The sequence below is a fragment of the Calonectris borealis genome, chromosome 36, assembly GCF_964195595.1.
Source record: "Calonectris borealis chromosome 36, bCalBor7.hap1.2, whole genome shotgun sequence".
Classification (NCBI taxonomy): Eukaryota; Metazoa; Chordata; class Aves; order Procellariiformes; family Procellariidae; genus Calonectris; species Calonectris borealis.
The window spans coordinates 488,727-626,216 of NC_134347.1; the positions used below are offsets into that span (position 1 = coordinate 488,727).

General features: G+C 63.6%; 3 protein-coding genes and 2 long non-coding RNA genes across 13 annotated transcripts; 3 read left to right on the top strand and 2 right to left on the bottom strand.

Moving 5' to 3' along the window:
* Positions 1–1,178: 1,178 nt before the first annotated feature.
* NAA38 (N-alpha-acetyltransferase 38, NatC auxiliary subunit) lies at positions 1,179–5,668 on the bottom strand. The gene is made up of 3 exons (XM_075135043.1): positions 5,575–5,668; positions 2,589–2,763; positions 1,179–1,954 (listed from the first exon to the last, which is right to left on the bottom strand). Exons 1-3 carry the CDS (start codon positions 5,626–5,628, stop codon positions 1,842–1,844), a joined length of 342 nt encoding a protein of 113 aa, XP_074991144.1. The 5' UTR covers positions 5,629–5,668; the 3' UTR covers positions 1,179–1,841.
* Positions 5,669–5,739: 71 nt separating this feature from the next.
* CYB5D1 (cytochrome b5 domain containing 1) lies at positions 5,740–11,163 on the top strand. 3 transcript variants are annotated; one of them, XM_075135039.1, is made up of 5 exons: positions 5,740–5,887; positions 7,516–7,592; positions 7,704–7,907; positions 8,772–8,962; positions 10,363–10,500. In XM_075135039.1, exons 1-4 carry the CDS (start codon positions 5,755–5,757, stop codon positions 8,955–8,957), a joined length of 600 nt encoding a protein of 199 aa, XP_074991140.1. In that variant the 5' UTR covers positions 5,740–5,754; the 3' UTR covers positions 8,958–8,962; positions 10,363–10,500. The 3 variants fall into 3 exon arrangements, with proteins under 3 accessions (XP_074991140.1, XP_074991142.1, XP_074991143.1); XM_075135041.1 differs by lacking the exons at positions 8,772–8,962; positions 10,363–10,500 and adding an exon at positions 10,861–11,163; XM_075135042.1 differs by lacking the exon at positions 8,772–8,962.
* A 1,018-nt stretch (positions 11,164–12,181) lies between these two features.
* Positions 12,182–97,651, top strand: CHD3 (chromodomain helicase DNA binding protein 3). 3 transcript variants are annotated; one of them, XM_075135034.1, is made up of 42 exons: positions 12,182–12,401; positions 14,396–14,652; positions 22,828–22,946; positions 25,298–25,486; positions 26,418–26,542; positions 27,833–28,071; positions 29,840–29,970; positions 30,186–30,321; positions 30,431–30,493; positions 32,015–32,193; positions 35,884–36,114; positions 38,073–38,267; positions 40,450–40,664; positions 43,057–43,188; positions 44,621–44,720; positions 46,386–46,577; positions 49,086–49,286; positions 51,967–52,104; positions 53,037–53,158; positions 54,121–54,294; positions 55,494–55,635; positions 57,388–57,519; positions 58,982–59,099; positions 59,949–60,073; positions 61,118–61,349; positions 65,147–65,313; positions 67,090–67,267; positions 70,027–70,092; positions 71,624–71,709; positions 73,071–73,204; positions 79,948–80,092; positions 82,756–82,918; positions 84,424–84,536; positions 85,154–85,289; positions 86,376–86,474; positions 86,738–86,851; positions 86,953–87,061; positions 90,238–90,370; positions 92,681–92,876; positions 94,863–95,026; positions 96,238–96,364; positions 97,174–97,651. In XM_075135034.1, exons 2-42 carry the CDS (start codon positions 14,403–14,405, stop codon positions 97,275–97,277), a joined length of 6,114 nt encoding a protein of 2,037 aa, XP_074991135.1. In that variant the 5' UTR covers positions 12,182–12,401; positions 14,396–14,402; the 3' UTR covers positions 97,278–97,651. The 3 variants fall into 3 exon arrangements, with proteins under 3 accessions (XP_074991135.1, XP_074991136.1, XP_074991137.1); XM_075135035.1 differs by lacking the exon at positions 12,182–12,401 and adding an exon at positions 13,581–13,747; XM_075135036.1 differs by lacking the exons at positions 12,182–12,401; positions 30,431–30,493 and having other exon boundaries at positions 13,791–14,652.
* LOC142074424 (uncharacterized) lies at positions 90,377–92,664 on the top strand. 4 transcript variants are annotated; one of them, XR_012670608.1, is made up of 5 exons: positions 90,377–91,008; positions 91,119–91,517; positions 92,014–92,109; positions 92,165–92,500; positions 92,556–92,664. It is a non-coding gene; the product is annotated as an uncharacterized LOC142074424 (long non-coding RNA). The 4 variants fall into 4 exon arrangements; XR_012670610.1 differs by having other exon boundaries at positions 92,014–92,061; XR_012670611.1 differs by having other exon boundaries at positions 91,311–91,517.
* Positions 97,652–121,580: 23,929 nt separating the features above from the next.
* LOC142074474 (uncharacterized) lies at positions 121,581–126,383 on the bottom strand. 2 transcript variants are annotated; one of them, XR_012670617.1, is made up of 5 exons: positions 126,125–126,383; positions 124,499–125,772; positions 123,877–123,939; positions 123,044–123,188; positions 121,581–122,071 (listed from the first exon to the last, which is right to left on the bottom strand). It is a non-coding gene; the product is annotated as an uncharacterized LOC142074474 (long non-coding RNA). The 2 variants fall into 2 exon arrangements; XR_012670616.1 differs by having other exon boundaries at positions 123,877–124,362.
* Between the last annotated feature and the right edge of the window lie 11,107 nt (positions 126,384–137,490).

Below are 137,490 nucleotides of genomic sequence, written 5' to 3' on the forward strand. Positions count from 1 at the left end.
ACCGGGGGGTGCCCCCCCCCCCGCCATGGTGCTGGGCCCTGCGGCCACCCCGGCCCCCCCCCCCCCCCCCAGTGCCCCCGTGTCCCCTCGCCCCCCCCCCGGTCCCTCCCTCCCCTTCCCCTCCCCCCTCCGGGGCCCCGGTGTTTTATTGGGGGTGGGGGGGGGGGGTCGGGGCTGGGCTGCCCCCCCGCCCCCCCCCGCGGCCACAGAAGCTATTTTGTACCTGAGATTAAATTAACTGGCACAGCCCGGCCGGCTCCGCGTGGGGGGGCAGGAACTGGGGGGGCACGGGGGGGGGGTCGGGGGGGTGTCAGGAATTGGGGGGGCACGGGGGGGTAGGAATTGGGGGGGCACGGGGGAGCAAGGGGGGGCAGGAATTGGGGGGGCACAGAAGAGCAGGGGGGCAGGAATTGTTGGGGGGGCACAGGAATTGGGGGCCACAGGGGAGCAAGGGGGGGCAGGAATTGGGGGGGCACGGGGGAGCAAGGGGGGGCGGGAATTGGGGGGGCACAGAAGAGCAGGGGGGCAGGAATTGGGGGGCACGGGGGAGCAAGGGGGGGTCAGAATTGGAGCACAGGGGAGTCGGGGGGGCAGGAATTGGGGGGCAGGAATTGAGGGGGGGCACAGGGCACTGGGGGGGAGTTACAGGGGAGCAAGGGGGGGGGCAGGAATTGGGGGGGGTCACCGGGGAGTAGGTGGGGGGGCAGGAACCGGCGGGGGGGGGGGGGGCAGCAGGAATTGGGGCGGGGCCACTGTGGAGTGTGGGTGGGCCCAGAACTGGGGGGGGTGTCAGGAATTTGGGGGGACCCTGTCACAGATGAGGGGGGACACACAGACCTGTCACCCGCTGGGGACACACGGAGCTGTCACACGGGGACAACGCGACCTCGGTGGCTTTAATGGCGCCGTGGGACCCCCCCGCGCCTGACCCACGGGCTGGACTTGGTGGGGGGGGGGGGGACACGACAACACTTGGGGGGGGCTGTCAGGCGTCGGGGGTCCCTCATGGTGTTGGGGGGGGTCACTGGGGGGTTCCTCAAGGTGTTGGGGGTCAACCATGGCATTGGGGGTTGGTTGGGGAGGTCCATCATGGTTTTGGGGGTCCATCCTGGTGTTAGGGGGTCCCTCACGGTGTTGGGGGTCCATCCGGGGGTCCATCTTGGTGTGGGGGGTCCCTCATGGCGTTCGAGGTTGGTTGGGGGGGTCCCTCATGGTATTGGGGGTCCATCCCAGTGTTGGGGGGTCCACTGGGGGTCCCTCACGGTGTTGGGGGTCGATCTGGGGGGTCTGTCAGGCACTGGGAGGTCCCTCAAGGTGTTGGGGGGGTCCATCCGGGGGTGCATCAGGTGCTGGGGGGTCTCTCATGTTGTTAGGAGTCCCTCAGGGTGTTGGGGGTCCGTCCAGGGGTCTGTCAGGTGCTGGCGGGTCCCTCATGGTGTTGGGGGTCCCTCAGGGTGTTGGGGGTCCATCCAGGGGTCCCTCACGGTGTTGGGGGTTGATCTGGGGGTCTGTCTCGCGCTGGGAGGGTCCCTCACGGTGTTGGTGGTCCGTCAGTCATTGAGAAGTCCCTTACGGTGTTGGGGGTCCATCTGGGGGTCTGTCAGGTGCTGCGGGGGTCCCTCACGGTGTTGGGGATCCCTCAGGGTGTTGGGGGGTCGATCCGGGTGTCCGTCAGGCATTGAGGGGTCCCTCACAGTGTTGGGGGATTCATCAGTCGTTGAGAACTCCCTTATGATGTTGGGGGTCCATCCGGGGGTCTGTCAGGCCGCTGGGAGGTCTCTCACAGCGTTGGGGGTCCCTCATGGTGGGGGTCCCTCAGGGTGTTGGGGGTCCCCCGGGGCTCAGGGGTAGGGGGGGCCGGCGGCGCCGTCCCGCTCCACCTCGATGGAGACGATGTGGTGGCCGGGGACCATGGCCAGCCCCAGCACCCGCGGCTCGCTGCCCGGGAAGGCGTCTGGGGGGCCCCGCGTCAGGGCACCCCCCGGGACGGGGACCTCGGCGTCCGGCCCCTCCTCCCCCCCCCCAACCCCCCCGCACCCTCCAAGAGGACCCTGCCCCCCTCCCCACGGCACCCAAGGGTGCCCCCCCTTCCTGTCCCCCCCCAGGGGACTCTGGTGTCCCCTCTGCTCCCCCCCCAGCCCCTCCCCAGGGTGACCCTGATACCCCCCCGACCCCCTCCCAGGGGACCCAGCCCCCCCCGACACCCCCACCCACCCACAAGGGGACCCAGGTGTCTCCTCCCACCCCCCCCACCCCCCTCCCGCACCCTCCAAGGGGACCCCAGCATCCCCTGCCCCCCTCCCCAAGGCACCCAAGGGTGCCCCCCGCTCCTGCCCCCCCCAGGGGACCCAGATGCCCTCCCCCCCCAAGGGGACCCACCTCCCCCGGCCTCCTTCTGCCTGCAGCCCCCCCCTGGACCCCCCCCAAGCCCCCCTGACTCCCTCACCCCACCCCCCAGGGGACCCAGCCCCCCCCAACAACCCCCCACGCTCCCCAGCTCCCCCCCCCCCCAGGGGGACCCAGATGCCCTCCCCCCCCAGGGGACCCCCCACCCCCCCTCCCAGGGGGTCCCGGACCCCCCCACCCACCCGAGGCCTTGAGGAACTCCTGCGCGGAGCCGAGGATGACGTTGGCGTCGCGGTCGGTGCAGAGGAAGGCCCCCACCAGCGTCCGCCCGTCCGACATGCGGATCCGCAGGCTGCGGTTCAGCAGCGCCTCCAGCCGCCGGCGGGCACGGGGGTGCGACCCCCCCCCGCCGGGCTCCTGGGGACGGGCACCCATGGGTGCTCCCCCCTGCCACCCGCGGGGGGATGGGTGCCCCCACCACCACCCTCTCGGGATGGCTCCTGCAGCCCCTATGGGCCCTCCGGCACCCATGGCCCCCCATAGCACCCCACGGCCCCCCCATAGCACCCCACGGCCCCCCCAGCACCCATGGCCCCCTCAGCACCCATGGCCCCCCATAGCACCCCACGGCCCCCCCATAGCACCCCATGGCCCCCCCAGCACCCATGGCCCCCCATAGCACCCCACGGCCCCCCCATAGCACCCCACGGCCCCCCCAGCACCCATGGCCCCCCCATAGCACCCACGGCCCCCCCAGCACCCACGGCCCCCTCAGCACCCATGGGCCCCCCACAGCACCCCATGGCCCCCCCATAGCACCCCACGGCCCCCCATAGCACCCCATGGCCCCCCCATAGCACCCCATGGCCCCCCATAGCACCCATGGCCCCCCCATAGCACCCCACGGCCCCCCCAGCACCCATGGCCCCCCATATAACCCCACGGCCCCCCCATAGCACCCCATGGCCCCCTCAGCACCCATGGCCCCCCCAGCACCCCATGGCCCCCCCATAGCACCCCATGGCCCCCCCAGCACCCATGGCCCCCCCATAGCACCCCATGGCCCCCCCAGCACCCATGGCCCCTCCATAGCACCCCATGGCCCCCCCATAGCACCCCATGGCCCCCCCAGCACCCATGGCCCCCCCATAGCACCCCATGGCCCCCCATAGCCCATATAGCCCCCCTAGCACCCATGGCCCCCCCAGCACCCTACACCCCCCATAGCCTATATAGCCCCCCCCCAGCCCTCATGCCCCCCAGCACCCCACAGGCCCCCATAGGCCATATAGCCCCCCTCCCCGGATCCCCCATAGCCCCTATAGCACTCCTTAGCCCCCCCCAGCTCCCGTAGCCCCTATAGCGTTCCCTTAGCCCCCCCCAACCCCTATAGCCCCCCCTTAGCATCCCCCAGCCCGCGTGCCCCCCCCTCCAGCACCCCCTATGCCCCCCCCAATCATCATGGTGCTCCCTTAACCCCTATAGCACCCCAATAACTCCCCCCACAGCCCCCCATGGCAGCTCCATGGACCCTATAGCAGCCCTGTACCACCCCCATAGCCCCTATAGCACCCCCTTAGCCCCCCTCTGCACTCCACAGCCCCCCCCAGCCCCCATGGCCCCTCCATAATGCCTATAGCATGCCTGTACTGCCCCCCCAGCCCCTATGGCCCCCCCTTAGCCCCTATAGCACCCCTGTACTGCCCCCCCCAGCCCCTATGGCCCCCCCTTAGCCCCTATAGCACCCCTGTACTGCCGCCCCAGCCCCTATGGCCCCCCCTTAGCCCCTATAGCACCCCTGTACTGCCCCCCCCAACCCCTATGGCCCCCCCTTAGCCCCTATAGCTCCCCTGTACTGCCCCCCCCAGCCCCTATGGCCCCCCCTTAGCCCCTATAGCACCCCTGTACTGCCCCCCCCAACCCCTATGGCCCCCCCTTAGCCCCTATAGCTCCCCTGTACTGCCCCCCCCAGCCCCTATGGCCCCCCCTTAGCCCCTATAGCTCCCCTGTACTGCCCCCCCCAGCCCCTATGGCCCTCCCTTAGCCCCTATAGCACCTCTGTACAGCCCCCCCCCCATGGCCCCCCCTTAGCCCCTATAGCACCCCTGTACTGCCCCCCCCCAGCCCCTATGGCCCCCCCTTAGCCCCTATAGCACCCCTGTACAGCCCCCCCCAGCCCCTATGGCCCCCCCTTAGCCCCTATAGCACCCCTGTACAGCCCCCCCCAGCCCCTATGGCCCCCCCTTAGCCCCTATAGCACCCCTGTACTGCCCCCCCCAGCCCCTATGGCCCCCCCTTAGCCCCTATAGCACCCCTGTACTGCCCCCCCCAGCCCCTATGGCCCCCCCTTAGCCCCTATAGCACCCCTGTACAGCCCCCCCCCAGCCCCTATGGCCCCCCCTTAGCCCCTATAGCACCCCTGTACAGCCCCCCCCCAGCCCCTATGGCCCCCCCTTAGCCCCTATAGCACCCCTGTACTGCCCCCCCCAGCCCCTATGCCCCCCCCTTAGCCCCTATAGCTCCCCTGTACTGCCCCCTCCAGCGCCTATGGCCCCCCCTTAGCCCCTATAGCACCCCTGTACTGCCCCCCCCAGCCCCTATGGCCCCCCCTTAGCCCCTATAGCTCCCCTGTACTGCCCCCTCCAGCGCCTATGGCCCCCCCTTAGCCCATATAGCACCCCTGTACTGCCGCCCCTTAGGCCCTATAGCACCCCTGTACTGGTCCCCCCAGCCCCTATAGCACCCCCCACCCCCCATATCTCCCCAAGGCACCCCCATACCCCCTATAGCACCCCTGTGCTGGCCCCCCCAACTCCTATGGCCCCCTCCATACCCACCCTACACCCCCACCCCATGGCACCCCCCAGCCCCTATAGCCCCCCCCATACCCCCCACCTCATGGCACCCCCCAGCCCCTATAGCCCCCCCCATACTCCCCCAAGCCCCCCCCAGCCCTCATGGCCCCCCCGTAGGGCTCACGGCCCCCCCCCCAGCACCCACCCCCCCACCCCAAGGCACCCCCCAGCCCCTTAGCCCCCCCCCATAGCCCCCCCACCCCTCATGGCCCCTCCTTAGCCCCTATAGCACCCCCCAGCCCCTATAGCCCGCCCCTCAGCCCCCCCCCACCTCTCATGGCCCCCCCATAGCCCTCATGCCCCTCCCCCCAGCACCCATACCCCCACCCCATGGCCCCCCCCCGCCCCCCCCAGCCCCCCCGCCCCTCCTCACCGCCGGGCCCCGCCCCCGCCCGCCGCCGCCCGTCTCCCCCGGCGGTTCCGCCATGGCTCCGCCGTCTCCCAGCAGCCCCCGCGCGGCGGCGGCGGAGCGGCGCCAGGGACTACACTTCCCAGCGTGCCCCGCGGCGCGGCGCGGTTTCCGGCGGCGTTGCCGTGGCGACGCGGCGTTGCCATGGCGACGGGCGGCGCGGCTGAGCGGCCCCGGCTGCTGCTGCGGCGGGAGGTGGCGGCGCGGGCCCGGCAGCGCTGGGTCAGCGCCCGCGGGCGCGGCCTGGCCCTGGGCCCGTTCCTCAGGGACCGGCCAGGTGGGGGGCGGCGGGGGGGTTGTGGGGGGGGGCTGAGGGGGGCTATGGGGGCTATGGGGGGGGGCTATGGGGTCCGGGGGGGTTGTGGGGGGGGGCTGAGGGGGGCTATGGGGGGGTATGGGGGCTGTGGGGGGGCTATAGGGGCTGGGGGGGCTGAGAGGAGCTATGGGGGGGTTATAGGGGCTATGGGAGGGGGCTATGGGGGGGCTATGGGGTCCGGGGGGGTTGTGTGGGGGGGCTGAGGGGGGCTATGGGGGGGTATGGGGGCTGGGGGGGGGCTATGGGGTCCGGGGGGGTTGTGGGGGGGGGCTGAGGGGGGCTATGGGGGGCTATGGGGGCTATGGGGGGGGCTATGGGGTCCGGGGGGGTTGTGGGGGGGGGCTGAGGGGGGCTATGGGGGCTATGGGGGGGGGCTATGGGGTCCGGGGGGGTTGTGGGGGGGGGCTGAGGGGGGCTATGGGGGGGTATGGGGGCTGTGGAGGGGGCTATAGGGGCTGGGGGGGGGCTGAGAGGAGCTATGGGGGGGTTATAGGGGCTATGGGAGGGGGCTATGGGGGGGGCTATGGGGTCCGGGGGGGTTGTGTGGGGGGGCTGAGGGGGGCTATGGAGGGGTATGGGGGCTGGGGGGGGGCTATCGGGGGGCCATGGGGGCTGTGGGGTGCTATAGGGGCTATGAGGGGGGGCTATGGGGTCCTTGGGGGGGGCTAAGGGGTGCTATGGGGGGGCTGTGGGGGGGCTACGGGGGCTGAGGGGGCTATAGGGGCTATGAGGCGGGGCTATAGGGGCTGTGGGGCGGGCTGAGGGGGGCTATGGGGGGCTATAGGGGCTATGGGGGTGGCTATGGGGTCCGGAGGGGTTGGGGGGGGGCTGAGGGGGGCTATCGGGGGGCCATGGGGGCTGTGGGGGTGCTATGGGGGCTGCTATAGGGGCTATGGGGGCTGCTATAGGGGCTATGGGGAGGGTTAAGGGGGAGCCATGGGGGCGGGGGGGGCTGTGGGGGGGCGTGGGAGGGGCCTATGGGGTCTGGGGGGCGGTTTGGGGGGGGCTGAGGGGTGCTATGGGGGGCTATGGGAGGGAGGGGGGGGCTGAGGGGTGCTATGGGGGGGCTATGGGGGCTGTGGGTGCTATAGGGGCTATGGGGGGGCTATGGGGGTGGCGGGGGGTGTGGGGGGTCCTAAAGGGGGCTGTGGGGTGCTATAGGGGCGTGGGGGGGGGCTATGGGACCTAAGGGGATGCTATAGGGGGGCTATGGGGGCGCTATAAGGGGGCTTTGGGGCCTGGGGCTGAGGGGGGCTATAGGGGCTATAGGGGGCCTATGGGGGTGATGGGCGGGTCGTGGGGGGTGATGGGAGGGGTTAAGGGGGCGCTATAGGGGGCTGGGGGGCAGCTGACGGGTGCTATAGGGGCTATAGGGGGGGCCATGAGGGCTGGGGGGGGGGCCATAGGGGCTATGGGGAGGGGTAAGGGGGGCTATAGGGCATCTATGGGGGGGCTATGGGGGCTGGGGGGGCCATAGAGGCTATGGGGGGGCTATGGGGGGGCTGGGGGGCCGTAGGGGCTATGGGGGGGCTATGGGGGGGCTATGGGGGGGCTATAGGGGGGTGTCCCCACGCCCCCGCCCCCCCCAGGTGACCCCCAGCTGCGCCCACTGCTGGAGGCGGCGGGCAGTGACGTCAGCCACTGGTTCGACCCCCAGACCGGGGATGTAAGTGGGGGGGGGGCGGGGGGGTCCCCCAAAAGCACGGGGGGGTTCGGGGGGTCACCAGGACACCCCCCCCCCAATATTGGGGGGGTCTCACCCCGCTCCCCCCCGCAGCCGCTGACCCGCGTGGACCCCCAGTCGGGGCTGCGGCGCTGGTGCCTGCCGGGGGGGGCCCCCCCCGAACCCCGCTCCGACTGGGCCCCCCCGCGGAGCCCCCCGTGGTGGGCGGACCCCCGGCTGGAGGTGGGGCGCCTGACGGCCGAGCCCCGCCCCCTGCGCCTGCGCAACACCCTGACGGGGCAGGAGCACGTCATCGAGGTGGGTGTCACCCGGGGGGGCTGGGGGACCCCGGGACGTCCCTGCTGTCACCCCTGGGGGACATGGGGGACCCCGGGATGTCCCCGCTGTCTCCCGGGGGGGTTTGGGGGGGACACGAGGGACCCCAGGGTCACCCGGGGGGACATGGGGGACCCCCGGCACGTCCCCGCTGTCACCCGGGGGGGCTTGGGGGGGACATGAGGGACCGCAGGGTCACCCGGGGGAGTTTGAGGGGGACATGGGGGACCCCCGGGACGTCCCCGCTGTCACCCGGGGGGGGTTGGGGGGGACATGGGGGACCCCTGGGACATCCCTGCTATCATCCAGGGGAGTTTGGGGGGGACATGGGGGACCCCTGGGGCGTCCCTGCTGTCACCCGGGGGGGTTTGGGGGGGACATGGGGGACCCCGGGACGTCCCTGCTGTCACCCGAGGGGGTTTGGGGGGGGGACAAGGGAACCCAGGGTCACCCGGGGGAGTTTGGGGGACCCCCGGGACGTCCCGACTGTCACCCGGGGGAGTTTGGAGGGGACATGGGGGACCCCCGGGGATGGGGGAGGAGAGTCTTGGGGTGCCCTGTCGCCTTTTGGGGTCCCTTGTCCCCTTTGGGGGGGGTCCCCTCATCCCTTTTGGGGGTCTCCTGTCCCGGGGGGGCGGGGTCCCTTGTCCCGGTGGGGGGTGCAGTCCCTGTGTGTGGGGGTCCCCAGTTTCCGTGGGGGGGTGCTGTCACCCGTAGGGGGGTCCCTCATCCCCTTAGGGGTCCCCTCATCCCCTTAGGGGACCCCTCATCCCTTTTGGGGGTCCCCAGTCCCCGTGGGGGGGGTCCCTAGTCCCCGTGGGGGTGCTGAGGGTGCGGTGGGCGCAGGCCTGCGGGGAGCAGGCGGGGGGGCTGGTGCAGCGGGCGCTGCCCTGGAACGCCCACGCCGCGGGGTACGCCTGGCGCTGCGGGGGGGCCCCCCTGCGCCCCGACCAGCCCCCCCCGCCCCCCGACCCCGACGGCGGCCCCCCCACCCTGCTGCTCTACTTCACCGACGACTTCCTCGAGCTATAGCTGCGGTAGGGACCCCCACACCCTGCACCCCCAGACCCTGCACCCCAACACCCTGCACCCCCAGACCCCGGCACCCCCAGACCCTGCACCCCAACACCCTGCACTCCCAAACTCCAGCACCCCCCACACCCTGCACCCCCACACCCTGAAACCCCAGACCCCAGCACCCCCACATCCTGCACCCTAACACCCTGCACCCCCAAATCCCCTGCACCCCCACACCCTGCACCCTGACACCCTGCACTCCCAAACCCCAACAACCCGACACCCTGCACCCCGACACCCTGCACCCCAAAGCCCCCAGCACCCCAACACCTTGCACTCCAACCATCCAGAACCCTAAACCCCAGCACCCCCAAACCCTCAGCACCCCAACACCCTGCACCCCCAAACCTTGCACCCCCAAACCCCTAGCACCCCAACACTGTGCACCCCAAACCCCACCATAACCCCAAAACCCAGCACCCCCAAACCCCCAGCACCCCCAAACACCCCCAGCACCCCAACACCCTGCACCCCATACCCTGCACCCCAAACCCCCCAGCACCCCAAACCCCTGCACCCCCCAAACCCCCAGCACCCCAACACCCTGCAACCCCCCAACACCCTGACAGCCCCCCAAACCCCACCAGCACCCTCAAACCCCATCAACCCCCCCAAAACCCTGCACCCCCCAAACCCCACCAGCACTCCCAAAACCCCAGCACCCCAAAACCCCTGCCAGCCCCCCCAAACCTCCACTGACCCCCCAACCCCCCCCAGCACCCCAAAACCCTGCACCCCCGAAACTCCATCAGCCCCCCAAACCCCACCAGCACCCCAAAACCCCTGACAACCCCCAAAACCCCCACTGACCCCCAAAACCCTGCACCCCCAAACCCCTGCCAGCCTCCCAAACCCCACCAGCACCCAAAAACTCCTGCCAGACCCCCAAACCCCCACTGCCTCCCCAACCCCCTGCCAGCCCCCCAAACCCCACCAGCACCCCCAAACTGATGGTAAGGCCCCCACCCCCCCCAAATCCTGCCAGCCCCCCCCCAAACCCCCACTGGCACCCCGAAACCCACCAGCACCCCAAAACCCCTGCCAGTAGGGCCCCCCAAACCTCCCCCCCCCAAATCCTGCCAGCCCCCCCAAACCCCCAGTAGGGTCCCCAAAACCCTGGCCAGCCCCCCCAACTCCCCCCAAACCCCACTGGCACCCCAAAACCTACCAGCACGCCATAACCCCTGCCAGTAGAGCCCCCCCCAAACCCCACCACCCCCCCAAATCCTGCCAGCCCCCCCCAAGCCCCTACTGGCACCTCGAAACCCTGGCCAGCCCCCCCAACTCCCCCCAAACCCCTGCTGGCACCCCAAAACCCACCAGCACCCCAAAACCCACCACCCATCTCCTCCCTTTGCAGCCCTGGGGCGACGCCGGCCTCCCCCGTACTCCAACAGGCGGACGGTGACACCGGGGGGCGTCCCCAGGGGGGTCCCCCCCAATTTTGGGGGCAAACTGTAACTTTTTGGAGCAGAAATAAACCCGATTTTGCCAAAAACAGCCGCGGCAGAGCCTCGGGGTGGGGACGGGGTCACGGGGGGGGACATGGGGACAGGAGGACCCTCTTTGGGGACACCTTCCCCAGCTGGGGCGATGGCGGGTGGCTCTTGGGAGTCCTCTGGGGGTGACGAGGGGGGGTTGTCACCGTGTGTCACCTACCACTCCTGGGGTGTCTTGTCACCCCCCCCGGGGGGTGGCACAGCCTCAGTGTCACCAAGTGTCACCCCAGGGGTACCACTGCGTGTCCCCCCCTCCCCAGGTGATGCTGTACCCCCCCCGTAGGGTGACACAGCCAGGCTCAGCCTTGGGGTCCCCAAGTGTCCCCCCGGGTGACAGTGGTGCTGTACCCCCCCCATAGGGTGACACAGCCTCGATGTCCCCAAGCGTCATCCTAGCGTTCCACCATATGCCCTCCCTGGGTGATGGTGACACTGTACCCCCCCATCAGGTGACACACATGTCCCCAAGTGTCCCCCCCCCCGGGTGACAGTGATGCTGTACCCCCCACCATGGGGGTTTTTCCTGCGGGACCGGCGACGGGTGATAGCGGGTGACGACCGGCAGGCGCGTGGCACTGGCTGTTTGTCCCCGTGGGTGGCTGCCAGCCCCTGGCACAGCCACGCGTCACGTGGGACGTGTCCCCGACGCTGACCTTACGCCCCCCTGGAGGGCTCGCGGCGTTCCCGATGCCTGTCCCTCTCCGGCTGTCCCTGTCCGCCTGTCCCTGTCCTATCCGTGTCTGGCTGTCCCTGTCCACGTCCGTGTCCGCGTCCGGCTGCTCTGCGCCCGGCGCACGACGGTGGCTCCGGTGTCCCCAAAGAGGAGGGTCTGGCGGTTGTCACTGTCATCTTCAGGGCACAAGCGGTGGCGGGTGTAAGTCAGCCGAGCTGGCGGGTGACGGGGGGTGCAGGTGGGTGACTCGGGGTGTGGGTGACTCAGGGTGCGGGTGGGTGACTTGGGGTGTGGGTGACTCGGGGTGCTGGCAGGTGACTCGGGGCACTGGCGGGTGACATCTGTCTCCACAGGTGTCCCCCGTCCGGCTCTGCCGGGACACACAGGCTCTGGCAACACTGATCCGCACCCCAAAACAGCCGCCTGGCACCGGGATGGGGATCACCCAAACCTGGGGTGAACTGGCACGAACCGCCGAGCCCGCCAGCTCACTGAACCACCGAGCGCTCGGGGGGACACACACATCTCGGCCGCCGGCTGTGCCGAAACCAGCCTGGTGACACCGCATGGGATGGTGTCACCTTCCTGGAGTCACCACCGGACCCTCTGCGGGTTCCCTCACAGGGTCAACAGGAGGGTGCCAGTGCCAGTGGGAGGGCAGAAAACACCCTTGGTGCTCCCCGCACCGGGTGACGCCGCGACCACCGCCGGCGGCACAGTGTTGCCCTCGCGCTGGCCGGGTGTGAGGAGCATCAGAGCCGAGCGGCAGCGGGGATGGCGAGGAGCTCACCGCCGGAGCCGCTCCCCAACTCGCGCCGAACGGAGGGGAAACGGTGAAAAGGCGAAAACCACCCCAAAATGAAAGCGAGGGGAGCGGCTCGGAGAGTTTGGGGGTGTCAGGGGGGACAGGGGTGGCATTTTGGGGGTGAAAAAAGCAACAAACTGCCCCAAAAAGACAAGCGGAACGGGGTCTACCTGGCGCTTGCCACGGCATGGGGTCACCCTGGGAGTTTGGGGGAGATTTGAGGGGATTTGGGGTGTCACCGGGGGGTTTTTTTGGCACCGGTGTTGTGACGCGAGGGTCTTCCCTGCCCCAAAATCGCTCGATTTTCTCTATTTTTTTAGGATTTGCAGAAAACAGGAGGGTGGAGGGTCCGGAGGGGGTCGAGGGCGCTGCTGGGAATGGCCACACCGTCGTGGGGACGACAACCGGTAGCGGCGCTTGGGGTAAAAAAACCCAAACTGGGGAAAAAAAAAACCCCAAACCCAGGTTGTTTTCTGGTTTTTTCCCCCCATTTTACACCGTTTTCGGGGGCGTCCCCAGCCCTGGCGGAGCAGGAGGAGGCCTCGAGGTCGGGGCTTGACCTGTTGCCGCCACCGGCTCGTCCCCTGGCGTTTTGGGGCAAAAAGGCCAAAAAAAAAAGGAGGCGGGAGGTTAAAAAGGCGGCAAAAAGCCACGTGCGGGGGGTCGGGGCGGGTGCCCGAGGCCAGCCGGGGCCCAGGGCCCAGCCCGGTCAGTTTTGGGAGGTTTTACTGGATTTTAGGGTGTTTTTGGAGCATTTCGGGCAAGCTCACGCCACAAAAAAGACTCCCCCCCCTTCCCCTGCCATAAATCTTGGCCATTTCTCCCCGTTTTTTCAGGGGGATTGGCAAAGCAGGGTGCTGCCCACCAGCGAAATGGGGGGTTTGTGGCAGGGGGGGTGGCCGGTTAAAGCCCCGTCCCAGGGGCTGGAGGGACTTTTAAACCCGTTTGTTTCCCTTTTTTAATCTTTTTTTTTTTCTTTTTTTTTTTTTTCTTTTTTTTTGTTCTTCCTCCCCTGCAGCCTAAAGAAAGTCAAAAAAAAAAAAAAAAAACCAAAAACCAACCCATAAAACCACTCCCTTCTGAAGTATTTAAAAGTAGGGAAGGGAGGGATAAAGAAAAAAAAAAAACCCCTCTCTTTTTGTGTGTGTGTTTTAAAATCCCACCCCCCCCCCTCGTCGTTTTTGGCGTGGACTAGTGAAACGGGGGGAAAACGGGCAAAAAAAAAAAAAGCGGCGTGACTAGTATGGAACTAGTTAACCTTTAACAATTTATGCTGATGTCACACTGAGCATGAGTACTGATTAATCCGCCGCCCCCCCCCGCCAGAAATATTTTTATTGAAGGGGGGGGAAGTATAAGGAGAAAGAGAGAAAAAAAAAAAAAAAAAGAAATAATTTACCGCAGCCATCTTTGTTTTATGCAGAAATCTTCCTCTTTCGGTTCCCCCCCGCGCCGGGAATACACAAATATTGTTCATCTCACGCACCGAGCCGGGATCTGCAGAGATTATATATAGAGAGAGATATAAAAAACAAGCAAACAAGCCAAAAAAAAAAAAAACAACCAACAACAACAACAAAAAAAAGCAGAATTATGATTATTCGCCCGCTCGGGCTGTAGCGGCAACGAGGGGGGGGAAGCTTTTTTTTTCTTTTTTTTTTTTTAATTTTTTTTTTTTCTTCCCCCTGCCTGGTTTTTCTTGAGGCATTTTTGGTTTTTTGTGTTGTTTTTTTTTTTTTTGTTTTAATCTTTTCTAACCTCCAGGAAGGTGTGTGTGGGAGTGGGGCGACTAAAAAAAACCAAAAAAACCAAAAAAACCCAAACCCTCAGCCGGCCATTTTGGGCTTTTTTCTTTTTTTTTTTTTTTTTTCTTAAAGGGGGGGGGATTTTTTTTTTTTCCGCTTTTTTTCTTAACCCCCCCCTTCTCCTCCCGGCTCCTTTTTTTTTTTGTTGTTGCTTTTTTTTTTTTTTCCCCCCCCTCCTTTCCGAGGTGGTGGTGGTGGAGCGGGGAGGGGGGGGGTGTTCAGATTTAAAAATAAATTTCGGGGCGGCCATTTTCGCTCCTCGCTCTCGCGGGGAACGCTGTCCCGGGCGGCCCCCGAGGAGTTTTTTTTTTGAGGGGGTTTTAAGCTTTTTTGGGGGTTTTTTGTTGTTTGTTTGGTGGCGGTTTTTTTTTTTTTTTTTTTTTTTTTTTTTCCCCCCACCGGCGTACAACCCTTTCCCTTCCCTTTCACCGCCGGGGCTCGACCGGGCCCGGCCCGGGGGGGGGGGTCGCCCCGTCCCGGCTGCTGCTGCTTCCCCCCCCCGGGGTGGTGGGTTGGGGGAGGTGGGAGAGCGCGGCGGGTCCCCCCCCCACCACGCCGCCTCCCTCCGCCTCCCGCCCGCCTCACTCCCGTCTCCCTCCTGCCCCCCTCAGCCCCGCCATGGCTTCCCCTCTGAGGGAGGACGAGGAAGAGGAGGAGGAGATGGTGGTGTCTGAGGCGGAGGGGGATGAAGACGACGAGGAGGAAGAAGACGAAGAGGAGGACGAAGAAGACGCTGCTCTCCTCACCGGAGGACACCGCGGACCCGCCGACATCTTCCCCCCGCCGCCTCCCGCCCCGCCGCCGCCGCCGCCGCCGCCGCCCCCCCCCGCTCCCGCTCCCGCCGCGGGGCCGCCTGAGGCGCCGACAGGTAAAACGCCGCTTCCCGCCGCACGGCCCCGCGCGCGCTTCCCGCCACACGGCCCCGCGCGCGCTTCCCGCCACACGCCGCCGCGGTGGGGGGGGGTGGGGGGTGGGTTTGGGGGGGGTGGGGGGACACGCGCTGTTTGTAAACAACCCGGGGGCTGGAGCCCCCCCCCCCGTGTTTTATTGGGGGGGGGGGGGGACAGCCGTGGGCTTCACACACACCCACGCCACGCGTGCTTCCCCCCCCCCCCCCCCAAACACCCACCCCGGGGTGGGGCGGGGCAGGGGATCCCCCCCCCCCCCCCCCGTCACCACAGGGATTGAGGGGACGGGCTGGTGGCTGGTGGTGGGTGCTGTTGGGTGGCCGGCAGGACCCAGGGCGGTTGTTGTACCCCGTGGTGTTGGGGTGATGGGTGCTGCTGGGTGCCTGACAGGAATTCAGGCGGTTGTGGGGTGATGGGTGCTGCTGGGTGCCTGACAGGAATTCAGGCGGTTGTGGGGTGATGGGTGCTGCTGGGTGCCTGACAGGAATTCAGGCGGTTGTGGGGTGATGGGTGCTGCTGGGTGCCTGACAGGAATTCAGGCGGTTGTGGGGTGATGGGTGCTGCTGGGTGCCTGACAGGAATTCAGGCGGTTGTGGGGTGATGGGTGCTGCTGAGTGCCTGACAGGACCCAGGGCGGTTGTTGCACCCCGTGGTGTTGGGGTAATGGGTGCTGCTGGGTGCCTGACGGGAATTCAGGCGGTTGTGGGGTGATGGGTGCTGTTGGGTGCCTGACAGGACCCAGGGTGGTTATTGACCCCATGGTGTGGGGTGATGGGTGCTGTTGGGTGCCTGACAAGAATTCAGGCAGTTGTGAGGTGATTGGTGCTGTTGGGCGCCTGACAGGACCCAGGGCGGTTGTTGCACCCTGTGGTGTTGGGGTAATGGGTGCTGCTGGGTGCCTGACGGGAATTCAGGCGGTTGTGGGGTGATGGGTGCTGTTGGGTGCCTGACAGGACCCAGGGTGGTTATTGACCCCATGGTGTGGGGTGATGGGTGCTGTTGGGTGCCTGACAAGAATTCAGGCAGTTGTGAGGTGATTGGTGCTGTTGGGCGCCTGACAGGACCCAGGGCGGTTGTTGCACCCCATGGTGTTGGGGTGACGGGTGCTGCTGCATGCCTGACAGGAATTCAGGCAGTTGTGGGGTGCTGGATGCTGTTGGGTGCCTGACAGGAATTCAGGCAGTTGTGGGGTGCTGGGTGCTGTTGGGTGCCTGACAGGAATTCAGGCAGTTGTGGGGTGATGGGTGCTGCTGTGCGCCTGAAGGACCCAGGGTGGTTATTGACCCCATGGTGTGGGGTGCTGGGTGCTGTTGGGTGCCTGACAGGACCCAGGGCTGTTGTTGCACCCCATGGTGTTGGGGTGATGGGTGCTGCTGCGTGCCTGACAGGACCCAGGGTGGTTATTGACCCCATGGTGTGGGGTGCTGGGTGCTGTTGGGTGCCTGACAGGATCCCAGGTGGTTGTTGCACCCCGTGGTGTTGGGGTGATGGGTGCTGCTGCGTGCCTGACAGGAATTCAGGCAGTTGTGGGATGATGGGTGCTGTTGGGTGCCTGACAGGACCCAGGGCAGTTGTTGCACCCCGTCATGTGGGGTGATGGGTGCTGTTGGGTAGCTGACAGGACCCAGGGCGGTTGTTGCACACCATGGTGTGGGGTGCTGGGTACTGTTGGGTGCCTGACAGGAATTCAGGCAGTTGTGGGGTGATGGATGCTGTTGGGTGCCTGACAGGACTCAGGATGGTTGTTGCACCCCATGGTGTGGGGTGCTGGGTGCTGTTGGGTGGCTGGCAGGACCCAGGATGGTTGTTGCACCCCATAGTGTGAGACAGTGGGGGCTGTTGGACACCTGACAGGACGCAGGGTGGTTGTTGACCCCGTGGTGTCCGGTGATGGGAGCTGTTGGGTGCCTGGCAGGATCCCAGGCGGTTGTGGGGTGCTGGGTGCTGTTGGACACCTGACAGGACATAGAATGATTGTTGCACCCTGTGGTGTGAGGTGATGGGGGCTGTTGGGTGCCTGACAGGATCCCAGGTGGTTGTGGGGTGCTGGGGGCTGTTGGGTGCCTGACAGGATCCCAGGCGGTTGTGGGGTGATGGGTGTTGTTGGGTGCCTGATAGGATCCCAGGTGGTTGTGGGGTGCTGGGTGCTGTTGGACACCTGACGGGACCCAGGGTGGTTGTTGACCCCATGGTGTGGGGTGCTGGGTGCTGTTGGGTAGCTGGCAGTACCCAGGATGGTTGTTGCACTCCACGGTGTGGGGTGCTGGGTGCTGTTGGACACCTGACGGGACCCAGGGTGATTGTTGACCCCATGGTGTGGGGTGCTGGGTGCTGTTGGGTAGCTGGCAGTACCCAGGATGGTTGTTGCACTCCACAGTGTGGGGTGCTGGGTGCTGTTGGGTGCCTGACAGGATCCGAGGTGGTTGTTGCACCCCGTGGTGTTGGGGTGATGGGTGCTGCTGCGTGCCTGTCAGGAATTCAGGCAGTTGTGGGGTGCTGGGGGCTGTGGGACATCTGACAGGACCCAGGGTGGTTGTTGCACCCCTTGGTGTGGGGTGCTGGGTGCTGTTGGGTGCCTGACAGGAATTCAGGCAGTTGTGGGGTGGTGGGTGCTGTTGTGCACCTGACAGGATCCCGGGTGGTTGTTGCACCCCATGGTGTTGGGGTGATGGGGGCTGCTATGCAGCTGGGAGGACCGGGTTGGTATTTGCACTCCATGGTGACGGGTGCTGGGTGCTGTTGGGTGCCTGACAGGATCCCAGGTGGTTGTTGCACCCTGTGGTGCGGGATGATGGGGGCCGTTGGATGCCTGACCGGAACCCAAGTGGTTGTGGGGTGATGGGTGCTGTTGTGTGCCTGACAAGGTCTAGGATGGTTGTTGCACTCCATGGTGTAGAGTAATGGGTGCTGTTGGGTGCCTGGCAGGCCCCAGGTTGGTTGTTGCACCCGATGGTGAAGGGCGATGGGTGCTGTTGTGCGCCTGACAGGATCCAGAGTGGTTGTTGCACCCCGTGGTGTGGGGCAATGGGTGCTGCTGTGCGCCTGACAGGATCCACGACTGTTGTTGCGCCCCGTGGTGTGGGGTAATGGGTGCTGCTGTGCGCCTGGCAGGACCCAGAGCGGTTGTAGCACCCTGTGGCGGGGGGCTTTGGGTGCCGATGGTCTCGGGGGTCATGGATGTCACCGTGCAAAACACCCTCCAGGAGGGACCTAAAGTCCCCAGGACCCATCGACGTCCCAGCGCTGCCTTATCCCGGCCCCGAGGGACGCTTCCATTGTGTTTTATTGTGTTTGATTGTATTTGATTGTGTTTTATTGTAGTTTCTTGTGTTTCTCAAACGCCGCTTCTCGGGCTCGGCGGCTCGGCTGCGCCTTCACCCAAAATTTCGGCGCCGTTGGTGGTTTTGGGGCAGGTTTGCACCCTCCGACGTCGCCCCGTTCGGGTGCGCGCCGCCGCTTCGGCTGAGATTTCCTCCCTCGGGGGCACGTGCGGGCATTAAAAACCGTGAGAAACGGGGGGAAAAAGAGGATTTAGCGTGAAAAATGCTTATTTTCTTCAGCGGAGAACCCCGGCAGGTCCCCAGCACCCGCATTCACCGTCCCAGTTTGGGGTTTCGGACCCCTTTTCTGGTGGTTTTCCCTGAGGTGGGGACCTAAAATTGACCATTTCTGTGCAAAATGATAGGGGTTTTTTTTTTTTTCCCTTTTGAATATGATTTTGTTGGTTTTTTTCTAGTTTGGCTTCAAACAGAGTGGGGGGGAAAAGGCGTCTCGTAGCCCAAAGTGGCCGATTTGCTTAAAAAAGCAGTTTTGATTTTAAAGTGAATCCAGTCACTTTGAAAATGCTCAGGAATGGGTAAATCTGGATTTTAGAAGCCCTTCTTTTCTGGAAAAGCTTAGAAATGAGTAAATTTGGATTTGAGAGTCCCCACCTTTTCCCAAAGATGCTCACAGCTGGGTAAATTTGGATTTTCGAACCCCTTGTTTTTCCAGTAAAGCTTAGAAATGGGTAAATTTGGATTTTAGAACCCTCTTTTTGCCCCCCCAAAATGCTCAGAAATCGGTAAATTGGGGTTTTAGAGCTCCCTCTTTTCCGAAGAAGCTCAGAAATGGGTAAATTTGGATTTTTAGACCCACTTCTTTTCCCCCCAAAATGCTCAGAAATGGGTAAATTCAGATTTTAGAACGCTCTCTTTTCCAGAAAAGCTCAGAAATGAGTAAATTTGGATTCTAGCCCCCCTTCTTTTCCCTGCAGAATGCTTAGAAACGGGCAAATCTGACTTTCCAGCACGGCCTCCCCAGGCCGGTGCCGCTTCCCCGGCCGTTTCCTTTGGCTTTTTCTTGGCTTTTTGGGCAATTCTTCAATTACTTTTTCTCTCCGCAGCCCCGATCCCGCAAACGCTCCACGTGGGGCCGCGCGGACGCCCCTGAATCAGCCTTAAATTTACTTTTTTAAACTTTTCTCTCCCCAGAACAGCACTAACACCCATTTTTTTAAACTTTTCCTACCCTTAGCACCAATAATAGCTTTTTTTTTTAACCGTTCTCTCCCCAGAGCAGCAGTATTGCCCGTTTTTAACGTTTCTCCCCGGAGCAGGAGCAGTGGGAGGCCAGCCTCCGCCTGTCCGTCCGTCCGTTCCCCTCCCGACAGCGAGCCGGGCGCTCGGGGTTCCCCGGATTTGAGGTGAAATAACACTTTTTCCCCACTTCCCCGGCGGGAGGCCGACCCCCTCCCCCTCCTCCGCAGCTGAAACTTGTTGGGTTTTGGTTTTTTTTTTTTTTTTCCTTTTTTTCCTCATTTTTGCTGTTTCCAGCCCGTCCCGGCTGAGAACAATGGCGTCGGCCGGGGACGCGGCGGCTCCGTTCGAGCGCCACGGGGGGAGCACCCACACCGACGAATTTTCATTTTTTTTTTTTTTAAAAAAAAAAAAAAAAGCCAAAATCAAGCAAAAAGTTGAGTTTTTTCCACTGTGTCACCAAGTTGGGAGGCCGTCGGCCCGGCTGGCTGCCCCACCGCCAGGGCCAGCCAAAAAACCGGCTAAAACACCCCAAAAAGAGCCAAAACGGTGATTTTTCCGCGGTGGGAAAACTGCGCCTCGCTCTTCTCCGCTTTGGTGCGCCGTTCGCCCTATTTTTTCTTGCTTTTTCCCCCCGTTTTTGAGGACGCCTCACCTTTTTCTTTGTTCAAACTCTTCCCTTTCCTCCCCTTTTGCAGAATCACTCCCCCTTTTCTTTTTTTCCCCCGGTTTTCCCATTTTTTTCACCTTTTTCCCCCCCTTCTTGCCCGATCGTTCACTTTTTATTTTAAATTTTCATTAATTTTTCCCCCTTCTTTCCTGCTTTTTCTCGCCGCCGCGGGGTGCGTGCGTCTGTGTGTGTGGGGGGTGCTTTGTGTCTGGCAGCGGGCGGGTGTACGCCTACCCCCCCCCCCTCGCCGTCCGTCCGGGTGTCTACGTTTTTTCTCGAGGTGCGGGGAGTGGGAACGTCACGTGTGTGGAAAATTCTCGTTGATGGTTTGCCAACGCGCCCCGGCTCCCCGCGCATGTCTGCTGGTGCTGGGGGGGGGGAATGGGGGGGTGTGTGTGTGTGTTAGGGGGGGGAACACCCCCCAAAATGGCAGGATCAGGCCCGCTGGGGCTGAGCCCCGTCCCGGCGAGCGGCTGTGCCCTGCGGGGAGCACCCGAAGGTGACGGCGGGTGGGTGGGTGGGGGAAACAACCAGGGAATGGGGAGGGGGGGGAATTGAGGGGTGGGGGGAAGTGGGAAGGCAGGATCCGGCCACGGAAAAAAGCAGGGGGGGGGGGAAGGGTTTTTTGGGTTTTTTTCCTCCCCGTTACCGTTTTCTGGCATCGCCCCCCCTCCACGCCCCCCCCGGGGTTGGGGGTTGGCGTTATCCGGGTGGTCCCGGCAGCGCTGCCTGTCCCCGGACCCTGCCGGCAGCGGTCTGGCAGCAGGCTGGCCGGCGGTGCCAAGGGATTAGGCAGGAATGTGACCCCGGCGGCGCCGGGTGTTGCTTCCTCTCCCCACGCCAAACTTGGCACCCGCCGTCACCCGCCTGGACACCCGCCCCTGCCTCCCCTCCCTCCGCGGCTCGGGGACACCGGGGGTTCCCTCCCCGGCGGCAGCGGCGGTGAGCTTCATCCCTGACCGCTGGCGGTCGGCTGGGACCTGTCAGCGAGCGCCGGTTGTGATTTATGGGGGCGGACGGGTGACGTCGGCGGGGGGACACACACACACACGCGCGCCGGGCTGAGGACGTGCCAGCTCGTTGCAAGAGCCGCCGGGCAGATGTGACACCTCTCCCAGGCTTCACCCCGACCGGCTGCCAAAAACACCGGGGACAGCTGAGGCCGTGACACGGATGTAGGTGTCACCACCCCAGGGATGGTCCTCGGGGATTCTCGGTGGCCCCCGTCACGGGGACGACGGTGGCCCTCGGCCAAGAGGTTGGGAAATCCTCTGCTGGCGGTTGGTCACCGTCACAGGGACACCGGCATCCCCAGGGCTGAGCGGTTGGGGAATCCTCTGCCGACGGTTGGTCACCATCACGGGGACACCGGTGTCCCCCGGGCTGAGCGGTTGGGGAATCCTCTACCGGCAGTTGGTCACTGTCACGGGGACACCAGTGTCCCCCCAGGTGAGCGGTTGGGGAATCCTCTACCGGCAGTTGGTCACTGTCACGGTGACACCGGTGTCCCCCCAGGTGAGCGGTTGGGGAATCTTCTACCCCCCACTGTCATGGGGACACTGGTGTCCCTGGGTCCAAGCGGTTGGGGAATCCTTTACCGGCAGTTGATCACCATCATGGGGACATCGGTGTCCCCCCACGTGAGCAGTTGGCGCGAATCCTCTGCCGGCGGTTGGTCAATGTCACGGGGACACTGGCGTCGCCCAGGCTGAGTGGTTGGGGAAACCTCTACGGGCGGTTGGTGACCGTCATGGTGACACCGGCGTCCCCGGGGCCGAGCAGTTGGGGAATCCTCTACTGGTGGTTGGTCACTGTCATGGGGACACTGACGTCCCCCGAGCTGAGTGGTTGGGGAATCCTCTATGGGCGGTTGGTCACCGTTATGGTGACACTGGCGTCCCCGGGACCGAGTGGTTGAGGAATCCTCTGCCGGCGGTTGGTCACTGTCATGGGGACGCTGGTGTCCCCCGGGCTGAGCGGTTGGGGAATCCTCTACTGGCGGTTGGGGGCCGTCAGCTGGAGCAGAGCGATTGTGCCGAGCAGTTGATCACTTTTAGGGTCAAAGAGGGGGAAACCCACGACCGCCGGCGGTTGGTCACTTGTCTTCTTGTGTGCCACCGTCCCAGCGGCTGCAGAGAGGACCTCTGTGTGGCCACGTGTCCCTGTCACCCGTCTCACTGTGTGTCACCGTGCCAGTGGCTGCAGAGGGGACCTCAGTGTGGCCACCTGTCCCTGTCACCCGCCTCTGTGTGTATCAGTGGGCTGATGGCCACAGAGGCGACCTCAGCGTGGCCGCCTGTGCCTGTCACCCGCCTCACTGCACGTCAGCAAGCCAGTGGCCGTGGAGGGGACCTCGGTGCAGCTGACTGTCCCCATCACCCACCTTCCCATGTGTCACTGACCCACCTGTGGCTGTCACCCACCTCTGTGTGTCAGTGGGTTGGTGGCCACGGAGGGGACCTCAGTGTGGCCACCTGTGGCCATCACCCGTCTTTACGCGTGTCACCGTGCCAGTGGTCGTGGAGGGGACCTCAGCGTGGCCGCCTGTCCCGGTCACCTGCCTCCATGTGTGTCACAGTCGTGGTGGCTGTGGAGGGGACTTCAGTGTGGCAGCTTGTCCCTGTCTTGCTGCGTGTCACCATTCTGGTGGCCTCAGAGGGGACCTCAGTGTGGCCGCCTGTCCCCATCACCCGCCTCTGCGTGTATCAGTGGGTTGGTGGCCACGGAGGGGGCCTTCTTGTGGCCAAATGTCCGTCACCCATCTTCTTGCGTGTCACTGTCCTGGTAGCCACAGTGGGGACCTTGGCGCAGCTGACTGTCCCCGTCACCCACCTTCCTGTGTGTCACCGTCCCCGTGGCCGCAGAGGGGACCTCGCACAGCCACCCGTCCCTGTCAGCCGCCAGCACGTGTCCCTGTCCCCGCGGCTCAGGCTGCCGTGTCCCCACAGATGGTGACGATGAGCTGCTGCGGGGCCTCGAGGGGGCCCTGGGGGTGAAGAAGAAGAAACGGGGCCCCCGGAAGCAGAAGGAAAATAAACCCGGAAAACCACGGAAACGGAAAAAACTGGTGAGTTCCCCCGAGACACCCTGCCCGAGCGCCTGGGTCCTCCCAGCCGGGGTGGGGGGCTGCGACAAGTCCGGACACCTTGGTGCTCCTGGCGTGGGTGATGGGGTCTGGGGACGGGTGACAGACTCCCAGGGTGACTGACAGGGTCTGGGGACAATGGATGGGGTCTGGGGACAGGTGACAGACTCTCAGGGACAGCTAACGGGGTCTGGGGACGGGTGACAGACTCTCAGGGTGGCTGACGGGGTCTGGGGTCATTGACAGTCTCTCAGGTGGCTGATGGGGTCTGGGGGTGGGTGACAGACTCCCAGGGCGGCTGACATGGTCTGGGGACATGTGACAGGGTTTGAGGAGAGGTGACAGCTTTTGGGAATGAGGGACAGGGCCTGGGGACGGGTGACAGACTCTCAGGCACGGCTGACAGGATCTGGGCACGGCTGACGGGGTCTGGGAACGGGTGATGGGATCCGGGGACGGGAGTCTTAGGTCGGCTGACGGCATCTGGGTATGATGGATGGGGTGTGGGGAGGGGTGACAAACTCTCAGGGCGGCTGACGGGGTCTGAGCACGGCTGATGGGGTCTGGGGACGATGGATGGGATGTGGGGAGGGGTGACAGACTCTCAGAGACGGATGGCAGGGTCTGGGGATGGGTGACAGCGTTTGAGGACAGGTGACACGTTTTGGGAATGATGGACGGGGCCTGGGACAGATGACGGACTCTCAGGGACGGCTGACGGTGGCTGGGGACGGCTGATGGGGTCTGGGAATGACGGAGGGGGTCTGGGGTCGGGTGACAGTCTCTCAGGGCGGCTGAATGGTCTGGGGATGGGTGACGGGGTCAGGTAATGGGTGACAGACTCTCAGGGTGGTTGGTGGGGTCTGTGGACGATGGATGGGGTCTGGGGATGGGTGACAGACTCTCAGGATGGGTGACAGGGTTTGAGGATGGGTGACAGGTTTTGGGAATGATGGACGGGGCCTGGGGACAGGTGACAAACTCTCAGAGACAGCTGACGTGGTCTGGGAATGACGGACGAGGTCTGGGGATGCGTGACAGTCTCTCAGGGTGGCTGATGGGCTCTGGGGACAGGTGACTGGGTCAGACGATGGGTGACAGACTCTTAGGGTGGCTGCTGGGGTCTGGGGATGGGTGACGGGGTCAGGCGATGGGTGACAGACTCTCAGGGTGGATGACGGGTGGGGTCTGGGAATGGGTGACAGACTCTCAGGGTGGCTGATGGCGTCTCAAGGCAGCTGATGGGGCTTTTGGGTTGGGTGACGGGGTCTGGGGTTGATGGACGGGGTCTCAGGGTGGCTGACAGGGTCTGAGGTCAATGGATGGGGTCTGGGGACAACAGACGGGGTCTGGGGGTGCGTGACAGATTCTCAGTGCGGCTGACAGGGCTGGGGGCGACTGACGGGATCTCGGGGTGGCTGATGGGGGGTCTTGGGGCGGCTGATGGGGCCTGGGGGTGGCTGACAGAGGCTGGGGGCAACTGCTGGGGTCTCGTGGTGACTGACGGGGTTGGCGGCAACTGACGGGGTCCTGGGGCGGCTTGATGGGGGTGTCAGAGCGGCTGACGGGCCCCGGGGATGGCTGATAGGGTCTGAGGATGGCTGACGGGGTCTGGGGACAGGTGACAAACTCCTGGGGGCAGCTGATGGGGGTCTTGGGGTGGCTGACGGGGTTGGGGGTGACTAACGGGGTCTTGGGGCAGCTGACGAGGGTTCTGGGGTGGCTGACAGTACCCTCTGGGTGGCTAATGGGCATCCTGGGGCGGCTGATGGGGGGTCTCGGGATGGCTGACGGGGTTGGAGGCGACTGACAGGGTCCTGCGGCAGCTGACAGGGTTGGGGGCGGCTGACGGGGGTCTCGGGGCGGCTGACGGGATTGGGGGCGACTGACGGGATCCTGGGGTGGCTGACGGGGTTGGGGCTGACTGACAAGGTCCTGGGGCAGCTGACAGGGTCGGGGGTGGCTGATGGAGGTCTCGGGGTGGCTGACGGGGTTGGGGGTGGCTGATGGGATTGGGGGCGACTGACGGGATCCTGGGGCAGCTGACGGGGTTGGGGCCGACTGACAGCGTCCTGGGGCAGCTGACAGGGTTGGGGGTGGCTGATGGGAGTCTCGGGGTGGCTGACGGGGTTGGGGGTGGCTGACGGGATTGGGGGCGACTGACGGGATCCTGGGGCGGCTGACGGGGTTGGGGCCGACTGACAGGGTCCTGGGGCAGCTGACAGGGTTGGGGGCGGCTGACGGGGTTGGGGTGACTGATGGGGGTCTCGGGGCGGCTGACGGGCCCCGGGGAGGGGTGCTGGGCCCCGAGGACGAGCACTGGGTGGTCTCAGGTGAGCGAAGATGAGCTGGAGTCGGAGCGGGAGGAATACCAGCGGGAAGAGTACCGGGAGAAGTCGGAGAGCGGCGGCAGCGACTCCGGGGGGGCGGCCAGGAAACGGCGGCGGAAGCACCGCGAGAAGAAGGAGAAGAAGACGAAGAGACGGAAAAAGGCGGATGAGGAGGGGGGGCAGAAGGTGAAGGTACGGCCGGGGGGGCACCCAGTGGGTTGGGGGGGGGCACCTGGGGGTGCAGGGACTCCCCCAGTGCCCCATGGGGATCCCATCATTGTGTGGGTCCTTGTGGGGGTCCTGACACCCGTGGGGGTCTCGTTGCCCGTGTCGGGTCCTGACACCCGTCCTTGTGGGGGTCCTGACACCCGTGGGGGTCTCGTTGCCCGTGTCGGGTCCTGACAGCCGTCCTTGTGGGGGTCCTGACACCCGTGGGGGTCTCGTTGCCCGTGTCGGGTCCTGACACCCGTCCTTGTGGGGGTCCTGACACCCGTGGGGGTCTCGTTGCCCGTGTCGGGTCCTGTCACCCATGTGGGTCCTTGTGGGGGTCCCGTCACTCTGTGGGGACCCATGGGGATCCAGTCGCCCATGGGGGTCCTCGTGGGGGTCCCATCACTGCATGGGGGCCAGTGGGGGTCCCGTTATCATGTGGGTGCCCATGGGGGTCCCATCCCCATGTCAGGGCCCATGGGGGTCCTGTCATCCATGTGGGGACCTGTGGGGGGTCCCATCACTCGTGTGGGTGCCCGTGGGGGTCCCATCGCCCATGTGGGTCGTTGTGGTGGTCCCATCACTCGTGTGGGTGCCCGTGGGGGTCCCGTCGCCCATGTGGGTCGTTGTGGTGGTCCCATCACTCGTGTGGGTGCCCGTGGGGGTCCCGTCGCCCATGTGGGTCGTTGTGGTGGTCCCATCACTCGTGTGGGTGCCCGTGGGGGTCCCGTCGCCCATGTGGGTCCTCGTGGGCGTCCTGTCACCTGTGTTGGGACATGTGGGGGTCCCGACGGGTGACGTGTCTCCTCGTCCTCTCTGTCCCTATTCCTGGGTGTTTCTCATCCCCCTCTCCCCATCCTGGTGTCGGTCCCCCCCCCGTGTCCCCCCCCCGTGTCCCCCCTCCCCGGCGCAGGCGGTGGAGCAGAAGTCCTCGGCGCAGCTGCTGGGGGCCTGGGGGCTGGAGGACGTGGACCATGTCTTCACCGAGGAGGACTATCACACCCTCACCAACTACAAGGCCTTCAGCCAGTTCATGAGGTGGGGCTGGGGGGGGTACCCTGGGGTGCGAGGGGGGCATCTCAGGGTGCTGGGGGGCACCTCAGGGTCCTGGAGGGTCCCTCTGGGTGCTGGGGGACACTTCAGGGGGCTGGTGGGGGTCGTTTTAAGGCATCTCGGGGTGCTGGGGGGGCATCTCAGGGTGCTGGGGGGTCACCTTGGGGTCCTGGAGGGTCCCTCTGGGTGCTGGGGGACACTTCAGGGTGCTGGTGGGGGTCGTTTTAAGGCATCTCGGGGTGCTGGGGGACACCTCGGGGGGATGGGGGGGCATCTCGGGGTTCTGGGGGGACACCTCGGGGGATAGGGGGGCATCTCGGGGTGCTGGGGGGCACCTCAGTGTCCTGGAGGGTCCCTCTGGGTGCAGGGGGACACTTCAGGGTGCTGGTGGGGGTCTTTTTAGGGCATCTCGGGGTGCTGGGGGGACACCTCAGGGTGCTAGGGGGGCATCTCAGGGTGCTGGGGGGTCACCTCGGGGTCCTGGAGGGTCCCTCTGGGTGCTGGGGGACACTTCAGGGTGCTGGTGGGGGTCCTTTTAGGGCATCTCGGGGTTCTGGGGGGACACCTCGGGGGGATGGGGGGGCATCTCGGGGTGCTGGGGGGTCACCTTGGGGTCCTGGAGGGTCCCTCTGGATGCTGGGGGACACTTCAAGGTGCTGGTGGGGGTCCTTTTAGGTCATCTGAGGGTGCTGGGGGGCACCTCAGGGTGCTGGGGGTCCCTCTGGGTGGTGGGGGACACTTCAGGGTACTGCTGAGGGTACTTTTAGGGCACCTCGGGGTGCTGGGGGGCACCTCGGGGGGGTGGGGGGGCACCTCAGGGTCCTGCAGGGTCCCTCTGGGTGCTGGGGGACACTTCAGGGTGCTGGTGAGGGTCTTTTTAGGGCATCTCGGGGTGCTGGGGGACACCTCGGGGTCCTGGAGGGTCCCTCGGGGTGCTGGGGGGCCCCTCAGAGCCCTTAGGGGTCTCTCTGGGGGTGGGGGGGCTCCTTCAGGGTGCTTATGGGGATGTTTTTAGGGCAGCTCAGGGTCCTGGGGGGGTGCCCTCGGGGTGTTGGGGGGTCGTGGGTCTGGGGGAACACAGGGATACCTCGGGGTCCTGGGGAACCATGGAGGCACCTTGGGGTGCTGGGGAGCCGTGGGGGCACCCTGGGGTCTAAGGGGTCTGTGCGGGAGCATCAGCGGACTCTGGGTGACCCCCTGGATGCCTGGGGTCCCCTATTCCCCCCCCCCGGACACCTGGATCCCCCGCCCACCCCCTCCCTCCCTCCCCGTCAGGCCCCTGATCGCCAAGAAGAACCCCAAAATCCCCATGTCGAAGATGATGACCATCCTGGGGGCCAAATGGCGGGAATTCAGCGCCAACAACCCCTTCAAGGGCTCCGCCGCCGCCGTGGCCGCCGCCGCCGCCGCTGCCGCCGCCGCTGTGGCCGAGCAAGTGTCGGCCGCCGTGGCCGCCGTCGCCCCCGAGGCCCCCCCCCCACCCCTGCGCAAGGCCAAGACCAAGGAGGGCAAAGGTGGGTCCCCCCCCTGGGCGCCTGGGTGCTCATCGGGTTTGGGGAGGGGGTCCCGGACCCCTGGGTCCCCCCCGGACCCCTGGGTGCTCCTCGGGTTTGGGGAGGGGGTCCTGGACCCCTGGGTCCCCCCCGGGCACCTGGGTGCTCACTGGGTTTGGGGAGGGGATCCCGGAACCCCTGGGTCTCCCCCAGACCCCTGGGTGCTCCTCGGGTTTGGGGAGGGGGTGCCCGGACCTCTGGGTCCCCCCCGGACCCTTGGGTGGTCACTGGGATTGGGGAGGGGGTGCCTGGACCCCTGGGTCCCCCCAGGACGCCTGGGTGCTCATCAGGTTTGGGGAGGGGGTGCCCCCCTGGACCCCTGGGTCTCCCCCGGACCCCTGGGTGTTCACTGGGTTTGGGGAGGGGGTGCCCGGATCCCTGAGTCCTCGCTGGACCCCTGGGTGCTCATCGGATTTGGGGAGGGGGTGCCTGGACCCCTGGGTCTCCCCCGGACCCCTGGGTGCTCACGGGGTTTGGGGAGGGGGTGCCTGGATCCCTGGGTCCCCCCCGGACCCCTGGGTGCTCACAGGGTTTGGGGAGGGGGTGCCTGGATCCCTGGGTCCCCCCCGGACCCCTGGGTGCTCACGGGGTTTGGGGAGGGGGTGCCCGGACCTCTGGGTCCCCCCCGGACCCCTGGGTGGTCACTGGGTTTGGGGAGGGGGTGCCTGGACCCCTGGGTCTCCCCCGGACCCCTGGGTGCTCACGGGGTTTGGGGAGGGGGTGCCTGGATCCCTGGGTCCCCCCCGGACCCCTGGGTGCTCACGGGGTTTGGGGAGGGGGTGCCTGGATCCCTGGGTCCCCCCCAGACCCCTGGGTGCTCACTGGGTTTGGGGAGGGGGTCCTGGACCCCTGGGTCCCCCCCGGGCGCCTGGGTGCTCACTGGGTTTGGGGAGGGGGTCCCGGACCCCTGGGTCTCCCCCGGACCCCTGGGTGCTCACTGGGTTTGGGGAGGGGGTGCCCGGACCTCTGGGTCCCCCCCGGACCCCTGGGTGGTCACTGGGTTTGGGGAGGGGGTGCCTGGACCCCTGGGTCCCCCCAGGACGCCTGGGTGCTCATCAGGTTTGGGGAGGGGGTGCCCCCCTGGACCCCTGGGTCTCCCCCGGACCCCTGGGTGTTCACTGGGTTTGGGGAGGGGGTGCCCAGATCCCTGAGTCCTCGCTGGACCCCTGGGTGCTCATCGGATTTGGGGAGGGGGTGCCTGGACCCCTGGGTCTCCCCCGGACCCCTGGGTGCTCACGGGGTTTGGGGAGGGGGTGCCTGGATCCCTGGGTCCCCCCCGGACCCCTGGGTGCTCACGGGGTTTGGGGAGGGGGTGCCTGGACCCCTGGGTCCCCCCTGGACCCCTGGGTGCTCATGGGGTTTGGGGAGGGGGTTGCCCGCACCTGGGTCCTCATGGGTTGGGGATCCCTGGGGGGACTCTAGTGGTCCCTGGGGGAGTTTCGGGGGTCCCTAAGGGGATCCTGGGGGGCTTTGGGGGTCCCTGGGGAGGCTTTAGGGATCCTGGGCTTTAGGGATCCTTGAGGGAGGGGGTTGGGGGTCCCTAGGGGGATCCTGGGGGCAGTTTGGGGGTCCCTGGGGTGGGTTGGGGCCTTCCCTAGGGGGTTTGGGGATCCCCAAGGGGATCCTGGGGGGCTTTGGGGGTGTCCCTAGGATCCTCATGGGGCTGGGGGAGAGGGGGTGCCCAGGTGCCTGGGTCCCCCCCACCCCGAACGCCTGCGTCCCCCCGCAGGTCCCGGCCACAAAAAGCGCAGCAAGAGCCCGCGGGTGCCGGAGCTGAAGAGGAAGATGAAGGGGAGGAAGATGGCGCCGCTGAAGATCAAACTGGGCATCCTGGGCGGCAAACGCAAGAAGAGCAGCTCGGTAGGGCCCTGGGGCTGCGTCCCCTGGGTCCCCTCCCGTCCCCCAGTGTCCCCAAGCGGTGACACCCGCCCCTGTGGCCCCATCCCACCACTGTCCCCCGAGTCTTCCTGTCCCCCCCACCACCCCCCTGGTCTCCCGGTCCCCATGTCCCCCGTGTCCCCTTGATCCCTGATGCCACCTGATGTCACCCGGTGTCACCCATTGTCCCCGGGCAGAGCGAGGACGCGGGGGAGGCGGAGGAGGAGTCTGACGCCGAGAGCCCCGGGGTGCTGGGTGCCACCGCCCGCCCCGACCCCACCACCCGCCTCAAGAAGCTCAAGCGGGGACGTCCCGGCCGCAAGAAGAAGAAGGGTGAGTGTCCCCGAGTGTCACCGGCCCCCGGGTGCCACCACCACCCACCCCAGACCCCACGGCGGGGACGCCGGGTGACGCCCCCGTCCCCTCCCCTCTCTCCTTGCAGCCCCCTGCGCCGGCCTCAGCCGGGAGCGCGGCCCCGTGGGGACGGGCGCGGTGCCCGCGCACGGTGAGACACCCCACCCTCCCCCCTGCTGTCCCCAAGTTGTCACCCGGGGTCCCCGAGCCCGTGGTGTCCCCCTGAGCGGGGTCCTCGCTCCCTTCCCTGTCTCGGTGGTGGTGTCTGGGGGGTCCCCAGCCCTTGGCTTCTTCCAAGGGGTGTAGCGACGTCCCCTTGTCCCCGTCCCTGTCCCCGCCATCTCTCCTGGGCTTTTGGTGTCCCCTTGTCCCTGTCCCCGCCATCTCTCCTGGGCTTTTGGTGTCCCCTTGTCCCCGTCCCTGTCCCCGCCATCTCTCCTGGGCTTTTGGTGTCCCCTTGTCCCCTTGTCCCTGTCCCCGCCATCTCTCCTGGGCTTTTGGTGTCCCCTTGTCCCCGTCCCTGTCCCCGCCATCTCTCCTGGGCTTTTGGTGTCCCCTTGTCCCCGTCCCTGTCCCCGCCATCTCTCCTGGGCTTTTGGTGTCCCCTTGTCCCCGTCCCTGTCCCTGCCATCTCTCCTGGGCTTTTGGTGTCCCCTTGTCCCCGTCCCTGTCCCTGCCATCTCTCCTGGGCTTTTGGTGTCCCCTCTGTCCCTGTCTCCAGGTATCCCAGTGTCCCCCTGTCCCCCCCCGGGGTGCTGGTGCCCCCATCCCCTGGTGTCCCCGGTGCCGGTGACCCTGGTGCCACCCCATCCCTGTGTCCCCAGTGCCCTGGTGTCCTCAATGCTCCTGCCTCTGGTGTCCCCATTCCCTGTGTCCCAGTGCCCTCGTCCCCAGTGCCACCATGTCCCCACCCCTCAGTGCCCCTATGCCCCCATCCCTGGGACTCTCCATCCCCAGTGCCCCTGTCCCCCGCTGTCCCCATCCCCAGTGCCCCTGTCCCCCGCTATCCCCATTCCCAGTGCCCCCAGTGCCCCTGTCCCCCGCTGTCCCCATCCCCAGTGCCCCCAGTGCCCCTGTCCCCCGCTGTCCCCATCCCCAGTGCCCCCAGTGCCCCTGTCCCCCGCTATCCCCATTCCCAGTGCCCCCAGTGCCCCTGTCCCCTGCTGTCCCCATCCCCAGTGCCCCTAGCACTGCTGTCCCCTGCTGTCCCCATCCCCAGTGCCCCTGTCCCCTGCTGTCCCCATCCCCAGCACCCCTGTCCCCCACTGTCCACCCCTGTCCGCATCCCTAGCGCCCCTGTCCCCTCCTGTCCCCATCCCCAGTGCCCCTGTCCCCTGCTGTCCCCATCCCCAGTGCCCCTGTCCCCATCCCCAGTGCCCCTGTCCTCTGCTGTCCCCGTCCCCAGTGCTCCCAGTGCCCCTGTCCCCTGCTGTCCCCATCCCCAGTGCCCCTGTCCCCATCCCCAGTGCCCCTGTCCCCTGCTGTCCCCGTCCCCAGTGCTCCCAGTGCCCCTGTCCCCCGCTGTCCCCATCCCCAGCGCCCCCATCCCCTGGTGCCTCCCTGCCCCCATCCCCAGTGCCCCCAGTGTCCCCATGTCCCCATCCCCCTGTCCCCAGCACCGCCCCCCCCCGTCAGTCCGGGTGGCAGCGGGCGGTGCGTGGCGTCCCCGCAGGGCCGGGGCCGGAGGAGGAGGGGGACGGCTACGAGACGGACCACCAGGACTACTGCGAGGTGTGCCAGCAGGGCGGGGAGATCATCCTCTGCGACACCTGCCCCCGCGCCTACCACCTCGTCTGCCTCGACCCCGAGCTCGACCGCGCGCCCGAGGGACGCTGGAGCTGCCCCCACTGCGTGAGCTGCGGGCTGGGGGGGGTCCCTAGGGGGATTTGGGGCTTCCTAGAGGGGTCCCGGGGAGGGTTTGGGGGGCCCTGAGGGGGTTTGGGGGTCTCTAGAGGGGTTTCTGGGGGATTTGGGGCTTCTTAGAGGGGTCCCGGGGAGGGTTTGGAGGGCCCTGAGGGGGTTTGGGGGTTCCTAGGGGATTCCTGGGGGAGTTTGGTGGTCCCTGGAGGTCCCTAGGGGGATTTCTGGGGGGTTTGGGGGTTCCTAGAGGGGTCCCTGGAGAGGGTTGGGGGTCTCTAGAGGGGTTTCTGGGGGGGCTTGGGCGTCTCTAGAGGGGTTTCTGGGGGGTTTGGGGGTCTCTAGAGGGTTTTTTTGGGGGATTTGGGGCTTCCTAGAGAGGTCCCTGGGGGGGTTTGGGGGTCTCTAGAGGCGTTTCTGGGGGGGTTTGGGGGTCTCTAGAGGGGTTTCTGGGGGGTTTGGGGGTTCCTAGAGGGATCCCGGGGAGGGTTTGGTGGTCCCTGAGGGGGTTTGGGGGTCTCTAGAGGGGTTTCTGGGGGGGTTGGGGGTTCCTAGAGGGGTCCCAGGGAGGGTGTGGTGGTTCCTGAGGGGGTTTGGGGGTTCCTAGGGGATCCCTGGGGGAGTTTGGTGGTCCCTGAAGGTCCCTGGAGGTCCCTAGAGGGGTTTCTGGGGGGTTTGGGGGTTCCTAGAGAGGTCCCTGGGGGGGGTTGGGGGTCTCTAGAGGCGTTTCTGGGGGGGTTTGGGGGTTCCTAGAGGGGTCCCAGGGAGGGTTTGGGGGGCCCTGAGGGGGTTTGGGGGTCTCTAGAGGGGTTTCTGGGGGATTTGGGGCTTCTTAGAGGGGTCCCGGGGAGGGTTTGGGGGGCCCTGAGGGGGTTTGGGGGTTCCTAGGGGATTCCTGGGGGAGTTTGGTGGTCCCTGGAGGTCCCTAGGGGGATTTCTGGGGGGTTTGGGGGTTCCTAGAGGGGTCCCTGGGGGGGGTTGGGGGTCTCTAGAGGGGTTTCTGGGGGGGCTTGGGAGTCTCTAGAGGGGTTTCTGGGGGGTTTGGGGGTTCCTAGAGGTGTCCCTGGGGGAGTTTGGTGGTCCCTGGAGGTCCCTAGAGGGGTTTCTGGGGTGTTTGGGGGTTCCTAGAGAGGTCCCTGGGGGGGGGTTGGGGATCTCTAGAGGGGTTTTTGGGGGGGTTTGGGGGTCTCTAGAGGGGTTTCTGGGGGGTTTGGGGGGTCCTAGAGGGGTCCCTGGGGGAGTTTGGTGGTCCCTGAAGGTCCCTGGAGGTCCCTAGAGGGGTTTCTGGGGGGTTTGGGGGTCTCTAGAGGGGTCCTGGGGAGGGTTTGGGGGGCCCTGAGGGGGTTTGGGGGTCTCTAGAGGGGTTTCTGGGGGATTTGGGGCTTCCTAGAGGGGTCCCGGGGAGGGTTTGGGGGGCCCTGAGGGGGTTTGGGGGTTCCTAGGGGATTCCTGGGGGAGTTTGGTGGTCCCTGAAGGTCCCTGGAGGTCCCTAGAGGGGTTTCTGGGGGGTTTGGGGGTTCCTAGAGGGGTCCCGGGGAGGGTTTGGTGGTCCCTGAGGGGGTTTGGGAGTCTCTAGAGGGGTTTCTGGGGGGTTTGGGGTTCTCTAGAGGGGTTTCTGGGGTGTTTGGGGGTCTCTAGAGGGGTCCTGGGGAGGGTTTGGTGGTCCCTGGGGGGGTTTGGGGGTCTCTAGAGGGGTTTCTGGGGGGTTTGGGGGTTCCTAGATGGGTCCCGGGGAGGGTGTGGTGGTTCCTGAGTGGGTTTGGGGATTCCTAGGGGATCCCTGGGGGAGTTTGGTGGTCCCTGAAGGTCCCTGGAGGTCCCTAGAGGGGTTTCTGGGGGGTTTGGGGGTTCCTAGAGGGGTCCCTGGGGGGGGTTGGGGGTCTCTAGAGGGGTTTCTGGGGGGTTTGGGGGTTCCTAGAGGGGTCCCAGGGAGGGTTTGGGGGGCCCTGAGGGGGTTTGGGGGTCTCTAGAGGGGTTTCTGGGGGATTTGGGGCTTCTTAGAGGGGTCCCGGGGAGGATTTGGGGGGCCCTGAGGGGGTTTGGGGGTTCCTAGGGGATTCCTGGGGGAGTTTGGTGGTCCCTGGAGGTCCTAAGGGGGATTTCTGGGGTTTGGGGGTTCCTAGAGGGGTCCCTGGGGTGGGTTGGGGGTCTCTAGAGGGGTTTCGGGGGGGGCTTGGGGGTCTCTAGAGGGGTTTCTGGGGGGGCTTGGGGGTCTCTAGAGGGGTTTCTGGGGGGTTTGGGGGTTCCTAGAGGGGTCCCTGGGGGGGGTTGGGGGTCTCTAGAGGGGTTTCTGAGGGGTTTGGGGGTTCCTAGAGGGGTCCCAGGGAGGGTTTGGGGGTCCCTGAGGGGGTTTAGGGGTCTCTAGGGGCATCCTGGGGGGGGTTTGGAGGCCCCTGGCAGAACTTTAGAAGTCCTTGAGGGTTCCTGGAGGGGTTTCATGTGGGATTTGGAGATCCCTAGGGGGGTTTCTGGGGGGTTGGGGGTTTAGAGAGGGGTCCCAGGGAGGGCTTGGGGGTCCCTGAGGGGGTTTGGGGATTCCTAGAGGGGTTTCTGGGGGATTTGGGGGTTCACAGAGGGGTCCCCGGGAGGATTTGGGGGTCCCTGATGGGAGTAGGGGTCCCTCAGGGCATCCCCAGGAGGTTTGGGTGTCCCTCAGGGCGTCCTCAGGAGGTTTGGGGTCCCTGGGGGTGTCTTTAGGAGGTTTGGGTGTCCCTGGGGGACCTCCCCAGGAGGTTGGGTGTCCCTCAGGGCATCCCCAGGAGGTTTGGGGTCCCTGGGGGACGGCCCCAGGAGGTTGGGTGTCCCTAGTGGAGGTCCCTGTAGAGGACTTCGGGGATCCCTGATGGGGGTAGGGGACCCTCAGGGTGTCCCAGGAGGTTGGGTGTCCCTGGGGGACGTCCCCAGGAGGTTGGGTGTCCCTCAGGGCGTCCTCAGGAGGTTTGGGGTCCCTGGGGGTGTCTTTAGGAGGTTTGGGTGTCCCTGGGGGACGTCCCCAGAAGGTTGAGTGTCCCTCAGGGCGTCCCCAGGAGGTCTGGGGTCCCTGGGGGTGTCTTTAGGAGGTTTGGGTGTCCCTGGGGGACGTCCCCAGGAGGTTGGGTGTCCCTCAGGGCATCCCCAGGAGGTTTGGGATCCCTGGGGGTGTCTTTAGGAGGTTTGGGTGTCCCTGGGGGACGTCCCCAGGAGATTGGGTGTCCCTCAGGGTGTCCTCAGGAGGGTTGGGTGTCCCTGGGGGACGTCCCCAGGAGGTTGGGTGTCCCTCAGGGCGTCCTCAGGAGGTTTGGGATCCCTGGAGGTGTCTTTAAGAGGTTTGGGGTCCCTGGGTGCTGTCTTGGGGACATCCCCAGGAGGTTTGGGGTCCCCGGCGGTGTCTTTAGGAGGTTGGGTGTCCCTCAGGGTATCCCTAGGAGGTTTGGGTCCCTGGGGGACGTCCCCAGGAGGTTGGGTGTCCCTCAGGGTGTCCTCAGGAGGTTTGGGGTCCCTGGGGGTGTCTTTAGGAGGTTTGGGTGTCCCTCAGGGTGTCCTCAGGAGGTTTGGGGTCCCTGGGGGACGTCCCCAGGAGGTTGGGTGTCCCTCAGGGTGTCCTCAGGAGGTTTGGGGTCCCTGGGGGTGTCTTTAGGAGGTTTGGGTGTCCCTGGGGGACGTCCCCAGGAGGTTTTGGGGTGCCTGACGCTGGGTGTCACTCAGGAGAAGGAGGGGGTGCAATGGGAAGCGAAGGAGGAGGAGGAGGAGGAGGAAGAGGAGGAGGAGGAAGGGGAGAAGGAGGAGGAGGACGACCACATGGAGTACTGCCGGGTGTGCAAGGACGGCGGGGAGCTGCTCTGCTGCGACGCCTGCGTCTCCTCCTACCACATCCACTGCCTCAACCCCCCCCTGCCCGAGGTCCCCAACGGCGAGTGGCTCTGTCCCCGCTGCACGGTACGGGGACAGGGGTGGGGACAGGGGTGGGGAGGGGGGGAGGTGGTGGGGGACCTGGTGGGGATGGGGACAGGGATGGGGATGGGACAGGGACAGGGATGGGACAGGGATGGGGCAAGGACCTGGTGGGGACGGGACAGGGATGGGGATGGGACAGGGACAGGGATGGGACAAGGACCTGGTGGGGATGGGACAGGGATGGGACAAGGACCTGGTGGGGATGGGACAGGGACAGGGATGGGACAAGGACCTGGTGGGGATGGGACAGGGATGAGACAAGGACCTGGTGGGGAAGGGGACAGGGATGGGGAATGGGACAGGGACAGGGATGGGACAAGGACCTGGTGGGGATGGGACAGGGATGGGACAAGGACCTGGTGGGGATGGGACAGGGATGGGGAACGGGACAGGGAGGGGACAAGGAGCTCGTGGGGACGGGGACAGGGATGGGACAAGGACCTGGTGGGGATGGGACAGGAATGGAGATGGGACAAGGACCTGGTGGGGACGGGGACAGGGAGGGGACAAGGACCTGGTGGGGATGGGACAGGAATGGAGATGGGACAAGGACCTTGTGGGGACGGGGACAGGGAGGGGACAAGGATCTGGTGGGGATGGGACAGGGATGGGGACGGGACAGGGACAGGGATGGGACAGGGATGAAGATGGGACAGGGACAGGGAAGGGACAAGGACCTGGTGGGGACGGGGACAGGGATGGGGAATGGGACAGGGAGGGGACAAGGACCTGGGGATGGGACAGGAATGGAGATGGGACAAGGACCTGGTGGGGACAGGGACAGGGGGGGGATCTGGTGGGGACAGGGAGGGGACGGGGACAGGGTGAACGGAGAGACAGGGCCAGCTCAGGGACCTGATGGGACAGGGACAGGGACAGGACAGGGATGGGTGTGGGGACAGGATGAGGATGGGGACAGGGATGGTTCAAGGTTGGGGACAGGGATGGGGACAGGGACGGCTCAAGGCTGGGGACAGGGATGGGGACAGGACAGGGATGGGGACAGGGATGGCTCAACGCTGGGGACAGGGATGGGGACAGGACAGGGATGGGGATGGCTCAAGGCTGGGGACAGGGATGGGGACAGGGATGGGGACAGGGACAGCTCAAGATTGGGGACAGGGATGGGGACAGGACAGGGATGGGGACAGGGACGACTCAAGGCTGGGGACAGGGACAGGGATGGGGACAGGACAGGGATGGCTCAAGACTGGGGATAGGGACAGGGATGGGGACGGACAGGGATGGGGACAGGGACAACTCAAGATTGGGACAGGGATGGGGACACGGATGGCTCAAGGCTGGGGACAGGGATGGGGACAGGACAGGGATGGGGACAGGGACGGCTCAAGGTTGGGGACAGGGATGGGGACAGGACAGGGATGGGGACAGGGACGGCTCAAGGTTGGGGACAGGGATGGGGACAGGACAGGGATGGGGACAGGGACGACTCAAGATTGGGACAGGGATGGGGACAGGGACGGCTCAAGGCTGGGGACAGGGACAGGGATGGGGACAGGGACAACTCAAGGCTGGGGACAGGGATGGGGACAGGACAAGGATGGGGACAGGGATGACTCAAGGCTGGGGACAGGGACAGGGACAGGACAGGGACGGCTCAAGGCTGGGGACAGGGATGGGGACAGGACAGGGATGGGGACAGGGATGGCTCAAGGCTGGGGACAGTTGGGGACCTGATGGGGACAGTGACAGGCTGGGGACAGGGACGAGGACAACCACAGCAATGGGACCAACACAGGGACGCTGCAGCCACACCCTGGGGACAGGAGCGGGGACAGCCCCCCCCCCCCCCGCCCCCCGCCTCGGCTGCCCCCAACTCTGGGGGTATGGGGGGCCCCGGGGGACAACGTGACCATGTGGCCCCCCCCCGCTGTCCCCCTGTCCCCAACCCTGTCCCCAACCCCGCTGTCCCCCCGCAGTGCCCGGTGCTGAAGGGGCGGGTGCAGAAGATCCTGTACTGGCGGTGGGGGGAGCCGCCCCCCCCCGTGGCCGCCCCCCCCGGGGTCCCCCCCGAGGGGCCCCCCCCGGCGCTCCAGGGCCGCTCCGAGCGGGAATTCTTCGTCAAGTGGGTCGGGCTCTCCTACTGGCACTGCTCCTGGATCAAGGAGCTGCAGGTATGGGGGGGCCCCACATGTACCCCCCCGCCCCGGGGGGGGACCCCGATACTGGGGGGGACCCCATCCGCCCCCCTCGGGGGGGGACCAGTATCGGGGTGGCCTGATATACCCAACTTGGGGGGGGGGGGCTGGTATTGGGGGGCCCTGATATACCCAGTTTGGGGGGACCCGGTACTGGGGGGCCCTGATATACCCAGTTTGGGGGGCCCTGATACTGGGGGGATCCCATCTACCCCACGCCAATATCGGGGTGTCTTGATATACCCAGCCTGGGGGGGACCTGATATTGGGGGGCCCTGATATACCCAGTTTGGGGGGACCCAGTACTGGGGGGCCCTGATATACCCAGTTTGAGGGGACCAGATACTGGGGGGGATCCCATCTACCCCACGCCAATATGGGGGTGTCTTGATATACGCAGCTTGGGGGGGACCCAATATTGGGGGCCACTGATATACCCAGTTTGGGGGCCCCCGATACTGGGGGGGACCCAATACAACCCCCTCGGGGGGCCCCAATATCGGCTGTCTTGATATATCTAGGTTGGGGGGGACCTGATACTGGGGGGACCTGATATACCCAGTTTGGGGGGCCCTGATACTGGGGGGATCCCATCTACCCCACCCTAATATGGGGGTGTCTTGATATATCCAGTTGGGGGGCCCCGATACTGGGGGGGACCCCATCCATCCCCCTTAGGGGGCCCCAATATGGGGGTGTCTTGATATACTCAGCCTGGGGGGGACCTGATATACCCAGTTTGGGGGGCCCCAATACTGGGGGGATCCCATCCACCCCCCTTGGGGAGCCCCAGTATCGGGGTGTCTTGATACACCCAGCTTGGGGGGGATCTCATACTGGGGGGACTGGATATACCCAGTTTGGGGAGTCAAGGGCTGGTGACACCCCAATATACCCAGCTGGTGGGATCCTGGGGCGTTCCTGGGACTGGGGACACCCCAATATCCCCAGTTGGGGGGTCCCCAATATTTGGGTCATCACAATATACCCAGCTGGGGGTCCTTAGGAGGACCCTGGGATTGGGGACACCCCAATACCTTCAACTGGGGGATCCCCAGGCTTGGGGACACCCCAGTATCCCCAGCTGGTGGGTCCCCAGTCTTGGGGACACCCCAATATCCCCAGCTGGGGGATTCTCCAGGACTGGGGTCACCCCAATATCCCCAGCTGGGGGGGTCCTCAGTCTTGGGAACACCCCAATATCCCCAGCTGGGGGATTCCCCAGGACTGTGGACACCCCAGTATCCCCAGCTGGGGGTCCTCAGTCTTGGGGACACCCCAATATCCCCAGCTGTGGGGTTCCCCAGGACTAGGGTCACCCCAATATCCCGAGCTGGGGGATTCCCCAGGACTGTGGACACCCCAATATCCCCAGCTGGGGGGTCCTCAGTCTTGGGGACACCCCAATATACCCAGCCAAGGGGAGCTGGGGGGTTCCCCAGGACTAGGGTCACCCCAATATCCCGAGCTGGGGGGTTCCCCAGGACTGTGGACACCCCAATATCCCCACCTGGGAGGTCCTCAGTCTTGGGGACACCCCAATATACCCAGCTAAGGGGAGCTGGGGGGTTCCCCAGGACTAGGGTCACCCCAATATCCCGAGCTGGGGGTTCCCCAGGACTGTGGACACCCCAATATCCCCACCTGGGAGGTCCTCAGTCTTGGGGACACCCCAATATACCCAGCCAAGGGGACCTGGGGGGTTCCCCAGGACTAGGGTCCCCCCAATATCCCCAGCTGGGGGGTCCCCAGTCTTGGGGACACCCCAATATCCCCAGCTGTGGGGTTCCCCAGGACTAGGGTCACCCCAATATCCCGAGCTGGGGATTCCCCAGGACTATGGACACCCCAATATCCCCAGCTGGGAGGTCCTCAGTCTTGGGGACACCCCAATATACCCAGCTAAGGGGACCTGGGGGGTTCCCCAGGACTAGGGTCACCCCAATATCCCCAGCTGGCGGTTCCCCAGTCTTGGGAACCCCCGACATCCCCACCTCGGGGACACCATGATGTGCAGTGCTCCCCCCTGGGTCCCCAAGACACCCCCATCCCTGGGGCAGGGGGAGAGGAGCAGCACCCCCATTCCTCACCCCCCATGTGGGGGTGCTTGCCCCACACCCCCCCCTAATTTGGGGGTGCCCCCCCGTGTCCCCCCCAGCTGGAGATCTTCCACCTGGTGATGTACCGCAACTACCAGCGCAAGAACGACATGGACGAGCCCCCCCCCCTCGACTACGGCTCGGGGGACGACGACCCCAAGAGCGAGAAACGGGGGGCCGGGGGGGACCCCCTTTTCGGGGGGATGGAGGAACGCTTCTACCGCTACGGCATCAAACCCGAGTGGATGACGGTGCATCGCATCATCAACCACAGGTAGGGTAGCACCCATGGGTGCCATGTGGTGCCCACGGGACGCCTGGGGACACCCCCCCCCCCCCCTCAAATCGGGAGGGGATGGGTGGCATCAGCATGGGGGCAGGGGAGCGCCTGGGTGGGGTTTGGGGACACCGCTGGCACCCTTGGGTCCCCCTGGACACCCCCAGGACCCTTCTGTACCCAGGAGGACCCCCAGCACCCATGGGTGCCCCTCCCGTCACCAGGGGACCCCCGCAGCACCCCCAAATTGGGAGGGGACGGGTGGCATCAGCACGGGGGCAGGGGAGCGCCTGGGTGGGGTTTGGGGACACTGCTGGCACCCAGGGGGACGCTCTGGGCACCCTTGGGTCCCCCTGGACACCCCCAGCACCCATGGGTGCCCCCCGCCTCATTGGGAGCAGTCAGGCACTGTCCCCAGGTGACCCCGTGTCCCTTCAGGGTGTCCCTGTCCCCAGGTGACCCCTCTTCTGTGTGTCCCTGTCCCCAAGTGACTCCGTGTCCCCTCCATGTGGCCCTGTCCCCAGGTGACCCCGTGTCCTGTGTGTCCCTGTCCCTGAGTGACCCCGTGTCCCCTCCCTGTCCCCAGGTGACCCCGTGTCCTGTGTGTCCCTGTCCCTGAGTGACCCCGTGTCCCCTCCCTGTCCCCAGGTGACCCCGTGTCCCCTCTTCTGTGTGTCCCTGTCCCCAAATGACCCCATATCCCCTCTGTGTCACTGTCCCCAAGTGACCCCATGTCCCCTCCATGCATCCATGTCCCCAGGTGACCCCGTGTCCCCTCCCTGTCCCCAGATGACCCCGTGTCCCCTCTGTGTCACTGTCCCCAAGTGACCCCATGTCCCCTCTGTGTCACTGTCCCCAAGTCACCCCATGTCCCCTCCATGCATCCATGTCCCCAGGTGACCCCATGTCCCCAGGTGACCCCATGTCCTGTCCGTATGTCCCTGTCCCCAGGTGACCCCCTGTCCCCAGGTGACCCCTGCGCTGGGGTGTCCCCAGTGTCTCCCTGATGGCAGCGGGTGATGCCGGTGACAGCGGGTGACCCCTGGTGGCACTCGGGTGCCTTCCATGTGCCCCGCTGTCACCCACCCCCTGGTGGCACGCGGCCACCCCTGCCTGTCCCTGCGTTGCTCCTGGTTGTCCCCGTGTCCCTTGGGGTGTCTGGTGTCACCCGTGGGTGGCCGATGTCCCCATGGGTGCCTGCTGTCACCCAGGGAGCTCTGTGTCCCCGGGGGTGCTCAAGGTCCTCGGGGCTGCCCAGTGTCCCTATGGGTGCCCGGTGTCCCCGTGGTGTCCAGTGTCCCTGCAGTGCCCCTTGTCCCCTGGGTGCCTGGTGTCCCCACAGTGCCCGTTGCCCCCGTGGTGCATGGTGTCCCCCTGGGTGCTTCTGTCCCCCCTGGGTGTTAGGTCCCCCTGTGGTGCCCATTGTCCCCCCTGGGTACCCGTTGTCCCCACCATGCCCAGTGTCCCTGTGATGCCCGGTGTCCCCCTGGGTGCCCCTTGTCCCCGTGATGCCCGGTGTCCCCGCAGTGCCCGTTGTCCCCCTGTGATGCGCATTGTCCCCCTATGATGCCCGTTGTCCCCCTGGGTGCCCCTTGTCCCCGTGATGCCCGGTGTCCCCCCGTGATGCCCGGTGTCCCCCTGGGTGCCCCTTGTCCCCTGGGTACCCGTTGTCCCCGTGATGCCCGGTGTCCCTGCAGTGCCCGTTGTCCCCCTGTGATGCGCGTTGTCCCCCTGGGTGCGTGTTGTCCCTGCAGTGCCCCTTGTCCCCTGGGTGCCCGGTGTCCCCTGCAGTGCCCCTTGTCCCCTGGGTGCCCGGTGTCCCCGTGATGCCCAGAGTCCCTGCAGTGCCCCTTGTCCCCTGGGTGCCCGGTGTCCCCGTGATGCCCAGAGTCCCTGCAGTGCCCCTTGTCCCCTGGGTGCCCCTTGTCCCCTGGGTGCCCGGTGTCCCCGTGATGCCCAGTGTCCCCGCAGTGCCCGTTGTCCCCCTGTGATGCCCGTTGTCCCCCTGGGTGCCCCTTGTCCCCGTGATGCCCTGTGTCCCCCCGTGATGCCCGGTGTCCCCCTGGGTGCCCCTTGTCCCCTGGGTACCCGTTGTCCCCGTGATGACCGGTGTCCCTGCAGTGCCCGTTGTCCCCCTGTGATGCGCGTTGTCCCCCTGGGTGCGTGTTGTCCCTGCAGTGCCCCTTGTCCCCTGGGTGCCCGGTGTCCCCGTGATGCCTGATGTCCCTGCAGTGCCCCTTGTCCCCTGGGTGCCCGGTGTCCCCATGATGCCCAGTGTCCCTGCAGTGCCCGTTGCCCCCCCTGGGTGCCCCTTGTCCCCGCAATGTCCCCGCGTGCCCGTTGCCCCCCCGGGTGCCCGGTGTGCCCGGTGTGACGGCGTGCCGCGCAGCGTGGACCGGAAGGGGCAGTACCACTACCTGGTGAAGTGGCGGGACCTGCCCTACGACCAGGCCACCTGGGAGGAGGACGAGATGCCCATCCCCGACTACGACCTCCACAAGCTGGCCTACTGGAAGCACCGGTGAGGGACACGGGGACACAGGGGGACATGGGGACACGAGGGGACACGGGGACACAGGGGGACATGGGGACACGGGGGGACATGGGGACACGCCTACTGGAAGCACCGGTGAGGGACACGGGGACATGGGGGGACATGGGGACATGGGGGGACATGGGGGGACATGGGGATATGGGGACACGCCTACTGGAAGCACCGGTGAGGGACACGAGGGGACGTGGGGACACGGGGACATGGGGGGGCCATGGGGACATGGGGACACGCCTACTGGAAGCACCGGTGAGGGACACGAGGGGACATGGGGGGGACATGGGGGGACATGGGGACATGGGGGGACATGGGGACACGCCTACTGGAAGCACCGGTGAGGGACACGGGGGGGACGTGGGGGGACATGGGGACATGGGGGGGACATGGGGGGACATGGGGACATGGGGGGACATGGGGACACGCCTACTGGAAGCACCGGTGAGGGACACGGGGACACAGGGGGGACGTGGGGACATGGGGGAATGTGGGGACATGGGGGGACATGGGGACACGCCTACTGGAAGCACCGGTGAGGGACACGGGGACACAGGGGGACACGGGGACATGAGGGGACATGGGGACACGGGGGGACATGGGGGGACATGGGGACACGCCTACTGGAAGCACCGGTGAGGGACACGGGGACACGGGGACACGTGGTGGGACATGGAGACACGTGGTGGGACATGGGGACATGGGGGGGATGTGGGGAGACATGGGGACATGGGGGTGACATGGGGACACGCCTACTGGAAGCACCGGTGAGGGACATGGGGACACGGGGGGACACGGGGACGTGGGGGGGGACGTGGGGGGACACGGGGACATGGGGATGTGGGGGGACATGGGGACATGGGGACACGCCTACTGGCCATATGCCCCCGTGTCCCCATGAGTCCCCCAACGTCCTCATGCTGCCACGTGTCCCTCTTGTCCCCATGTCCTCATGTCTGCATGTGTCCTTGTGTCCCCTCGGTGTCCCTGTGTCCCCATGTCCCCTATCTCCTGTTGTGTCCCCATGTCCCCTGTCCCTGTGTCCCCCCCGGTGTCCCTGTGTCCCCTGTCTCCTGTTGTGTCCCCATGTCCCCCCCATGTCCCTATGTCCCCTGTCCCCGCCACGTCCCTGTGTCCCCCCCGGTGTCCCTGTGTTCCCTTCTCCTGTTGTGTCCCTGTGTCCCCCTGTATCCCTGCGTCCCCCTTGTGTCCCCATGTCCCCCCACGTCCTTGTGTCCCCCCACGTCCTTGTGTCCCCCTGTATCCCTGCGTCCCCCTTGTGTCCCCATGTCCCCCCACGTCCTTGTGTCCCCCCACGTCCTTGTGTCCCCATGTCCCCCTGTATCCCTGCGTCCCCCTTGTGTCCCCACGTCCCCCCACGTCCTCGTGTCCCCCCGATGTCCCCCAGGGAGGTGTTCATGGGGGAGGACCCGGCCCAGCCCCGCCGCTACAAGAAGAAGAAGAAGGAGACGCCGGGGGAGGGACCCCCCGACTCCCCCACCAACGACGTGAGTGCCCGGACACCGGGGTCCCCCCCGATGCCTGGGTCCCCTCCACGGACCCTTGGGTCCCCCGAGAAGCTTGAGTGTCCCCCGCACCTCTGGGTCCCCCCCCAAGACCCCTCCCATTGGACCCTTGGGTCCCCTGGATGCCTGGGTCCCCCCCATAGATCCCTTGGGTCCCCCAGATGCCTGGGGGTCCCCCCCATTGACCCTTGGGACCCCCCCTCTGGATGCCTGGGTCCCCCCCCGAGATGCCTGGGTGCCCCCCATGGACCCTTGGGTCCCCTGGATGCCTGGGTGTCCCCACCATGGACCCTTGGAGTCCCCCCCCAGATGCCTGGGTGCCCCCCATGGACCCTTGGGTCCCCCGGATGCCTGGGGGTCCCCCCCATGGACCCTTGGGACCCCCCCCCCAGATGCCTGGGGTCCCCCCCATGGACCCTTGGGACCCCTCCCAAGATGCCTGGGGTCCCCCCCACGGACCCTTGGATCCTCCAGATGCCTGGGGGTCCCCCCCATGGACCCTTGGGACCCCACCTGCAGATGCTTAGATCCCCCCCCATGGTCCCTTGGGTCCCCCAGATGCCTGGGTGGCCCCCATGGACCCTTGGGTCCCCCGGATGTCTGGGGGTCCCCCCCATGGACCCTTAGGACCCCCCTCTGGATGCCTGGGTCCCCCCCGCCAGGTGCTTGGGTGTCCCCTCCATGGTCCCTTGGGTCCCCTGGATGCCTGGGTGCCCCCCATGGACCCTTGGGTCCCCCGGATGCCTGGGGGTCCCCCCCATGGAGCCTTGGGACCCCTTTCCAGATGCCTGGGTCCCCATGACCCTTGGGACCCCCCCCCAGATGCCTGGGTCCCCCCCCAAGATGCCTGGGTGCCCCCCATTGTCCCTTGGATCACCCGAATGCCTGGGTGCCCCCCATGGACCCTTGGGTCCCCTGGATGCCTGGGGGTCCCCCCATGGAGCCTTGGGACCCCTTTCCAGATGCCTGGGTCCCCATGACCCTTGGGACCCCCCTCAGATGCCTGGGTCCCCCCCCCCAAGATGCCTGGGTGCCCCCCATTGTCCCTTGGATCACCCGAATGCCTGGGTGCCCCCCATGGACCCTTGGGTCCCCCGGATGCCTGGGGGTCCCCCCATGGAGCCTTGGGACCCCTTTCCAGATGCCTGGGTCCCCATGACCCTTGGGACCCCCCTCAGATGCCTGGGTCCCCCCCATTGTCCCTTGGATCACCCGAATGCCTGGGAGTCCCCCCCATGGAGCCTTGGGACCCCTTTCCAGATGCCTGGGTCCCCATGACCCTTGGGACCCCCCCCCAGATGCCTGGGTCCCCCCCCCCAAGATGCCTGGGTGCCCCCCATTGTCCCTTGGATCACCCGAATGCCTGGGTGCCCCCCATGGACCCTTGGGTCCCCCGGATGCCTGGGGTCCCCCCCATGGACCCTTGGGACCCCCCCCTAGATGCTTGGGTCCCCCCCATGGTCCCTTGGGTCCTCCGGGACGCCTGGGTCCCCCGGCACCTCCACGGCATGCGGGGGGGCGGTTCCGCCACCCGGATGCCTGGGTCCCCCGGGACCCCCATGACATCAGTGACCCCCTGGTGGTGGGGGGGGAGGTTTGACCACCCGGGGTCCCCCACCCACTGCCCCCCCCTGCCCTCCCCGGCAGCCGACGGTGAAGTACGAGACGCAGCCGCGGTTCATCACGGCGACGGGCGGCACCCTGCACCTCTACCAGCTGGAGGGGCTGAACTGGCTGCGCTTCTCCTGGGCCCAGAGCACCGACACCATCCTGGCCGACGAGATGGGGCTGGGCAAGACCATCCAGACCATCGTCTTCCTCTACTCCCTCTACAAGGAGGTGAGGGCGCTCCCGCCTGGCCCCCGTGTCACCCGCCTGGCGCTGGTGTCTGGCCCCCGGTGTCACCCGCCTGGCCCCCGTGTCACCCGCCTGGCCCCGGTGTCGCCCACCTGGCGCTTGTGTCTGGCCCCCGGTGTCACCCGCCTGGCCCCCGGTGTCGCCCACCTGGCACTGGTGTCTGGCCCCCGGTGTCACCCACCTGGCCCCCGGTGTCGCCCGCCTGGCCCCTGTGTCGCCCACCTGGTGCTGGTGTCTGGCCCCCGGTGTCACCCGCCTGGCCCCCGGTGTCACCCGCCTGGCACTGGTGTCTGGCCCCTGGTGTCACCCGCCTGGCCCCCGTGTCACCCACCTGGTGCTGGTGTCACCCGCCTGGCCCCCTGGTGTCACCCGCCTGGCCCCCGTGTCACCTGCCTGGCCCCGGTGTCACCCACCTGGCGCTGGTGTCTGGCCCCCGGTGTCACCCACCTGGCCCCCGGTGTCACCCGCCTGGCCCCCGTGTCGCTCACCTGGCGCTGGTGTCTGGCCCCCGGTGTCACCTGCCTGGCCCCGGTGTCACCCGCCTGGCCCCCGTGTCACCCACCTGGTGCTGGTGTCTGGCCCCCGGTGTCACCCACCTGGCCCCCGTGTCACCCACCTGGCCCCGGTGTCGCCCACCTGGCGCTTGTGTCTGGCCCCCGGTGTCACCCGCCTGGCCCCCGTGTCACCCGCCTGGTGCTGGTGTCTGGCCGCCCGTGTCACCCGCCTGGCCCCCGGTGTCACCCGCGTGGCCCCCGTGTCGCCCACCTGGCGCTGGTGTCTGGCCCCCGGTGTCACCCGCCTGGCCCCCGGTGTCACCCGCCTGGCGCTGGTGCCTGGCCCCTGGTGTCACCCGCCTGGCCCCCGTGTCACCCGCCTGGCCCCCGGTGTCACCCGCCTGGCGCTGGTGCCTGGCCGCTGGTGTCACCCGCCTGGCCCCCGTGTCGCCCACCTGGCGCTGGTGTCACCCGCCTGGCCCCTGGTGTCACCGACCTGGCCCCCGTGTCACTCGCCTCGCCCTGGTGTTTCCTACTTGGTCCCCGGTGTCACCCGCCTGGCCCTGGTGTCACCCGCCTGGCGCTGGTGTCTGGCCCCCGGTGTCACCCGCCTGGCCCTGGTGTCACCCGCCTGGCCCCTGGTGTCACCGACCTGGCCCCCGTGTCACTCGCCTCGCCCTGGTGTTTCCTACTTGGTCCCCGGTGTCACCCGCCTGGCCCCGGTGTCACCCACCTGGCGCTGGTGTCTGGCCCCCGGTGTCACCCGCCTGGCCCCCAGTGTCACCCGCCTGGCCCCTGGTGTCACTGACCTGGCCCCTGTGTCACTCGCCTCGCCCTGGTGTTTCCTACTTGGCCCCCGGTGTCACCCGCCTGGCCCCCAGTGTCACCGACCTGGCCTTCAGTGTCACCCAGTTCTCAGTGTTAGGCCCCCGGTGTCACTCGCCTGACCCCTGGTGTCACCCGCCTGGCCCACATTGTCCCCACGTCCCCCAGGGCCCCATCCCATGCTGTCCCCACGTGCCACATTGTCCCCACGTCCCCGTCCCATGCTGTCCCCACGTGCCACATTGTCCCCATGTCCCCGTCCCGCGCTATCCCCACGTGCCACATTGTCCCCAAGGCCCCGTCCCGCGCTGTCCCCACGTGCCACATTGTCCCCATGTCCCCGTCCCGCGCTGTCCCCACGTGCCACCTTGTCCCCAAGGCCCCGTCCCACACTGTCCCCATATGCCTCATTGTCCCCAAGGCCCTGTCCCACACTGTCCCCATGTGCCACATTGTCCCCAAGGCCCTGTCCCACGCTGTCCCCCCGTGCCACATTGTCCCCACATCCCCCAAGGCCCCGTCTCCTGCTGTCTCCATGTGCCACCTTGTCCCCAAGGCCCTGTCCCGCCCTGTCCCCCCGTGCCACATTGTCCCCAAGGCCCTGTCCCACACTGTCCCCATGTGCTACATTGTCCCCAAGGCCCTGTCCCGCCCTGTCCCCCCATGCCACATTGTCCCCACATCCCCCAAGGCCCCGTCTCCTGCTGTCCCCACGTGCCACCTTGTCCCCAAGGCCCTGTCCCGCCCTGTCCCCCCGTGCCACATTGTCCCCAAGGCCCCATCCCACACTGTCCCCATGTGCCACATTGTCCCCAAGGCCCTGTCCCGCCCTGTCCCCCCGTGCCACATTGTCCCCAAGGCCCTGTCCCACACTGTCCCCATGTGCCACCTTGTCCCCAAGGCCCTGTCCCGCCCTGTCCCCCCATGCCACATTGTCCCCACATCCCCCAAGGCCCCGTCTCCTGCTGTCCCCACGTGCCACCTTGTCCCCAAGGCCCTGTCCCGCCCTGTCCCCCCGTGCCACATTGTCCCCAAGGCCCCGTCCCACACTGTCCCCACGTCCCCCGAGGCCCCTGTCCCATGCCGCCCCCCCCATCCCCCTGTGTCACACTGTCCCCACGTCCCCCAAGGGCCCCGTCCCCGTGTCCCCGTGTGACGCGCTGTCCCCCAGGGCCACACCAAGGGCCCGTTCCTCGTCAGCGCCCCGCTCTCCACCATCATCAACTGGGAGCGGGAGTTCCAGATGTGGGCCCCCGCCTTCTACGTCGTCACCTACACCGGGGACAAGGACAGCCGGGCCATCATCCGCGAGAACGAGTTCTCCTTCGATGACAACGCCATGAAGGGGGGCAAGAAGGCCTTCAAGATGAAGGTGAGCGGGGCGCCGGGGTCCCCTCGGCGCCGGGGGGTGGCACCCGGGCGCCTGGGTCCTTTTTGGGGTGCTGGGGGCGGCACCCAGAAACTTGGGTCCCTTTTGGGGGGTGGCATCCGGATGCCTGGGTCCTTTTTGGGGTGCTGGGGGTGGCACCTGGGTCCCTTTGGGGTGCTGGGGGTGGCACTCAGACACCTGGGTCCTTTTTGGGGTGCTGGGGGTGGCACCTGGGTCCCTTTGGGGTGCTGGGGGTGGCACTCGGACACCTGGGTCCTTTTTGGGGTGCTGGGGGTGGCACCTGGGTCCCTTTGGGGTGCTGGGGGTGGCAGTCGGACACCTGGGTCCTTTTTGGGGTGCTGGGGGTGGCACCTGGGTCCCTTTGGGGTGCTGGGGGTGGCACTCGGACACCTGGGTCCTTTTTGGGGTGCTGGGGGTGGCACCTGGGTCCCTTTGGGGTGCTGGGGGTGGCACTCGGACACCTGGGTCCTTTTTGGGGTGCTGGGGGTGGCACCTGGGTCCCTTTGGGGTGCTGGGGGTGGCACTCGGACACCTGGGTCCTTTTTGGGGTGCTGGGGGTGGCACCTGGGTCCCTTTGGGGTGCTGGGGGTGGCACCCGGACACCTGGGTCCTTTTTGGGGTGCTGGGGGTGGCACCTGGGTCCCTTTGGGGTGCTGGGGGTGGCACTCGGACACCTGGGTCCTTTTTGGGGTGCTGGGGGTGGCACCTGGGTCCCTTTGGGGTGCTGGGGGTGGCAGTCGGACACCTGGGTCCTTTTTGGGGTGCTGGGGGTGGCACCTGGGTCCCTTTGGGGTGCTGGGGGTGGCACTCGGACACTTGGGTCCTTTTTGGGGTGCTGGGGGTGGCACCTGGGTCCCTTTGGGGTGCTGGGGGTGGCACTCGGACACCTGGGTCCTTTTTGGGGTGCTGGGGGTGGCACCTGGGTCCCTTTGGGGTGCTGGGGGTGGCACCCGGACACCTGGGTCCTTTTTGGGGGGGTGGGGGTGGCACCTGGGCACCTGGGTCCCTTTGGGGGGTGGCACCCTGATGCCTGGGTCCCTTTGGGGTGCTGGGGGTGGCACCCGGACGCCTGGGTCCCTTTTGGGGTGAAGGGGCTGCACCCGGACGCCTGGGTCCCTTTTGGGGTGGCATCCGGACGCCTGGGTCCCTTTAGGGTGCTGGGGGTGGCATCCGGACAGCTGGGTCCCTTTGGGGGGTGGCACCCGGGCACCTGGGTCCTTTTTGGGGTGCTGGGGGTGGCACCCAGATGCCTGGGTCCTTTTTGCAGTGGGGGGGCTGCACCCGGACGCCTGGGTCCCTTTGGGGGGTGGGGGCTGCACCCGGGCACCTGGGTCTCTTTGGGGGTGGGGGTGCTGGGGGTGCCCTGGACATGGTTGGGGTGCCAGGGGGGTGACCCTGGGTCCCTGGGGGGGTGCTGAGGGTGCCCTGGGCACTGGGGTCCCGGGGGAGTTGGGGTGCCAGGGGGTGACCCTGGGTCCCTGGGGGGTGCTGGGGGGTGCCCTGGACACTGTTGGGGTGCCAGGGGGTGACCCTGGGTCCCTTGGGGGGTGCTGGGGGTGCCCTGGGCACTGGGGGTCTGGGGGGGTCAGGGTACCGTGGTGCCCTGACATGGGAGCCCTGGGGGGTCAGGGTGCCCCAGACACTGGGGTCCTGGGGGGGGGGGGGGTTGGGGTGTCATGGTGGCCTGATGCTGGGGTTCCAGGGGGGTCAGGGTGCCAGGAGGTTGGGGTACCCCAGACATCGGGGTCCCTGGGGTTGGGGAGTACAGGGGTGCCCGCATGCTGCGGTCCCAGGAGATGTTGGGGTGCCAGGGGGTTGGGGTGGCGGGGGGTCGGGGTGCCCCGGACACCAGTGTCCCAGGGGTGGGGGTGTGGGGTTTTGGGGTGCCCCAGCCGCTGGGGTCCCGGGTGGGATCAGGGTGGCGGGGAGCAGGGGTGCAGGGGGTCAGGGTGCCCCGGTCTCCGCCATCCTGGGGGGGTCGGGGTGGCAGGGGGTGGGGGTGCAGGGGGTCGGGGTGCCCTGGCCTCCGCAGTCCTGGCGGGCTCGAGGTGGCAGGGGGTGGGGGTGCAGGGTGTCGGGGTGCGCTGGGGCCACTGGGGTCCCGGGAGGGTTTGGGGTGCTGGGGTAGCCAGATATTGGGGTCCCAGGTGGTCAGGGTGCCCTGGGGTCCCGGGAGAAATTGGGGTGCACGATGCCGGGATCCTGGGGTGGTGGGGTGACGGGGGGTCGGGGTGCTGGGGTAGCCAGATATTGGGGTCCCAGGTGGTCAGGGTGCCCTGGGGTCCCGGGAGAAATTGGGGTGCACGATGCCGGGATCCTGGGGTGGTGGGGTGACGGGGGGTCGGGGTGCTGGGATAGCCAGATATTGGGGTCCCAGGTGGTCAGGGTGCCCTGGGGTGCTGGGAGAAATTGGGGTGGCGGGGTGGCCAGATGCCGGGATGCGGGGGGTCGGGGTGCTGGGGGGGGTTGGGGTGTGATGCAGGATGTCTGGGTACCCCAGATGCCCCATCCCAGGAGGAATCGGGGTGCTGGGGGGGGGATGGAGGTGCCCTGTCCACCAGGATCCCGCTGGGGGTTGCTGCGGGGTGGTGCAGGGGGTCGGGGTGCCCTGGCGTCCCCGGGGAGGGGGGGGGACACCCACGGGTGCTGACGGCCGCGGCAGCGGGAGGCGCAGGTGAAGTTCCACGTGCTGCTGACCTCCTACGAGCTGATCACCATCGACCAGGCGGCGCTGGGCTCCATCCGCTGGGCCTGCCTGGTGGTGGACGAGGCCCACCGCCTCAAGAACAACCAGTCCAAGGTGCCCGCACCCCGCGGCCCCTGGGGAGGGGGGCACCCGGACGCCTGGGGATACTGGGAAGGGTGCCCGGACACCTGGGACCCCAGGGTGGGGGGCACTCGGACACCTGGGGATACGGGGAAGGGTGCCCGGACACCTGGAACACCTGGATGGGGGGCACCTGGATGCCTGGGGATACTGGGAAGGGTGCCCAGATGCCTGGGTCCCCAGGGTGGGGGGCACTCGGACGCCTGGGGATACTGGGAAGGGTGCCCGGACACCTGGGACCCCAGGGTGGGGGGCACTCGGACGCCTGGGGATACGGGGAAGGGTGCCCAGATGCCTGGGTCCCCTGGGTGGGGGGCACCCGGATGCCTGGGTCCCCAGGGTGGAGGGCACCCAGATGCCTGGGGATACTGGGAAGGGTGCCCAGATGCCTGGGACCCCAGGGTGGGGGGCACCTGGATGCCTGGGGATACTGGGAAGGGTGCCCGGACACCTGGGACCCCAGGGTGGGGGGCACTCGGACACCTGGGGATACTGGGAAGGGTGCCCAGATGCCTGGGTCCCCAGGGTGGGGGGCACCCGGATGCCTGGGTCCTCAGGGTGGGGGGCACCTGGATGCCTGGGTTCCTGGGGAGGGGGTACCCTGGGTGCTATTGGGGGGGTGATTTCCCTGATGCTGGGGTCCGTGGGTGCCCTGGGAGGGGTTGCGGGGGTCGCTCCCAGACGCCGGGGTCCGCGGGTGCCATGGGTGGGATCAGGGGGTTCGCTCCCGGGGTTCGCGGGTGCCATGGGTGGGATCAGGGGGGTCACTCCCGGACGCCGGGGTCCGCGGGTGCCATGGGTGGGATCAGGGGGGTCGCTCCCGGACGCCGGGGTCCGCGGGTGCCATGGGTGGGATCAGGGGGGTCGCTCCCGGACGCCGGGGTCCGCGGGTGACGCCCCCCCAGTTCTTTCGGGTGCTGAACGGGTACAAGATCGAGCACAAGCTGCTGCTGACGGGGACCCCGCTGCAGAACAACCTGGAGGAGCTCTTCCACCTCCTCAACTTCCTCACCCCCGAGCGCTTCAAGTACGTCCCCTGATGTCCCCTCGTGTCCCCTCGTGTCCCCTGATGTCCCCTCCTGTCCCCTCCCGTCCCCTCCCCTCCTTCGGGGTCCCCCTGTGTCCCCCCCGCCATCCCCCCTGCATCCACCCGCATCCCTCATCACTGGTGTGTCCCTCCTGCGTCCCCCCTCCCTGTCCCCCTGTGTCCCCTAGTGTCCCCTCTGTCCCCTCCCCCAGGGTCCCTCCCATCCCTTTCCGTGTCCCCATGCCCCTGCGCCCCACCGCGTCATGGCTGTCCCCCCAATGTCACAGCTGTCCCCAGATTCCTGTGTCCCCACGTGTTACTGCTGTCCCTGCGTCTCTGTGTCCCCCCCGTCATGACTGTCCCCACACCCCCACGTGTCACTGCTGTCCCTGCGTCTCTGTGTCGCTCCGTGTCACGACTGTCCCCACACCCCCACGTGTCACTGCTGTCCCTGTGTCTCTGTGTCGCTCCGTGTCACGACTGTCCCCACACCCCCACGTGTCACTGCTGTCCCTACGTCTCTGTGTCCCTCCGTGTCACGACTGTCCCCACATCTCCCATCCCATGGCTGTTCCCGTGTCCCCCCATGTCCCCCCCATCCCCACGTCCCCCCATGTCACTGCTGTCCCCGTGTCCCTGCATGTCCCCGTGTCACAGCTGTCCCCACATCCTCCATCCCATGGCCACCCCTGTGTCCCTCCACGTCACAACCGTCCCCACATCCGCCGTGTCACGGCTGTTCCCGTGGCCCCCAATGTCACGGCCATCCTTGCGTCCCCTCGTCCCCATGTCTCCCCATATCACGGCTGTCCTCACATCCCTGTGTCCCCACACCCCCCCATGTCACGGCCGCGTCCCCATGTCCCTTCACCCCGCCACGCCATGGCTGTCCTCACATCTCCCCATGTCACGGCTATCTACGTCCCCGTCCCCTCTCATGTCACGCTACGTCCCCCCCCCAGCAACCTGGAGGGCTTCCTGGAGGAATTTGCCGACATCTCCAAGGAGGACCAGATCAAGAAGCTCCACGACCTGCTGGGTCCCCACATGTTGCGGCGCCTCAAGGCCGACGTCTTCAAGAACATGCCGGCCAAGACCGAGCTCATCGTCCGCGTGGAGCTCAGCCCCATGCAGAAGTACGCTGGGGTCCCCTGGGTGCTCGAGTCTCCTGGGATGAGGGGTGGGGGAGACCCCCAGGACGCCTGGATCCCCGGGGATGGGGTGCACGCAGGCACTGGTGTCCATGGGAGTCAGTGTTGGTGGAGCTATTTGCGTGGAGCTCAGCCCCATGCAGACGTGCGCTGGGGTCCCCTGGGTGCTCGGGTCTCCTGGGATGAGGGGTGGGGGAGACCCCCAGGACGCCTGGGTCCCTAGGGATGGGAGGGTGGGGAGACCCCCAGGGTGCCTGGGTCCCCGGGGATGGGGTGCACGCAGGCACTGGTGTCCATGTGAGTCGGTGTTGGTGGAGCTCGTTGCGTGGAGCTCAGCCCCATGCAGACGTGCGCCAGGTTCCTTGGGTGCTGGGGTCCCCTGGACGCCCGGGTCCCCTGGGATGGGGGATGGGGAGACCCCCAGGGTGCCTGGGTCTCCGGGGATGGGGTGCACGCAGGCACTGGTGTCCATGGGAGTTGGTGTTGGTGGAGCTCGTTGCGTGGAGCTCAGCCCCATGCAGACGTACGCCAGGTTCCTTGGGTGCTCGGGTCCCCTGGACGCCTGGGTCCCCTGGGATGGGGGATGGGGAGACCCCCAGGGTGCCTGGGTCTCCGGGGATGGGGTGCACCCAGGCACTGGCGTCCGTGGGAGTTGGCGTTGGTGGAGCTCGTTGCGTGGAGCTCAGCCCCATGCAGACGTACGCTGGGGTCCCCTGGGTGCTCGGGTCCCTCGGACGCCTGGGTCCCCTGGGATGGGAGGGTGGGGAGACCCCCAGGACGCTTGGATCCCCGGGGATGGGGTGCACCTGGGCACTGGTGTCCGTGGGAGTTGGTGTTGGTGGAGCTCATTGCGTGGAGCTCAGCCCCATGCAGACGTGCGCTGGGGTCCCCTGCGTGCTCGGGTCTCCTGGGATGAGGGGTGGGGGAGACCCCCAGGACGCCTGGGTCCCCTGGGATGGGGGATGGGGAGACCCCCAGGACGCCTGGATCCCCGGGGATGGGGTGCATGCGGGCACTGTTGTCCGTGGGAGTTGGTGTTGGTGGAGCTCGTTGCGTGGAGCTCAGCCCCATGCAGACGTGCGCCAGGTTCCTTGGGTGCTGGGGTCCCCTGGACGCCCGGGTCCCCTGGGATGGGTGGGTGGGGAGACCCCCAGGGTGCCTGGGTCCCACCGACCTCCCCGTAGGAAGTACTACAAGTACATCCTGACGCGCAACTTCGAGGCGTTGAACTCGCGGGGCGGCGGGAACCAGGTGTCGCTGCTCAACATCATGATGGACCTGAAGAAGTGCTGCAACCACCCCTACCTCTTCCCCGTCGCAGCCATGGTGGGGCCCGCGGGGGACAGGGGAACGGGGGGTGGAGGGGACGCGGGGACGTGGAGGGGTTGGAGGGATGTGGGGGGGATAGGGGGACGTGGGGGACATGGAGGGGTATGAGGGACACGGGACAAAGGGACATGGGGTGGAGGAACGTGGAGGGGACAGGAGGACGTGGTGGAGATGTGGAGGGGATAGAGGGATGTGGGGTGGGGGGACATGGGGACATGGTGGGACATGGGGATGTAGAGGGGTTGGAGGGACATGGAGGGGACAGAGGGAGGTGGGGTGGAGGGAGATGGTGGGACATGGAGATGTGGAGGGGACAGAGGGATGTGGGGTGGAGGGAGATGGTGGGACATGGAGGTATGGAGGGCACAGAGGGACATGGAGAGCACAGAGGGACATGGGGTGGGGGGACATGGTGGGACATGGAGATATGGAGGGCACAGAGGGACATGGAGGGGACAGAGGGACGTGGGGTGGAGGGAGATGGTGGGACATGGAGGTATGGAGGGGACAGAGGGACATGGAGGGGTATGAGGGACACGGGACAAAGGGACATGGGGTGGAGGAACGTGGAGGGGACAGGAGGACGTGGTGGAGATGTGGAGGGGATAGAGGGATGTGGGGTGGGGGGACATGGGGACATGGTGGGACATGGGGATGTAGAGGGGTTGGAGGGACATGGAGGGGACAGAGGGAGGTGGGGTGGAGGGAGATGGTGGGACATGGAGATGTGGAGGGGACAGAGGGACGTGGGGTGGAGGGACATGGTGGGACATGGAGATGTGGAGGGGACAGAGGGACATGGAGGGGACAGAGGGAGGTGGGGTGGAGGGAGATGGTGGGACATGGAGATGTGGAGGGGACAGAGGGACGTGGGGTGGAGGGACATGGTGGGACATGGAGATGTGGAGGGGACAGAGGGACGTGGGGTGGAGGGAGATGGTGGGACATGGAGGTATGGAGGGCACAGAGGGACATGGAGGGCACAGAGGGACATGGGGTGGAGGGAGATGGTGGGACATGGAGATATGGAGGGGGCAGAGGGACATGGAGGGGACAGAGGGACGTGGGGTGGAGGGAGATGGTGGGACATGGAGATGTGGAGGGGGCAGAGGGACATGGAGGGGTATGAGGGACATGGGACAAAGGGACATGGGGTGGAGGAACGTGGAGGGGACAGGAGGACGTGCAGATGTGGAGGGGATAGAGGGATGTGGGGTGGGGGGACATGGGGACATGGTGGGACATGGGGACGTAGAGGGGTTGGAGGGACATGGAGGGGACAGAGGGACGTGGGGTGGAGGGAGATGGTGGGACATGGAGATGTGGAGGGGACAGAGGGACGTGGAGGGGACAGAGGGACGTGGGGTGGAGGGAGATGGTGGGACATGGAGATGTGGAGGGGACAGAGGGACGTGGAGGGGACAGAGGGACATGGGGTGGAGGGAGATGGTGGGACATGGAGATATGGAGGGGACAGAGGGACATGGAGGGGACAGAGGGACGTGGGGTGGAGGAAGATGGTGGGACATGGAGATGTGGAGGGGGCAGAGGGACGTGGGGTGGAGGGACATGGTGGGACATGGAGATATGGAGGGGGCAGAGGGACGTGGAGGGGACAGAGGGACATGGGGTGGAGGGAGATGGTGGGGACGCGGAGGGGACAGAGGGAGGTGGGCTGGGGGGCACAGAGGGACGCGGGGGGAGGCTGGGGGACGCCGGGTGACAGCGAGGTGACGTCCCTGTCCCCAGGAGTCCCCGAAGCTGCCGAGCGGCGCCTACGAGGGGGGGGCCCTGATCAAGGCCTCGGGGAAGCTGCTGCTGCTGCAGAAGATGCTGCGGAAGCTGAAGGAGCAAAACCACCGGGTGCTCATCTTCTCCCAGGTGGGGGGACCGGGACCCCCAGGGACACCCCGGGACCCCCACAGCCCCCCAGAGGCACCGGGTGCTCATCTCCTAGGTGGGGGGAGGGAACCCACCCCCCCCCAGGACCCCCCCAGGACCCCCCCAGCACCCACAGCCCCCCCCAGAGCAACCAGGTGCTCATCTTCTCCCAGGTGGGACGACGGGGACCCCCAGGGACACCCCGGGACCCCCACAGCACCCGCAGCCCCCCAGAGGCACCGGGTGCTCATCTTCTCCCAGGTGGGGGGACCAGGACCCCCCAGAGACACCCAGCCCTCAACCCCAGCACCCCTGGGTGCTCCCAGTCTGACCAGTGGCCATCCCAGCACCTCCAGTTGCCCCCAGTCTGACCAGTGCCTGTCCCAGCAGCCCTGGGTGCTCCCAGTCTAACCAGTGCCAGCTGCCCCCAGCACCCCTGTGTGCTCCCAGTCTGACCAGTGCCCAACCCAAGCACCTCCAGTTGCCCCCAGTCTAACAAGTGCCTGTCCCAGCACCCCTGGGTGCTCCCAGTCTGACCAGCACCCATCCCAGCCCCCTCGGGTCCTCCCAGTCTGACCAGTACTAGGTACCCCCAGCACCCCTGGGTGCTCCCAGTCTGACCAGTGCCCAACCCAAGCACCTCCAGTTGCCCCCAGTCTAACAAGTGCCTGTCCCAGCACCCGTGGATGCTCCCAGTCTGACCAGTACTGGGTACCCCCAGCACCCCTGGGTGCTCCCAGTCTGACCAGTGCTGCACCCAAGCACCTCCAGTTGCCCTCAGTCTAACAAGTGCCTGTCCCAGCACCCGTGGATGCTCCCAGTCTGACCAGCACCCATCCCAGCCCCCTCGGGTCCTCCCAGTCTGACCAGTACTGGGTACCCCCAGCACCCCTGGGTGCTCCCAGTCTGACCAGTGCTGCACCCAAGCACCTCCAGTTGCCCTCAGTCTAACAAGTGCCTGTCCCAGCACCCGTGGATGCTCCCAGTCTGACCAGCACCCATCCCAGCCCCCTCGGGTCCTCCCAGTCTGACCAGTACTGGGTACCCCCAGCACCCCTGGGTGCTCCCAGTCTGACCAGCACCCATCCCAGCCCCCTCGGGTCCTCCCAGTCTGACCAGTACTAGGTACCCCCAGCACCCCTGGGTGCTCCCAGTCTGACCAGTGCCCAACCCAAGCACCTCCAGTTGCCCCCAGTCTAACAAGTGCCTGTCCCAGCACCCGTGGATGCTCCCAGTCTGACCAGTACTGGGTACCCCCAGCACCCCTGGGTGCTCCCAGTCTGACCAGTGCTGCACCCAAGCACCTCCAGTTGCCCTCAGTCTAACAAGTGCCTGTCCCAGCACCCGTGGATGCTCCCAGTCTGACCAGCACCCATCCCAGCCCCCTCGGGTCCTCCCAGTCTGACCAGTACTGGGTACCCCCAGCACCCCTGGGTGCTCCCAGTCTAACCAGTGCCCGCAGATGACGAAGATGCTGGACCTGCTGGAGGATTTCCTGGACTACGAGGGCTACAAGTACGAGCGCATCGACGGGGGCATCACGGGGGCCCTGCGCCAGGAGGCCATCGACCGCTTCAACGGTAGGACCCCGGCGTCCGGGGGCACCCAGGTGGTCAGGGGGACCCAGGTGTCCCGGGAGGGACCCAGGAGTTTAGGGGGCACCCAGGTGTTTGGGGGGACACCCAGGTGTCCAGGGGGACCCAGGTGTCCCGGGAGGGACCCAGGAGTTCAGGGGGGGACCCAGGTGTTTGGGGGGACACCCAGATGTCCAGGGGGACCCAAGTGTCCTGGGGTCACCCAGGTGTTTGGGGGGGACACCCAGGTGTCCAGGGGGACCCAAGTGTCCTGGGGTCCCAGGAGTTCAGGGGGCACCCAGGTGTTTGGGGGGGGACACCCAGGTGTCCAGGGGGACCCAAGTGTCCTGGGGTCCCAGGAGTTCAGGGGGCACTCAGGTGTTTGGGGGGGGGCACCCAGGTGTTTGGGGGGGGACACCCAGGTGTCCGGGAAGGGACCCAGGAATTCAGGGGCCACCCAGATGTCTCGGGGGGACCCAGGCATCGGGGGGGGACCCAGGCATCCGGGCCCCGCACCCCTCCCCAGGCAGGGTGCGGGGAGGGGTCGACACCCCTCAGGGTGCTCTGCAGGGGGGCAATTTCCCGGGGTGCAGCAACAGTGGGGGGGGGGGGATAAGATGGGGGGCTTGGGGGGTCTGGGTCGGGGGGACCGTCTCCCCCCTACTGATGCCGGGGGGGGCAGCGCCAGGGGGTTTGTGGGGGTCCTGGGTTTGGGGAGCACTGGGGAACTGGGGGGGCCCGGGTTTGGGGGGGCCAGCACCTCCATGCTGATAACGCGGGGGGGCTGCGCCAGGGGGGTTGGAGGGGCCCGGGTTTGGGGGGGGCCGACCCCCCCCGCTGACGCCGGGGGGGCAGCGCCGGGGGCGCAGCAGTTCTGCTTCCTGCTGTCGACGCGGGCCGGGGGCCTCGGCATCAACCTGGCCACCGCCGACACCGTCGTCATCTTCGACTCCGACTGGAACCCCCACAACGACATCCAGGTCTGTCACCCACCCGGCGTCACCCGCCAAGCACCCTGTCACCCGCCCAGCCTCACCCACTCAGCACCCTGTCACCCAGCTCAGCACCCTGTCACCCACCCGGCACCATCCACCCCAGCACTGTGTCACCCACCCGATGTCAGCTGCTCGGCACCCTGTCACCCGCTCGGCATCACCTGCCTGTCACCCTGTCACCCACCCGAGCACCCTATCAACCGCTCGGTATCACCCGCCTGGCACCCTGTCACATGCCCCGTGTCACCCAGCTGGCACCCCTCTTGGCACCCTGTCACCCACCCGGTGTCACCCACCTGGTGTCACCCACCCTGCACCCTGTCCCTTGCCCGGCATCTCCCACCCAGCACCCTGTCACCCGCCCTGTCACCCATCCCGATACCCCATTTCTCCCACCTTGTCCCCTTGTCCCCCACTGTGTCCCTGTCCCCCACTGCCACCCCAGCCCTCTCCATGTCCCTGCTCTGACAGGTCCCCCACCCTGTCCCCACCACCCTGTCCCCACCACCCTGTCCCCACCACCCTGTCCCCACTCTGACGGGTCCCCCACCCTTGTCCCCACCACCCTGTCCCCGCTCTGACGGGTCCCCCACCCTTGTCCCCACCACCCTGTCCCCACTCTGATGGGTCCCCCACCCTTGTCCCCACCACCCTGTCCCCACTCTGACGGGTCCCTCACCCTTGTCCCCACCACCCTGTCCCCACCACCCTGTCCCCGCTCTGACGGGTCCCCCACCCTTGTCCCCACCACCCTGTCCCCACCACCTTGCCCCTGCTCTGACAGGTCCCCCATCCTGTCCCCACCACCCTGCCCCTGCTCTGACACCTCCCCCGTGGCCTCGGCCCTGCTCTGACGTGTCCCCACCACGTCTCCCACTGCCCCATCCCTGCTCTGATGTTCTCCTCGCCATGTCCCTCACCACGACGTCCCTACTGGCGTCCCCCCACCCTGTCCCCCACCACCACTTCCTTGCCCTGACGTCTCCCCCATCTCCACATCCCTCTTCTGACACCTCCCTGTCCCCCCAGGCCTTCAGCCGGGCGCACCGCATCGGCCAGGCCAACAAGGTGATGATCTACCGGTTTGTCACCCGCGCGTCGGTGGAAGAACGCATCACGCAGGTGGCCAAACGCAAGATGATGCTGACGCACTTGGTGGTGCGCCCGGGGCTGGGCTCCAAGGCCGGCTCCATGTCCAAGCAGGAGCTTGATGACATCCTCAAGTTTGGCACTGAGGAGCTCTTCAAGGATGAGAATGAGGGTCAGCGTCCGACGGGGTTGGGGATGGGTGGGACAAGGCGTGCCGGGCTTTGTGGGGGGATGTGGTGGGCCGTGGGAGGCTATGGTGGGATGTGGTGGGCTGTGGGAGGCTGTGGTGGGACGTGGTGGGCTGTGGGAGGCTGTGGTGGGCCGTGGTGGGCCGTGGGAGGCTGTAGTGGGACGTGGTGGGCCGTGGGAGGCTGTGGTGGGACGTGGTGGGCCGTGGGAGGCTGTGGTGGGACGTGGTGGGCTGTGGGAGGCTGTGGTGGGCCATGGGAGGCCATGGTAGGATGTGGGGGCCCATGAGAGGCTGTGACTGGGCTTGCAAAGCCATGATGGGATGTGCAAGGTCATGATGGGACCATGATGGGTCACACAAAACCATGATGGGATGTGCAATGTCACGATGGGGCCATGATGGGTCATGCAAAGACATGAAGGGATGTGCAAGGTCATGATGGGTCCATGATGGGTCATGCAGAGCCGTGGTGGGATGTGCAAGGTCATGATGGGTCATGCAAAGCTATGGTGGGACGTTTGAGGTCATGATGGGATGTGTGAGGCCATGGCAGGACATGCAAGGCCATGACAGGACGTGCGAGGCCGTGAGATGTTATGCAAACCCATGATGGAACGTGCAAGGTCATGATGAGGTCGTGATGAGACATGCAAGGCCATGATGGGGCCATGGTGGGATGTGTGAAGCCATGGTGGGACGTGCAAGGCTGTGGTGGGACACGTGAGGTCGTGATGGGGTTGTGACAGGTCATGAAAAGCATGCAAGAACATGATGGGACCATGATGGGGCCCATGAAGCTGTGATGGGACGTGTGGGGCCGTGATGGGACATGTGAGGCCGTGATGGGACATGTGAGGCTATGACAGAAGATGTGAGGCCGTGATGGGGTGTGGGACGCTGCGACGGGGCTGTGATGGGACATGTGGGGTGGTGACCAGATGTGTGAGGCCGTGCCGTGCTGCACCAGGCTGTGACAGACCATGTCAGCGTGTGTCAGGTCATGCTGGGCCATGCCAGGCCACGCTGGGCCGTGTTGGGCCGTGTCGGGCTGTGCTGGACTGTGTTAGGCTGTGTTGGTTGTGCCAGGCCATGGTGGGCCACCATGTTGGGCCACCATGTTGGGTGGCCGTGTTGGGCCGTGCTGGGCCGTATTAGGTCATGGCAGGCCGTGTTGGGCCATGTTGGACCATGTTGGGCTGTGTGAGGCCATGTTGGACCATGTTGGACCATATTGGGCCATGTTGGATCATATTGGACTGTACTGGGCCGTGCTGGACCATGTTGGGCCACGCTGGGCTGTATTAGGTCATGTTAGGCTGTGATGGGCCATGTCGGACTATGTTGGGCTGTGGGAGGCCATGTGGGACCACGTTGGGCCATGTTGGACTGTGTTGGGCCATGTCAGGCTGTGTTGGGCTGTACTGGGCCATGCTGGACCATGTTGGGCCATGCTGGGCCGTACTAGGTCGTGTTAGGCCGTGATGGGCCATGTTGGACCATGTTGGGCTGCGTGAGGCCACGTTGGACCATATTGGGCCGTGTTGGATCATATTGGCCATGTGGGGCCATGTCAGGCCGTGTTGGGCGTTCTGGGCCGTGCTGGACCATGTTGGGCCATGCTGGGCCGTACAGGGTCATGTCAGGCCATGTTGGGCCATGTTGGACCATGATGGGCTGTGTGAGGCCATATCGGGCCATGTTGGACCATATTGGGCCGTGTTAGGCCGAATTGGGCTGGACTGGGCCATGCTGGACCATGTTGGGCCTGCTGGGCCGTACTAGGCCATGATGGGCCATGTTGGATCATGTTGCGCCGTGGGAGGCCATGTTGGGCCATGTTGGACCATATTGGACTGTGTCAGGCCAAGTTGGACTGTACTAGGCCATACTGGGTCATGTTAGGCCGTGTTGGGCCATGTTGGATCATGTTGGGCTGTGGGAGGCCATGTTGGACCACATTGGGCCATGCTGGACCACGTTGGGCCATGTCAGGCCCCGTTGGGCTGTACTGGGCCATGCTAGGCCATATTGGGCCACGCTGGGCCATATTAGGTCACGTCAGGCCGTGTTGGGCCATGTTGGACCATGTTGGGCTGCGTGAGGCCATGTCAGGCTGTGTTGGGCGTCCTGGGCCGTGCTGGACCATGTTGGGCCATGCTGGGCCATGCTGGGTCATGTTAAGCTGTGATGGGTCATGTTGGATCATGTTGGGCTGTGGGAGGCCATGTTGGACCACATTGGGCCATGTTGGACCATACTGGGCCATGTGGGGCCATGTCAGGCTGTGCTGGGCGTCCTGGGCCGTGCTGGACCATGTTGGGCCATGCTGGGCCGTACTGGGTCACGTCAGGCCGTGTTGGGCCATGTTGAACCATGTTGGGCTGTGTGAAGCCATATTGGGCCATGTTGGACCATATTGGGCCATGTTGGACCATATTGGACTGTGTCAGGCCAAGCTGGGCTGTACTGGGCCGTCCTGGACCATGTTGGGCCATGCTGGGCCATACTGGGTCATGTTAGGCTGTGATGGGCCATGTTGGATCATGTTGGGCTGTGGGAGGCCATGTTGGACCACATTGGGCCATGCTGGACCACGTTGGGCCACGTCAGGCCGCGTTGGGCTGTACTGGGCCATGCTAGGCCATATTGGGCCACGCTGGGCCATATTAGGTCACGTCAGGCCGTGTTGGGCCATGTTGGACCATGTTGGGCTGCGTGAGGCCACCTTGGACCATATTGGGCCGTGTTGGACCATACTGGGCCATGTGGGGCCATGTCAGGCTGTGTTGGGCGTCCTGGGCCGTGCTGGACCATGTTGGGCCATGCTGGGCCATGCTGGGCCGTACTGGGTCATGTCAGGCCGTGTTGGGCCATGTTGAACCATGTTGGGCTGTGTGAAGCCATGTTGGACCATATTGGGCCATGTTGGACCATATTGGACTGTGTCAGGCCAAGCTGGGCTGTACTGGGCCGTGCTGGACCATGTTGGGCCATGCTGGGCCATACTGGATCATGTTAGGCTGTGATGGGTCATGTTAGGCTGTGATGGGCCGTGTTGGATCATGTTGGGCTGTGGGAGGCCATGTTGGACCACATTGGGCCATGTTGGACCATATTGGGCCACGTCAGGCCGCGTTGGGCTGTACTGGACCATGTTGGGCCATGCTGGGCCATATTAGGTCACGTCAGGCCGCGTTGGGCTGTACTGGGCCATGCTAGGCCATATTGGGCCACGCTGGGCCATATTAGGTCACGTCAGGCCGTGTTGGGCCATGTTGGACCATGTTGGGCTGTGTGAAGCCATGTTGGACCATATTGGGCCATGTTGGACCATATTGGACTGTGTCAGGCCAAGCTGGGCTGTACTGGGCCGTGCTGGACCATGTTGGGCCATGCTGGGCCATACTGGGTCATGTTAGGCTGCGATGGGCCATGTTGGATCATGTTGGGCTGTGGGAGGCCATGTTGGACCACATTGGGCCATGCTGGACCACGTTGGGCCATGTCAGGCCGCGTTGGGCTGTACTGGGCCATGCTAGGCCATATTGGGCCACGCTGGGCCATATTAGGTCACATCAGGCCGTGTTGGGCCATGTTGGACCATGTTGGGCTGTGGGAGGCCACCTTGGACCACACTGGGCCATGTTGGACCATGTTGGATTGTGTTGGGCCATGTCAGGCCGTGTTGGGCCATGTTGGAGCATGCCAAGGCCATGTTGAGCCGTGCCAGGCCCTGCTGGACCAAGTCAGGCCGTGTCAGCAGCGTGTCGCCGGCGCAGGGGAGAACAAGGAGGAGGACAGTAGCGTCATCCATTACGACAACGAGGCCATCGCCCGGCTGCTTGACCGCAACCAGGATGCCACCGACGATGCCGATGTGCAGAACATGAACGAGTACCTCAGCTCCTTCAAGGTGGCCCAGTACGTCGTGCGTGAGGAGGACAAGGTGCGCCCCGGGGACGGGGACATGGGGACACGAGATGGGATGTGAAGGGGAGGACGATGGGGATGATGGAGATGGTGGGGACAGTGGAGATGGTGGAGGTGGGGACGATTGAGACGATGGAGATGGGGACGCTGGAGGTGATGGAGGTAGAGATGATGGGAATGATGGAGATGGTGGGCACAATTGAGACGATGGAGATGGGGACGCTGGAGGTGATGGAAATAGAGATGATGGGAATGATGGAGATGGTGGGGACAATTGAGACGATGGAGATGGGGACGCTGGAGATGATGGAGGTGGAGATGATGGGAATGCTGGAGATGGTGGGGACAGTGGAAATGGTGGAGGTGGGGACGGTTGAGATGATGGAGATGGGGACGCTGGAGATGATGGAGGTAGAGATGATGGGAATGATGGAGATGGGGACAGTGGAGGTGGTGGAGGTGGGGACAATTGAGACGATGGAGATGGGGACGCTGGAGATGATGGAGACATGATGGGGATGATGGGAATGATGGAGATGGGGACAATGGAGGTGGTGGAGGTGGGGACGATTGAGACAATGGAGATGGGGACGCTGGAGATGATGGAGGTAGAGATGATGGGAATGCTGGAGATGGTGGGGACAGTGGAAATGGTGGAGGCGGGGACGGTTGAGATGATGGAGACAGATGATGGGGACAATGGGGATGATGGAGATGGTGGGGACAATGGATAAGGTGGAGGTGGGGACAATGGAGACAACAGAGATGGGGACGCTGGAGATGATGGAGACATGATGGGGAAGATGGGCACAATGGATATGGTGGAGGTGGGGACAACGGAGACAATGGAGATGGGGACGATGGGTATGATAGAGACAGAGATGATGGGGAAGATAGGGACAATGGGGTTGATGAAGATGGGGGTGATGGAGATGAGGACGGTGGGGTTGGGAACGATGGGGAGGATGGAGATGATGGGGACGGAGATGATGGGGACTGGAGACAGGGATGGTGGAGACCATGTGGATGGAGATGATGGAGACAATGGGAATGGGGATGACGGAGGTGATGAAGACAGCGGGCATGTGAACGATGGAGATGGGGACACTGGAGATGATGGGGCGGTGGGGATAGGAATGATGGAGACATGGAGAAAGGGACAGTGGGGATGATGGAGACGGGAACTGGAGATGATGGAGATGGAGATCGTGAGCACGGGGATGGTGGAGATGGAAATGATAGGAACGGTGCGGTCAGTGACAATAGGGACGGGAACAACGGAAACGATGGAGATGGGGATGGTGAGGACTGGAGGTGGAGATGATAGGGAGATCAAGAGGATGGAGAGGAGGAGGATGGAGAGGAGGATGGGGATGATGGAAACAATGGAGATAGGGATGGTGGTGGTGGGAATGATGGAGATGATGGGGATGATGGAGATGAGTATGATGGAAGTGGAGAAGGGGATGATGGAGATGAGGATGTGGATGATGGAGATGATGGAGGTGATGGGGATGATGGAGGTGGAGGTGATGGGAGACGGAGATGGGGGACGATGGAGACAATGGGGATGGGGACGATGGAGATGGCGGTGGGGATGATGGGGGTGGGAGGTGACGGGGACGGGGGATGATGCAGGTGGAGCTGATGGAACTGGGGACAGTAGAAACGATGGAGCTGGGGACACTGGAGACAGCAATGACAGACCTGGTGGTGGCACCCTCAGGCCAACGGGGCTTCAGCGGGTGCCCGCGGGCGCCCTGGCGGCTGCTGACGGTGCCTGTGCCGGCAGATCGAGGAGATCGAGCGGGAGATCATCAAGCAGGAGGAGAACGTTGACCCCGACTACTGGGAGAAGCTGCTGCGACACCACTACGAGCAGCAGCAGGAGGACCTGGCGCGCAACCTGGGCAAGGGGAAGCGGGTGCGCAAGCAGGTCAACTACAACGATGCCGCCCAGGAGGACCAAGGTGGGCACTGGGAGGCACTGGGAAGGCACTGGGAGGCACTGGGAGGAGCTGGTTTGCAACCTGGGCAAGGGGAAGCGGGTGCGCAAGCAGGTCAACTACAACGATGCCGACCAGGAGGACCAAGGTGGGCACTGGGAGGCACTGGGAAGGCACTGGGAGGCACTGGGAGGACCTGGCGCGCAACCTGGGCAAGGGGAAGCGGGTGCGCAAGCAGGTCAACTACAACGATGCTGGCCAGGAGGACCAAGGTGGGCACTGGGAAGGTACTGGGAGGCACTGGGAAGGTACTGGGAGGCACTGGGAGGAGCTGGTTTGCAACCTGGGCAAGGGGAAGCGGGTGCGCAAGCAGGTCAACTACAACGATGCCGCCCAGGAGGACCAAGGTGGGCACTGGGAAGGCACTGGGAGGCACTGGGAGGAGCTGGTTTGCAACCTGGGCAAGGGGAAGCGGGTGCGCAAGCAGGTCAACTACAACGATGCCGCCCAGGAGGACCAAGGTGGGCACTGGGAAGGTACTGGGAGGCACTGGGAAGGTACTGGGAGGCACTGGGAGGAGCTGGTTTGCAACCTGGGCAAGGGGAAGCGGGTGCGCAAGCAGGTCAACTACAACGATGCCGCCCAGGAGGACCAAGGTGGGCACTGGGAGGCACTGGGAAGGCACTGGGAGGCACTGGGAGGAGCTGGTTTGCAACCTGGGCAAGGGGAAGCGGGTGCACAAGCAGGTCAACTACAACGATGCCGCCCAGGAGGACCAAGGTGGGCACTGGGAAGGCACTGGGAGGCACTGGGAAGGTACTGGGAGGCACTGGGAGGAGCTGGTTTGCAACCTGGGCAAGGGGAAGCGGGTGCGCAAGCAGGTCAACTACAACGATGCTGCCCAGGAGGACCAAGGTGGGCACTGGGAAGGCACTGGGAGGGCACTGGGAGGCGCTGGGAGGATGCTGGAACACACTGGGAGTAACTGGGGGTGGTTCCTATGCACTGGGCACCCGTGCCCAGAAGAATTGATGTGGGTACAGGGCAGCGCGGGGCACTGGGAAGCACTGGTAAGGTACTGGGACACATCAGGAGGCCACTGGAGCAGACTGGTCAGGTACTGGGATGCATTGGGAGGGCAGTGGGAGAGACTGGGAGGCACTGGTAAAGTACTGGGACACATTGGGAGGCCACTGGAGCAGACTGCTCAGGTACTGGGATGCATTGGGAGGGCACTGGGACAGACTGGGAGATACCGGGAGGCACTGGGGGGAGTCCTGATGCACTGGGTACCCACACCCAGGAGGACCAAGGTGGGTACAGCGCAACTGGGAGTACTGGAAGGTACTGGGATGTTCCTCAGGAGGCACTGGGAGTTACTGGGAGGGCATTGGGACAGACTGGGAGGATACTGGGACATACTGGGGAGAGTCCCAACGCACTGGGCACCTGCACCGAGGAGGATGAACGTGGGTACAGAGCAACTGGGAGCACTGGGAGGCACTGGGTGCTGTTGTTGGGGGAATGGGAGGCACTGGGGGTGTGCTCTGTCAGTACTGGGAGGATACTGGGATGGACTGGGAGGCACTGGGGGAAGTCCTGGTGCTCTGAGCACTCACACTCAGGAGCACCAAGGTGGAGTACAGGGCAACTGGGAGCACTGGGAGGTTGTTGGGACATTCCTCAGGAGCACTGGAAGTTACTGGGAGGGCACTGGGACAGACTGGGAGGCACTGGGAGGGCTCTGGGCTAGGCTATCCCACATCTGGGGGTGGGGGGGGTTGGGGTATGGGGTGGATTTGGGGGTACCAGGGGGTACCTGGGGGCACCTACAGGTGCAGGGGGGTATTTTTGGGGGGCAGGGGGTGTTTGGGGGTACAGGGGGTATTTCGGGGGGCAGGGGGTATTTGGGGGTACCTTGAGGTGCGGGGGTATTTGGGGGTACAGGGGGTATTTGGGGGGGCAGGGGGGTGTTTGGGGGTACCTTGAGGTGCGGGGGTATTTGGGGGTACAGGGGGTATTTGGGGGGGCAGGGGGGTGTTTGGGGGTACCTTGAGGTGCGGGGGTATTTGGGGGTACAGGGTATTTTGGGGGCAGGGGGTATTTGGGGGTACCTTAAGGTGCAGGGGGTACTTTGGGGGGCAGGGGATATTTGGGGGGTACAGAGGGTGTTTGGGGGGTGTCAGGGGTTCTTTGGGGGGTACAGGGGGTGTTTGGGGGGTATTTGGGGGGTGTTTGGGGGTGCAGGGGGGTTGGGGGGATGTTTGGGGTGCAGGGGGTGTTTGGGGGTTCTTTGGGGGTGCAGGGGTGTTTGGGGGGTGTTTGGGGGTGCAGGGGGTGTCGGGGGTGTTTGGGGGTGCAGGGGGTGTTCTGGGGTGCAGGGGTGTTTGGGGGTGCAGGGGGTGTCGGGGGGTGTTTGGGTGTAGGGGTATTTGGGGGTGCAGGGGGTGCAGGGGGGTGTTGGGGGTGCAGGGGGTGTTTGGGGGTGCAGGGGGTGCAGGGGTGTTTGGGGGTGCAGGGGGTGTTTGGGGGTGCAGGGGTGCTTGGGGGTGCAGGGGGCGTTTGGGGGTGCAGGGGGTGCAGGGGGTGTTTGGGGGTGCAGGGGGTGTCGGGGGGTGTTTGGGTGCAGGGGTGTTTGGGGGTGCAGGGGGTGTTTGGGGGTGTTTGGGGGTGCAGGGGGTGTTGGGGGGTGTCTGGGGGTGCAGGGGGTGTTTGGGGGTGCAGGGGGTGTTGGGGGGTGTCTGGGGGTGCAGGGGTGTTTGGGTGCTGACGGTGCCCCCCAGACAACCAGTCCGAGTACTCGGTGGGCTCCGAGGAGGAGGACGAGGACTTCGACGAGCGGCCGGAGGGTGAGTGTCCCCGTGTCCCCCCCCCGTGTCCCCCCCGTGTCCCCCCCGTGTCCCCCCCCGTGTCCCCCCCCGTGTCCCCGAGTCCTCCCGTGTCCCCTCTGTGTGTCCCTCTGTCCCCCCAAGTCCTCCCATGTCCCCCCGTGTCCCCTCTGTGTCCCCAAGTCCCCTCTGTGTACCCCTCTGTCCCCTCTGTCCCCTCTGTGTGTCCCCAAGTCCCCTCTGTCCCCCCTGTGTCCCCCCGAGTCCCTTCTCTCCCCTCTGTGACCCCTCTGTGTGTCCCCGTCCCCCCAAGTCCCCTCTGTGTCCCCTCTGTGTCCCCCCAAGTGCCCCATGTCCCCCCCGTGTCCCCCCCATGTCCCCTCTGTGTCCCCCCATGTCTCTTGTGTCCCCTCTGTGTCCCCCATGTCCCCTCTGTGTCCCCCACGTCCCCTCATGTCCCCCCGTGTCTCCTGTGTCCCCTCTGTGTCCCCCCAAGTGCCCCGTGTCCCCCCCATGTCCCCTCTGTGTCCCCCCCGTGTCCCCCCCATGTCCCCCCCGTGTCCCCCCAAGTCCCCTCTGTGTCCCCCCATGTCTCTTGTGTCCCCTGTGTCCCCCACGTCCCCTCATGTCCCCCCGTGTCCCCTCTGTGTCCCCCCAAGTGCCCCATGTCCCCCCCGTGTCCCCCCCGTGTCCCCCCCATGTCCCCCCCATGTCCCCCCCGTGTCCCCCTGTGTCCCCCCCATGTCCCCCCATGTCCCCCCCGTGTCCCCCCGTGTCCCCCCCGTGTCCCCCCCGTGTCCCCCTGCGTCCCCCCGTGTCCCCCCCGTGTCCCCCCCATGTCCCCTCGTGTCCCCCCGTGTCCCCCCATGTCCCCTCTGTGTCCCCCCGTGTCCCCCCGTGTCCCCCCGTGTCCCCCCATGTCCTCTCTCTGACCGACCACGTCACCTCTGTGTCCCCTTGTGTCCCCACCCTGTCTGGGGTGGCACTGGGGGAATTGGGGGGGGGGGGCCCTGGGTGGCACAGAGGGGCCTGGGGGGTGGGGACCCAGAGGTGGGGGTCAGGGTGCCCTGGGGAGGGTCGGGGTGCCCCAAGGGGGGGTCGGGGTGCCCTGGGGAGGGTCGGGGTGCCCTGGGGGGGTCAGGGTGCCCCAAGGGGGGGTCGGGGTGCCCTGGGGAGGGTCGGGGTGCCCCGGGGGGGGTCGGGGTGCCCCAAGGGGGGGTCGGGGTGCCCTGGGGAGGGTCGGGGTGCCCCAAGGGGGGGTCGGGGTGCCCCGGGGAGGGTCAAGGTGCCCCAAGGGGGGGTCGGGGTGCCCTGGGGGGGTCGGGGTGCCCTGGGGAGGGTCGGGGTGCCCCAAGGGGGGGTCGGGGTGCCCTGGGGAGGGTCAAGGTGCCCCAAGGGGGGGTCAGGGTGCCCCAGGGAGGGTCAGAGTGCCCCAAGGGGCATCAGGGTGCTGGGGGGGGGGTGTCAGGAAGCCCCAAGGGGGGTGTCAGGGTGCTGTGGGGTGCTCAGGGTGCCCCGGGGTGGGTGCTGACCCCCCCTGCTCCCCCCCCAGGCCGGCGTCAGTCCAAGCGGCAGCTGCGGAACGAGAAGGACAAACCCCTGCCCCCGCTGCTGGCCCGGGTGGGCGGCAACATCGAGGTGAGGACCCCGGGGTGGGGGGCACCCGGACACCGCGGCCACTCCAGGGGGGCGTCAGGGGGTGCCCGGACGCCTGGGTCCCCCCACACGCACCCGGGTCCCCCCAGGACACCTGGGTTCCGCCCCCCCTACCCGTGTCCCCCCACTCACCCATGTCCCCTGAACACCTAGGACCCCCTACCCCCCCGTGACCCCACCCATGACCCCCCTGGGTGCCTGGATCCCCCACATGCCTGTGCCCCCCGCAACACCCGTGACCTCCCTGCACACCCGTGTCCCCCCAACCACCTGTGTCCCCCCCAGATACCCGTGACCCCCCCACCCGTGACCCCCCTAGGAACCCATGACCCCACCCACCCATGCCCCGCCAGACACCCATGACCCCCACCCACCCATGACCACCACCTACCTGTGCCTCCCTCGGACACCCGTGACCCCCCCAGACACCCATGACCCCCCCGCACACCGCTGACCCCCACCCACCCATGACCCCCAGACACCCATAACCCCCCACTCACCTGTGCCCCTCCAGACACCCCTGACCCCCAACCACCCCTGACCTCCCCAGGCACCCCTGACCCCCCCCAAACCCCTGACCCCTCTACCCACCCATGCCCCCCTGGACACCCCTGATCCCCCCCACCCCTGACCCCCCCAGACACCCCTGACCCCCCCACCCCTAACCCCCCCACCCCTGATCTCCCCCATGCCCCCCCAGACACCCCTGACCCCCCCCACCCGTGCCCCCCCAGACACCCATGACCCCTATCTGTGCCCCCCCAGACACCCCTAATCCCCCCACACCCCTGGCCCCCACCCGTGCCCCCCCAGACACCCCTGGCCCCCCCACACCCCCCCAGACACCCCTGACCCCCCCATGCCCCCCCAGACACCCCTGATCCCCCAAACACCCCTGGCCCCCACCCGTGCCCCCCCAGACACCCCTGACCCCCCCCACCCATGACCCCCCGGACACCCCTGACCCTCCCACCCACCCATGCCCCCCCAGACACCCCTGACCCCCCCATGCCCCCCCAGACACCCCTGGCCCCCCCACCTCTGACCCCCCCCACGCCCCCCCAGACACCCCTGACCCCCCCATGCCCCCGCAGACACCCCTGGCCCCCCGCACCCATGACCTCCCCCATGCCCCCCCAGACACCCCTGGCCCCCCCCGTGCCCCCCCAGACACCCCTGACCCCCCCCATGCCCCCCCAGACACCCCTGGCCCCCACCCCTGACCCCCCCCATGCCCCCCCAGACACCCCTGACCCCCCCATGCCCCCGCAGACACCCCTGGCCCCCCCATGCCCCCCCAGACACCCCCGGCCCCCACCCCTGACCCCCCCGTGCCCCCCCAGGTGCTGGGCTTCAACACGCGGCAGCGCAAGGCCTTCCTGAACGCGGTGATGCGGTGGGGGATGCCCCCCCAGGACGCCTTCACCTCCCAGTGGCTCGTCCGCGACCTGCGCGGCAAGACCGAGAAGGAGTTCAAGTAGGTGGCCCCGGGACAGGCGGTGGCCTCGGGGACAGGCGGTGGTGCTGGGGACAGGCAGTGGTGCCGGGGACAGGCGGTGGCCTCGGGGACAGGCGGTGGTGCTGGGGACAGGCAGTGGTGCTGGGGACAGGCGGTGGTCCCGGGGACAGGCAGTGGCCTCGGGGACAGGCGGTGGCGCTGGGGACAGGCAGTGATGTCGGGGACAGGCAGTGGCGCCGGGGACAGGCGGTGGTGCTGGGGACAGGCGGTGGTGCTGGGGACAGGCGATGGCATTGGGGACAGGCGGTGGCACTGGGGACAGGCAGTGGCATCGGGGATAGGCGGTGGCATTGGAGACAGGCAGTGATGTCAGGAACAGGCGGTGGCGTTGGGGAGAGGCAGTGGCACTGGGGAGAGGCAGTGGCACCGGGGACAGGCGGTGGCACCGGGGACAGGCGATGGCGCTGGGGACAGGCAGTGATGTCAGGAACAGGCGGTGGTGTTGGGGACAGGCGGTGGTGTTGGGGACAGGCAGTGGCACCGGGGAGAGGCAGTGGCACTGGGGACAGGCGGTGGTGCCGGGGACAGGCAGTGGTGCTGGGGACAGGCGGTGGTCCCGGGGACAGGCGGTGGTGCTGGGGACAGGCGGTGGCACCGGGGACAGGCAGTGGCCTCGGGGACAGGCGGTGGCGCTGGGGACAGGCAGTGGTGCTGGGGACAGGCGGTGGCCTCGGGGACAGGCGGTGGTGCTGGGGACAGGCAGTGGTGCTGGGGACAGGCGGTGGTCCCGGGGACAGGCAGTGGTGCTGGGGACAGGCGGTGGTGCTGGGGACAGGCGGTGGTCCCGGGGACAGGCGGTGGTGCTGGGGACAGGCGGTGGCACCGGGGACAGGCAGTGGCCTCGGGGACAGGCGGTGGCGCTGGGGACAGGCAGTGATGTCGGGGACAGGCAGTGGCGCCAGGGACAGGCGGTGGTGCTGGGGACAGGCGATGGCATTGGGGACAGGCGGTGGCACTGGGGACAGGCAGTGGCATCGGGGATAGGCGGTGGCATTGGAGACAGGCAGTGATGTCAGGAACAGGCGGTGGCACTGGGGAGAGGCAGTGGCACCGGGGACAGGCGGTGGCACCGGGGACAGGCGATGGCGCTGGGGACAGGCAGTGATGTCAGGAACAGGCGGTGGTGTTGGGGACAGGCGGTGGTGTTGGGGACAGGCAGTGGCACTGGGGAGAGGCAGTGGCACCGGGGACAGGCGGTGGCACCGGGGACAGGCGATGGCGCTGGGGACAGGCAGTGATGTCAGGAACAGGCGGTGGTGTTGGGGACAGGCGGTGGTGTTGGGGACAGGCAGTGGCACTGGGGAGAGGCAGTGGCACCGGGGACAGGCGGTGGCACTGGGGACAGGCGGTGGCGCTGGGGACAGGCAGTGATGTCAGGAACAGGCGGTGGTGTTGGGGACAGGCGGTGGTGTTGGGGACAGGCAGTGGCACTGGGGAGAGGCAGTGGCACCGGGGACAGGCGGTGGCACCGGGGACAGGCGATGGCGCTGGGGACAGGCAGTGATGTCAGGAACAGGCGGTGGTGTTGGGGACAGGCGGTGGTGTTGGGGACAGGCAGTGGCACCGGGGAGAGGCAGTGGCACTGGGGACAGGCGGTGGTGCCGGGGACAGGCAGTGGTGCTGGGGACAGGCGGTGGTCCCGGGGACAGGCGGTGGTGCTGGGGACAGGCGGTGGCACCGGGGACAGGCAGTGGCCTCGGGGACAGGCGGTGGCGCTGGGGACAGGCAGTGGTGCTGGGGACAGGCGGTGGCCTCGGGGACAGGCGGTGGTGCTGGGGACAGGCAGTGGTGCTGGGGACAGGCGGTGGTCCCGGGGACAGGCAGTGGTGCTGGGGACAGGCGGTGGTGCTGGGGACAGGCGGTGGTCCCGGGGACAGGCGGTGGTGCTGGGGACAGGCGGTGGCACCGGGGACAGGCAGTGGCCTCGGGGACAGGCGGTGGCGCTGGGGACAGGCAGTGATGTCGGGGACAGGCAGTGGCGCCAGGGACAGGCGGTGGTGCTGGGGACAGGCGATGGCATTGGGGACAGGCGGTGGCACTGGGGACAGGCAGTGGCATCGGGGATAGGCGGTGGCATTGGAGACAGGCAGTGATGTCAGGAACAGGCGGTGGCACTGGGGAGAGGCAGTGGCACCGGGGACAGGCGGTGGCACCGGGGACAGGCGATGGCGCTGGGGACAGGCAGTGATGTCAGGAACAGGCGGTGGTGTTGGGGACAGGCGGTGGTGTTGGGGACAGGCAGTGGCACTGGGGAGAGGCAGTGGCACCGGGGACAGGCGGTGGCACCGGGGACAGGCGATGGCGCTGGGGACAGGCAGTGATGTCAGGAACAGGCGGTGGTGTTGGGGACAGGCGGTGGTGTTGGGGACAGGCAGTGGCACTGGGGAGAGGCAGTGGCACCGGGGACAGGCGGTGGCACTGGGGACAGGCGGTGGTGCCGGGGACAGGCAGTGATGTTGGGGACAGGCGGTGGCGCTGGGGACAGGCGGTGGCATCAGGGACAGGCAGTGGCACTGGGGACAGGCACTGGCATCAGAGACAGGTGGTGGTGCCGGGGACAGGCAGTGGCACTGGCGACAGATGGTGGCATCGGGGACAGGCAGTGGTGTCAGGGACAGGTGGTGGCACTGGGGACAGGCAGTGGCGCTGGGGACATATGGTGGCATTGGGGACATATGGTGACACCGGGGACAGGCAGTGGCACCGGGGACAGGCGGTGCCGTTGCGGACAGACGGTGGCGTTGGAGGCAGGCGGTGGCACTGGGGACAGGCGGTGGCGCCGGGGACAGGCGGTGGTGCCGGGGACAGGCGGTGGCACTGGGGACAGGCAGTGGCACTGGGGACAGATGGTGGCATTGGGGATAGGCAGTGGTATCAGGGACATGTAGTGGTGCTGGGGACAGGCGGTGGCGCCGGGGACAGGCGGTGGCACTGGGGACAGGCGGTGGCACTGGGGACAGATGGTGGCATTGGGGATAGGCAGTGGTATCAGGGACATGTAGTGGTGCTGGGGACAGGCGGTGGCATCGGGGACAGGCAGTGGCACTGGGGACAGGTGGTGGCACTGGGGACAGGTGGTGGCACTGGGGTCATATGGTGGCACCAGGGACAGGCAATGACATCAGGGACGGGTGTGGTGCTGGGGACAGGCAGTGGTGGCAGGGACAGGCAGTGGCACCGGGGACAGGCAGTGGCACTGGGGACGGGCGGTGGCACCGGCACAGGTGGGGTACCCGTGTGTGTCCCCGTGTCCTCGTGTGTCCCCCGTATCCCCATGTCCCTGTGTCCTCCTGTTGTCCCCATGTCCCCACGTCACCCACATTCCCATGTCTTTGTTCTTATGTGTCCCCCCCACGTCTCCACGTGTCCCCCCGTGTCCTCATGTTGTCCCCCATGTCCCCACATCACCTGTCCCCATGTCTTTGTCCCCCCATGTGTCCTCCATGTCCCCATGTGTGTCCTTACGTCCCCACGTGTGTCCCTATATCCTTTTGTCCCCATGTCCCCCCATGTCCTTTTGTCCCCATGTGAGCCCCCCATGTCCCCATGTGTCCCCTCGTGTCCCCACGTGTCCCCTCACATGCTCATAGTGTCCCCTTGTCTTTATGTCCCCATGTATCCACGTGTCCCCATGTGCATCCGCATGTCCCTATGCTTGTCACCACGTCCTTATGTCCCCGGGTCCCCCATGTCCCTGTGTGTCCCCATGTCCTTGTGTGCCCCCCATGTCCCTGTGTGTCCCCACCTTCCCGTGTCCCCCCATGTCCCTGTGTGTCCCCATGTCCTTGTGTGCCCCCCATGTCCCTGTGTGTCCCCACCTTCCCGTGTCCCCCCATGTCCCTGTGTGTCCCCCCATGTCCCTGTGTGTCTTCACCTTCCTGTGTCCCCCCATGTCCCTGTGTGTCCCCCCATGTCCCTGTGTGTCCCCATGTCACTCTGTGTCCCCCCATGTCCCTGTGTGTCCCCATGTCCTTGTGTGCCCCCCCATGTCCCTGTGCATACCCCCATGTCCCTGTGTGTCCCTACGTCCCTGTGCATCCCCATCGTCCCATGTCACTCTGTGTCCCCCCATGTCCCTGTGTGTCCCCATGTCACTCTGTGTCCCCACATGTCCCTGTGTGTCCCCATGTCCCTGTGCATCCCCTTCGTCCCATGTCACTCTCTGTCCCCCCATGTCCCTGTGTGTCCCCATGTCCCTGTGTGTCCCCACGTCCCTGTGCATCGCCATCGTCCCATGTCACTCTGTGTCCCCCCCATGTCACGCTGTGTCCCCCCATGTCCTTGCGTGTCCCCATGTCCCTGTGCATCCCCTTCGTCCCATGTCACTCTCTGTCCCCCCCATGTCCCTGTGTGTCCCCATGTCCCTGTGCATCCCCCGCATCGTCCCATGTCACTCTCTGTCCCCCCATGTCCCTATTGTCCCTTGTGCTTGTGTCCCCCATGTCCCTGTGTCCCCCATGTCCCTGTGTGTCCCCATGTCACTCTGTGTCCCCCCATGTCCCTGTGTGTCCCCATGTCCCTGTGTGTCCCCACGTCCCTGTGCATCCCCATCGTCCCATGTCGCTCTCTGTCCCCCTCATGTCCCTGTGTGTCCCCATGTCCCTGTGCGTCCCCGTCTTCCTGTGTCCCCATCATCTCACGTCCCTCTGTGTCCCCCCGTGTCCCCCCATCACCCCATGTCCCCCCGTGTCCCCGTGCCGCGTGATGAGCCCTTACTCAGCCGAGCGCCATCGCTGTCGGTTTTCCTGGGGACCGGACGAGCCCGTGTCCCCCTCACCCCGACACAAAGTCACCCCCGGGGTCCCCATGTCCCCTCGGGGGGCCGGGTCTGGCCCAGGGGACGCCAGAGCGGTGGCAGGACCCGGCCAGAGCTGGCACAGCCCGGGACGGGCGCTGTGATGAGGGGACAGGCTGATGGCGCGGGGACATCGGGGACATCGGGGACACTGGGGACATCAGGGAGATGGGGGCCATCAGGGATATTGGGGACACTGGGATCAGGGATGCTGGGGACAAGGTCCCTGGGGATGGGGACACTGGGGACCCTGAGGATAAGGGAGCCTGGGGACAGGGCCCCTGGAGCTGGGGACACTGGGGACAGGGACAGCAATGGGGACCGTGGGGTCAGGGACCCCAGAGGATGGGGACAGAGACCCCGGGATGGGGACTGTGGGGACAGGGACTATGGGGACAGGGATCGTGAGCATGGGGACAGGGGACACTGGGGACAGGAGCTATGGAGACAAGGGACACTTGGGACAGGGGCCTTGTGGAGGGGGACCTTGGGGACAAAGGACCCTGGGGACAGGGACCTCGGGGATGGGGACAGAGACCCTGGGGATGGGGTCTGTGGGGACAAGGGACCCTGGGAACAGAGACCCTGGGGATGGGGACCTTGGGGACAGGGTCTATGGGGACAAGGGGCCTTGGGGACAGGGACCTTGGGGACAGGGACCTTGGGGACAGGGTCTATGGGGACAAGGGACCCTGGGGACAGGGACCCTGGGGACAGGGTCTATGGGGACAAGGGACCCTCGGGACAGGACCCTGGGGACGGGGTCTATGGGGACAAGGAACCCTGGGGACAGGGACCCTGGGGATGGGGACCTTGGGGACAGGGTCTGTGGGGACAAGGGACCCTGGGGACAGGGTCTATGGGGACAAGGGACCCTCGGGACAGGACCCTGGGGACAGGGCCCCTGGGGACGGGGTCTGTGGGGACAAGGGACCCTGGGGACAGGGACCCTGGGGATGGGGACCTTGGGGACAGGGTCTGTGGGGACAAGGGACCCTGGGGACAGGGTCTATGGGGACAAGGGACCCTCGAGATGGAGACCCTGGGGACAAGGGACCGTGGGGACAGGGACCCTGGGAACAGGGTCTGTGGGGACAAGGGACCCTGGGGACAGGACCTATGGGGACAGGGTCTATGGGGACAAGGGACCTTGGGGACAGGGACCCTAGGGACAGGACCTATGGGGACAGGGTCTATGGGGACAAGGGACCCTCGGGATAGGGACCCTAGGGACAGGGTCTATGGGGACAAGGGACCCTCGGGACAGGGACCCTGGGGACGGGGTCTGTGGGGACAAGGGACCCTGGGGACAGGAACCCTGGGGACGGGGTCTATGGGGACAAGGGACCTTGGGACAGGGACCCTGGGGAGGGGGTCTATGGGGACAGGGACCCTGGGGACAGGACCCTGGGGACAGGGTCTGTGGGGACAAGGGACCCTGGGGACAGGGCCCCTGGGGACGGGGTCTGTGGGGACAAGGGACCCTCGGGACAGGGACCCTGGGGACGGGGTCTGTGGGGACAAGGGACCCTGGGGACAGGGCCCCTGGGGACGGGGTCTGTGGGGACAAGGGACCCTGGGGACAGGGACCCTGTGGAGGGTGTCTATGGGGACAGGACCCTCGGGACAGGATCTATGGGGACAAAGGACCCTGGGGACAGGGACCCTGGGGAGGGGGTCTATGGGGACAGGACCCTGGGGACAGGGACTATGGGGACGGGGCCTATGGGAACAAAGGACCCTGGGGACAGGACCCTGGGGAGGGGGCCTATGGGGACAAGGGCCCCTGGGGACAGGGTCTATGGGGACAAGGGACCCTGGGGACAGGGCCCCTGGGGACGGGGTCTGTGGGGACAGGGCCCCTGGGGGGGCAGCGGCAGGCGGTGGCCCTGAGCGTGTCCCCCAGGGCCTACGTGTCCCTGTTCATGCGTCACCTCTGCGAGCCGGGGGCCGACGGCTCCGAGACCTTCGCGGACGGGGTCCCCCGGGAGGGGCTCTCGCGGCAGCAGGTGCTGACCCGCATCGGCGTCATGTCCCTCGTCAAGAAGAAGGTACGGCCCCCCGACACCCGGGTTCTGGGGTGACTGGGTCCCCCCCCGGACTCCTGGGTCCCCCCTGGGCGCCTGGGTCCCCTCTGGGGTGACTGGGTCCCCCCCCGGACTCCTGGGTCCCCCCCCGACACCCGGGTTCTGGGGTGACTGGGTCCCCCCCGGACTCCTGGGTCCCCCCCGACACCCGGGTTCTGGGGTGACTGGGTCCCCCCCCAGACTCCTGGGTCCCCCCCGGGCGCCCGGGTCCCTCTGGGGTGACTGGGTCCCCCCCCGGACTCCTGGGTCCCCCCCCGGGCACCCAGGTCCCTCTGGGGTGACTGGGTCCCCCCCCGGACTCCTGGGTCCCCCCCAACACCCGGGTCCCCTCTGGGGTGACTGGGTCCCCTCTAGGGTACTGGGTACCCCCCCGGACTCCTGGGTCCCCCCGGGCGCCCGGGTCCCCTCTGGGGTGACTGGGTACCCCCCCCGGACTCCTGGGTCCCCCCGGGCGCCCGGGTCCCCTCTGGGGTGACTGGGTCCCCCCCTGGACTCCTGGGTCCCCCCCGACACCCGGGTTCTGGGGTGACTGGGTCCCCCCCCGGACTCCTGGGTCCCCCCCCAACACCCAGGTCCCTCTGGGGTGACTGGGTCCCCCCCCGGACTCCTGGGTCCCCCCCAACACCCGGGTCCCCTCTGGGGTGACTGGGTCCCCTCTAGGGTACTGGGTACCCCCCCGGACTCCTGGGTCCCCCCGGGCGCCCGGGTCCCCTCTGGGGTGACTGGGTACCCCCCCCGGACTCCTGGGTCCCCCCGGGCGCCCGGGTCCCCTCTGGGGTGACTGGGTCCCCCCCCGGACTCCTGGGTCCCCCCCCGGGCACCCAGGTCCCTCTGGGGTGACTGGGTCCCCCCCTGGACTCCTGGGTCCCCCCCGACACCCGGGTTCTGGGGTGACTGGGTCCCCCCCCGGACTCCTGGGTCCCCCCCCAACACCCGGGTCCCTCTGGGGTGACTGGGTACCCCCCCCAGACTCCTGGGTCCCCCCGGGCGCCCGGGTCCCCTCTGGGGTGACTGGGTCCCCCCCCTGGACTCCTGGGTCCCCCCCGGGCGCCTGGGTCCCCTCTGGGGTGACTGGGTACCCCCCCCCGGACTCCTGGGTCCCCCCCGGGCACCCGGGTCCCTCTGGGGTGACTGGGTCCCCCCCCGGACTCCTGGGTCCCCCCCGGGCGCCCGGGTCCCTCTGGGGTGACTGGGTACCCCCCCAGACTCCTGGGTCCCCCCCGACACCCGGGTCCCTCTGGGGTGACTGGGTCCCCCCCCTGGACTCCTGGGTCCCCCCCGGGCGCCTGGGTCCCCTCTGGGGTGACTGGGTCCCCCCCCTGGACTCCTGGGTCCCCCCCGGGCGCCTGGGTCCCCTCTGGGGTGACTGGGTACCCCCCCCCGGACTCCTGGGTCCCCCCCGGGCACCCGGGTCCCCTCTGGGGTGACTGGGTCCCCCCCCAGACTCCTGGGTCCCCCCCGGGCGCCCGGGTCCCCTCTGGGGTGACTGGGTCCCCCCCTGGACTCCTGGGTCCCCCCCGGGCGCCCGGGTCCCCTCTGGGGTGACTGGGTCCCCCTCCTGGACTCCTGGGTCCCCCCCGGGCGCCCGGGTCCCCTCTGGGGTGACTGGGTCCCCCCCTGGATGCCTGGGTCCCCTCTGGGGTGACTGGGTACCCCCCCGGACTCCTGGGTCCCCCCCCGACACCCGGGTCCCTCTGGGGTGACTGGGTCCCCCCCCGGACTCCTGGGTCCCCCCCGACACCCGGGTTCTGGGGTGACTGGGTACCCCCCCGGACTCCTGGGTCCCCCCGGGCGCCCGGGTCCCCTCTGGGGTGACTGGGTCCCCTCTAGGGTACTGGGTCCCCCCCCCGAACACCTGGGTCCCCCCCAGATGCCTGGGTCCCTGTATAAGTGAGTGGGGATTGCAGCCCCTGCGTACCTGGGTCCCCCCAGATCCCAGGGTCCCCCCTGGACTCCTGTGTCCCTGGTGGGTGAGTGGGTGGGGGGTGCAGCTCCTGGACCCCCAGATCCCTGGGTCCCCCCTGGACTCCTGGGTCCCTGTGGGTGAGTGGGTGGGGGGTGCAGCTCCTGGACCCCCAGATCCCTGGGTCCCCCCTGGACTCCCGGGTCCCTGGTGGGTGAGTGGGTGGGGGGTGCAGCTCCTGGACCCCCAGATCCCTGGGTCCCCCCTGGACTCCTGGGTCCCTGGTGGGTGAGTGGGTGGGGGGTGCAGCTCCTGGACCCCCCGATCCCTGGGTCCCCCCTGGACTCCTGGGTCCCTGGTGGGTGAGTGGGTGGGGGGTGCAGCTCCTGGACCCCCCGATCCCTGGGTCCCCCCTGGACTCCTGGGTCCCTGGTGGGTGAGTGGGTGGGGGGTGCAGCTCCTGGACCCCCCGATCCCTGGGTCCCCCCTGGACTCCCGGGTCCCTGGTGGGTGAGTGGGTGGGGGGTGCAGCTCCTGGACCCCCAGATCCCTGGGTCCCCCCTGGACTCCTGGGTCCCTGTGGGTGAGTGGGTGGGGGGTGCAGCCCCCAGATCCCTGGGTCCCCCCTGGACTCCTAGGTCCCTGGTGGGTGAGTGGGTGGGGGGTGCAGCTCCTGGACCCCCAGATCCCGGGGTCCCCCCCAACACCTGGGTCCCCCCCGCAGGTGCAGGAGTTCGAGCACATCAACGGGCGCTGGAGCCTTCCCGAGCTGGCCCCGGAGCCCAGCGCCGACTCCAAGCGCTCGTCCCGCGCCTCCTCCCCCGCCAAGACCTGCCCCCCCAGCCCCGAGCAGAGCGGCCCCCCCAGCCCCGGCCCCCCCACGCCCGGTACCGGGGGGCTGGGGACACGGGGAGGGACATGGGGGACAGGATGGGGACACGGGGATGGGGGACATGGGATGGGGATGGGGACACGGAGGACAGGATGGGGACATGGGGATGGGGGGGACCCAGGGGACAGGGGGGATGTGGGGGACAGGCTGGGGACAGGGACACAGGGACAGGGGGGACATGGGGACATGGGGACATGAGGGACAGAGGGTGGGGACAGGGACATGGGGAACATGGGGACATGAGGGACAGAGGGTGGGGACAGGGACATGGGGAACATGGGGACATGAGGGACAGAGGGTGGGGACAGGGACAGTGGGGACATGGGGACAGGGGCGATATGGGGGACAGGATGGGGACACAAGGACATGGGGGACATGGGGACAGGATGGGGACACACGGACATGGGGGGCAGGGGATGGAGACAGGCACACGGGGGTTATGGGATGGGGACAGGGACGTGGGGTCGGGGAATATGGGGGACAGGATGGGGACACAGGGATGGGGGACATGGGATGGGGACACGGAGGACAGGATGGGGACAGGGGATGGGGACAGGGGATGGGGGGGACCCAGGGGACAGGAGGGATATGGGGGACAGGCTGGGGACAGGGACACAGGGACAGGGGGGACACGGTGGACAAGATGGGCTCACAGGGATGGGGGGACATGAGGGGACAGGATGGGATGGGGACACGGGGGACATTAGGGACAGGGATGGGGACACAGGGAACATGAGGGACAGCGGATGGGGACAGGGACAGTGGGGACATGGGGACAGGTGATATGGGGGACAGGGTGGGGACACAGGAACATGGGGACAGGGTGGGGACACAGGGACAATGGGGGACATGGACAGGGGATGGGGACAGGGACACGAGGGATATGACATGAGGACGGGGAATATGGAGGACAGGATGGGGACATAGGGATGGGGGGACAGGGGATGGGGACATGAGGACATAGGGGACATAGGGGACGGGATGGGGTCACAGGGATAGGGGGGACATGGGGGACGGGATGGGGACAGGGACATCAGGGACATGGGGGACAGGATGGAGACACGGGGACGGGGGACATGAGGGACAGGGGACAGGGACACAGGGACGGGGAGGATATGGGGGACAGGATGGGATGGGGACACAGGGGACATGGGGGACAGGATGGGAACACAGGGACAGGGGACACGGGATGGGGACATGGGGGTCAGGATGGGGATGGGGACAAGGGGGACACGGGACATGGGGTCGGGATGGGGACACGGGGACATGGAGGACAAGACGGAATGGGGACATGGGGACAGGGGACAAGGACACTGGGGACAGAGCGTGGATACACGGGGATGTGAGGATGGGCATGGGGACGTGGGGGACGCAGGGGACACAGGGTCATGGGGGGCACAAGGATGGGGGACACGGGGACAAGGACGCAGGGACACGGGCAGGGTGCTGGGGACACCCCATGTCCCCCTGTCCCTATGTCTTAACGTCCCCTGTCCCCAGCCACGCCGGCGCCCAGCGAGCGCGGGGACGGGCCAGGGCCACCCCCGGACAGGGACGACGGTGACACCAGGGACGAGAAAGAGCCCAAAGGCCCTGAGAAGATGGAGACGGAGGTGGGTGACAGGGCTGTCCCCAACCCTGTCCTCCCTGTCCCTAGTGACGTCCTCCCTCTCCCCAATCGTGTCCTCCCTGTCGCCGTCCCTGTCCCCATGTCCCTGTCCCCCGTGTCCTCCTTGTCCCCAACCCTGTCCCCAATCGTGCCCTCCCTGTCCCCAGTCATGTTCTTGTCCCCAACTCTGTCCCATCTCTGTCTCCATCCCTGTCCCCAACCCTGTCCCCAATCGTGCCCTCCCTGTCCCCATCCCTGTCCCCAGTCATGTTCTCCTTGTCCCCAACTGTCCCCACCCCATCTCCACTCATGTCCCCCAGCCCTGTCCTCCTCCCCTGTCCTTGTCCTTGTCCCCAACGCTGTCTCTGTCCCCAACGCTGTTGTCACCCTCCTGCCCTTGTCCCTGTCCCCTCTCCGTCCTCTTCCCCCGCCATGTCCCATCCTGTCCCTGTCCCCAACCCTGTCCTCCCTGTCCCCTCTATCCTTGTCCCCTCTCCCCCCACCCCTGTCCCCACCATTGTCCCCATGTCCCCCCCCGCGGTCACTCCAGGGGTACGGGGGGGTTGTCACGTCGGGGGACCCCAGGCATCTGGGGTGACGCCACCTGCCCTGTCCCCGCAGCCTCCTGTCCCCGAGGTGCCACCGTCCCCGGGTGATGGCAGCGAGGCCGAAGGGCCGCGGAAGGGGGAGGAGGAGGAGGGACCCGGCCAGCGGGAGCCCGAGGCCGAAGGGCCCCCGGCCCGCGAGGAGCGAGCAGGTGAGACCCCCCCACTCCGGGCACCCCGGGGAGACCCCCCCACCCCGGGCACCCCGGGGACCCAGGCGTTCGGGTGCCCCCCCAAATCCCTCCAGGGGACCCAGGCGTTCGGGTGCGCCCCCCCCAAATGCCTCCAGGGGACCCAGGTGTCTGGGTGCCCCCCACCCAGTCCCTCCAGTGGACCCAGGTGTCAGGGTGCCCCCCAAATCCCTCCGGGGGACCCAGGTGTCAGGGTGCCCCCCCCAATCCCTCCAGGGGACCCAGACATCTGGGTGCCCCCCCGAATCCCTCCAGGGGACCCAGGTGTCCAGGTGCCCCCCACCCAATCCCTCCGGGGGACCCAGGCATTCGGGTGCCCCCCGCAAACCTCCAGGGGACCCAGGTGTCAGGGTGCCCCCCAAATCCCTCCGGGGGACCCAGGTGTCAGGGTGCCCCCCCCAATCCCTCCAGGGGACCCAGACATCTGGGTGCCCCCCCAAATCCCTCCGGGGGACCCAGGTGTCCAGGTGCCCCCCACCCAATCCCTCTGGGGGACCCAGGCATTCGGGTGCCCCCCGCAAATCTCCAGGGGACCCAGGTGTCAGGGTGCCCCCCCCCAAATCCCTCCAGGGGACCCAGGTGTCAGGGTGCCCCCCAAATCCCTCCGGGGGACCCAGGTGTCAGGGTGCCCCCCCAAATCCCTCCAGGGGACCCAGGTGTCCAGGTGCCCCCCACCCAATCCCTCCAGGGGACCCAGGCATTCAGGTGCCCCCCGCAAATCTCCAGGGGACCCAGGTGTCAGGGTGCCCCCCAAATCCCTCCAGGGGACCCAGGTGTCAGGGTGCCCCCCAAATCCCTCCAGGGGACCCAAGTGTCCAGGTGCCCCCTACCCAGTCCCTCCGGGGGACCCAGGCATTTGGGTGCCCCCCACCCCAAATGTCTCCAGGGGACCCAGGCGTTTGGGTGCCCCCCCCCAAATCCCTCCAGGGGACCCAGGTGTCAGGGTGCCCCCTACCCAGTCCCTCCGGGGGACCCAGGCATTTGGGTGCCCCCCCCAAATCCCTCTGGGGGACCCAGGTGTCCGAGCAGCCCTGTCCCCCCCTGCAGGCGCCGAGGCCGAGAAGGGTCCCGGGGGAGAAAAGGGCGACGAGAAACCCCCCGAGGAGGAGCCCAAGGAGCGGCTGGGGGACCCTGACCCCAAACGAGGTACCCGGGGGCGGGGCTTGACTGCAGGGGTGGGGCCTAGCCCACCCAGGGCTGTGGCCAAGCCAGAGGGGGCGGGGCTTAAGCAAAGGGCCGCGCCTGGAGCGCTCGGCTTTTAATCTTGTTGCGTTCACTCTGAAGCCTACTGATGGCTGCGAATGTTTTCCTGCTTACTGAAGGGGGGCTGAGGGTGGTTTGGGGGGGCCGGAGGGGGGTTGCAACATGGCGCTGACCCCCGTGTGTCCCCCCCCCACGCCCCCGCGCAGAGGAGGTGAAGGCTGAGAAGGAGCCCAAGCTGGAAGTGCGCGCCAACGGCCGGCGGGACGACAAGGCCGAGAAGCCGCGCTTCATGTTCAACATCGCCGACGGCGGCTTCACGGGTGAGTGGGTGACGGGGGCGGGGAGGGGGCACGGGGAGGGGACACGCCAGGGTTCCCGCTTACCTCGCCGCCCCCCGCCCCCCCCCTCCCCAATTGCGCAGAGCTGCACACGCTGTGGCAGAACGAGGAGCGCGCCGCCATCTCCTCGGGGAAGCTCAACGAAATCTGGCACCGGCGCCACGACTACTGGCTGCTGGCCGGCATCGTCCTGTATCCTTCCGGCACGCCAGGGTCCCCCCCCCGGCACACCGGGGTGCCCCCCCGGCACTCCTGGGTCCCCCCATTACACATCAGGGTCCCCCCCCGGCACTGCTGGGTGCCCCCCCAGCACTTCTGGGTCCCCCCTGGCACACCGGGGTCCCCCTGTGGCACTCCTGGGTGCCCCCCAGCACTCCTGGGTCCCCCCATTACACATCAGGGTCCCCCCCCGGCACTGCTGGGTGCCCCCCAAGCACTTCTGGGTCCCCCCTGGCACACCGGGGTCCCCCTGCGGCACTCCTGGGTGCCCCCCCAGCACTCCTGGGTGCCCCCCCGGCACACCGGGGTCCCCCTGTGGCACTCCTGGGTGCCCCCCCAGCACTTCTGGGTCCCCCCTGGCACACCAGAGTCCCCCCGCGGCACTCCTGGGTGCCCCCCAGCACTCCTGGGTCCCCCCATTACACATCGGGGTCCCCCCCCAGCACTCCTGGGTGCCCCCCCGGCACGCCAGGTCCCTCCGTGGCACACTGGGGTCCCCCCCCAGCACTCCTGGGGGCCCCCCAGCACTCCTGGGTCCCCCCTGGCACACCAGAGTCCCCCTGCGGCACTCGTGGGTGCCCCCCCAGCACTTCTGGGTGCCCCCTGGCACACCGGGGTCCCCCTGCGGCACTCCTGGGTGCCCCCCCGGCACGTCAGGGTCCCCCCTGGCACACTGGGGGCCCCCCCCAGCACACCGGGGTCCCCCGCAGCACCCCTGGGTGCCCCCCAGCACTCCTGGGTCCCCCCCCGGGTGCTGTCATCCTCCCCAGGGCTGGTGGCAGTGGCAGCACCAAGGAGGGTGACACCAGGGTGGGGGTGACCTAGGAGCGGGTGACGTGAGGGCGGTGGTGATGTTGGGGACAGTGGTGATGGTGACACTGGGAATAGTCCTCAGGGGGAGGTGATGTTGGGGACACGGTGACACGGTGGCAGTCCTTCGTGAACAGCCACGACTCCATGTGCTGGCGGGTGTGACCTGGGCGGGGCTGAGGGTAACCTCGGTGATCCGGTGACGGTGACACGGTGACACGGTGACAGTCTTTAGCGCACAGCCACAGTTCTGTGCGCTGAACAGGGATGACCTGGGCGGGGACAAGGGGAACGCTGGGGACAGGGTGACGCCGTGAGGGTGATGTGGTGACAGTGATGTGACAGTGACACAGCAGTGGTGACACGGTGACGGTCCTTAGCGTGGGGGAGGATGAGAGGGACGTTGGGGACAGGGTGACACAGTGATAGTGATGTGGTGATGGTTACACGGTTATGCGGCGATGGTGACACAGTGACGGTGGCATGGTGTCGGTGACACAGTAACGCGATGACAGTCCTCAGCGTGCAGCCACGGCTCCGCGTGCTGGACGGGGGGGGATGACCTGGGGGAATGAAGGGGGTGCTGGGGACACGGTGATGTGGTGACGGTGGTGACACGGTGATGGTGACATGGTGGTGACACGGTGACGGTGACGCGGTGACAGTCCTTAGCAGTGCGCTGGAGGGGGGATGACCTGAGGGGACAAGAGGGAGATGTTGGGGACAGGGTGACACGGTGATGGTGATGTGGAGATGGTGATGTAGTAACGCGGTGACGTTGTGCTGGTGACACAGTGACGCGGTGACAGTGCTTATCACGCAGCCACAGCTCCGTGCGCTGGCCATGAGGTGGTGGGGGGGAGTGAGAGGGACGTTGGGGACAGGGTGACGCGGTGACAGTGATGCGGTGACTCAGTGACGGGGAGGCAGTGGTGACGTGGTGGTGACAGTGATGTGGTGGTGACGGTGATGTGGTGACAGTCCTTAACGTGCATCCACACCTCCGAGCGCTGGCTGGGTGCTGACCTGGGGGATGCTGGGGACAAGGCGACATGGTGACGGTGACGGTGACACGGTGACACGGAGGTGGTGACGTGGCGATGGTGACGAGTTGGCAGCCCTTAGCACGCAGCCACGGCTCCGCGCGCTGGATATGGAGGGTGAGGGGGACATTGGGGACAGGGTGACACGGCGATCGTGATGCAGTGGTGACGTGTTGATGGTGACGTGGTGGCGATGGTGACGCGGTGACAGTCCTTAACGTGCATCCACGCCTCCGAGCGCTGGCTGGGTGATGACCTGGAGGGAGGACAAAGGGGATGTTGGGAACAAGGTGACGTGGTGATGGTGACAACGGTGACGTCGTGGTGGTGACACGGCGGTGGTGACGAGGTGGCAGCCCTCAGCACGCAGCCACGGCTCCGCGCACTGGGTGGAGGGGGGACGAGGGGGATGTTGGGGACAGGGTGATGTGGTGACGTGGTGACACGGTGACACGGTGACAGTCCTTAGCGTGCAGCCACGGCTACGCACGCTGGACAGGGGATGACGTGGGGGGAATGAGAGGGTTGTTGGGGACAGGGTGGCGCGGTGACGGTGACACAGTGACTGTCCTTATCACACAGCCACAGCTCCACAGGCTGGCCAGGGGGTGACCTTGAGGGGGATGAGAGGGCTGTTGGGGACAGGTTGATGCGGTGGCGACGTGGTGGTGACAGTGACGTGGTGGTGACGGTGACGTGGTGGTGACAGTCCTTAACATGCATCCAACCTTCGCGTGCTGGCTGGGGGATGCTGGGGACAAGGTGACATGATGACAGCGATGGTGACACGGTGATGTCGGGGGGATGCCAGGGACAAGGTGACATGGTGACGGTGATGGTGACACGGTGATGTTGGGGGGATGCCGGGGACAAGGTGACATGGTGACGGTGATGGTGACACGGTGATGTCAGGGGGATGCCGGGGACAAGGTGACATGGTGACGGTGATGGTGACACGGTGATGTCGAGGGGATGCCGGGGACAAGGTGACATGGTGACGGTGATGGTGACACGGTGATGTCGAGGGGATGCCGGGGACAAGGTGACATGGTGACGGTGATGGTGACGCGGTGATGTCGGGGGGATGCCGGGGACAAGGTGACATGGTGACGGTGATGGCGACGCGGTGATGGTGACGCGGCGGTGGTGACGAGGCGGCAGCCTTTAGCACGCAGCCACGGCTCCGTGCGCTGGATGTGGGGGGTGAGGGGACCGTTAGGGACGGGGTGACGTGGGGATGGGGTGACGCAGGGACGGGGGTGACGCGGTGACACGGTGACAGTCCTTAGCGCGCAGCCACGGCTACGCGCGCTGGACGGACATCCAGAACGACGGCGCCTTCGGGGTCATCAACGAACCCTTCAAGGGCGAAGCCTCCAAGGGGAACTTCCTCGAGATGAAGAACAAGTTCCTCGCACGCCGCTTCAAGGTGAGCGCACGAGGGGCTCGCACGAGGGGCTCGCACGAGGGGCTCGCGCTAAGGTTGGGCTCGTGCAAGGGGCTCGCACGAGGGCGGCTTTCACGCCGGGGGTCTGCTCCCTCGCACCGGGGGCACGCTCGAGGGCTGCGCTTGCACGAGGGCTGCGCGCGTGTGAGTGTGGCGCTCGCACGAGGATTTTGCACGAGGGCCGGGCTCACGTGAGGGCTGGGCTTGCACGAGGGTCTGGGCACAAGAGGTTCTTGCACAAGTGCCCAAGCAGGGGGGAGGTGGCCATGGAAAGGGGGCGGGGCTTGCACGTGGGCTGCGCACGAGAGGGTGAGGCTTGACCAATGAGGGGCCTCGTGCAAGAGGCTTGCGGGGGAGGAGGGTGGGTGGTCAGACCAGCATTGGGTGCCCGGACACCTGGGTGCTCTATGCGATGGGTGAGGTCGGAGTTGGGTGCCCAGATCTTGGGTGCTCTCTGGGAATTGTTGAGGTGTGAGGTCAGAGTTGGGTGCCCAGATGCCTGGGTGCTCTAAGGGATGGGTGAGGTCGGAGTTGGGTGCCTGGACGCCTGGGTCCTCAAAGTGATGGGTGAGGTTGGAGTTGGGTGCCCAGATGCCTGGGTGCTCTAAGGGATGGGTGAGGTCAGAGTTGGATGCCCAAATCTTGGGTGCTCTCTGGGAATTGTTGAGGTGTGAGGTCAGAGTTGGGTGCCCAGATCTTGGGTGCTCTCTGGGAATTGTTGAGGTGTGAGGTCAGAGTTGGGTGCCCAGATGCCTGGGTGCTCTAAGGGATGGGTGAGGTCAGAGTTGGGTGCCTGGATGCCTGGGTCCTCAAAGTGATGGGTGAGGTTGGAGTTGGGTGCCCAAATGCCTGGGTGCTCGAAGTGATGGGTGAGGTTGGAGTTGGGTGCCTGGACGCCCGGGTCCTCAAAGTGATGGTTGAGGTTGGAGTTGGGTGCCCAGATGCCTGGGTGCTCTAAGCAATGGGTGAGGTCAGAGTTCGGTGCCCAGATCCTGGGTCCTCTCTGGGAATTGTTGAGGTGTGAGGTCGGAGTTGGGTGCCTGGACGCCTGGGTCCTCTCTGGGCGTTGTTGAGGTGTGAGGTCATAGGTGGGTGCCCAGATGCCTGGGTGCTCTAAGCGATGGGTGAGGTCAGAGTTGGGTACCTGGACGCCTGGGTCCTCGAAGTGATGAGTGAGGTCAGAGTTGGGTGCCCGGACGCTTGGGTGCTCTAAACGATGGGTGAGGTCGGAGTTGGGTGCCTGGATGCCTGGGTGCTCTCTGGACACTGTTGAAGTGTGAGGTCAGAGTTGGGTGCCCGGGTCCTCTAAGCAATGGGTGAGGTTAGAGTTGGGTGCCCGGGTCCTCTAAGCAATGGGTGAGGTTAGAGTTGGGTGCCCGGGTCCTCTAAGCAATGGGTGAGGTTAGAGTTGGGTGCCCGGGTCCTCTAAGCAATGGGTGAGGTTAGAGTTGGGTGCCCGGGTCCTCTAAGCGATGGGTGAGGTTAGAGTTGGGTGCCCGGGTCCTCTAAGCAATGGGTGAGGTTAGAGTTGGGTGCCCGGACGCCTGGGTCCTCTCTGGGCATTGTTGAGGTATGAGGTCGTAGGTGGGTGCCCAGATGCCTGGGTGGTCTACGTGATGGGTGAGGTCAGAGTTGGGTGCCCAGATGCCCGGGTGCTCTAAGCGATGGGTGAGGTCAGAGTTGGGTGCCCAGACGCCCGGGTGCTCTAAGCGATGGGTGAGGTCAGAGTTGGATGCCCAGATCTTGGGTGCTCTCTGGGAATTGTTGAGGTGTGAGGTCAGAGTTGGGTGCCCAGATGCCTGGGTGCTCTAAGCGATGGGTGAGGTTGGAGTTGGGTGCCCAGATGCCTGGGTGCTCTAAGCGATGGGTGAGGTCGGAGTTGGGTGCCCAGACCCCTGGGTGCTCTAAGCGATGGGTGAGGTCAGAGTTGGGTGCCCAGATGCCTGGGTGCTCTAAGCGATGGGTGAGGTTGGAGTTGGGTGCCCAGACCCCTGGGTGCTCTAAGCGATGGGTGAGGTCGGAGTTGGGTGCCCAGACGCCTGGGTCCTCTAAGCGATGGGTGAGGTTGGAGTTGGGTGCCCAGACGCCTGGGTGCTCTACGTGATGGGTGAGGTCAGAGTTGGATGCCCAGATCTTGGGTGCTCTCTGGGAATTGTTGAGGTGTGAGGTCAGAGTTGGGTGCCCAGACCCCTGGGTCCTCTAAGCGATGGGTGAGGTCGGAGTTGGGTGCCCACACCCCTGGGTCCCCTCCGCCACCCCTCTCCCTTCCTCCCACCCCCCCCCTTCCCCCAGCTACTGGAGCAGGCGCTGGTGATCGAGGAGCAGCTCCGTCGCGCCGCCTACCTGAACATGACGCAGGACCCCAGCCACCCCGCCATGGCCCTCAACACCCGCTTCGCCGAGGTCGAGTGCCTGGCCGAGAGCCACCAGCACTTGTCCAAGGAGTCGCTGGCGGGCAACAAGCCCGCGAACGCCGTCCTGCACAAGGGTAAGAGGCGGGTGGGCCGGCGCGCCCGGCGCGGACGCCCCGTGTAGCGCCTCGCACCTCTGTACCGCGCTCTCAATCATTAAAGTGGGGTTCTCCTCCCAACCGGCTCCCGGTGTATCCTTGCTCTGCGTGTGCTTTCTGGCGGCCGGAGGCGGGGAGGGGGGGGAATTGGGGCGGGGGGGGCAAAGGGGGTGCAGGGGGGGGTGGCGGGGCAGCTGCTGGAAGGTCCCCGAGGGTTTTTTTTTTTTTTTTTCCCGGGGGTGCGAGTAAACTCGGAGTAAACTCGGAGTAAGCTCGGAGTAAGCTCGGAGTAAGGCAGGGTGTGGATTTAGGGCGGCCAAGGGGTTCCGGGGTGCGTTGAGGAGCAGGCGGGTGCCTCTGTCGCTTTGCGCTAAGACGTTATCTGCTGAGTATCCGTAGTGTAAGTCTGGAGTATGTCACTAGTATGTCGCATGTACTTCTGCGGTATGTCACGCATTTCCCGGGAGTCTTTTGGGGGCATGGAAGGAGTATATTCGGAGTATCCCGGTAGCCAGAGTATCCCGGTAGCCAGAGTATCCCGGTAGCCAGAGTATCCCTGGTGCATGTAATGAGTAAACCTGGAGTAACGCTGATGTACGGAGGGGGAGTCCCCGCTTGCTTTGCCCGGAGTATCCCTTGGGGCACGGGCGCTATTTTCCCAGAGTATTTAATGAGTAAGCCTGGAGTAAGAATGAGTATTTAATGGTGCTACTTTCCCAGAGTATTTAATGAGTAAGCCAGAGGAACGTGCCGAGTAAGCCCAGAGTATCTTTAATGTCTTTGCCAGCGGAGTGAGCGATGAGGATCATTGGTGTAGGCTGATGGATCTCTGGGGTCCGGAGGATCTCGGGGGCTGAGTATCCCCAGAGTATCGGTGACGTAGCCCTGAGCAGGAGCAAGTGATGAGGACGCCCGGAGTATCTCTGGTGTGGTTGTAGAGTGGACCTGGAGTATCTCTGGTGTATCCGAGGAGTATACCTGGAGTATCTTTGGTGTGTCTAAGGAGTATATCCGGAGTATCTCCGGAGTGCTGACGGAGTATCCAGAGTGGCGAAGGAGCGTACCCAGAGTATCTCTGGTGTATCGACGGAATGTGCCCAGGGTGACTAAGGAGTAGACCCCGAGTATCTCAGGTGTGGCTAAACGTTATACCTGGAGGAGCTCTGGTGTGTCTAGGGAGAATTGAAGGAGTATGTCTGGAGTATCCCCGGTGTAGCTACAGCGTAGACCCTCACGTGCCTAAGCGATATGCTTGGAGTATCTCTGGTGTCTCTAAAAGCGTAGCCGGAGTATCTCCGGTGTGTCTAGCCAGTAGACCTGGAGTATGTAAGGAGTATCTCCAGAGTATCTCCGGTGTGTCTAAGGAGTATCTCCAGAGTATCTCTGGTGTGTCTAGCCAGTAGACCTGGAGTATGTAAGAAGTATCTCCAGAGTATCTCCGGTGTGTCTAAGGAGTATCTCCAGAGTATCTCCGGTGTGTCTAGCCAGTAGACCTGGAGTATGTAAGGAGTATCTCCAGAGTATCTCCGGTGTGTCTAAGGCGTATGCCCAGAGCGTAAAGAGTAAACCTGAAGTATCTCCGGTGTGTCTAGAGAAGATACCCCCGAGTAAATAGGATAACCCGAGTATCTCCGGTGTGGTTAAGGAGTAGACCTGGAGTACCTCCAGCGTACTCAAGGCTGGTACCCGGAGTACCGCTGAGCCCTCCCACCCCGCAGCATGCCCCCCGCTCCCCGCGTAGGTGCATCCCCCGAGTATCCCTCGAGTAGCTCTCCGGCTTCCCTTCCCTCTTCCCCACTCCCCCCCCCCGACGTGAGTATCTCCACCCCCTTCCCTGTAGCCTCGGAGTAACCTATGAGTAACCTATGAGTAACCTATGAGTAAGCTGTGAGTAGGCGCGGGGCGGCCCCCCGGCGCTGACGGGCCCCCCCCCGCCCCTCTTTCTCTCTCTCTCCCCGGCGCCAGTGCTGAACCAGCTGGAGGAGCTGCTGAGTGACATGAAGGCGGACGTCACCCGCCTCCCCGCCACCCTCTCCCGCATCCCCCCCATCGCCGCCCGCCTCCAGATGTCGGAGCGCAGCATCCTCAGCCGCCTCGCCAGCAAGGGCACCGAGAGCCACCCCCCGCCCGTAAGTCACAGCCACCCCCCCACCTTGGGGACGTCCCCCTCCCCGCCCCCGCCTTTGGGGACATCATTTCCCTGGGGTGGTCCTCACCCTGGGGACAGCCTTCACCTTGGGGACAGCCCGTCTTGGGGACATCCCGTCCTGGGGACATCCCGCATTTTGGGGACGTTTCTTGGGGACAACCCTGCTTTGGGGACAGCCTTTTCTTGGGGACATGCCCCTGCCTTGGGGACAGCCTTCACCCTGGGGACATCCCGTCCTTTGGGGACGTTTCTTGGGGACAACCCTGCCTTGGGGACAGCCTTTTTTTGGGGACATGCCCCTGCCCTGGGGACATCCCGTCCTGGGGACATCCCACACTTTGGGGACGTTTCTTGGGGACAACTCTGCTTTGGGGACATGCCCCTGCCCTGGGGACATCCCGTCCTGGGGACATCCCACACTTTGGAGACGTTTCTTGGGGACAACCCTGCCTTGGGGACATCCTTTTTTTGGGGACATCCTTTTTCTGGGGACATGCCCCTGCCTTGGGGACAGCCTTCACCCTGGGGACATCCCGTCCTGGGGACATCCCACACTTTGGAGACGTTTCTTGGGGACAACCCTGCCTTGGGGACATCCTTTTCTTGGGGACATCCTTTTTTTGAGGCCGTGCCCCCAACTTGGGGACATCCCTCACCTTAAGGATATCCCACCTTGGGGACATCCCACCTTGGGGACATCCCTTCTTGGGGACACCTTTTCCTTGGGGACATCTCTCACTTTGGGGACATCCCCTGCCTTGCGGGACAGTCCCCCCACTTGGGGGTCAGACCGCCTTGGGGACATCCTTCACACTTTGGGGGCACCCCCTCGCCTTGGGGACATCCTTCACACTTTGGGGGCACCCCCTCGCCTTGGGGACATCCTCAGCCTTGGGGACATCCCTTCCCTGGGGACCCCCCCTTCCATCAGGGCCCCCCCCCCCCCACCGAGGGGACCGTTACCTGCCTGCCCTGGGGACCCAGACTGGGGACACCCTGCCCCAGGGCCACCCTCTTGGGGACATCCCCGGCTTGGGAACACCCTCAGCCCTGGGGACACGCGGGGACACCCCACCCGTGGGGACACCCACCTCGGGGAGCCCCATCCAGGCCTCTCCTCTGGATGTCCCCCCATCCTGGGTGGCAACAGTTTAGGGGGGGGCGGTGACAGTGGTGTCCCCATCTCTCCAGACCTTCCCGCCGGGGCCCTATGCCACCCCCCAGAGCTATGGGGGCACCTTTGGGACCCCCCCGGCCGGAGCCCTCCCCCCTGGAGGGGCCAACTACAGCCAGATGCCGCCTGGCTCCTTCATCACCGGTGAGCACCCGCACGCCTGGGCCCATGGGTGGGGGGCACCCGCACGCCTGGGCCCATGGGTGGGGGGCACCCGCACGCCTGGGCCCATGGGTGGGGGGCACCCCAATGCCTGGGTCCATGGGTGGGGGGCACCCGCACGCCTGGGTCCATGGGTGGGGGGCACCAGGACACCTGGGTCCGTGGGTGGGGGGCACCAGGACACCTGAGTCCGTGGGTGGGGGTGTCGGGGTGCCAGGGTCCATCAGAGAGGGACACCTGGGCCCATGGGTGGGGGGCACCCCAATGCCTGGGTCCATGGGTGGGGGGCACCAGGACACCTGGGTCCATGGGTGGGGGTGTCGGAGTGCCAGGGTCCATCAGAAAGGGACACCTGGGCCCATGGGTGGGGGGCACCCGCACGCCTGGGCCCATGGGTGGGGGGCACCCCAATGCCTGGGTCCATGGGTGGGGGGCACCCGCACGCCTGGGTCCATGGGTGGGGGGCACCCCAACGCCTGGGTCCATGGGTTGAGGAGCACCTGGACACCTGGGTCCATGGGTGGGGGTGTCTGAATGCTTGGGTCCATGGATGGGGGGCACCCAGGCGCCTGGGTCCATGGGTGGGGGGGCACCCAGACGCCTGGGTCCATGGGTGGGGGGGCACCCCGACACCTGGGTCCATGGGTGGGGGCACCCCAACGCCTGGGTCCCTGAGGGGGTGGAGTTCTCCAGATGCCTGGGTCTGCGGGAGGGTGTCATGGGTGGGGGTGGGTGGGGGTGTCTGGACCACCCCCACCCCCGGACACCTGGGTCTTCCTCCCCCCCCCCAGCCGCCGCCAACGGCCCCCCGGTGCTGGTGAAACGGGAGCGCGAGGCCGAAGGGCCGGAGAAGAAGGAGCCGCGCGGGGGCGAGGTCATCTGCATCGACGACTGAGGTGGGGGGGGCCGTGGGGGGCCCCCACCCCCGCTCCCCCACCCCGGGGCCACCCCACCCCCCCCAATCCGGGGGTGGGGGAGGGGGGCGGGCCACACTGCCAGAAATGCCTCGTTTCACCCTAAAATCCAGTGCAGGGGTGGGGCAGCACCCAGGGGTGGGGGTTTTTTGGGGGGGGGGGGTGTGACGAGGACCACTGCAACTATAAATATGAATATATATATATATCCCCGGTGGCGGGGGGGACCCCGGTGTCCGGGTGGCCCCGGTGTCGTCCCCGGGGTCCCCCGATGTCCCCAGGGCCCCCCCCTCCCCCGGGGCTCGGGCACTTGTTTAACCGCAGCAGAATAAAACCCGGTTCCTTGGCTACGGCACCCGGCTCCGCTCGTCCCTCGGCGTCACCGTCACCCATGGGGACGGCAACCGTGTGGCCACCCGCGCCGCTGTGGGGACGGTCACCTGTCACCGTCATAGGGATGGCCGTGGGGATGGTGGCCACAGCGGGTGTGGGGATGGCCACTGGCACAGTCATGGGGACGGCTACCGTCATGGCCACCATGGGAATGGTCAACCGTGTGATCGTGGCTACCAGCATGGTCATGGGGATGGCCACTGGCACAGTCATGGGGATGGCTACCGTCATGGCCACCATGGGAATGGTCAACCGTGTGATCGTGGCTACCAGCATGGTCATGGGGATGGCCACTGGCACAGTCATGGGGATGGCTACCGTCATGGCCACCATGGGAATGGTCAACCGTGTGATCGTGGCTACCAGCGTGGTCATGGGGATGGTCACCAGCATGGTCAAGACCACTGGCCATGGCCACTTGTGTCACCATGGGGATGGCCACTGGTTTGCTACCGGCACTGCCATGGGGACCATCATCCCTGTGGTCACGGTCATAGGGATGGTCATGGCCACTGTCAAGGTCATGGGGACAGTCGCCGGCGTGTAGTGCCATGGGGATGATCACCAGCAGGGTCATGATCACTGGCATGGTCATAGGGATGGCCACCAGCCCCCATGGCCACTGGCCACCTGCACTGGTCATGGCCACTTGCATGGTGACGGTGATGGCCACCAGCCATGGCAGCCTGTGCCACCATGGGGGCAGTCATCAGCACAGCCATGGCCACCAGCGTAGCCCTGGTGGCAGTCACAGCTATGGTGGTGGCCATGGCCACCAGCAGAGTCATGGGGACGGCACAGCCATGGTGACCAGCATGACTGCGGTGACATCACGGGGAGAGTCATCACGGCCATGGTGACTTAACGCCCTTTGGGGACATTGTGAGTGTTCTGGGGACATCGTGAGCCCTTTTGGGGACACGGTGTGACAGCTGGCTCCTGTCTGGAGGGACGGAGGGAGGGATGGAGGGACAAGGACGAGGGGATGGGCAGAGGGACAGATGGAAGGACAAGGATGGAGGGATGGATGGAGGGACGAGGGGACAGAGACACAGAGGGACAGACGGACGAGGGGAGGATGGAGGAAGGGAAGGGGGGGGTCCTGTCCAAGTGGGATGGTCCTGGGGACCTCCAGGGGTCCTGTCCCAGTGGGATGGTCCTGGGGACCTCCTGGGGTCCTGTCCCGGTGGGATGGTCCTGGGGACCTCCTGGGGTCCTGTCCCAGTGGGATGGTCCTGGGGACCTCCTGGGGTCCTGTCCCGGTGGGATGGTCCTGGGGACCTCCTGGGGTCCTGTCCCAGTGGGATGGTCCAACTGGGATTCTTCCCTGCTCTGGTGGGAGGGGGGAGAGAATTGGAAGAGTAAAAGTGAAAAAACTCGTGGGTTGGGATAAAGAGAGTTTAATAATTGAAATGGAATAAAGTAAAATAGTAATAGTAATAATAATAATAATAGTAATAATAGTAATAATAGTAATAATAATAAAGAACATACAAAGCAAGTGATGCACGATGCAACTGCTCACCACCCACCGACCGATGCCCAGCCAATCCCCGAGCAGCCATCGCTACCCCCCCAGCCCAACTCCCCTCAGATGATATACGAAACATGACGTCATACCGTCTGGAATACCCCATTGGCCAGTTTAGGTCAAGCTGGCCTGGCTATGCCCCTGGCAGAGCACGGGAAGCCGGAAAGTCCTTGACTGAGTGTGAGCCCTGCTCAGCAACAACGGAACCGGCCGCCTGTTACCGACGCGATTCTCCCCCTACACCCGAAGCTCCGCACCGGCTGCGAGGAAGAAAATTAACCCTCCCCCAGCCCAAACCGGGACCGCGATAGAAAGTTAAAGGCGAACGCCGCTCGTCTTAACGGACGTTGCTGCATTAATTGCCACCCTCAAGCTGCCCCCCACCCCCCGGCCGGCGGTGTGAGATGTAAAAAATCTCATAAAAAGGATTAGGGATACAATTTTTACGTTTAAGATCAGCTCTAAGCGTTCGCCCGCTCTAGCTCACGCAGCGCTGGCTGAACGGTTGCGAACTGTCTCGGTTCCTCCGGAATGGAATTAATGGAATTTAATTAGGAAGGAAACAAGTCGTCGTCGTTTAATAAAACCTTTTAATTGACCCCCGAACGATGAATCCTCTTAATAATTCACCGGCCGCACCATGGCTCGGAGATCAACGTGGTCCCAGAGAGGGTCCTAAGGCGGGGACGGTTGGGTTCCTGGGTTAAATAAGCTGGATTTGGGCAAAGAGGAAAACGCCAGGTAACAGCAGGGGACACGAGTGTCACGGGACTGGAGATGGACCTTCTGTCACTGCTGGTGGCCCACGGGATGGCCAAACGGAGAACCCACTTGGAGGATTTCGTAAGTAGAGAGAGGAAATTTGATAAAAATTGGGAGATAAATTGGATCGTAAAAAGCCCTGGCTCAACCCCACGTGGAAGTAGAAAGTCCAGCCTAGCAAAGCTGGGCTTAGCCTTGCTCTTTTGTCTTCCCCGGTCCCTTATGGCCCTGGGTGAAAGCTCCGGTGGCCTCCCTGCACGTCGGTGGCCTCCAGACCTCCCCAGCCGCTCTCGCATCCTCTCCATTCCCCTCCAGATCTTCACCACATCGTTCCAAGCGCCCGGTTGTCCTCTTTTGCCCTCAAAACCAGGTTCCTTTCCATGACGGCCATGGAAAATGTCCCGAGGGAAGGTCCTTTAGATGGCCCCGGACCAGGCTGGGCTGATCTCAGAGCCATGGCCAACTGTAAAACCTTTCTCCCCTCTTCCGGTTGCGAACGATTAAGATAAAAAAAAGTCAACGCTTTTTTGGGTTTTATTCATCTCTTTCCCGATCGTTCCAGCCAGGGCCTCTCCGGCCGAGGGAGCATCGATCCGGTCTTCAGCGCGAAGCATCGCGTTGACCTCATCATCCATGGGTTGGACCAAAGCGGAGGTGTTGATGGAAGGGCTCCTCAAGCAGGCTGGCCTCAGCGCTCCGTGTCTATAGCAGAGTCTTCTGAGGTTGATTCCAGCACCGGCCAGGATTCCTCAGGACTGAAGGTCGCTATTTTTGCTGTCTTGGTCTCGGTGGCGGCTCTCTGAGGACCTTGTAGGTGGGCACCTCGAGCAGGTTGGCCTCCGAGCTTGTTGCCGACAACACGGCTATTACAGGTGTTACGAAGGTCGAGGGTTCCTGAGGGTGGGAGGGTTTGGCTTTCAGCGTCTTCGCCACTGCGATTTCAGCGAGGATTTTCTCCACTAGTCCTGCTCCTCCTCCTCCTCCGCCTCCTCTGCCTCCTCCTCCTCCTTCTCCTTCTCCTCCTCCTCTGCCTCGTCCTCGTCCTCGTCCTCGTCCTCGTCCGCCTCGTCCTCGTCCGCCGCCGCCGCCGCCGCCTCCTCCTCCTCCTCCTCCTCCTCCTCCTCCTCCTCCTCCTCCTCCTCCTCCTCCTCCTTCTCCTTCTCCTTCTTCTCCTCCTCCTCCTTCTCCTCCTCCTTCTCCTTCTCCTTCTCCTTCTCCTTCTCCTTCTCCTCCTCCTCCTTCTCCTTCTCCTTCTCCTCCTCCTCCTTCTCCTTCTCCTCCTCCTCCTTCTCCTTCTCCTCCTCCTCCTCCTTCGTAGCTCTGAGGTTTTGCTGCCTGCTTTGAGGCTTGGCCCTTGGGCATGGGTTTGCCCTTGGCTTGGCCGGTCACAGGCTGGTTTTTGGCAGAGAAACTCCTCGGCTTCACTGACCACCGCCTGGAAGGACACAACGGGAGAGGTCTCCGTGAGGACGTGATGTGTTTGGGGCCACGTCACGCCACCGTGAGCCACGTGCGTCTTCGTGCAGCCACCAGCAGCTCAGCCAGGACTGTTGGCCAACACACAGCTCAGGAGGCCCCGCTGGGGCTCTCCTGAAGGGCCGGAGAAGATCCAGCCCTGTGAAATGGGGGGCTTCTGGCAGGCCCATCCCACCCTTCTGGGCGTTGCCTTCACCACTGTTGGGCAGCGATGAATGGCGAGGGTTTGGGGCTGGGGAACGGGCTCTTGCTGGGTGAGAAAGTCATAGAACCATAAAATCACGGAATGGTTTGAGGTTGGAAGGGACCTTTAAAGCTCATCCAGTCCAATCCCCTGCCATGAGCAGGGACATCTTCAACCAGACCAGGTTGCTCAGAGCCCCGTCCAACCTGACCTTGAACACTTCCAATCATTAACTCATGGAATGGTTTGAGGTTGGAAGGGACCCTTGAAGGTCATCTAGAACCACCCCCCTGCAATGGGCAGGGACATCTTCAACCAGATGAGGTTGCTTCAAGCCCCGTCCAACCTGACCTCGAATGTTTCCAGGGTTGGAAACAAGGGTCATGAGGTTCAACAAGGCCAAGTGCAAGGTCCTGCACCTGGGTTGGAGCAACCCCCGGGATCAATCCAGGCTGGGGGATGAAGGGATGGAGAGCAGCCCTGCCGAGAAGGACTTGGAGGGACGAAAAGCTGGACATGAGCCGGCAATGTGCGCTCGCAGCCCAGGCGGCCAACCGTCTCCTGGGCTGCATCAAAAGAAGGGTGGCCAGCAGGTCCAGGGAGGGGATTCTGCTCCGCTCTGGTGAGACCCCCTGGAGCACTGCGTCCAGCTCTGGGGTCCTCAGCACAGGACAGACATGGACCTGTTGGAGCGGGTCCAGAGGAGGCCACCAAAATGATCAGGGGGATGGAGCACATGGCCTATGAAGAAAGGCTGAGAGAGTTGGGGTTGTTCAGCCTGGAGAAGGCTCTGGGGGGACCTTATTGGGGCCTTAAAGGGGGCTTACGATGAAAGATGGGGACAGACTTCTTAGCAGGGCCTGTTGGGACAGGACAAGGGGGAAGGGTTTTAAACTAAAAGAGGGGAGATTTGGACCAGATAGAAGGAAGAAATTTTTTACAACGAGGGTGGTGAAACCCTGGCGCAGGTTGCCCAGAGAGGTGGTAGATGCCCCATCCCTGGAGACATCCAAGGTCAGGTTGGACAGGGCTCTGAGCAACCTGGTCTGGTTGAAGATGTCCCTGCCCACGGCAGGGGGGTTGGACTAGGTGACCTTTAAAGGTCCCTTCCAACCCAAAGTATTCCGTGATTCTCCATGGGGTATCTACAACCTCTCCGGGCAAAATGATGCCAGCCCTGAGCCTTCAGCCTCACCTGACCCGAGACTTTCTCCTCTTCCTCTTCTCCGCCCCCGTGATTTCCCAGAACAGCGGTATTTCTTTATCAGGCGAGCTTGGACTAGCAGGGAAGGGAAAAGCAGGAGGTGCCCCTGGAACCAGAAAGGAGAAACCTCCTCAAGAAGAGCATCGCTGTGACACCGCCGGCCCCGTGCCACGCACGGGGTGCTCAGGCCTCTTCCCAAAATGTCCGAGAGGGCCGTTTCTGCTCCCCTCGCAGCCTTCCGCCCTCCCCAACACCGGCTCTTGCCCCGGTTCCCCATTTCCAACGGTGGTTTTGCAACTCGGTTTGGGACCGAGGAGCTGGGTGATGCCGGGGAGGTGACAAGGGACTCTTTTGAGGGGAAGGTGTCATTTCTGAGGGGGGAGGAGAGGACCTTGGATCACCATCGTCCAACCTGGCCCCTTGGGCACATCCCACCCCCAGGGCTCCGTTTTGGTGAAGCTAATGAGTCGTTAGGAGAAAAGGAGCTGGCCCGAAGCTTTGGCGCAAGTCATAGAATTAGAATCATAGAATTATTAAGGTTGGAAAAGACCTCTAAGATCATCGAGTCCAAAGTCGGAGCCTTTTGCCATTCAACGCCGGTCATTTCCCCATCAGATGACAGAGGTTGGTTGCCCGTCCTTACGGGAAAGGAGCCGGGAGCTGCTTTAGCTTTCCTTGCCTTGTCTGAGATGTGGCAAACGCGCTCTTCTCCTCCGCTTGTCCTCACCAACGACTCGTCTCAAGGGCTTGAGAAGAGCCCTGGGCGGTGGTTTGGGCACAAACTCCATTTCAAATCTGGAAACAAGGAGAAGACACCGAGCATGACCCAGAGCACCACGCTGCTCGGTGCCATCACCTGCTCACGGGCAGATTTTGGCATTGCCGTAAAGGCCACGGCTTTCCCAAGTCTACCACGGTTTTCCCAAGTCTACCACATTTTTCCCAAGTCTACCATGGTTTTCCCAAGTCTACCACATTTTTCCCAAGTCTACCATGGTTTTCCCAAGTCTACCACATTTTTCCCAAGTCTACCATGGTTTTCCCAAGTCTACCACATTTTTCCCAAGTCTACCATGGTTTTCCCAAGTCTACCACGGTTTCCCCAAGTCTACCACATTTTTCCCAAGTCTACCACGGCTTTCCCAAGTCTACCACATTTTTCCCAAGTCTACCACGGTTTTCCCAAGTCTACCACGGTTTTCCCAAGTCTACCACATTTTTCCCAAGTCTACCACGGTTTTCCCAAGTCTACCACGGCTTTCCCAAGTCTACCACGGTTTTCCCAAGTCTACCACATTTTTCCCAAGTCTACCACGGTTTTCCCAAGTCTACCACGGCTTTCCCAAGTCTACCACATTTTTCCCAAGTCTACCACATTTTTCCCAAGTCTACCACGGTTTTCCCAAGTCTACCACATTTTTCCCAAGTCTACCACGGTTTTCCCAAGACTACCACATTTTTCCCAAGTCTACCACGGTTTTCCCAAGTCTACCACGGTTTTCCCAAGTCTACCACATATTTCCCAAGTCTACCACGGTTTTCCCAAGTCTACCACGGTTTTCCCAAGTCTACCACATATTTCCCAAGTCTACCACGGTTTTCCCAAGTCTACCACGGTTTTCCCAAGTCTACCACAGTTTTCCCAAGTCTACCACGGTTTTCCCAAGTCTACCACAGTTTTCCCAAGTCTACCACATATTTCCCAAGTCTACCACATATTTCCCAAGTCTACCACATATTTCCCAAGTCTACCACGGTTTTCCCAAGTCTACCATGGTTTTCCCAAGTCCACCCTTGCCCCACCCCCAAGGACAGTCCTGGGAAATGGAGTCACCCAGCAAAGAAGTCCAGGCCACCAGGGGAAGAAAGTGTTGCCTAAATTCCTCTGTCTTTCGCCTGATGGGAGTGACCACGACCTTGAGCATCTGCACCAAATAGCGGCTACAGCCGCCGACGTACTCACTCGGGAAAGATGATGACACGGCCAGAGAAACTCAGGGAGGCCACGGGTACCACCCGGGACACCATCATGTCCAGCAGTTGGGGGACCTGCAATGGAGGAGCACAAAGATGGCAGGACGTCCTCGGCGTGGCCGAGGCACCCAATATCGGAGGAGGCCAAAGATGGTGGGATGTCCTCAGGGTGGCCGAGGCACCCAATATCGGAGGAGGCCAAAGATGGTGGGATGTCCTCAGGGTGGCCGAGGCACCCAATATGGGAGGAGGCCAAAGATGGTGGGATGTCCTCAGGGTGGCCGAGGCACTCAATATCAGAGGAGGCCAAAGATGGTGGGATGTCCTCAGGGTGGCCGAGGCACTCAATATCAGAGGAGGCCAAAGATGGTGGGATGTCCTCAGGGTGGCCGAGGCACCCAATATCAGAGGAGGCCAAAGATGGTGGGATGTCCTCAGGGTGGCCGAGGCACCCAATATCGGAGGAGGCCAAAGATGGTGGGATGTCCTCAGGGTGGCCGAGGCACCCAATATCGGAGGAGGCCAAAGATGGTGGGATGTCCTCAGGGTGGCCGAGGCACCCAATATCGGAGGAGGCCAAAGATGGTGGGATGTCCTCAGCGTGGCCGAGGCACTCAATATCAGAGGAGGCCAAAGATGGTGGGATGTCCTCAGGGTGGCTGAGGCACTCAATATCAGAGGAGGCCAAAGATGGTGGGATGTCCTCAGGGTGGCTGAGGCACCCAACATGGGAGGAGGCCAAAGGTGGTGGGATGTCCTCAGGGTGGCTGAGGCACCCAATATCAGAGGAGGCCAAAGATGGTGGGATGTCCTCAGGGTGGCTGAGGCACCCAATATGGGAGGAGGCCAAAGATGGTGGGATGTCCTCAGGGTGGCTGAGGCACCCAACATGGGAGGAGGCCAAAGATGGTGGGATGTCCTCGGCGTGGCCGAGGCACCCAATATCGGAGGAGGCCAAAGATGGTGGGATGTCCTCAGGGTGGCCGAGGCACCCAATATCGGAGGAGGCCAAAGATGGTGGGATGTCCTCAGGGTGGCTGAGGCACCCAATATCAGAGGAGGCCAAAGATGGTGGGATGTCCTCAGGGTGGCCGAGGCACTCAATATCAGAGGAGGCCAAAGATGGTGGGATGTCCTCAGGGTGGCTGAGGCACCCAATATCAGAGGAGGCCAAAGATGGTGGGATGTCCTCAGCGTGGCCGAGGCACCCAATATCAGAGGAGGCCAAAGATGGTGGGATGTCCTCAGGGTGGCCGAGGCACCCAATATCAGAGGAGGCCAAAGATGGTGGGATGTCCTCAGGGTGGCTGAGGCACCCAATATCAGAGGAGGCCAAAGATGGTGGGATGTCCTCAGGGTGGCTGAGGCACCCAATATAGGAGGAGCCTGAGGCAGTGAGAGTTGGTAGGACCGTAGCTCTCTCCTGGACCAAGTGGATGACCATGTCCTGATGGGCCACACGCAAAGCAGTGCCGAGACACCGCCGTGGGACTGCCCGCGCCACCGAAGAAACCAAACCGCTCACCTCGAAAACAGCTTTTTCCAAGTTCTCCTTCCCAGACAACTTCTCCAGGAAGTCGTAGTAGAACTTCATTTGCACCTTCCTGCCTTCAATGAGGAGCACCCCAATGTCCTTCAGGATGAGGGCGACGTTCTTCCCCTTCCCCAGGCAGTAAGAGAGGAGGGACGTGGTGCCTTGGATGCAGCTCTCCACTTTCCGCCGGGACACGTGGGCGGCTGCGGCCACCTTGGCGTATTTGAGGGGTTCCAGCTCCTTGTTGCCTGGAAAAAAAAAACCCACATGAGAGGGATGGAGACGTTCAACCCGTGGCCCTTCTTGGGTCCCATTTTGGGACGTGCTCTGCAGATGGGGGAGTTGCTTTAGAGAAGCTCGGACCCAGGGAAGGGATGCAATGACCGTGCAGCCAGCCAGGGTTTAATCCACCATCTTACTGGGCAGGTAGTCGTTGTCGTCCATGAGGTTGTGGACAAGTGCGAGATTCCTGGTCAGGCGAAACATGGGCCTCTGGATGGTCACGGCCTCGTCTCCAACCTGGATCCGTGTGGGGACAGCGTCGAAGAAGCTGAGGGTGGGAATTCGGACCCCCTGGAGCAGGAGAGAAGGACCAAAGGGTGAGGATTGGCCTGGTGGTGGCCCTGACCATGGATGGGGCTTCAGGTTGGATCCGGCTGTTCAGAGGCACGAGCAGTGGGAAGAGCTTTGGGGCGGACAAGGAGGACGCGGGTGTTGAACTTACCTTGTGCAGCAGGAGCTGTTCTTGAACGTAGCCGGCCACCGCGTCCCAGACGGCCGTTCGCTCTGGAAAATGAAGGAAAACCAGGTTACGCGCTGCGTCCACTGGCTCTCGACCCCGAGCTGTGCAGGTGTCATCACCACAGGATCACGGAATCATTAAGGTTGGAAAAGACCTTTAAGATCATCGAGTCCAACCGTTAACCCAGCACTGCCAAGTCCACCACGAAACCATGTCCCTAAGGGCCTCATCTACACGTCTTTTAGATACCTCCAGGGATGGGGACTCCACCACTTCCCTGGGCAGCCTGTTCCAAGGCCTGACCACTCTTTCAGTAAAGAAATTTCTCCTAATGTCCAATCTGAACCTCCCTTGGCGCAACTTGAGGCCGTTTCCTCTTGTCCTATCGCTAGTTACTTGGGAGAAGAGACCAACCCCCACCTCGCTACAACCTCCTTTCAGGTAGTTGTAGAGCGCGATGAGGTCTCCCCTCAGCCTCCTCTTCTCCAGACTGAACACCCCCAGTTCCCTCAGCCGCTCCCCATCAGACTTGTGCTCCAGGCCCTTCACCAGCTTCGTTGCCCTCCTCTGGACACGCTCCAGCACCTCCATGTCCTTCTTGTAGTGAGGGGCCCAGAACTGAACCCAGGATTTGAGGTGCGGCCTCACCAGTGCCCAGCACAGGGGCACGATCACCTCCCTGCTCCTGCTGGCCACACCAGTGCTGATACAGGCCAGGATGCCGTTGGCCTTCTTGGCCACCTGGGCACGTGGCCGGCTCATGGTCAGCGGCTGTCAACCAGCACCCCCAGGTCCTTTTCCTCTGGTCCTTTCCAGCCACTCTTCCCCACGCCTGTAGCGTTGCATGGGGTTGTGGTGACCCAAGTGCAGGACCCGGCACTTGGCCTTAGTGAACCTCATAGAGTTGGCCTTGGCCCATCCAGCCTGTCCAGGTCCTTCTGCAGAACCTTCCAACCCTCCAGCAGATCAACACTCCCCTGCCCCAACCAGTGACACCCCTGAACTGGCCGCCATGCTGAGTTTCACCCAACGCAACCCTCCAACCATTGGTCACCACGACCTTCCCACAGTGGCTGTGGATGCCCATACCTTCGGCGGTGATGCTGGGCATCATGAAGGTGGGCTCCATCCCATCCCAGAAGTCCATCTGGGTCCATCTCACGCTCTTGGGTTGCTCCTTAGAGGTGAGAGCCATGTAGGAACTCATCCCTGCGTTTGTCCTATGGACGCTTCTCCAGGGTGGGGGGGACCCACCACCCTGCAGCCTCTTTTATATCGTGTGACCACATCACAGACCCACTGTGACACGGCCACCGCTGACTGACTGATCATGGGGACACAGCACCCACTGACCCGCTGTCCTCTGTGATGGGGCTGCCACCACCTCCTTCCATCGTGGCCAGCGAACATACACCCGGGTTGTCTCAGCCCCATGATCCTTTGCGTTCTCCTCAAACCAGCAGACACCACATCTGGAGAAGGCGTGTGGTGGTAGACCAGCCCGGCCGGACACGCCCGTCTGTCCCGCGTTGTGCAAAATCCTTCTTTTAACCCCGGTTGCCACGAACAGCGGTGGTGCAGACCCTTCGTAGAACCATAGAACGGTTTGGGTTGGAAGGGACCTTTGAAGGTCATCAAGTCCAACCCCCTGCTGTGGTCAAGGACATCTTCCAGTAGACCAGGTTCCTCCAAGCCCCATCCAACCAGGTCTTGAACACTTCTAATCATCGACTCATGGAATGGTTTGAGGTTGGAAGAGATCTCTGAAGGTCATCTAGTCCAACGCCCTGCCATGGGCAGGGACGTCTTCAACCAGACCAGGTTGCTCCAACCTGACCTTGAACATTCCCAATCATCGACTTATGGAATGGTTTGAGGTTGGAAGAGATCTCTGAAGGTCATCTGGTCCAACGCCCTACCATGGGCAGGGACATCTTCCAGTAGATAAAGTTGCTCCAAGCCCGTCCAACCTGGCCTGGAGCACTTCCAGTCATCGACTGGTTTGGGTGGGAGGGACCTTTGAAGCTCGTCTGGTCCAACCCCCTGCCATGGGCAGGGACATCTTCCAGTAGAGCGTCCAACCTGACCCCATCCAACCAACCCGACCACCCCGCCCCAGCGCCCCAAATCCCAGCCCCTCCCCTCCAGCTCACCCAAATCAAAGCCCCTCTGCCTGGCAGCCCCCCACTCCAGCCCCCCAATCCCAGCCCCTCCCCCCCAGCCCTCCCTTCCCCCCCAAATCCAAACCCCTGGGACCCCCAAACCCCTGGTACCCCCAAACACCTGGGATCCCCCCAAACCCCCGGGACCCCCAAACCCCTGGTACCCCCAAAACCCCGGGATCCCCCCAAACCCCCCGGGACCCCCAAACCCCTGGTACCCCCAAACCCCCGGGATCCCCCCAAACCCCCGGGACCCCCAAACCCCTGGTACCCCCAAACCCCCGGGACCCCCCCAAACCCCCGGGACCCCCAAACCCCTGGTACCCCCAAACCCCCGGGACCCCCCCAAACCCCCGGGACCCCCCCAAACCCCTGGTACCCCCAAACCCCCGGGACCCCCCCCAAACCCCCCGGGACCCCCAAAACCCTCCCCTCTCCCCCACCCCAGGTGCTGCCCCAGCAGCTGCAGGAGCTCGAGACCCTCCTGGCCCCGCCCTAAGCCCCGCCCCTCCCCTCCTACTGGCTGTCTCCCGCATGAGCACCGCCCACCCCCTTCAGCCGGCCCGCCTCTCACCCCGCCCCTTTGGGGAAGGGGTGTGGGCAGGAGGGCGGGGCCTCGCCTCGCCCCCCCTTCCCCTCCTCATCGGAGGAGCGGGGATGGGAGACCAGGGCTGTTGGGTTTGCAGATGCAGAGGAAGCTTCGAGGCAGAGCGGGTGTCAGATCAAGTATTAGGGTCTTGGAATGTCCGTTTTAGCAGAGACCTCTGCAGGAGGGAGCTACCCTTTCATTTTTTTCAGGTGGGGGCAGCTTTGCCCCCTTTCCCCTGCTGGATTCTCCCCTGCCTTGCACAAAGAGCAAAGGGGAACGGCTTTGCAGACGGCTGTGGGAAGGGCTTTGGCAGGCTGTTGTGTTTTCTCAAGCAGAGAGCTACAACCTGCCTGCACGTAAACGGAGCAGGCGGTGATCAAGCCTGCTGGTTTGCTGGGCTTCTGGGGCAGGCAGGGCTTCTGACGCCCGGCACTCTCAACACATTCTATTTCTAGACACCCGTTTCAGGGACCCGTGTCAGTGCGCTCCCGAGTCGGACGGAGGGTGCCCTCCCCCTCCATAACGCCCATCTCCCCGCTGGGCTTCAGATTAGCTTCTGAACAGCTGAGATGCCGGGGGCTGCGGAGCTCAAAACGTTCCCTGTGACAGTTCTGCTTCTCCCTCTCTCACCAGGGATCTCTGCAGGGCCCATGGACCTCCTGATTGTCAGACAGAGGACGTGGCAGTACTTCTTGATCTCTGGCCCGGCCCTGGATGAAGTTTGTGAGGCCCAAGAGCTTGCAACGGCAGGCGAAGTTATCCTCTCGGCCGCCGCCTGGGAGCAATGTGAGCAGCAGAGTCTCAGGACCAGGAGATGTGCAGGCAAAAGAGCTAGGAAGGTGGGTGGATGGGATGGCGTCTAGAGCCATTCTGAAGACCCCGACCTGGGCATGAAGGAGGGAGGTGTCAGAAGGCTGAGGAGCTGAATGTGGAGGGAGTTGTAGCTGTGAAAGCGGGCAGGCAGCTGAAGCTCTTGTCCTTCCACCTCAGGGGTACCTGTGGGCTGGGCTTGCTGGGTTTGAGGGGTCGGGAGGCACTGGAAGGGTTCTGGCCCCACCAGCAATGTCCTCTGTGGGTCCCGGAGCTGTTGTTGACAGCTGGGGGATGCTTGGGGGATGCCTGCCCAGCTCCGGTGCTTCTGAGGAAGCACTGCTGTCCCATCCAGCCAGGAGGGCTTGTTCTCCCCTCTTCTGGGCAGTGACAGTGGGGGGCAGGCTCTGTCCCCTGGGGCTCCTGGGGAGGCCAGTGGCAGCGCTTTCATTCCCTGTGTCTTCAGGTTACGGACATGGATTGGATGCCTTGGTCAGAATCCCAAGACGTTTTACGCAGGCTTGTCCAATACCCAATGGAGCACCGCTTGGAAGGGGAAGGTGAGTGCCAGCTTCACCTTCTTCTGTGACTGCCTGGGAAGGTGCGGCCCGGCTGCTTCAGGGGCCAGAGAGGAACCACTTCTGCCCTCTTCCCCCTTTCCGTCAGCGCTCACGCTTTTGGCCCTCCTGTGCATCGGCTGGGGCAGTCACTGCTGCTGCCTCCTCCTGCAGGGGACAGTTCTGCCCCGAGCATCTGGAGGTGGCAACGTGAGCAAACGAGAAGGCTCTTTCTCCTCCCTGCTTTCCACCGCCTCGTAGTCCCATCCTCCCAGCGACCACCTGCACTTTCTCTCCTCAGGTGCCATGAGGCCTCCTCTTATGCCCCATGACCCCGATGCGGAGGAGGAGATTAGGAAGTACATACCAGAAGCTGCTCTCAGGAAGGTATGGCCAGGCCACCGCTGCCGGGGGCTGCGTTTTTGGAGGGCAGCAGCGGTGCACTGCAGAGATGGAGTTCTCACGAGAACAGACAAACAAAAGAAAATGCACCCTGAGACGACAACGCGGGGAAACTGAGCCAAGGGGCACCGGTGCTGCACCATTGCGTGCGTTGTCCTCAGAGAGAGGCGGGTGGCGGGAGGCGGGCGTCTGTCTCTCTGTCTTTGCCGTGGCTATGGTTCTGGATGTGCTGCGGACATGACGGTGGGATAAAGGGGAGATTCCAGTGAAGTCCCTAGGGCGCTCCTGAGGGTCGCCCCTCATGTCCGTACCTGTATCTGCCTGCCGCAGGCCGGGCAGCCTGCCGGCCATCTGCACCCAGAGGAGGATTTACCCCTTCCTCCTCGTACCTGCTATTGCCGGTACGCCTGCTCTCCCTCGGGATGGGGGGTGGGCAGTAAGCCCCCGGGAGAGCTGGGCGGTGAAGCCGTCCTGCTCTTGTCTTCCAGCTTGATGACAGAGTGCCGCTGGACTTCTTCTCTGAGCTGCGGCCGGTCACCAGCCTCTTCGTCCAACTGCGGCTGGCTGCAGGAAGCAGCAAAGAGGATTTCTGCGTAATCCTCCGCAATGCCAGCAGGATGATGCTAGAAATCCTCCGTCCGCACAACGGCGAAATCAACAAAGTCCTCCTGTTTGATAAAGTGAGTGTGAGGGAGCAATCGTCTCCCCCTACCCCGAGAGGGTGGGCGGTGAGCAAGAGGGAGAGACCCTACTTAGGCGTCGTAGCAAGATGTGCTGCATCTGTCCTTGGCAGGGCTGCACGTTCCTCTGCGTGTTTGGGCTCACCGGAGAAAAGCTGCCCTACGAGAGCGTTCACGCCTTGCAGTGCGCTAGTCAGATCTCCTACGCGTGCCCCATGATGCTCAGGGAAATACAGTGAGTGTGTGGTGGGGGGGCGGGTGCACGCTGCCTGGGACGGTGCAAGGGGGCTTACCAGAAAGAGACGTGCCTTCTAGCTTGCCCGCCCTCGTCCCTGGCAGGAAGGAGGCAGTGCCCTGAGAAGTGGCAGGTGACCCCTGGGCTTAGCCCACGGCAGCCAGGCGGACTCCCTCCAAGCACACCCTGCTAGCCACCGTGCTGGAGCGAGCCCTCGCAAGGGCGAGAGGCTCCTTGGTGCCAGAGGGAAAAGGCCCTTCTGGGCGACTGGCCCATGAACTGAAGCCACCTCATCTCAAGTTGCTGTCATCGCAGGCGGTGACATCATGGGGGCCTTCTTCCCTCTCTCTTTTCTCACAAGAGCCCACAAGTGGGCCCCTCACCACAAGAAGGACATGGAGGTGCTGGAGCGTGTCCAGAGGAGGGCAACGAAGCTGGTGAAGGGCCTGGAGCACAAGTCTGATGGGGAGCGGCTGAGGGAACTGGGGTTGTTTAGTCTGGAGAAGAGGAGGCTGAGGGGAGACCTCATCGCTCTACAACCACCTGAAAGGAGGTTGTAGCGAGGTGGGGGTTGGTCTCTTCTCCCAAGTAACAGCGATAGGACGAGAGGAAATGGCCTCAAGTTGTGCCAAGGGATGTTTAGATTGGATTTAGGAGAAATTTCTTCACTGAAAGGGTTGTCAAGGCTTGGACCAGGCTGCCCAGGGACGTGGTTGAGTCACCATCCCTGGAGATATCTAAAAGACGTGGAGATGAGGCGCTTAGGGACATGGTGTAGTGGGCGTGGGGGTGTTGGGTTGACGGTTGGACTCGATGATCTTAGAGGTCTTTTCCAACCTTCATGATTCTCTGATTCTCTGATTCTATGATTCTATAAGAAGGCTGGGGCCTTCTGCAGGTCGCAGCTCAGGGAACGTGGCCTCAGGGGAAGAGTCCAAAACTTCCTGCACGCGCTCTACCCCTGTCCTTTGTCCTTTGCAACCCGGGCATGTCGCACCCCTGAGCTCTCCACGTCCCCGAGGCCCGCGCTGGCGGGGCAGGACGGCAGGCGGCCCAGGCTAGCGCCGCGGGGAGGGGCAGGAAGGGATGGAGCCGGGCGGGCAGGACTGTGCCTGGGACGCTGCTGAAGCCACACCGTTTCCCTGTGTGCCAGGGCAGTGTCTGTTGCCGTTACCAGCGGGACGGTGTTCTGCGGAGTCCTTGGCCACCCTTTGCGGCACGAATACACAGGTAGGAGGCACACGTCTGCGGCGCGGGAGGCTGGCGTGGGCCCGCTTACGCACAGCAGCCTGGAAGAGGAAGGCGGGCTGGGAGAGGGCTTGCCCAGCAGCCGGTCGGGAATGGCCCAGGCGGCGCTGGTCCTGGCCCAGGGCGGGAGAATGGGCTCCGCGGCCGGTTGTTCCCCTGGGTTCTGCTGACCCCGCCGTGGCGTTGGCCTGTGCCGGAGGCGAGGCGGCCGTTGGCTGGGAAGGGCGTCGCGGGGCGGGTGGCACAGGTACATCAACGCGTGCTCTCTCTCTCTCCCTGGCAGTCATTAGCCAGAAGGTGAATTTGGCAGCCCGGATGATGGTGAACTACCCTGGGCTGGTGTCCTGTGATGCAGTGACGTACGCCGCCTCTCGGCTGCCCCCTCACTACTTCAAGAAGCTGGAGGACAAGGAGATGAAAGGCCTTGAACACCCTGGCACTGTCTATGAATACCTGGGGATCACCAAGGAGGAGTGAGTGTCCTCTGAGAGGGCTGGATGAGGGGACGGTGGCACCAAGGGTGCAGCCTTGGCCAGCAAAGAGGAGTTCTGCAGAGAGAGACCGGGCTGGTCTCCCTTCCGTGGGGCTGAGAGGGTCAGAAGCCCTGGCGTGGGAGGCTTTTTGCTTCTCTCCCCTGCTGTCTCCTGCTGCTGAGAGAGCGGGAGTAGCCACAGGGATGGGGAAGGTTTGTCTGTCTTGGCAGACACAACCTGGCCTTGCAGGCTCTGTCCAAATGGCTTTCAACTGGGCTTTCCGTGCCGTGCTTGCTCCACCACGTGCCCTGGTAATGCTGACCTAAGGAGGTTTTCTCCCAGCGGCTTCCGAGCAGGAAGCTTTGGGCCAGTCCGGTTCCCATGGGGAATGTGGACCATCGGGACACTCTTCCTCGTGTCTTCCTGCTGAAATCTCAGCTCTTCCTCTGGGCCAGGATTTAACCTTCTCTTTGGATGACGGTTTGAATGTTAACATCGCCGTCTCTTTGAAACTACAGGAAGACTTGAGCCACAGGTGTCAGGTGCTTGGCATCCCAACTCGTTCAGTGACACAAGTCCTCCTTTCCAAGGCACTTGCTTTTCTTGGCCAGCGTGGTGAAGCTGTCTGCTAGCCAAGAGCACACCCTGCCTTCTTTCATGTCTCCAATTTCTCTGGGTTTGGCCTCTGGGGATGGATTCTTGATACGTCCTCCTGTCCCACCATGGCCGTTGGGCTTCTCTATGCTTGAAGCTGTCCTAATGTGCAGCTTGAACTTTGGCTGGGGGAGCGTGCAGGGGATAAGATGCTGCTCGAAAGAAAAGCAGGTACCCGAGGAGCACATCCTGCCCCTCCACGTCAGGCTGCTTCTCTGTGTCCCCTGGCTTCTCACCAGCTAATTGACTTGTGTTTTCTTTTCCCCGGCTTCTAGCATATTTGGCATGGCTCTTACCACGGAGAGGTCAGAGGAACTCCCCTTGCTGGGTAGGTGGAGAACGCCTTGCTCTTCTGAACCCCAGTTTCTTCCCCGTGGTAACTTTTAGTGCCACGCTGGGAAGGGAGAAGCTTTTGCCAGGGATGGTGTTGCCTGCAGCGGCCCTAAGGAAGTGCCGCCTGTCTTGGCCTCTACTTGGTTGGTATCTGTGGAGTGGAAAGCAGGGTGAGGCGCCTGGTGCTCCCTGCCGTGCTCCAGACCTCGTACAAAGGTTCCTTTCAACTATGGAGCTGCTCACACCCCGGGGGCTAAGCTGATCCCCGTCTTTGGGGTCAGGAAAGAGATTTCCTTCTGCCAGACTGACGGAGAGTTTTGGTGGTGGGTTCTCCCCCTCGTACTCCTCGGAGTTCCCTTCTTGGCAGCGTCTGCGAGTAGACATGGAAATGTCAGGACACACGGGACGCCTTTAATCGCTCGGTGTCTTGCCGGATGTTTTGGGCCCTGCTATGGCTTAAGCCCAGTAGGCAGCTCAGCCCCACAGAGCCGCTCGCTCCCCACAGTGGGATGGGGAAGAGAATTGGAAGGGCAAAAGGGAGAACACTGGTGGGCTGCGATACAGACAGCTTAATAGGGAAAGCAAAAGCTGCGCACGCGCGCAAGGCAAAATCAGGCATTCATTCACTGCTTCCCTTCGGCAGGAAGGTGTCTAGCCACTTCCAGGAAAGCAGGGCTTCATCGTGCGTAACGGTGACTTGGGAAGACAAGCTCCATAACTCCGAATGTCCCCCTTCCTCCTCCTTTCCCCCAGCTTTTCTTGCTGAGCACAGCATCACATGGCATGGAATAGGCCTTTGGGCAGTTGGGTCAGCTGTCGCGGCTGCGCCGCCTCCAAGCTTCTTACGCACCCCCAGCCTGCTCGCTGGCGGGGCGGCGTGAGGAATGGAAAAGGCCTTGACGCCGTGCGAGCACTCTTCAGCAACAACTCGAACAGCGTTGTGTTATCAACGCCGATGTTGGGTCACAAATCCAAAACACAGCACCGTAGGAGCTGTTACTGAAGAAGGTTAACTTTAGCCCAGCCAAAACCAGTACAGGTTTGAAGATGCCGCCTTAGCTACTGGGAAGTGCTCTGCGGCTCACGGTACAGCGAGGGGTCTGTTTGGGACATAGCTGCCTGCAGCGACTCAAATCACCCCTTCCAGTCTCGCGCCGGATCGGCGCGGGGAGTCGCGTGGGGCCGGCTGAATCTCTGTGCTCACGGGAGGGGAGCGGGGCAGGGAAGAGGGCACGGGAGCGGCGCTGTGGGGCAGGCGGGCAGGCGGGTCTGCTGCCGCGCTGAGGAAGGCAGAGGGGCAAAAGCCGGGATGAGAGGGCGGGAAGGAGGCCTGGGTGTAGGCAGGCTGGCGGGTGCGGTGGCGGGGAGGGAAGCTGCGGTGGAGGGTGCCAGCTGAAGGGACGGCTCTTTGCTTTTCAGCACACCCCAGCAGCTCCTTTTCTTGTTTGTCTTCCCAGGTCGGGAGAAGGAGATTGACCTCTTTCGCAGCTGCTTGGAAGCCTATAAGGACTTAGGACAAAGGCACATCCTGGCATTTGAGGGCAGGCTGGGCTCCGGCAGGAGCCACTTACTTACTGAACTGGCCCATTTAGGCCAGGAAGCTGGCTACAGGTACAGGTTTTTGACCCGTAGCTTTGGGACACTGCCCCTGCCCATCCCCTGACAGCCATGGAACACTCCAGCCCCTCTGCCAGTGCGCCTGGCCCTTGGACTGCAGCCTCCCGAAAAAGCCTCCTGGAGACACTCCCTAGGAGCTCCTGTGTGCTCGGCTCCCGCCTCTGCCTCTTCGGGGAGTTGGAAGTGGCTTCTTGAGCCATGGCCTTTCCTCCTTCACCTCTGGGCCAGGCACAGATAGAAGGAAAGAGCCCAAGCTCAGTGCTTTTCAGCTGGCTCCAGACCCAACAGACAGCAGGGTGGCCCGTCCCAGAAGCCCTGCTTGCCCTCTGCCTGTGTCCCAGCGGGAGGATGCTCTTCTGGCAACGTACGCGGCACACGGCAACTTTTCCACCTGAGACTTGACAAAGGCTCCGAGGATGGTCCGGGGGAACTGCCTTTCCTTACTGGAGCACCTCTTCAGCCTGGAGGGAACGCCCAGCGGACCAACGTTCTCCCGCCTGGCAGCGCGCATGAAGGCCAACACGGACAGGGCAGCGGACTCCTACTGGGCAGCAGACTCCCGCCACAGATCCGCTTAGCTTCATTGCCACCCTGTTCTGACTCATTAAACGTCTCCTTTATGACGACCTTTGTTGTCGTTCTGAGATACGCTGTCCTATCGTTTCCGTGGAGGGCTACTGGTGCTCCCTCAGCGATGGCTGCAGCTCTCTCGCAGGCCCTGGTGCAGACTCACGACTGAAGACGCTTCTGAGTTTAGGTCACATTAAAACCAGAGACCCTCTAAAACCCTGGCCCTCTCTCTTGCCCTTGTTCCTCACCCCCCACGTACGGTCAGCCGTACTGCTGCTCCCTATCCTTCCCCAGCTAAAGGGGAGGAGAAACCTGTTCAAGAAGGCAAGGGTGGCAGGAAGGGCCCCAGCTGCCGAGGGGACTTTGGACAGGTATCTCCAAAGGTTTTGCCTTGTCTGAACCCGTTGGGGGACTTGAAACAACACACCCTTCTGCCCCGCATTGCCCGCAAGTCAGCGTCTGCCGCAAAACTCTACGAACAATTACGGTGCATAAGCAGCACCGCAGACACTGGGGAAGAAACGTGGGGCCACAGCACGCAGGTAGGTCATAGGTCCGCTCCTCCTGCCCTTCCAGCTGGCAGCACTCCTCCCAGCGGCAGAATTCCTTAGGCTCATCCCCTCCGGCTGCCTACCAGCGGCTTTGGCGTGAGAAGGGTTTGCATCTGGAAGTTATTATCTTCTGCGCTTCACGCTGAGGCACCTGTAAGATCGTGGCAGGCTTCCAAATCGCGGGCATAGCTACAGAAGAGGGGCAGGAGCTCACCGGCGAATTGCAGCTCCGTTAGGGAACTGCAGAATGGCAGGGGCTTCACTCGAGGAGCTTCCAGTCACCTGCAGGAGCTCACCGGCGAATTGCAGCTCCGTTAGGGAACTGCAGAATGGCAGGGGCTTCACTCGAGGAGCTTCCAGTCACCTGCAGGAGCTCTGCCTGTGCAGCTTTGCCTCTGGCACCCTCCTTAGCACAGAAGTTCGGTGGCCGAGCTCACAGCTGTGCCAGGCCTTCTGGTCCAAAAGCTTCCGTTTCTTCACACAGGCGTTAAGCAGGACCGGGGTCCCTCCGGCCGCACGTAATGGCCTCCCCGCTGCCAGCTGGGACCGTCCCTATGTGTGGCACCTACTGCAGTGGCCAGTTGTGCCTTCAGCCATCCCCGAGGTGGGCGGATAAAGCTAACCCACTCCAAAAGTCAGCCCAAAAGGGGACCGATAAAGTCACAGAGTCTCACTTCAGAGATGACCTGGAGGTGCCTGGATTCTCGGTACCCAGCTGTGCTCCAGAGCGGCCAGCTGCACGTTTCAAGGATGCTTCTGGTCCCCAGGCTCCCAGGAATGTTCTTCTGCTCAGCCATTTCCCCTTCGGAGCAGTCACCCTCAGGCTGCTCACCCCTGCCTGTTCCTGCCCTACCAGCACCCCAACCGCGTGGCATCACAAGCACCTGCACAGCAGAAGCAGAGCCCAAATCCTCCTCTTCACAGCCCAAATATTGTTGGAGCCAAGCCTCATTTTTAGGGTACGAACCCTCGTAAGTTCCAACCCCCCCCTTTTAAGGGCCAAACACTCATTTCAAGGGCCCAGAGCCTCATTTTTAAGGACCAAAGTCTGCTTTTAAAGGTCAAAGCCTCATTTTTAGCATCCAAAGCCTTATTTATAGGGTCCAAACCTGTCTTTTATTACCAATAGCCTTTTTTTAGGACACACGCTTCCATTTTTAGGCTCTAAACCCTCACTTTTATGGCAGAAAACGACATTTTAGACTTCAAAGCCTCATTTTTATGGTCCAAAGGCTCTGTTTCAGTTTACAAAGTCTCATTTTTAGAGTCCAAAGCTGCATTTTTAGTTTCTAAAGTCTGATTTTCAGGCTCCAAAGGCTCAGTTTTAGGATCCAGCCAGTTGTTTTTAGGGTCCAAGCCATATACTGAGTTTCCAAACCCTCATTTTTAGGGTGCAAACCCCTCTTTTGGGGCTCTAAGCTTCATTTTTAGGGTCCACAGCTGTGATTCTAGAGTTCAGAATTGCCTTTTTATGGCCCAAACCCTCATTTTGATGGTCCAAACCCCTCTTTTGGGGCTCAAAGCTTCATTTTTAGGGTCCACACCTTTGAGTCTAGACTTCAGAATTGCCTTTTTATGGCCCAAACCCTCATTTTCATGGTCCAAAGGCTCTGTTTCAGTTTACAAAATCTCATTTTTAGAGTCCAAAGCTGCATTTTTAGTTTCTAAAGTCTGATTTTCAGGCTCCAAAGGCTCAGTTTTAGGATCCAGCCAGTTGTTTTTAGAGTCCAAGCCATATACTGAGTGTCCAAATCCTCATTTTTATGGTCCAAACCCCTCCTTTGGGGCTCAAAGCTTCATTTTTAGGGTCCACAGCTTTGAGTCTAGACTTCAGAATTGCCTTTTTATGGCCCAAACCCTCATTTTTAGGGTCCAAACCCCTCTTTTGGGGCTCAAAGCTTCATTTTTAGGGTCCACAGCTTTGATTCTAGAGTTCAGAATTGCCTTTTCATGGCCCAAACCCTCATTTTTAGGGTCCAACCCCTCCTTTGGGGCTCAAAGCTTCATTTTTAGGCTCCACAGCTTTGATTCTAGACTTCAGAATTGCCTTTTTAAGGCCCAAACCCTCATTTTGATGGTCCAAACCCCTCTTTTGGGCCTCAAAGCTTCATTTTTAGGGTCCACAGCTTTGAGTCTAGACTTCAGAATTGCCTTTTTATGGCCCAAACCCTCATTTTTAGGGTCCAAACCCCTGTTTTGGGACTCAAAGCTTCATTTTCAGGGTCCACAGCTTTGAGTCTGGAGTTCAGAATTGCCTTTTTATGGCCCAAACCCTCATTTTTAGGTTCCAAACCCCTCTTTTGGGGCTCCAAGCTTCATTTTTAGGGTCCACAGCTTTGAGTCTAGAGTACAGAATTGCCTTTTTAAGGCCCAAACCCTCATTTTGATGGTCCAAACCCCTCTTTTGGGCCTCAAAGCTTCATTTTTAGGGTCCACAGCTTTGAGTCTAGAGTTCAAAATTGCCTTTTCATGGCCCAAACCCTCATTTTTAGGGTCCAAACCCCTGTTTTGGGGCTCCAAGCTTCATTTTTAGGGTCCACAACTTTGATTCTAGAGTTCAAAATTGCCTTTTTAAGGCCCAAACCCTCATTTTGATGGTCCAAACCCCTCTTTTGGGGCTCAAAGCTTCATTTTTAGGGTCCACAGCTTTGAGTCTAGAGTTCAGAATTGCCTTTTCATGGCCCAAACCCTCATTTTTAGGGCCAACCCCTCCTTTGGGGCTCAAAGCTTCATTTTCAGGGTCCACAGCTTTGAGTCTAGAGTTCAGAATTGCCTTTTTATGGCCCAAACCCTCATTTTTAGGGTCCAAACCCCTTTTTTGGGGCTCCAAGCTTCATTTTTAGGGTCCACAGCTTTGATTCTAGAGTTCAAAATTGCCTTTTTAAGGCCCAAACCCTCATTTTGATGGTCCAAACGCCTCTTCTGGGGCTCAAAGCTTCATTTTCAGGGTCCACAGCTTTGAGTCTAGAGTTCAGAATTGCCTTTTTATGGCCCAAACCCTCATTTTTATGGTGTAAACCCCTCCTTTGGGGCTCCAAGCTTCATTTTTAGGATCCACAGCTTTGAGTCTAGAGTTCAGAATTGCCTTTTCATGGCCCAAACCCTCATTTTTATGGTGTAAACCCCTCTTTTGGGGCTCCAAGCTTCATTTTTAGGGTCCACAGCTTTGATTCTAGAGTTCAAAATTGCCTTTTTAAGGCCCAAACCCTCATTTTGATGGTCCAAACCCCTCTTTTGGGGCTCAAAGCTTCATTTTTAGGGTCCACAGCTTTGAGTCTAGAGTTCAGAATTGCCTTTTTATAGCCCAAACCCTCATTTTTAGGGTCCAAACCCTTCTTTTGGGGCTCCAAGCTTCATTTTTAGGCTCCACAGCTTGGATTCTAGACTTCAGAATTGCCTTTTTATGGCCCAAACCCTCATTTTTAGGGTCCAAACCCCTCTTTTGGGGCTCCAAGCTTCATTTTTAGGGTCCACAGCTTTGAGTCTAGAGTTCAGAATTGCCTTTTTATGGCCCAAGCCCTCATTTTTATGGCCAGCGGGTCACATGCCCAGCTCCCTGCCTGCTACCGCCGCAGGCATCCCCATCCCTCTGTGCCCCGATACGAAGTTGAGCCCAGAGTTGGTGAATCCCTGGGTTTGCTGCCGTTACGACCCAGACGATTGTGCTGCTGCTCTCTGTTTACTGCTGTGCTGTTACTCAGCAAGAAAGGGTCGACCCCTGAAGCTGTCCCTGGGGCGTCTCTCATCGCACCCCCAAGCTGTCCCCTGGCGGGGCCGCCCCAAGGCCTTGCAGGAGGATCAGGGCACTGGGCTCGGGGGGCGGGGGGCGGTTTCAGTTCCTCCGGGGGCTGGAGGGCGCGGGGCCGTTCCGCGACAGCCGGCTGGCGGAGTGGGACAGCCATGGGGGCCGGGCTGGGGGCGGGCGGGCCGGGCGGCTGTCCGGGCTGGCGGGGGCCGGTCCTCCAGGGCTCCGTGGCAGGCGGGCCGCTGTTCCAGGCACGGACGGGGGCTGCTGGTGCCGGGTCTGGCTCTCGGGGGCGCTGGGACGCGCGGGACGGCTGCCAGGCCGCGCTGCCGAAGCTGCGGAGAGGCGCCTGCGGCGAGAAGAGGCTGCTGAGGCCCTGCCGTGGCTGCGGTGCCGGGCGGGTGGGAGGGTGCGGGGCAGCGCTGGGCGCAGCGTGGGGCGCGGGCACCCGGCTGCCCGCGGGAGCGGTGGGCACGGGGAGCTCCGAGCAGAGAACGGGGCGCCCCGCGCCCCCAGCCGGGGCTCTGCTCGCCTGCCCGCGGCTCCTCTCCCCGCGGCCCTGGCCACCCCGAGCCGCCTGCTCTGCAGGTGCCGGGAAGGAGCCCGGGCCCCGGCAGAGCGAGGGGAGCAGAGCTGGGCACGCACCGCGGCGCCGGGGGAGCCTCCAGCTCTCCCTTCCCGGCGGGCCTGGCAGAGAGCAGCGCTCGGCTCCCCTGCCCGTCCCTGCCCGGACAAGGGGACAGCCTGGGCTCTGCTCGGTGAGGTGCTCTCCGTCCCCTCTTCCGAACACCCCTGCACGGACAAAACCCCTGCCTGTGCTGAGGACAGTGTTGGGGTGCAGGGGGGGCAGACGGACTCTCTTCCTCCAAAGCAAGGCAGAGAGCTGGGAAGGTTCCTCACCACGCTCCGAGTTTCTAGGCCACCTTGGCCAAGGTGAACCCCTGGGATTTCCAGCATCACCTAGCAGGGTGATTTCTGCGGGGAGGCTCACGGGTAGGGAGCTGTCGCTCTCGCAAGTCTCACTTTCTCTGGCAACGTCACCCCGTGGTGTTTGGACTTTCTGACCTGGCTCTGCCTACGCCTGTCGCTGGGTCTGCTCTTGCTGAGGCAGGGTCGCTTTTAACTAACGCTTGCCACAGGGTTCAGAAAAGAGTGCTCATTAACCGAGAGGCCAGTTAAAACCTCTTACAGCAGAAAGCTCAGTAGAGTCTGGCCGGTAACTAACCCGGCACTCCACAATACCCGACCTCTAAATGCTTCACGGCTAAGAGCAGCCCTCTCATACAGAAGCTTGGCAAAAGAAACCCCCCCCCCAACTCACCGTTTTCTCTTCCTCCACAGACAGATCGCACAACACACCACCATCCCAAACAGCATAGAGCCCAAGACTGCCACGGCGCCTTCTATGCAGTACTTCTGGAAATCTTCAGGATCCACAGCAGTTGCGCTTCTCTCGCCACCCGCACCTGGAGGAACAATTCTGCACGTTAGCATGTCCTGCACGCTGCTGGTAACCTCACAGGAGGTTTGACGTTGCCAGGAAATGTTCTTTCTCGCTCTGGTACCGTCTCTGAGCCACTGAACGTCTGCCACATTTCCTTGGTTTCAGTAGAAACAAAGGAAACTCCCACAGCCGTCGCAAATCAACGCACCGGGGAGCCTCTCTTTCTCCTCTCGCCTTTGTTTACGCTCTGGGATGGCCGTAATCCAGTTTTCCCAGCGTCACGGCTTTGCTCCCCCTTCTTGGCCACCCTTCACCTTTGCGCACCATTTCTTTTGCGCTCGCCCACCGTCGCTCTCCGAGGTTTGCTGGTGCTGCTGCACGGAGGCTCTCTCCCAGCCTTTGGGACCAGTTGTCCCCTGAACAGAACTCAGGAGGCCAGTTGGGGAGCACGCTGGGGAGCGCAGCTCTTTGCCCGATCGCCCCTTGGAGCAACACGGACAAAACCCATCCCTGCATCAGGGGGTGCCACCCCCAGCTCTCCCTCCCCAGCCCAGTGCCCACCCCCTGAGGGGACGCAGTCAGGCCCTCCCAGGAGACGCCAGAACCTTGCTCTCCCCCTCTGCCTTCTCTCCAGCACGGGCACCGCTGGCGTGCCTCCGGTTTTCAGGACTTGTCTCCCACTTACGGCCCCCTGCAAGACCGCTCAGTACCTGGATCCTTTTGAAAAACTTCATACGTCCCGGCGCGGAGGGCGTCCCCGGGGTCGGACAGCACTGCCAAGAATCGCAGAAAGGTAAAGCCTCAGCACGGCTCCGGCACGGAGGATGCAGAAGGACGGTGCAGGTTCCCTCTGCGCCCGTGCCTGATCTGTCAGTGAATCCCTTCGGACCTCCGTTCCCAGGAGGGATCTCCCTCTGTTGTGCCCAGGGCCTCTAGGGACTCGCGGCAGGCTCTGGGGTGCGGGTGCTGGGGGAGGTGCATTCGATCAAGAGTCCTCTTTCCCGTCATCCGCTGAGCTGGGTGCAGATGGCCTCGTTCCCAAAACGGCAGAGTTCTGAAATGCCCGTGGAGGGGGTGCGGTGGCAGGTGAGCGTCTCGCGGCATCCACGGAGGGTTACCAGCACCTCGCCGGCGCGCTGACGGCAATAACCTCCGCACCCCGGAGACGGCAGCCGTCCTCAGAGAGCCGCTCCTGGCTGCTTTTGGAGCGCGCGCTCAGTCCTAAGGGTTTGGCTGCTGCCGCGACGTGCAGTGGCGAGCAGCAGGGGAAGAGCCTGCAGACACGGGGCGATTTCGATGTATGACACCGAGGGACCGAGGGACAGCGCTTACCTGGCACGTCTCCCGATTGAATTGCCCCCGCTCTGTCGTCAGAGACTGGCACTGCGTGACCGCCTCCTTCCCCAAGCACCTCCTTCTCCACAGTCCCACCGTCCGCCTCTTTAGAAAGAACGTGGGTCACTTGGGTTAGAAGTGTTCCTCAGCAGGAACACGGTATCTTCGGGAGGCAAAATACGGCAATAATGCTTAGAAAGAAAGCCCGGGCATTTGGGGGTGCACCTCGGCACTAGTCCAAACGGTGTCATTCGTGGAGAAAAATTTAAGAGTTGGACACTTTCCAGTTTGCCAGTAGGCAGCAAAACCTGACCTGCTGAGAGACTAGGAGATCGCACGCGATCTTCGTGTTTGCACGTAGTGCATTTTTGGCAAACTGCAAGACGATGGTGAATTCCTTCCTTCGGAGAGGACAGGAAGAGGCTGTAGCCAGTTCAGCTGAGGAAAGAGCCCTTCCGAGAAGCACACCCCATCGCGCCAACTCCATCACACAGTAGGGCTAACAGACACACGCCGTGGACTCGGCCCCAAGCTCTCGCAAGCGTCTTCTGGGCACTTTCACAAGTGGCAGTGAGGAGCCCACAGTCCCCCAGAACGAGAGGAAAACCGCCGCCAAGTTATCTAAACCACAACTAGACGCAGCTAAACCACCCGAGATGAGTTCGCAGCCCTTCAGTTCGGCTGCCTTCAAGTCAGGTGGCTGGCCTCAAGCTGGGTGTCCAGCTTTCACCTGTCCCCGGGCCCGAGGTGTCACCAAGAGTCCTCCAACATCAAGGAGAACAACGGGGCTGGACCAGGCGGTGAAGGTGGGGCTGCTCCGACCCAGGGCATGCCTGCAGCCCCAGCAAAGCCTGCCGGTCTCAGCGACCCCCAGCTGCCTGCGCATCCGCTCTGCCAGTTCCTGCCAGCCGGATACCGACGTCTGCCCAGAACGGTTCTGGCCAGCGATGGTGTAACTGGGGTAGCCGCTGTCCCGGGGACTCAGCCGGAACCACAACGGGTAGCGGGGACTCTGGACCCTCTCCGCGGCCCGCAAGGCGTGAAATCGAGTGTCGGTGCAGCGAGGCTCGGGTCGATCCCTTTCTGCTTGTGTAGGCTACGGCTTGTCCATACATGTCTCTGAAACCTCAGCTTCCCCAGTCTTCTGGTTAAGAGGGATATATACCCACCATATGGTGCTTTGTCCAGTTCCTCCAGGATTTCCTTTAGGATGTCTGATGACCGCCGGGAAGATTGCCCTCTTTTGGCTTCATGCTTTGCTCTTTGAAGACCTTAACAGAAAGTATCCAGTTAAATTTCTCACTAATAAAATATTGAAGACAAGCGCTCAGTCTGGGAAGTCAGTCAAGACCGACCATCGCCCCGGGGATGCCAGGTGGGCTCCAGCGCAGGATCCCGCCAAGGAGCTGGAGCTGGAGCCACATCGGCAACCAAACACCCCTGAGCAGTTTCCACCCTACACTGTGATATACATCGCCATAGCTGAACAGCAGAACCTACGAGGGGATCGTGTGATGACGTGGCACGCGCGACGCAGTTCTGCATTCCCACACCCACAAGAGACGCCTCACCCGCATTTGGGCTTTGAGCCTTTCTCAAAGGCAGGAAAAAGCCGTGCCATACCCGTGCCATCTCCCAGCGCGTCAGCCCTGGAACCCAGCCGGGAGGCTGGATATCCATCGCCTACAGCCACGTCTGTAAACAAAGAGAACAGAGCAGCTCCCGTCAATTTTTCCGTGCTTCAGAGCTGAACAGCAGTGGATGCGGCTCAAACGCGGGATGGCTCCATGGCGCTTGTCTCTCCCTTCCATGCAGGAGCATCGTGCAGACAGTTACCGGGTGCCTGGACCGTGCTGATCCAAAATAAACCATCCCCGGAGCTGTTGGGAGAAAGGACTCCCTGGAGCTCACACCAGCTCTCAACTCAACCCCAACGAGCCCGCTGGCTTTGCAGCAGGCACTGGAAGCAGCGCAGGGTGGGAGAGGCTGGCAAAGAGAGCTTCGCAAGGCAGAAGCACATCATTGCTGAGTCGACCCACTCCCTCTCTGCTCTTCTGGACGTCTGGTCATGGGCCAAGAAAATATTAAGTTAAATTTCGTATGAACGTGTCCTGGTTTTAGCTGGGATAGACTTAATTTTCTCCCTAGTAGCTGGTATAGTGCTGCCTTTTGGATTTCGTACGAGAACAATGTCGATAACGCACCGATGTTGTGGTTGTTGCTGAGCAGTGCTTATATGAGTCAAGGACTTTTCAGCTTCCCACGCTCTGCCAGGAGCACAAGAAGCTGGGAGGGAGCATAGCCAGGACAGCTGACCCAGCTGGCCAATGGGGTATTCCATACCCTATGACGTCATGCTCAGGATATAAAGTCCGGGGGGGGGGGTTGGCCGGGGGGCAGCAATCGCAGCTCAGGGAGGGGCTGGGCATCAGTCAGCGGGTGGTGAGCAATTGCATTGTGCGTCACTTGCTTTGTATGTTCTTTTATCGTTATTCTTCTTCTCTCCTCCTTTGCTCTCCTACTAAACTGTCTCTATCTCAACCCACGGGTTTGACTTTTTTTTTTGGCCGATTCTCTCCCCCATCCCACCGGAGTGGGGGAGGGGGAGCGAGCGGCTGTGTGGTACTTAGTTGCTGACTGGGGTTAAACCAGGACAGAACAGAACATTAAAACCTCAATGCCATTCGCCCAAGTGATATACCCGTGGGATCGCCCTGAGGCTCCGGGACGAGATGACGCTGAGAAGTCGAGTGGCCATCGCCTACAGGCACAGCTGTAATGGAAACGTCTCGAGCCCATCTAATGGAATCTAACGTTTCCATTAGCTGTTGTGATTTACTTCTTTCTCAGTGACCTGCAGTGACTGGAGGGGGGGTCAGGGAATGACGTGGGACCCCGGCGTGGGTGGAGATTTCCAAAGCTGCAGAGGGGCCTGTGGGACCTGTTGGCTGGCACCCGGAGGCTCTCAAAATACCGTTTCCAGACCATCTGCAACACCCCTCGAGGACTGGATGGACAAACGTACGTCCTCTGGGGGATTTCTCGCTGGCGGATCTCTACTGTGCGCCAAAGAGACCCCCACGAAGCACCGGAGGAAAACAATGATCCTTCACGCGTCTCCTGGAGAAGAGCCCGCTGGCCAGTGGGGGCTGCGCCAGCGCTGCCCCCTCTCATCCCCCGGGCCGCGGGCCGGGGCTGTGGGGGGGGACCCGGCTTTGCCCGAGGAGAGCCCTGCAGGGCTGGAGCAAGAACGCTCCCGCCTGCCCGAGCGGACGCCTCCGAGCAGAGACGTCCCCGAGGCCGAGAGCCAGGACCCCGCCGGGGAGCGGCGGAGCCACGGCCCCGGGCACGGCTGTGACCAGCCCGGGGGGGGAGCGCCCGGCCCTGCCGTGCAGCTCCGGCCCCGGCGCGCAGCCTGGGGGTGGCTGCCCCGGGGCAGGGCGGCGCAGGGCCGGCTCTGGGGATGGTTTCTCACGGCCCCACCTCCACCGGGAAAACGCCCCCCCAGTGGCCGCGGCCCCCCGCGCCTCCCCACGGGCCGTCTGCCTCCCCCTCGCCCGTGGAGCCGGCCCCGGCTCACCCAGCCCCGCTGCCCTCCCTGCCCTGCCCCACCGCCACCCCGGTCCCACCGCCACCCCGAGGTGCGGCGGGCACGGCGCCACGCTGCCCGGGGCTGGGTGCCAGCCCTCGCCCGCCCGCCTACCTGAGCCCGGCGCTCGCCACGGGGCAGCCTGCGTGTCCCGGACTCCCAGGGCCGCCAGGAGGAGGAGGATGAGGAGGTAGGCGGGGGACACAGCCCCCCGGGCCTGAGCCATGCTGCTGCCGCTGCTGCTGCTGCTGCTGCTGCTGCTGCTGCTACCGCTGCTGCTGCTGCTGCTGCTGCTGCCGCTAATAGGGCCACCGCTGCAGCCGCTGCTGCTGCTGCTGCTGCTGCTGCTGCTGCTGCTGCTGCTGCTGCTGCTGCTGCTGCTACCGCTGCTGCTGCTGCTGCTGCTGCCGCCGCTGCTGCTGCTGCTGCCGCTAATGGGGCCACCGCTGCCGCCGCTGCTGCTGCTGCTGCTGCTGCTACCGCTGCTGCCGCTAATGGTGCCACCACTGCCGCCGCTGCCGCTGTCCCTGCAGGCACTGCCAGAGCGGTGCCCGCAGCCCAGCCCAGCACGTCACGGCGCGCCACAGCGGGGCTCTGTGACCTCACAGACCGGCCGCCCAACCACAGCCCCACCCCTGGCACGCCCCACCCCCCCACGTCACGTCGGGAGGGCGGGGCTCCCGGAGGGGGACTGCGACTGGCTGCCACGAGGGGTGTTTTGACCGTCTGGAGCTTGACGGTGGTGGTGAAAGGGTCGAGTGTTGGCGGGTACGAATGAGGGGCAAGGCCAACGGGGCAGGTGTCGTGGTGGGAGTCTGGTATAGACCACCCAGCGGGGTGACCAGACGGGTGGGATATTCCATAAGCAGCTGGGAGGAGTCCCACCATCGCTAGCCCTTGTTCTGGTGGGGGACTTCAACTTCCCGGGGGTCTGCTGGAAATACAATCCAGTGGGGAGGAAACGGTCGAGGAGGTTCCCGGAGTGTGTGGAAGAGAACTTCCTGATACAGCTGGTGGGGGAGCCAACCAGGGAAGGCACCCCGCTTGGACCTGTTGGTTGCGAACAGAGAAGGACTTGTGGGTGATGTGATGGGCTCGGGCACGGTGATCATGAAATGATAGAGCTTTCAGTTCTTGGATGTCCTGGTTGCGGCTGGGATGGAGTTGATTTTCTTCCTATTAACTGGTAGAGTGCTGTGTCTTGAATCATAGAATCATAGAATCATAGAATCAGAGAATCATAGAATCATAGAATCATAGAATCATAGAATCATTAAGCTTGGAAAAGACCTCCAAGATCATCGAGTCCAACCATCAACCCAACGCCACCATGCCCACTAAAGCATGTCCCGAAACGCCTCATCTCCACAGCTTTTAAATACTTCCGGGGTATTTGGATGTAGTAGGAGAATAATGTTGATAATACGGTGATGTTTTAGTTGTTGCTAAGTAACGTTTACGCTAGTCAAGGACTTTTCATCTTCCCGTGCCCCGCCAGAGGGGCCAAGGGCAAGGACACGGTAAATCCCAAGATTTACCCCCTGAAATTTCCTGAGCCGTTTGCTGCAACTATTGTAGGTGAGTAGGACACCGGGAAAAAGGTTGCCCTTTAAGGCCTTTTAAGGTTTTTCTCTGACACCACAAGCTACGCCTGGTTTACCCGTGACTTCTCAATTCAATTCCCTCGCACCCGCACAAGAACATAACTATACCCAAGAGCGACAATTCCTGGGAAACTGTTATGCAGCAACCATCGGTTAACGACACATGATTTTAAATATTATAAACCCACAACAAGAGCTCCAACTGGCCCTTAGCGTGGGGGGGGGGAGGGAAATTATTTGTTCCTAATAGATTTGGGCACGTTCAGCTTTAAACGACCACAAAACATGAACAGAGCGGGACAAAAACGTATCATGGGAATTGAAGGAAGTCCCCAACGCGTACCCCTGTTAGACGAGACACCCATCCAGGTGGGGCTCCTATCAGTGATGCATTCTTTTATACTGACTGAAAACAGCCCCAAAAATTTATTAGGGAGAGATTTACTCTGTAAATTGCACGTTTAAATTGTTTAAATTGTTCCACCCAGGGCACGTGGCTCCGGATACCTATCAGGAATTTATCTAAACCAGTCGCCGCATTACAGGAAGGTCCTAGAGACTTCGCCCTACCAAAAAAGCTGCAAAACTCCCATATTTAGGGGTGGGATCCCACTGAAGCAGAACTCCTAAAATCCACAGAACTGGTTATCCTATGAACTAAAGAGGGTTCCCCGCCTTCACTCAAAGAATACCCGTTATCGCATGAAGCCATTGAAGGGGAATCACCCCTAATCCAGAGCTTTTTATGCCAAGGGATATTAAAAGAACGCCAATCACCATGTACCACCCCTTTTCTACCCATTAACAAAAACCTAAAACGGGCCCAGACGGGAAACCTGGCTTCCGATTTGAACAGGATCTAAAAGTCATCAATGAGAGGGTAGAAATACCCCACCTAATAGTGCCTGATCCATCAGCTATTATTACCGTAATCCCCTCAAATTCTAAATTTTATACTGTAATTGATGTATGTGCAGCATTTTTTAGCATCCCCATTCACCCCTATTTCCAATATATTTTTGCCTTTACTTGGATGTCAAGAGCAACTTACTTGGAATCAATTATCTCCAGGATTCGCAGGGTCGCCGGCTATTTTTTCTCAGATATTGCTCAAAGATTTACAAGACACACAACTTCCAGGGCAATCTGTACTAGTACAATACGTTGATGATTTACTAATCGCTAACCCAAACTCCCACACACGTAAAATCGATACTCTAGCGTTATTGACTGCGTCGGCTGATAAAGGTCACAAAATTTCTCTTTATAAACTCCAATTTTGTAAATCAGAAGTGGAATAGTTAGGGTATATCTTACACGAAGGAATTCAAATTTTATCCCTAAATTGCATCCAAGCAATGCAAAATTTTCCCCAGCCACAAACTAAAAACCAGATGCGAGCCTTTTGAGGGGCCGTAGGATTTTGTACGCCACAGATTGCTGCTTTTGGAGAATTAGCGAAGTCACTCCTTGACAGTAAACATCAGGATAAAGCAAAACCTTCGCAATGGGCTGTGGACTAGACGATTGCCTTTGAAAAACTTAAACTTTATTGACAGCACCTGCACGTGGCCTTCCAAATTATGATAAACCTTTTACGTATACGTACATGAACGGGAAGGAACTGCCTCCAAGGCACTGACAGAACTGCAGGGGCCACCAAGACCTGTAACGCGTTACTCTACGCATGTAGACCCGGTCCTGCGAGGACCTAGCCCTTCCATGCCTGCTGCAGCTGCTTTAATAGGCAAAGTGCAAATTCCAGTCGTAGGACACCCCGTAGAAGTTCAATTACCCCATGAAGTTGAAACAGGCTTGACAAATCATGGAACTCGAGCTTTGTCACCTCAACGCCTTCATAAATAATAAGCGACACTCTTAAAAGCTGACATTACACTGAAACGTGCAGCTTCCATCCTTCCACCACCCCGTGAAGGACTTTTGCGTAACGGCTGCATAGAAATTATACAAGAAACTGGAAAAACAAGAGAAGACAACCAAGATAGCCCTCTTGCACATCCAAGTTTGATTCTATAGGTTAACAGCTCCCTATCATAGAATCATAGAACCATGAAGGTTGGAAAAGACCTCGAAGATCATCGAGTCCAACCGTCAACCCAACACCACCATACCCACTATATTACCTAAATGGACATGAGTAATTTCATTGGTCTGCACAGCTGTACTGTAACATATATAAACCCTGCTTTCCTCTGTACCGGGGTCCCCCCGTGCCTTAGGCTGGGGAACAATTATGCGCATAGGTAAAATATTCACGCTGGAGCTCTGTGCTTGCCTAGGCGCCTAACGGCCCCCCAAATTGCTGTCGCTCCCGCCAGAGCCCAGCTCCAAAAGTGAAAAAGTCTGTGCTGGTTTTGGCTGGGATAGACTTAATTTTCTTCCTAGCAGCGGGTATAGCGCTGTGTTTTGGATTTTGCACGAGAATAATGTCGGTAACACAGCGATGTTTTAGCAAGTTTTTAGCTAAGCAGTGTTTAGACTGGTCAAGGACTTTTCAGCTTCCCATGCTCTGCCAGGGGCACAAGAAGCTGGGAGGGGGCACAGCAGCGAGCACCCCTAGTGCCCAGCACTCCCAGTGCCCAGCACATGGACATGCCCAGGACACAGACGTGCCCAGCACGCAGCACCCTCAGCTCCCAGAACCGCCAGTGCCCAGCACCAAGCGCCCAGCACCCAGACATGCCCAGCACCAGACATGCCCAGCACCCAACACCCCCAGTGCCCAGCGCCCAGCACTGGATATGCCCAGCAACCAGCACCCAGCATCTAGAAAAAAGCACCGAGACATGCCCAGCACCCAGCACCCAGCACCCGGACATGCGCAGCACCCAGAACCCCCAGCGCCCAGCACCCACCAAACCCCATGCCCACCAGCCAGAACCCAGACATGCCCAGCATCCGGACATGCCCAGCACCCAGCACCCCCAGTGCCCAGCACTGAGAACCCAGCATCCCGGACATGCCCAACACCGAGCACCCAGCACCCGGAACACCCAGCGCCCAGCACCCACCAATCCCCATGCCCACCAGCCAGAACCCAGGCATGCCCAGCATCCGGACATGCCCAGCACCCAGGACCCCCAGTGCCCAGCACCAAGAACCCAGCATCCCGGACATGCCCAACACTGAGCACCCAGCACCCAGATATGCCCAGCACCCAGCATCCCCAGAGCCCAGCACCCAGCACCTGGATATGTCCAGTACGCAGCACCTCCAGCAGTCAGCAGCCAGACATGCTCAGCACCCAGCACCCCCAGCGCCCAGCACCCAGCACCCAGACATGCCCAGCACGCAGCACCCCCAGTGCCCAGAACCCAACAACCAGCCATGCCAAGCACCCAGCACCCCCAATGCCAAGCCCCCATTGCCCTGCACCTGGACATGATCAGCACCCAGACATGCTCAGCACCCAGACACGCTGAGCACCCAGCACCCTGAGCATCCAGCACACCGACATACCCAGCACCCCACGCTCCCAGCACTCCCAGTGCCCAGCACCCAGCATCCAATGCCCAGCATCAGGGGTAGCATTAGGGTTAGGCTTTGGGTTAGGGTAAGGTAGAGGGTTAAGGTTTGGGATTAGGGTTGGGTTTAGGGCTAGGGTTTGGGGATAGGATTAGGGTTTTAGGTCCAAGCCCAAATTGGACACCCTCCACCCTATCCTCCGACACAGAAATGGCCAGGAGTGAAAGCTGCTGCTGGCCCTCACCTTCCCTTGGCAGTCCATTACACGCTCAACAACAGCGTGGCTCTGCCCTTGATCTAATCCTAACCCTAAACCTTGTAAGAGTCCAAGCCCAGAACGGACACCCACCCTGTCCTGGTTTCAGCTGGGATAGGGTTAAATTTCTTCCTAGTTCTGTGTTTTGGATTTAGCATGAGAAGAACGTTGATAACTGATGTGTTCAGTTGTTGCTAAGTACCCTGCTAGTCAAGGTTCATTCAGCTTAGGAGAAAAAAAACAAACCCAAACCAAACCAAGTGTTGGGAGGGAGCACAGCCAGGACAGCCCGCCCAGCTGGTCAACAAGGTATTCCATACCGTGTGACGTCATGCTCAGTATATGAATGGTAGGCGTGTTCCAGTAACTAGCGATTGTTACTTGGTTATTGGTCAGTGCGGGTGGTGAGCAATTGCACTGTGCATCACTCATTTTGTATATTCTATCATCATCATCATTATTATTATTATTATTATTATTATTTTATTATTATTTTATTATTATTATTATTTTTTTTATTATTTTTATTATTTTTATTATTTTCCCTTTTCTGTTCTATTAAACTGTCTTTATCTCAACCCACGAGTTTTTCTCACTCTTACGCTTCCAATTCTCTCCCCGACCCAACTGCGGGGTGGGGGGTGGGGGAGTGAGCGAGCAGCTGCGTGGTATTTGGCTGCCTGCTGGGTTAAACCACGACACACCCCCTTAAGCTCCGATACAGAAGCGGCCAGGGGTAAAAGCTGTTGCTGGCCCTCACCTTCCCTTGGAAGCCCGGTCACAGCCGAACCTACAGGGAGGCTCTGCACGTGCTCTACAATCTAAACCTCGTTATCTCCAGAGCTCAGCTCCAAAACAGACACAAACCACCTCAGGCTCCCACACAGAAGTGGCCAGGACTGGAAGTTGTTTGTGGCTTTCACCTCTCTTTGGCATCCCCTTCGCAGAGACACCAACCCCGGGGCTCTGCGCTTCCTCCACCCTACATGTCTTACACCGGCCGGAGCCCAGGTCCTAAACCGAAAAACCACTGCCTCGGGCTCCCACACAGAAGTAGCCAAGAGTGAAAGCTGTTGGTAGCCCTCACCTTCCCTTAGTAGTCCCTACACAGCCCAACCAAAACCAGGGCTCAGCCCTTAGCCGTGTTGGTCGCGTTGTGACCGGGCTGCCAAGGGAAGGTGAGAGCTGCCAACAGTCCTGGCTAATTGTGTGTGGGAGCCCGGTGGGGTGCTTGTCTGTTTTGGAGTTGGGCTCCAGCAAGCTTGACGATTGGGTGGTAGAGCAAGCGCCAAGCCCGGGTGTTGGTGGGGCTGAGAAGGGGCTTCCATGGGAAGGGTTAGGGTTAGGAGTAGAGCAAGCGCAGAGCCGCAGTGCTGGTGGGACTTGGAAAGCCCAGCACCCAGCACCCCCAGCCCCCAAAACCTGGATGCCCCCCAGCACCTGGGCACCCCACACCCAGCTACCTCCACCACATGGATGCTCCCAGCACCTGAGCAACCCCCGCACCAAACACCCAAATGCCCAGCACCCGGACATGCCCAGCACCCCCAGCGTCCAGCAACCAACACCGGACATGACCAGCATGCAGAGATGCCCAGTACCCGGCATCCTCAGTGCCCAGCACCCTCAGTGCCCAGCACCCAGCACCCCAAGGGCCCAGAACCCACCAGTGTTAGGTGCTCTGGGTGCTGGGTTATGGGTACTGAGGCTCCCGGGTGCCGGGCATGTCCAGGTGCTGGACATGACCGGGTGCTGGGCACTGGGTCTTCTGGGTGCTGGGTGTTTCCGGGTGCTGGCCATGTCCACATGCTGGGTTCCAGGCCCTTGGGGTGCTGGGTGGTGGGCAGTGGGGGTGCTGGGGATGCTGGGGATGCTGCATGCTGGGCACTGAGGACATTTTGTTATTCCCGTATCAGAACGCAGCTTCATTCCATTTCCTCGCGTCCAATCACTGGTCACCAGAGAGAGGAGATCAGCACCTCCCCCTCCACTGTTCCCCTTGAGGAAGGTGTAGACCGCGATGAGGCCACCCCTCAATCTTCTCTTCTCCAAGTTGAACAAACCAAGTGACCTCAGCCGCTCCTCCTAAGTCTCGAGACCTTTCACCATCTTGGTTGCCCTCCTCCGGACACGCTCTAATAGTTTGATGTCCTTTTTCTATTGAGGTTCCCAAAACCGCACGCAGCACTCGAGGTGGGGCCGCACCACTGCGGCGTAGAGTGGGACAATCACCTCCCTACGCTGTGCTTGATGCACCCCAGGACGCGGTTGGCCCTTTGGTTGCCAGGGCACACTGTTGGCTCCTCTTCCACTTGCCATCAACCCAACCCCCTCCGATCTCTTTCCGCGGGGCTGCTCTCCAGCCTCTCGTCCCCCAATTCGTGGGTATATCCATATATATTAAATTTCATATGGTTGCTGATTGCCCAGCTCTCTGGTCTATCCAGATCTCTCTCTGAGGTCTCTCCACCCTCGAGGGAGTGCCCCCCGCCCCAGTTTAGTAGCGTCGGCAAACTTACTTGATGCACATTTGACTCCTGCATCCAGATCATTTATAAAAACATGAGAGAACACTGGCCCTGACATTGAGCCCTGGGGAACCCCACCGGTGACTGGCCACCAGCCTGATGTAACCCCATTCACTATAACCCTTTGAGCCCTTTGTGGTCCCCAAATCCTCATTTTGAGGGCCCAAATCCTCATTGTTAGGATCCAAACCTTTCTTTTATTACCCATAGCCTTTTTTAAGGGCCCACAGTTAATTTTTAGGGTCTAAAGCCTCATTTTTAGGGCAGAAAGCCTCATTTCCATGGCCAGGATTGCTGGTAAAGGATTGAAAGTGGCTTGGTGAGCGCTCCCGCCAGCTCCCTCAGTACCCTTGGGTGGATCCCATCCGGCCCCATAGACTTGTGCGTGTGTCTAAGTGGGGTAGCAGGTCGCTAACCATTTCCCTTGGGATTATGGGGGCTTCATTCTGCTCCCCATCCCTGTCTTCCCGCTCAGGGGGCTGGGTACCTGGAGAACAACTGGTCTTACTATTAAAGACTGAGGCAAAGAAGGCATTAAGAAGCCTTCTCCTCCGCCTTTGTCACCCTGTCCAGGGTGGCAGTTCTGCTAACCTCTCTCCTTCCTTCTCCAATGTCCTGGTTTAACCCCAGCCGGCAACTGAGCCCCACCCAGCCGCTCGCTCGCTCGCTCCCCCCACAATGGGATGGGGGAAAGAATGAGAAGGGTAAAAGTGAGAAAACTCCGGGGCTGAGATAAAGACAGTTTAACAGGGAAAGCAAAAACCGCGCACAAGCAAAGCAAATCAAGGAATTCATTCCCTACTTCCCACCGGCAGGCAGGTGCTCAGCCATCCCCAGGAAAGCAGGGCTCCGTCACGCCTAACGGTGACTTGGGAAGACAAACGCCATCACTCCGAACGTCCCCCCCCTTCCTTCTTCTTCCCCCAGCCTTATATGCTGAGCGTGACGTCACATGGTATGGAATAGCCCATTGGCCAGCTGGGCCAGCCGTCCTGGCCACGCTCCCTCCCAGCCCCCCGCGCACCTGGCGGGGCACGGGAAGATGAAAAGTCCTTGACTAACGTAAACATTACTTAGCAACAACTAAAACATCACCGTATTATCAACATTATTCTCCTACTACATCCAAATACCCCGGAAGTATTTAAAAGCCGTGTAGATGAGGCGTTTCGGGACATGCTTTAGTGGGCATGGTGGTGTTGGGTTGACGGTTGGACTCGATGATCTTGGAGGTCTTTTCCAAGCTTAATGATTCTATGATTCTATGATTCTATGATTCTATGATTCAAGACACAGCACTCTACCAGTTAATAGGAAGAAAATCAAGAAAACCAATGTTCCGTGCAGGTGTAGGGGGGTTTATCCTGGATTCTGGCCGATTGTGGTTCTGGCGGTGGTTATATGCCTGGTTTCATCGAAGGGTTGTTTTGTTGTTGGTACGGGGACCTTCTCAGGTGGCAAGAGCTGGCTTTAGGTTGGGTGTTTGGGTCAAATTGACGCCAAGGTAGAAGTTCGTAGTCCCAGGC

What these genes read in the sequence shown, in the direction of transcription:
- NAA38 (XM_075135043.1), bottom strand. Translation starts at nt 5,628, where the DNA reads ATGGCGGAACCGCCGGGGGAGACGGGCGGCGGCGGGCGGGGGCGGGGC. An exon ending in GGCGGGGGCGGGGCCCGGCG is followed by an intron (nt 2,764 to 5,574) that starts GTGAGGAGGGGC and finishes GCCCGTCCCCAG; the next exon opens with GAGCCCGGCGGGGGGGGGTC. An exon ending in GGAGTTCCTCAAGGCCTCGG is followed by an intron (nt 1,955 to 2,588) that starts GTGGGTGGGGGG and finishes GGGGCCCCCCAG; the next exon opens with ACGCCTTCCCGGGCAGCGAG.
- CYB5D1 (XM_075135039.1), top strand. Translation starts at nt 5,755, where the DNA reads ATGGCGACGGGCGGCGCGGCTGAGCGGCCCCGGCTGCTGCTGCGGCGG. An exon ending in GTTCCTCAGGGACCGGCCAG is followed by an intron (nt 5,888 to 7,515) that starts GTGGGGGGCGGC and finishes CGCCCCCCCCAG; the next exon opens with GTGACCCCCAGCTGCGCCCA. An exon ending in TCGACCCCCAGACCGGGGAT is followed by an intron (nt 7,593 to 7,703) that starts GTAAGTGGGGGG and finishes TCCCCCCCGCAG; the next exon opens with CCGCTGACCCGCGTGGACCC.
- CHD3 (XM_075135034.1), top strand. Translation starts at nt 14,403, where the DNA reads ATGGCTTCCCCTCTGAGGGAGGACGAGGAAGAGGAGGAGGAGATGGTG. An exon ending in GCCGCCTGAGGCGCCGACAG is followed by an intron (nt 14,653 to 22,827) that starts GTAAAACGCCGC and finishes GTGTCCCCACAG; the next exon opens with ATGGTGACGATGAGCTGCTG. An exon ending in TCCTCGCACGCCGCTTCAAG is followed by an intron (nt 90,371 to 92,680) that starts GTGAGCGCACGA and finishes CCCTTCCCCCAG; the next exon opens with CTACTGGAGCAGGCGCTGGT.